General features: G+C 36.5%; 5 protein-coding genes and 5 pseudogenes across 5 annotated transcripts; 2 read left to right on the top strand and 8 right to left on the bottom strand.

Annotated features, from left to right (window-relative positions):
- Window positions 1-20997: 20997 nt before the first annotated feature.
- On the bottom strand, window positions 20998-21915 carry LOC133045506 (putative olfactory receptor 4A4). Its single transcript, XM_061127603.1, has one exon. The coding sequence runs from the start codon at window positions 21913-21915 to the stop codon at window positions 20998-21000; it is 918 nt and encodes a 305-aa protein (XP_060983586.1).
- An 11729-nt stretch (window positions 21916-33644) lies between these two features.
- Window positions 33645-59464, bottom strand: LOC133046194 (olfactory receptor 4A47-like; annotated as a pseudogene).
- A 4575-nt stretch (window positions 59465-64039) lies between these two features.
- On the bottom strand, window positions 64040-65925 carry LOC133046195 (olfactory receptor 4A47-like; annotated as a pseudogene).
- Window positions 65926-75891: 9966 nt separating this feature from the next.
- LOC133046196 (olfactory receptor 4A47-like) lies at window positions 75892-76833 on the bottom strand. The gene has a single exon (XM_061129125.1). It carries the CDS (start codon window positions 76831-76833, stop codon window positions 75892-75894), a length of 942 nt encoding a protein of 313 aa, XP_060985108.1.
- On the bottom strand, window positions 76834-87410 carry LOC133046197 (olfactory receptor 4A47-like; annotated as a pseudogene).
- Window positions 87411-89446: 2036 nt separating this feature from the next.
- LOC133046144 (olfactory receptor 4A47-like) lies at window positions 89447-90364 on the top strand. Its single transcript, XM_061129085.1, has one exon. The coding sequence runs from the start codon at window positions 89447-89449 to the stop codon at window positions 90362-90364; it is 918 nt and encodes a 305-aa protein (XP_060985068.1).
- Window positions 90365-115979: 25615 nt separating this feature from the next.
- On the bottom strand, window positions 115980-116897 carry LOC133046157 (olfactory receptor 4A47-like). The gene has a single exon (XM_061129096.1). It carries the CDS (start codon window positions 116895-116897, stop codon window positions 115980-115982), a length of 918 nt encoding a protein of 305 aa, XP_060985079.1.
- A 2277-nt stretch (window positions 116898-119174) lies between these two features.
- LOC133046248 (histone deacetylase complex subunit SAP18-like) lies at window positions 119175-119679 on the top strand (annotated as a pseudogene).
- Window positions 119680-131217: 11538 nt separating this feature from the next.
- LOC133046199 (olfactory receptor 4A47-like) lies at window positions 131218-132123 on the bottom strand (annotated as a pseudogene).
- An 8065-nt stretch (window positions 132124-140188) lies between these two features.
- LOC133046133 (olfactory receptor 4A15-like) lies at window positions 140189-141106 on the bottom strand. The gene has a single exon (XM_061129077.1). The coding sequence runs from the start codon at window positions 141104-141106 to the stop codon at window positions 140189-140191; it is 918 nt and encodes a 305-aa protein (XP_060985060.1).
- Between the last annotated feature and the right edge of the window lie 3073 nt (window positions 141107-144179).

The following is a 144179-nucleotide window of genomic DNA, read 5'->3' on the forward strand; positions in this document are numbered from 1 at the left end:
ATTTTGATTCTGAACCACTTTTAGTGTTTTCTCTTCATTGTTGAACTTTGGTTTTCCTGAAGGATGGAGAATAATTTCATATGTGTACTTGATTATGATTTGAGTCTACTGTTTAAATTCATAGAATCTGACAAGTGAAGCGAGGGGAAAGGTCCATAAACACCTTATCTACATTTGAAAAGTCACACATATTATTGATGCTTCTCCAGGGATAATTTTGGACTAATTAAGTTCCTTGAGAAACCATAATCATAACTTTGATAGTACTTTCTTTACCTCCAGAGATGCCACCAGGATAATCATCAAGTGGAACAGGACTTGGAGAAACCTGGCCTCTAGGGGAAAAGCTATAAAAAAATGTTTTAGATCATTTCACCAAAATGGAAAAGCCCAGTCTAGACAGAAGTAAAATATCTAAAAATTTCCTTGATTAAATTATGACCTGCTAAATACGTGAACCTATTTAAATTTAAACTCTTTCATTGAAGATTATATCTGACTTAATTTCCAGAAAATGATGGCTGCTAACATCAGAATAAGTCATTCAAAACCTGTTTCAAATGCAGATAATTTTTTTTCACATAGTTTGTCACATAGTTTCAGAAAGGCAAGTTGATAAAATTGGTGCTAGTAGGAGGGTGGGGATAAAGAAAACATTTGTGAAACTATTATTCCATTCATCTGAAAGTATTCATTAGCCAGACACCAAAGTAAACAATTCCTATGGCATTGCCTCACTGCAATACATTTCAAAGGATTTATACAGTATAGGTAGAGAGATATATGGATAGATAGATTGATAGGTAATGCACTACACTTATTTTATATATAATTTTATACATAATTTTTATATATCATATTATAAAGTACTGGAGAAGGCAATGGCAAACCACTTCAGCATTCTTGCCTTGAGAACACCATGAACAGTATGAAAAAGCACAAAGATATGACACTGAAAGATGAGCCCTCCAGGTGTACGAATGTGAGAACTGGACTGTAAAGAAGGATGAGCACCAAAGAATTGAAATTTTCAAACTGTGGCTCTGGAAAAGACTATCCGGAGTCTCTTGGACTGCAAGGAGACCAAACCAGTCAATCCTAAAGGAAATCAGCCCTGAATATTCTTTGGAAGGACTCATGCTGAAGGTAAAGCTCCAATACCCGATGTAAAGAGCTGACTTATTGATAAAGACCCTGATGCTGGGAAGACTGAGGGCAGGAGGAGAAGGGCCATTGGTGTGCTTGGCTGAACGCCTGAAACCAGCAGAATACTCTGAATCAGCACCGAGAAGCATCGGTGTGCCGTCTCACCAAGTGGTACCCTCGGCACTGTGATTCGTCAGACACGAAAGTTACAGTTTCTCTCTCATTGCTTTCTCATCGCTTTCAGATTACTTACTGACAACTTTAACAAAACATGTTGTCTCTACTTTCAAAATATGTCATTTTTTATTCATTCCCCACACGTCAATCTCCACTTTTTCCTGGCCCACTGCTTATACGACAGCATTTTGACAAGTCTCTCTACTTATATTCTCCCTTTCAAGATGTTATTCTCTTCAAGTAGCATGAATTACACTCCTTAAATCTTGTTCTAATTATATCTCTCAACAGTTCAAAACTCCCACAGTAGATTCCAATCACACACCCACAGTTTAATGGATCACATTAAGAATGCTAATCCTCATTTTTACTTGAAATCATTGAGGCTGAGAACATCTCATTAATTGACCAAAAGTACATATTTTTATGTAACAAAGGTAGGATTTGAATACAAGTTTGAATTGTTTCAAAATGATTTAATATCTTACATTGTAAAGACGGTAATAGTCTTGTGAAACCTGATTCCCACAATTTTCTAATAGTCTTTCCTGAAGAAGGCTTGTTCACAATCTGAGTTGCTCATAAGTTACTTACAAAGACTTGGAACTCTTCTTTAATCCAGTATGAACACAGAGGGCAAAAGACTGCATCATTGCTTGAGTAAATATCTTCTTTAACTGTCCATTTTCTCAATGAAATCTTCTGATTATTCAGAGAAATATTTTTATTTGCACTTGTGCTTAGTTGCTCAATTGTGTCCAAATTTCGCATGGACTGTAGTCCTACAGACTCCTCTCTTTATAAGTACTCTGTTTATAGGATTCTCTGGACAAGAATACTGGGTAGCCATTCTCTTCTCTAGGGGATCTTCCACACCCAGAGACTGAACTTGGGTTAGGTAGTTGAAATTTTGATAGACACAATAATATGCATAAAACTCAACTGCATGATACAAAGAGCAAAAATAAAAGAATTTATATTACAGTATAGTATACATGATCTCACAAATAGAAAATGCAAAAAAAAGTTGCATCAAAAACTACTAGAATTAGTAAACAAATCCAACAAAGTTGTAGGATAAAAGCTCAACATACAAAAATTAATTACATTTACATTTGTGAACAATGAGCTATCCTAATAAACTAAGAACATAGTTTTATTTGCAATAACATTAAAAAAAAATATTTAGGAAAAATTTTAATCAAATAGGTTATAGATCTGTCCACTGAAAATTATATGATATTGACACAAATTCAAGACACAAATAAATAGAGAGATATACTATTATCGTTAAATGTGTAAGAGTAAATATCATTAAATGCCATTTGCAACAACTTGGATGGACCTAGAGACTGTCATAATAAACAAAGTCAGAAAGAGAAAGACAAATACAATATGACATTACTTTTATGTGTAATGACAAATATGGCATAAATGAACTTATCTATGAAACAGAAACAGACTCATAGACCTAAAGAACACACTTACAGCTGCCAAGAATGTAGGGGCTGGGAGAGGAATGAGTTGGGAGTTTGGGATTATTAGATGTAAACTACTATATAAAGAATGGATAAATGACAAGTTCCTGTTATATAGTACAGAGAGCTATATTCAGTATACTCTCATAAACTTTAATGGAAAGCAATAGGAAAAATATGCAAAACTGAATAATTTTGCTGCATCATAGAAATTAACAAAACATTGTAAATTATACATAAATAATATAAGATATAATTTTTAAAAATGGAAAAATGCTTACATCATCCAAATCAATCTACTCATTGATTTTTTCAAAGAAATACATTTTTTTCCAAAGAAATGCAAATATAATTATACAACTCATATGAAAGCACATTAAAAACCCACATAGCCAAAGCAATTTTGAGAATAAAGAAATACAGGGATGGAAATTTTGGTTTCAAAATTTATTGCCAATCTATAGTAATCAAAATACTCTAGTATTTACCTGAAAACAGATCCATAGACCAATAAACAGAATAGAAAGCTCAGAAATAAACCCACACTTACACAGTCAAGTTACCTTTTTTTAAAATTTACTTATTTTAATTGGAGGCTAATTACTTTACAATATCGTGGTGGTTTTTGACATACATTGACATGAATCAGCCATGGGTGTACATATGTCCCCATCCTGAACCCCTGCCCACCTCCCTTCCCATCCCATCCCTCTGGGTTGTCCCAGTGCACCGGCTTTGAGTGCCCTGTTTCTTACATCAAACTTGGACTGGTCCTCTATTTCACATATGGTAATACACATGTTTCAATGTTATTCTCTTAGATCATCCCACCCTTGACTTCTTCCACAGGGTCCAAAAGTAAGTTCTTTATATCTGTGTCTATTTTGCAGTCTCACATATAGGATCATCATTACCATCTTTCTAAATTCCACATATATGCATTAATATACTGTATTGGTGTTTTTCTTTCTAACTTACTTCGCTCTGTATAATAGGCTCCAGTTTCATCCACCTCATTAGAAATGACTCAAATGTGTTCTTTTTTATATCTAAGTAATATTCCATTGTGCATATGTACCACAACTTTCTCCTCTATTCTTCTGCCAATGGACATCTACATTGCTTACATGACCTAGCTATTGTGAACAGTGCTGCAATGAACATTGGGGTTCACACGTATTTTTCAATTCTGGTTTTCTCGGTGTATATGCCCAGCAGTGGGATTGCTGGGTTGTATGGCAGTTCTATTTCCAGTTTTATTAAGAAATTTTCACACTGTTCTCCACAGTGGCTATACTAGTTTGCATTCCCACCAACAGTGTAAGATGGTTCCCTTTTCTCCAAACCCTCTCCAGCATTTATTGTTTGTAGACTTTTGATGGCATGTGACTGGCGTGAGATGGTACCTAATTGTGGATTTGATTTGCATTTATTTGATAATGAGTGATGTTGAGCATCTTTTCATGTGTTTGATAGCCATCTGTAGGTCATCTTTGAGGAAATGTCTGTTTAGTTCTCTGGCCCATTTTTTGATTGGGTTATTTATTTTTCTGGTATTGAGCTGCATGTGTTGCTTGCATATTTTGGAGATTAATTCTTTGTTAGTTATTTCATTTGCTATTATTTTCTTCCATTCTGAAAGCTGCCTTTTCACCTTGCCTATAGTTTCCTTCATTGTGGAAACATTTTTATGTTTAATTAGATCCCATTTGTTTATTTTGCTTTTATTTCCATTACTCTGGGAGGTGGGTCATAGAGGATCTTATTGTGATTTATATCAGAGAGTATTCTGTCTATGTTTTCCTCTAGGGGTTTTATAGTCTCTGGTCTTACATTTAGATCTTTAATCCATTTTGAGTTTATTTTTGTGTATGGTGTTAGAAAGTGTTGTAGTTTCATTCTTTTACAGGTGGTTGACCAGTTTCCCAGCACCACTTGTTAAGGAGATTGTTTTTTCTCCATATATATATTTTTTTCTCCTTTGTCAAAGATAAGGTGTCCATAGGTGTCTAGATTTATCTCTGAGCTTTCTATTTTGTTCCACTGATCTATATTTCTATTTTTGTGCGAGTACCATAATGTCTGATGACTGTAGCTTTGTAGTGCAGTCTGAAGTTAGGCAGGTTGATTCCTCCATTTCCATTCTTCTTTCTCAAGATTGCTTTGGCTATCTGACATTTTTGTGTGTGTTCATACAAATTGTGAAATTATTTGTTCTAGTTCTGTGAAAAATACCATTGGTAGCTTGATAGGGATTACATTGAACCTATAGATCGCTTTGGGTAGTATACTTATTTTCACTGTATTGATTATTCTGATGCATGAACAAGGTATATTTCTCCATCTATTTGTGTCATCTTTTATTTCTTTCATCAGTGTTTTATAGTTCTCTGTATATAGATCTTATGTTTCTTTAGGTAGACTTATCCCTATGTAGTTTACTATTTTCATTACAATGGTGATTGGGATTGTCTCCTTAATTTCTCTTTCTATTTTCTCATTTTTAGTGTATAGGAATGCAAAGGATTTATGTGTGCTAATTTTACATCCTGCAAATTCATTGTATTCATTGATTTTCTCTAGTAATTTTCTGGTTGTGTCTTTAAGGTTTTCTATGTAGAGGATCATGTCATCTACAAACAGTAAGAGCTTTACTTATTCTTTTCCATTCTGGATTCCTTTTATTTCTTTTTCTTCTCTGATTGCTGTGACTAAGACTTCCAAAACTATGCTGAATAGTAGCAGTGAGAGTGGATACCCTTGTCTTGTTCCTGACTTTAGAGGAATGTTTTCAATTTTTCGAGATTGAGAATAATGTTTGCTGTGGGTTTATTGTAGATAGCTTTTATTATGTTGAGGTATATTCCTTTTATGTCTACTTTCTGGAGAGATTTTTTTATCATAAATGGACACTGAATTTTGTCAAAGGCTTTCTCTGCATCTATTGAGATAATCATATGCCTTCTATCTTTCATCTTGTTAATATGGTATATCACATTGATTGATTTGCAAATGTTGAAGAATCCTTGCATCCCTAGGATAAAGCCAACTTGGCCATGATATATGATATTTTTAATATGTTGTTGGATTCTGTTTGCTGGGATTTTGTTGAGGATTTTTCATCTATGTTCATCAGTGATATTGGCCTGTAGTTTTATTTTTTGTGGCATCTTTATCTGGTTTTGGTATTAGGGTGATGGTGGCTCATAGAATGAGTTTGAGAGTTTACCTTTCTCTTCAATCTTCTAGCAGCGTTTGAATAGGGTACATGTTAGCTCTTCTCTAAATTTTTGGTAAAATTCACCTGTGACGCCATCTGGTCCTGTGCTTTTATTTGTTGGAAGACGTTTTCATTACAGTTTCAATTTCCATGCTTGTGATGGGCCAGTTAAGATTTTCTATTTCTTCCTGGTTTAGTTTTGAAGTTATGCTTTTCTGAGAATTAGTCCATTTCTTCCAAGTTGTCCATTTTATTGGCATATGGTTGTTGATAGTTGTCTTTTATTATCCCTTTTATTTCTGTATTGTCTGTTGTGATCTCTCCATTTTCATTTCTAATTTTATTGGTTTGATTCTTCTCCCCCTTTTTTTTTCTTGATGAGTTTGGCTAATGGTTTGTCTATTTTATTTATCTTCTCAAAGAATCAGCTTTTAGTTTTGTTGATTTTTTGCAATAGTCTCTGTTGTTTCTTCTTCACTTATTTCTGCTCTGATTTTTATGATTTCTTTCCTTCTACTAACTTTGGGTTTCTTAATTTCTTTTTCTCTGGTTGCTTTAGGTGTAAAGTTAGGTTATTTATTTGATGTTTCTCTTGTTTCTTGAGGTAAACTTGTATTGCTATGAACCTTTCTCTTAACACTGCTTTCACTGAATCCCATAGGTTTTGGGTTGTCATGTTTTAGTTTTCATTTGTTTCTATGCATTTTTTGGTTTCTTCTGTGATCTGTTGGTTATTCAGAAGTATATTGTTTAGCCTCCATATGTTTGTACTTTTAATAGTTCCCCCCTCCCATAGTTGACATCTAATCTTACCACATTGTGATATGAAAAGATGTTTGAAATGATTTCAGTTTTTTTTGTTGTTGTTGTTTGTTTTGTTTTTAATTAACCAAGGCTAGATTTATGGCCCAGGATGTGATCTACCCCAAAGAATGCTCTGTGTGCACTTGAGAAAAAGGTAAAATTCATTGTTTTGGGGTGAAATGCCCTATAGATATCAATTAGGTCTAACTGGCCCACTGTATCATTTAAAACTTGTGTTTCCTTGCTAATTTTCTGTTTGGTTGATCTATCCATAGGTGTGAGTGGGGTATTAATGTCTCCCACTATTATTATATTACTCTTAATTTTCCCCTTCCTACTTGTTACCATTTGTCTTACATATTGATGTGCTCTTATGTTGGCTGCATATATATTTATAATAATTATATCTTCTTCTTGGATTGATCCTTTGATCACTATGCAATGCCCTTCTTTGTCTGTTTTCATGGTCTTTATTTAAAAATCTTTTTTTTTTTTTTAAATCTGATATGAGTATTGCTACTACTGCTTTCTTTTGGTCTCTATTTGCATGAAATATCATTTTCTAGCTCTTCATTTTAAGTCTGCATCTGTTCCTTTGTTTAAGGTGTGTCTCTTGTAGACAGCACATATGGGGGTCTTGTTTTTGTATCCATTCAGACAATCTTTGTCTTTTGGTTGGGTCATTCAACCCATTTGCATTTACGGTAGTTATTGATAAGTATGATCCTATTGCCATTTACTTTGTGTTTTGGGTTCGAGTTTATACACCCTTTCTGTGCTTCCTGTCTAGAGAAGATCCTTTAGCATTTGTTGAAGAGCTGGTTTGGTGGTGCTGAATTCTCTCAGCTTTTGCTTGTTGGTAAAGCTTTTGATTTCTCCTTCATAGCTGAATGAGATCCTTGCTGGGTATAGTAATCTTAGTTGTAGTTTTTTTTCTCTTTCATCACTTTAAGTATGTCCTGCCAAACATTCTGGCTTGAAGAGTTTCTATTGAAAGATAAGCTGTTATCCTTATGGGAATCCTCTTGTGTGTTATTTGTTGCTTTTCCCTTGCTGCTTTTAATATTCATTCTCTGTGTTTGATCTTCTTTAGTTTAATTAATATGTGTCTTGAGGTGTTTTGCCTTGGGTTTATCCTGTTGGGAACACTCTGGGTTTCTTGAACTTGGGTGGCTATTTTTTTCCCTATTTTAGAGAAATTTCAACTATTATCTCAGGTATTTTCTCATGCCCTTTCTTGTTGTCTTCTTCTTCTGGGACACATATGATTCAAATGTTGGGGTGTTCAACATTGACCCAGATGTCTCTGAGGTTGTCCTCATTTTTTTAATTCTTTGTTTTCTTTTTTCCTCTCTGCTTCATTAATTTCCACCATTCTATCTTCCATCTCACTTATCCTCTCTTCTGCCTCAGTTATTCTACTATTGGTTCCCTCCAGAGTGCTTTTGATCTCAGTTATTGAATTATTCATTATTGATTGACTCTTCTTTATTTCTTCTAGATCCTTTTTAAACTGTTCTTGCATCTTCTCAGTCCTTCTCTCTAGTCTATTTATCTGTAACTCCATTTTGTTTTCAAGATTTTGGATCTTTTTTACTATTATTATTCTGAATTCTCTATCTCCTACTTTTTTGTTTGGTTTGGTGGGTATTCATCATGTTCCTTTACCTGCTCATTATTTATCTGCCTTTGCATTTTGTTTACTTGTTCCTTTACCTGATGACTATTTCTCTGCTTTTTCATTTTGTTTAGATAACTGTGTTTTAGGTGACTTTTCTGTAGATTGGAAGTTTGTGGTTGCTCTTTACTGTTAAGTCTACTCCTTGTGGGTGGGGTTGGACTAGTGGCTTGTCATGGTTTCCTGGTTGGGGGAGTTTGTGTCTGTGTTCTGGTGGATAGAGCTGGATCTCTTTTCTTTGGAATGCAAAGAAGTGTCCAGTAGTAAGTTTTAGGGTGCCTATGGGTTTGTCATGGCTTTGGGCAGCCTGTCTTTTAATCCTCAGGGCTGTGTTCCTGTTTTGCTGGAGAATTAATGTGGTATCTCTTGCACTGTAACTTGTTGGCTCTTAGGTGGCGCTTAGGTGAGCTTATCAGTGTAGGTATAGAGACTTTCGGATGAGCAAGAGCTCTATTGATATTCCCTGGAATCAGGAGTTCTCTGATTTCTCAAGCTTTGGAGTTAAGCCTCCTGCCTCTGGCTTTCAGTCCTTCTCTTACAGTAGCCTCAATACTTCTCCATCCATATGGCACAGATGATAAAACATCTAGGTTAATGGTGAAACAATTCTCCACAGTGAGGTACACCCAGAGAGAGTCACAGAGTTACATATAGAAGAGAAGAGGCAGGAGGGAGATAGAGGTGACCAGAAAGAGAAGAGGGAGAGTCAAAAGGGGAGAGAGCAATCTAGACAAGTAATCAGTTCCCTAAATGTTCTCCACAGCCTGGAACATCCGGAGAGATTCACAGAGTTAAGTAGAGAATAGAAGAGGGAGGAAGGAGATATAGGTGACCTGTGTGAGAAAAGGAAGAATCAAAAGGAGAGAGAGAAATTAAGCCAGCAATCAAATCCCTAAATGAAAATGGAAACTGAAGATTAGATTCTTAAAGGTACAAAATTGATAACAAATATCAGAAAGCAAAGATTAAAATCTAGAATAAAGGTTAGACTCTCAAAAATACAATATAAAAAATACAAAGCAAAATCAATCACAATTTTTTTTAATGTATTATGAAATTTGCTTTAAAAATAGGGTCCTTTCAAGGTAATAGTTTATAAAAATGAAAACCAAAGGAGTAATAAAGAATTTGTTTGTAAAAATAATGTATAAAGTGATAATAGTAAAAATATATCTAGGAATTTCTCCGGAGCTGTTGTGGGCAATGTGGGGTCAGTTCAGTGTCAGACAGTTCCTTGTTTCAACTTGTACTTGTTCTCAAGATCTATAGCTACCTTTCCAATGACAGTCAGTATTAACTGCAGGGTTTTTATCTGTTGCACCTGTCACTTCCAGAGCGATTCCCCCTTCTTTGTTTATTTTGGCTTCCTCTGTTTGCAAGTCTCTTCAGTGTCTAATTTCTGCCCTGACACAGGGGGCAAAAGTGGTAACTTATTTAGGTTCACTTGTTCAGTTGTGTTGTGGGGACAGAGGGACACTGCAGAGAAATACCACTGGTGTGTATGAAGAGTGCTCACAGTTTATGGACCACACTGGGTTTGCCACAGCCCAAGGCAGAGTGTGCTTCCCAGGTCTGCACTGCTGAGGCTCCAGGGTGCCCTGCAAGGACACTGTCCCACGTGGGCCCTGCATTCTGAAATGCACTTTCCAGGTCTAAGCCACTCAGGTTCTTGGGTACTCCACAAGGGCACAGACCGGGATGGGCTGTCTGTTTTTTGTCCTTCCCAGGTCTGAGCAGCTCAGGCGACTGGGTGCTTAGCGAGCACACTGTCCCAGGTGGTCCGTGCATCTTAATCACCTCCCAAATCTAGCCACTTGGTTTCCTGGGTGTGCCACGAGAGAACTGTCTCAGATGTGCCATGTGTCTCCTCTGGGGAGCTGATCTCAGGCTGCAACAATCTTGGGGCCAAGATTGCAGCAGCCCCATGCCTTCCAGCTCTGGCTGTTGCACACCTGCCTCTCTGCCTCGGGGTTGGGGGAGAGGGGCCTATACACAGCCTTTGGTATTTGCCCAATCATTTGTTCTGTGAGCGCGTGTGCCAGGGGTCACTGTCCTGCATTAGAACCTTTCCTGGGTTAGGTTTTGTTTTGTTTTGTTTGTTTTGTTTTCTGGTCTTTCTAGTAATCCAATGGTTTGGGTTGTTATCTCATGTTAGCTCCCTCAGATTGTCCTCGGGGCGTTCAAGCCCAGTCCTTACCTTAAAGGCTGATGATGCAGTCCTGCCTCCCTGCCCAGCCCCCACTCACTGATGGTGAAAGCAAGCGTCTGGGCTACTTCCCTGCTGGCAGTTGTGGTTAGGTGCATATTCTGTAGTTTGTTTTTGTTGTTGTTGTTGTTGTTTTCTTTTTGTTTCTCCTGGTTATGTTACCCTCTGAGATTCTAAATCTCTCCACAGACCTGCCTGTGAGAGGGTTTCTTACTGTGTGGAAACTTCTCCTCTTTCACGACTCCCGCCCCAGGAAGGGTCTCCACCCCTAAATGTCTAGTCTCTGTTTTTGTCTTTTATATTGTGTCCAACCTCCTTTCAAAAAGAATGGGCTGCCTTTCTGGGTGCCTGGTGTCCTCCACCAGCATTCAGAAGTTGTTTTCTGGAAGTTGCTCAACATTCAAATGCTCTTTTGATGAATCTGTGGGGGAGAAAGTGGTCTCCCTATCCTATTCCTCCACCATCTTCGGACTGCCTCCTCAAGTTATCTTTTAAAAAGGGGGTCCAAGAATACAGTATAGGGAAAAGAAAATCTCTTCATTGCATGGGGAAAACTGGATATCCATATGAGAAAGAATGAAATTGAACCTCTGCTCTGGTTTGAATATCTGTGTCCCCAAAGTTGATAAGTTGAATTCCAACTGTTCAGTATGACAGTTTTCGTAACTGGAGCATGTGCAGGTGATTAGATCATGAGGGCTCTGCCATAGTTAATGAAATTAATATCCTTACAAAAGAAGAATGTCAGTGAAGATGTACAAAATTTGGAACCCTTGTACACTGAAGGTGAGAAATAAATTGATATAACCACTATGGAAACTAATCCAATATTGTAAATAAACTACTAAAATGTGGTTCTCCATTAAATGGTACCCTTTGCATTGCAATTGTTTATACAAAAGAAAAAAAAGTCTCATATTTTCAAACAGTTTCCGCTCCCTTATTGCTCTCAATTACTTATTAATAACATTAACAAATCATATTGTCTCTACTTTCAAAAGATGTCACAAATTTTGTCACTCCCTACAACCCACTCCATTATTTTTGCTGAAAAAAATCCCATGAACAGAGGAGCCTGGCAGCTATTGGCAGGCTATAGTCCATGGGATCACAAGGAGTTGGACATGACTGAGTGACTGAACACACACGCACACATACACACATTGGGCATATTTTGTGCCCAATTTGCTGAGAGCTTTTTTTTTTTTTTTTCCACTCATGAAAGGATATTGGATATCTATGAACAACAAAAAGGAGACACTAAGAAAAAATTTCCATGTGTCATAGCATCAAAGAGAATAAAATAGTAGAGTAAACATAAAGGAAAAAAGTCTTGTGCACTGAAAACTACAAAATGTTGCTGAACAATGTTCCAAAGATACATGTCAATAATATGATGTGGATTAGCTAGATTACATATTATTAAGATACCAACACTTCTTAAAGTGGTCTACATATTTAATACAACCCTTACCAATATTCCAAAAACCTTATTGCAGAAACAGAAAAATCCACCCTAAAATTCATATGAAACCTCAAGAGATTCCAAATAGCCAAATCAATCAGACTTTCTGACTCCAAAATGTACTGTAAAGCTATGCCAATTAAAACAGAATGGTATTGTCATTCAGTTCAGTTTAGTCACTCAGTAGTATCTGACTCTTTGCAACCCCATGGACTCCAGCAGGCCAGGCCTTCCTGTCCATCACCAACTCCTGGAACTTACCCAAACTCATGTCCATTGAATCGGTGATGCCATCCAACCATCTCATCCTCTGTTGTCCCCTTCTCTTCCCGCCTTCAATCTTTCCCAGCATCAGGGTCTTTTCAAATATGTCAGCTCTTCACACCAGTATTGGAGTTTCAGCTTCAACATCAGTCCTTCCAATATATACTCAGGATTGATCTCCTTTAGGATGGACTGGTTGGATCTCCTTGCAGTCCAAGGGACTCTCAAGAGTCTTCTCCAACACCACAGTTCAAAAGCATCAATTCTTTGGCATTCTGCTTTCTTCATAAGCCAACTGTCACATCCATACCTGACTACTGGTAAAACCATAGCCTTGACTAGACGGACCTTTATTGACAAAATAATGTCTCCACTTTTTGATATGCTGTCTAGGTTAGTCATGACTTTCCTTCCAAGGAGTAAACGTCTCTTAATTTCATGGCTGCAGTCACCATCTGCAGTATTGTCATAAACAGAGATTAAATATAATGAGTCATGATCAATAGGGTAGAATAGAAAGATCCTCCCATGGAAACGCCAAAACTACAAATATTTACAGAACAACTATTGATGAGAATGTATTGAAGACTAGTAGATAATATTCTTTGTGACTAAATGTATAAGTAAGGAAACATGACGGGACAGGTAGGAGTGTCACAGACACAGTACTACATCATGAAATCCAGTAGCCTGAATAGGAAACACACAAATGGTAGAATAATTGAATTGCAAAGGTTCTTCCCAAGGATATAGGGGATATATCCCCAAGGATAAAGGGCTCTGAGCTCCACATCAAGCTACCTATCCCATGTTTCCTGCACCAAAAAGATGAGCAGCCAAAACATGAGACTTTTCAGACCAGGGAGTTTTTGAGAGTTCCAGAGGTATAGTGCCATTCTGTTAGTTGTTGACACTAGGCCAGTTTGTGTTTGCTGTTAGGTGAACAAGATCATGATAAGCTTAGCTGCAGGATCATTGTGTTCACAGTGTTGGCATCTGCTGTAGTAGGTTGGGATTTGGCCCAGTAGGAGGACCACTCTGGCCTAAGGGTTGGTGCCCAGACACTGGTATTTGAGACCATGACCCACTGGGTCCTGGGGCTAGTGCCAGACCACTAGTGGATAGAGTTAAATCCTGGAGTCTCTGTTTGCTTAAGGACACACTGGGGCCCTCAGCCAGTCTACCGAGGACTAGGTTCCACCCACCAGTTTGTCATCACTGGCCCTGGAAACCTATAGCTTCAAAGTCAGCTCTTTCGTGATTCAGACCCACACACCAATGGGCTTGCTCCAGAACTGGGAATTTTTGCCCAGACAATCAGCCATACCAGGACCTGGCCTCACCCACCAGCAGCTTGCAGCCACTACAAAACGGCTGTCAACCAAAGGGACTTGGGCCAGTTATGTATACAATCATGTCCACAGCAGCCAGCCCACAATAGCAGATGATCCATGAAGCCCATATAAAGGGCATCATTAGAGCATATACTTCTGGTGACCAGAAGAGACATATGTACTATGTTCACTGTGACACTATTTGTTATAAAAATGAGGTATTGAGCTGTTAGATTAAAAATGTTTATTTACTTATTTATGTATTATTTGTGTGAAAATTATTACAAATCTATTGCAGTACAAAGTCAGCTGTGTTAGCTGGGTACCTAGGCTAAATTTTTGGACCAACGAACAGATTGGACTTAGGAATGCACCCTAAGAACAGACCTCATTTGTATGTAGGGGAATTACTTTAGTAGGATTCCATCTTCAGTACACCCTAACCAAAAGTTATTCTCTGATATATACCTCATATAGCCATCCTAACAGATGTGATGTGATATCTCATTTTGATATTCATTTGCATTTCCCCAATGATTAGTGATATTGAACACTTTCTCATGTTCCTATTGGCCATTTCCATGTCTACTTTGGAAAACTATCTCTTCAGATTCTTTTTCCATTTGTAAATTGGCTTATTTGTGGGGTTTTTTTTGTTGTTGTTGTTGTTTTTTGCTATTTAGTTGTAGAAGTTCCTTATATATTTTATTAAGTCATTATGATATATATTCTTTACAAATATGTTATATTTCCACTGTGTTGATTGTTTCCTTTGATGAAGAATCAATCTGGATTAAGAATCAAGAACCTGAAATTTAAAAGGCTGACGTAATGATGGGATGAAGACTTGACTGACTTGCTAGCTTTTACCTCTTCCTTCTGGGAACACTGAGTTGACATTTCACAAGTCTGACAACATTACTGGACTGACATAGTCTACATAGCCCTGTATCTACATGGAGAAGAAAGAGACCCAGCAGAGCCTGGTGTTCTAGGCATCACAACCAACGCACCATTCATGTAACTGTAATCTTCCTGTATGCTCCTTAAAAGCCCAACAATCAGCTGACTATGAGAGAATGACCTCAGTCTATGCCACATGGAACAGAAGAATTGTTCACTCTCATCCTGCCTAAATTAATTCTCCACAGTCAGATACAGACCAGTGTATGACAAGATATAACTCTGTCTGTAGACAGATATAGGTCTGTGTATGATCAAACATAGACCTATGTATGGTGAGAAATATCCCTGTGTGCACACATACATGGAGGATTATGTGAGATCATATCAAATAAATATGAATATACATACAAATGTATCTATATTGTTTATCAAAAACTTACCCATGTGTCACCACATTACAGATCCATGTATGATCACATATAGACATATACATACTATTGGATACAGATTCACATATCATTGAGTATATATATATGTGTGTGTGTGTATATATATAATCATAGAGATATCTGAAGTTGGGTACAGATCTGGAGGAAAGACTGGCAAGCCACTTCAGTATTCTTGCCTTGAGAACTCCATGAACAGTGTGAAAAAGCAAAAAGATGAACTCCTCAGGTCAGTAGGTGCCAACATGCTACTGGAGAAGAGTGGAGAAAAAGCTCCAGAAAGAATGAAGAGGTTGAGGCAAAGTGAAAACAACACCCAGTTGTGGATGTGACTGGTGATGGAAGTAAACAGATCTGAGTGTGTGGCAGTAGAATACATACTTGTGTACTCTTAGACACAGGCCTATGAATTTTTGGATACAAATATTTGTATTTGTAGAAATACAAACATTCTGTGGCTTTGGGGATTGTGCTGCAATTCATGCTAGCAAAAGACACTAAGCCTTTTCTGATGATAAGCTTACTGAAACTGTGAATTAAAAGTAAATAACAGAGTGTTCTTTTTAAAGAACCATAAAGCAAGATTTATGTGCTTTCTCTGGAGACAATTACAAAATTTTACTGAGCTTTCAATCAATCCTTCCCAATATTTGTTTTATTCTGGATAGGAAAAGAAATATTAAGATGCACAGTTCTCCTCATAATAAATATGTAGTGCCATAACATCCTAAATATATTGTGTTAGGAAGTTTTTAAACTTTGCAAAATGACCCTAAAGCATAGAAGAGGAGGTTAGAAGGCCCACAGATTGAACATTCTAAATGGTATAAAACCTGACATAGTAAATGGAAAAGCTTCAAATTATTAATGAATTTTATAAGTAGGCCAACTTTTTTCCTGTTTTGATTTAGATATTTCCCCATCCCAAACAAAACTTAATTAAAGGTGGGTTAAAAAATTAAGTATTTTAAAACATTGCTTTAAAAACGTTAAATTTTAAAAGTATTTGGAAGCATATGGAATTTTTCAAGAGTGATATGATAGAAAACATAAAATATTAAAGAATATTAAAATGACATTTATGTTAAACACTCATTATAACAAAAATGATATAGCAAAGTAATATTTGTAGTATACACATGCATATATATATGTGTGTGTGTGTGTGTGTGGGTGTGTGTGTGTGTGTTTGGGTGTTTATATATTTCATGTAGAAAGAGCTAATCAAATTTATCAGTAGAAAAAGAATTAAAGTAATTGATTAGGTCTATAGAGTGAATTCTATGTTTAATATATTGTGCAAGAAACAGAACACAAATACAATTAGGTAACTTTTCCTGACTTCAGGGAGATTATAAAAAAAAATAAACATAGTCTTAATTAATAAGTGAAGAATGTTTACCTTGTCACTTGAAATGACTATGCAGTTGTGAAAACTAATTTTCTGTCTTGGTCATTTGGGCTACTCTCACAGAATACCATCGGCTGGATGATTTAAACAATGAACTTTTTCTTTTCTTTTCTCTGGCTTGGGGTCTAAGAAGTGTTAGTCACTCAGCCCTGTCTGACTCTTTGTGACCCTGTGGATTGTAGCCCTCCAGACTCCTCTGTTCATGGGGTTTCCCAGGCAAGAATGCCAGAGTGCAAAGCTGTTTCCTTCTCCAGGGGATCTTCCTGACCAACCCATGTCACCTGCATTGCCAGGTGGATTCTTTATTATTTGAGTCACCGGGGAAACCCTCATAAGTCCAAGATTAAGAAGCTGGCAGATTTCATGTCTGATAAGGTCCCCACCCTACTTCATAGTGAAAGTGAAAGTTGCTTAGTTGTGTTCGACTGTTTGCGACCCTATGGCCTATACAGTCCATGGAATTCTCCAGGCCAGAACACTGGAGTGGGTAGCCTTCCCCTTCTCCAGGTGATCTTCCCAACCCAGAGATCGAACCCAGGTCCCGCATTGCAGGCAGATTCTTCACCAGCTGAGCCACTAGGGAAGCCCGTCACCCACCCCCGCCAGTTCATATTTCAGTTCAGTTCAGTTCAGTCGCTCAGTCGTGTCCAACTCTTTGCGACCCCATGAACCAGCACACCAGGCCTCCCTGTCCATCACCAACCCCCACAGTCCACTTAAACCTATGTCCATTGAGCCGGTGATGCCATCCAACCATCTCATCCTCTATGGTCCCCTTCTTCTCCTGCTCTCAATCTTTCCCATCATCTAGTTCATAAGTTGCCATCTTTCAGCTGTGTCCTCATATGGTGGAAGATTCAAGTGAATTCTTAAGTTATATTTATGAGTGTATTAATCCCATTCATGAGGACTCCACCTTCATGACTCTAGTCATTTCTGAAAGGGCCCAACTTCAAATACCACTATATTGTAAAGAATTTATTATAAAGGAATGAACTTATGATTCTGGAAAAGGGCACACATTTTCAATCTATAGCAACATTGAAAGGTGGAGGAATAACAAATAAATTTTGGTAAATCCAAAAGCTTGTTATTATTTGATGAATAATATTATATTATGTTTGAGAATACTTTGAAATAATACAGAATATCTCCATGTAACAGAGATAAAAATCAGGATACGAGGTTTCTCATAAAGTGTGATTTAATAGTGTGTGGGTGTGTGCATGCTCAATCTTGTCCAATGTTTTGCCAACCCATGATTGTAGCCCACCAGGCTCTTCTGTCCATGGGATTTTTCAGGCAAGAACACTGGAGTGGGTTACCACTTCCTTCTCCAGGATTTACTAGTGAAAACTACACATAACCACATAACCTTAGCTCCTCATAAGGCCAGACAAAGTAAGACAGGCATAATATTTATTTGACCACACACTTCAGATCATTTTGAGGCAAGTAGTATTTATAAATATTTGGGCTTCCCTGGTGGCTCAGTGGTAAAGAACCCAACTATCAATGCAGGAGACAGGGGTTCAATCCCTGGGTTGGAAAGATTCCTTGCAGAAGTAAAGGGCAACCAACTCCAGTATTCTTGCCTGGAAAATCCCATGGATAAAGGAGACTGTCAGGCTACAGCTCATAGGGTTGCAAAAGAGTTGGGCATGACTTAGAAACAAAACAACAAAACAACAAATATTTATTTCAAGCCTGATTCAGAGAGAAAGAGGATTTTATGAATAATGTCTCTGTGAAATAAATCAATATATCCTGGCCTTTTTATATCCTAGTAACCTGCATTTTACTAATAAGAGAGATAAGAATGGCATATATTTTCAGCATCTTTCTTAAAAATTGTATCACCAAAATATCTAGTTTTAAGTTGTGTACTTCTTGTCTGAAGCTCATGGATTATGCTAAATTTAAATATGAAAGATTCAGCTTGGATCTCTCTAGAAGGCTATGGAAAACAACAAGAAAAAAAATGATGATGGGAATACAGGAAAATAACAGAGTTATTACCAGATATCCTAAACTATCTGAAAAATTAATGAATCATTTTTTTCTTTTCATTTATTTATTTTAATTGGAGGCTAATTACTTTACAATATTGTGGTGGTTTTTGTTATACATTCACATGAATCAGTCATGGGTGGACATGTGTTCCCCATCCTGAATGCCCAGACCACTTCCCTCCCCATCCCATCCCTCAGGGTCATCCCAGTACACCAGCCCCAAGCACCCTGTCTCATGCATCAAACCTGGACTGGCAATCTATTTCGCATATGACAATATATATGTTTCAATGCTATTCTCTCAAGTCATCCCACCTTCGCCTTCTCTCACAGAGTCCAACAGTCTATTCTTTATATCTGTGTCTCTTTTGCTATCTCACAAATAAGGTCATCGTTACCATCTTTCTAAATTCCATATATATGCATTAGTATGTTGTATTGGTGGTTTTCTTTCTGACTTACTTTGTTCTGTATAATAGGCTCCAGCTTCATCCACCTCATTAGAACTGATTCAAATGCATCCTTTTTAATGGCTGAGTAATATTCCATAGTGTATATGTACCACAGCTTTCTTATCCATTCATCTGCCAATGGACATCTAGGTTGCTTCCATGTCCTGGCTATTGTAAACAGTACTGCGATGAACACTGGGGTGCACGTGTCTCACTTCTGGTTTCCTTGGTGTGTATGCCCAGAAGCGGGATTGCTGGGTCATATGGCAGTTCTATTTCCAGTTTTTTAAGGAATATCCACACTGTTCTTCATAGGGCTGTACTAGTTTGCATTCCCACTGACAGTGTAAGAGGATTCCTTTTTCTCCGCACTCTCTCCAGCATTTATTGTTTATATACTTTTTGATAGCAGCCATTCTGACCAGCGCAAGATGGTACCTCATTGTGGTTTTGATTTGCATTTAATGAATCACTATATGAAAATGTAACTTATACCTGGTCTTTTTGAGGATATAGGATTATGCAATTGTGAGTACGATTAAGATTTGGTTATATTTTTGCATTTATATTTTGTTGATTTATTTTTATAAAATTGGCTTCCTTACATTTAATACTTATAACTCTGAAGCACCATTCTACTTCAATGTTAACATGCTAAGCAATATCAAAAAAATAATATATTCAAGGTATATTGTAATTACAAAACTAAGATAGATACTTCAAAATTAATATAGGCTGTCTTTGTCTGCAGAGGAGTGAACAAAATTTTTATGTCATACTACTAATATTATTTTTCTGAAATATGTAAAGAATCCTATTAATTCTGAAAAAGATTATATTATTTGAGAGAAGTTTGACAAAACCTTACACCAACTAAAATCTACAGTATAAACTATACCTTAATTTATATATAGCACATGAATTTATAGTTTTATAGAGACATATGTACATACGTACCATTTAGAGTTGCAAAGTGCAAAGTGTCTCAGATTTCTCTCAAATAATATAATTGTTTTCAGAACTAATAGGATTCATTACATATTTCGTGGAGATTCCTTAAAAAACTGGAAATAGAACTGCCATATGACCCAGCAATCCCACTTCTGGGCATACACACTGAGGAAACCAGATCTGAAAGAGACACGTGCACCCCAATGTTCATCGCAGCACTGTTTATAATAGCCAGGACATGGAAGCAACCTAGATGCCCATCAGCAGATGAATGGATAAGGAAGCTGTGGTACATATACACCATGGAATATTACTCAGTCATTAAAAAGAAATCATTTGAATCAGTTCTAATGAGATGGATGAAACTGGAGCCATTATACAGAGTGAAGTAAGCCAGAAAGATAAAGACCAATACAGTATACTAACGCATATTTATGGAATTTAGAAAGATGGTAATGATAACCCTATATGCAAACCAGAAAAAGAGACACAATGTACAGAACAGACTTTTAGACTCTGTGGGAGAAGGCGAGGGTGGGATGTTCTGAGAGAACGACATTGAAACAAGTATACATACTATCAAGGGTGAAACAGATCACCAGCCCAGGTTGGATGCATGAGACAAGTGCTCAGGGCTGGTGCACTGGGAAGACCCTGGGGGATGGGGTGGGGAGGGAGGTGGGAGGGGGGATCGAAATGGGGAACACATGTAAATCCATGGCTGATTCATGTCAATGTATGGCAAAACCCACTACAATATTTTAAACAATTAGCCTCCAACTAATAAAAATAAATAAAAAAGAAAAAAAAAGAAAATGTGGCAATCTTAAAAGTGTATTTGAAACAAAATATATACTTTCAACTATGAAATTATGAAAATTCTTAAAAGTGTATTATCATCACTGGAAGTGTTCACATAATAAATGATTTCATTATAGCAAAGGTATTAACCCTGAGTATTAATTTAATACACTTAAATAATTACACACGATTTTCCTGGTAAGAGCAATTATTCACTGAAAATAGGTGATACATTTCCCTGCTGCCTCATTTTCTTTTTCTGGTCCAGAGCTTTTTCATGGCATTTTTCATTTCACCATTTCTCAATGTATAGATGAGTGGGTTCAACATAGGGGTGATAATGCTGTAAAACAGAGTCAAGGATTTATCAACAGACAAGGTAGAAGGAGGTCTCATATACATAAAAATGCAGGGCACAAAGAAGAGGACCAGCACAGTAATTTGGGAGCCACAGGTGGACAAGGCTCTGTGCCTCCCTACCTGACCAAGATTCTTCAAGGAGCACAGAATGACCCCATAGGAGACGAGTAAGAGAGAAAAGATGATCACACATATTGCCCCGTCATTGGTAAGCACTGTAATGGCAGTAACTTGAGTGTCAGTGCAAGCAAGTTTCAACAAAGGGTACATGTCACACATGAAGTGGTCAATGACATTGGGGCCACAGAAAGGAAGATTGTAGACGAAGAGAGGATGAAATACACCATGTAAAAACCCACCAACCCAGGTCAACAGCAGCAACAGAACACATACTCGCTTATTCATGATGGTCAAATAATGCAAGGGTTTGCAGATGGCCACGTAGCGGTCATAGGCCATGACCACCAGGAGGAATATATCAGCACCCCCAAAAAAGTGCCATATAAAAAGCTGGGTCATGCAAGCTTGGAAGGAAATGGTTTTCTTTCCATGCAGTAAGTCTATAATCATATTTGGTGTGACTGTAGTAGAATAAATAGCATCCATAAATGATAAGCAGCCAAGAAAGAAGTACATAGGGGTATCCAGGATTGGACTGACCACCACAGTCAGGACAATAAGTAGGTTGCCCACCATTGTCACAACATAGATGAACAAAAACACGACAAATAATATTTTCTGGCCCTGGATGCTTTGAGTGAGCCCCAAAAGTACAAATTCAGTTACATTGTTCCTTTGTTCCATAGGTGCTTCTGCCTGTATTATTTCAGAGTTCAGGTCAAAATTACCTGTAAATATAATTGTTATTAGTGAATCCTGAAGTCTTAAGATAATTTACTCATATATTCAATCAATGAGAATTATAGTTTATCATTATCCAATAATTCCAGATATTGTAATAGAATGCTGAGTAATACATTGCCCTGAACCTCAAAAATCTTAAAGAGCAGCAAGTAATTAAAATACATATGTGAGAAAAGAACACATTATTAAGTAAATGAGTTGTTACAATCTCCTTCCACTTGGAAGTTGATAAAATTGCACCTTTAATTAATACCTTATATAAAAATAATTGTTGATTAACGATTGAATAAAAAAAAGTAAAGTAAATTACTTTTATTTTGCTATTTATTAGGGAGATGATTTCCTTAACTTTAGCAGAGGAAGACTCTTAGCCAATCATTGGAATTCCAGATAGTTACATTTGAGAATTTTAGATTTCTTTTAAGGATTTAGGAAAAGATACAATAGCACCAACTGACAAAATAAACTGGAAAAAGATTCACATTGTATGGAATAAACATAGATTTAATACATAAAACAGAATTATCTCTAAGCAGTTTGCAAGTAAAAGTGTAAATAAAAATGTAAACAGATATTTAAAGGAATAATGCATCTAAGTGGCCAACAAACATAAAGGAATTCTTAAACTTACTTGTGAACAGAAAAGTAGGAACTGAAGTAATATCTTGCTGGCTACAGTATCATCTTGAGTTTTGAAATGCCTCTGAATCATGGTCTACAGATGCTACACCATCTTTTAATTTTAAGCAATTTAACAAACAATGTAGAGCATAGTCATTGAACCATCATCAGGTTTACAGATATCTCTTCATGAAGATATCCCCAAATAGTTATACTTGAATCTAATTTGTAAGAAAACTTCATGTTAGAGAAAGAAACTTAGTCCAGAGCATTGGAAGGTGAAAATATCTAAAAAGAATATTACAAAACAGAATCAGTCATCACATATATTAGTAATCACATCTAAACTGGATTTCTAACATGGCTGATTATAAAAATCACAAAATAAAACTCTTACTAGTCTAAATTCTCACAACACTGATACATTCTTGAAAACAGAAAACCTAGTGCAGAACCTTGTATACGAACACAATTATTGGGTTACCTGCATAAGAAGACAGCCATCCGATCCATGTTCTGGCCTCTGATATTTTCTCCTTTTTGTCATAGCTGATGCCAACTCTGTGAACACGGAGAGCCACATGCATGCATCATCACTCTGCATTGTACTATTTTCATGTGGTCAACTCTTTCCATGTTTGCAAGAAATCAATTTATCTCAGTCATTCAGGAAAGCATTGTCTTTCGAATTGCTTGGATTTTCAAAATGATTGTGAATGTCCTGTTACCTAAAGAACTCTGAGCCTTGATTGTTGAACAGAAACACAAAATATTTGTTGTTGGCAGGATTTGTCCCAAACACCAACAAATGTGAAATCAACATTTTTATTAGAGAGAAAACTGGAAATTGTTTACAAATTGTTCAAATAAAAATTTTGCTGTACAATGTTTTGTACCAATCAAAGTAAAATAGTGAAGTAATCTGAATAGCATATCAATTCTTAATCAATTTTAAAATACTCTCTTCATTGTTGAACTTTGGGTTTTCTGAAGACTGGAGAATAATTTCATAATACATACTTCGTTATGATTTGAGTCCACTATTTAAATTCTCAAAAGTCTGTCATGTGAGGTGAGGGAAAAGGCCCACAAATACCTTATCTATATTTGAAATAGGGCATATATTATAGTGTCATTCAACTGGTGCATCTCCAAGGATAAATCTTGTCTAATTAAATTCATTGGGACCTTAAACATGATTTTGATGGTGCACTCTTTACCTCCAGAGATGTCACCAGGATAATCAGCATGTAGAACAGGACTTAGAGAGCCCTCTCCTCTTGGGGAAAAGCTATAAAAAAACAGCTTGATGTCATTTCACCAAGAGAGAAATGTCCATTTCTGCAGAAATATGTAAACTTTCTTTTTAAAATAATGGCCTACAAAAGAGGCAAAACTATTCAAGTTTAAGCTTTGTCTTTGAAAACCATATCCGATTTGACTTGTAGAAGATAATGGATGATAATATCAGAAGAAGTCACTTAAAACCTGTTTTAAATGTAGATAGTTTTCACATAGTTTGTCAACATAGCTTCAGAAAGGCAAATGGAGGGAATCTATGTTAATATGGAATTGGGGAAATAGAAATTTGGGGGACCATTATCCCATTCATCTCAAAGTGCTCATGAGCCTTCCCCAAGGTAGAGAATATACCATTCTGTGTCCTAATTGCAGTACAGTTCAAAGGACTTAAGTCTATGCATATATGCAATGTACTATATATTACAATTAAACAAGAAGCATATAATAAAAATAAAATTTTCTGGTTATTTATAAATTAAACCACAGGTTACTCTTTAGTTCTGTCATTCTCTTTGTCAGTCTTTCTCTCTCTGTCTGTCTCCCTTATCTCTCTTTCACTCTCTCTCTCTTTCTCTCGATCAGTTCAGTTTCTCAATTGTGTCTGACTCTTTGCAACCCCATGGACTGCAGCACTCTAGGTTTCCCTGTCAATCCAACTCCTGGAGCTTGTTCAAACTGATGTCCAAGTCGGTTATGCCATCCAACCATCTCATCCTCTGTTGTCCCCGTCTCTTACCTTCAATTTTTCCCAGCATCAGGGTCTTTTGCAATGAGTCGGTTCTTCACATCAGGTGGCCAAAGTATTGAAGTTTCCAGGAGAATAGGTTTATAATCTTCAATATTCTACTCTCAGAATTCTAACTGTTTTAGATGAAGACACTCAACTTCATCTCCTCAACTCAGAGACTGGACCAGGGTCTTTGGTTGGTACAGCTCTCTGTTTCACAACGTGGACATTCTTTAAAAAATAGTCAACCAGGAAACTCCTAGACAGAAATCAAATTGTTTGTTTACCATTTCTCAGTGATCATTGTCAGCTTCCCCTGACATCTAGTGACTTGAAAATAATTGTCATATTTTTCTTCACTGTTTCCTTATTGTTCAGTGACTATACAAGAATATTTATAGCAGTTCTATTCATGGTTTCTAATAGTTGATAATAACCAAAATAACTCTTAATTGAGAAAGGGAAAAACAAACTGGGATACATGCTTGGAATGGAATACTATTTACTAATAAATAAGTGAACTATTCATAGATAAAATAATATGCATAAATATCTGATGCATGGTGCCAAGAAGAAGCCAAATTAAAGGGCTGTATAGTAGACACAATCTTATAATAGAAAATGCAGGAAATTCACCAAAACTGTTAAAACTAATAAAAATAACCCAACAAGGTTGCAGAATACAAAACCAATATAGAAAATTTAGTTGTATTTACATATATGAATAATGAACTATCCAAAAAAGAAATTAAGACATTAATCTTATTTCTAATAACAATAGTAAGAATAAAATACATAAGAATAAATTTAACCAAGGAGGTGAAAGATTTGTAAATTGACAATTATATGAACACAAAAAACTGTGGAAAATTCATAAAGTGATGAGAATACCAGCTGACTTTACCTGTCTCCAGAGAAATCTGTATGCAGGTCAGGAAGCAACAGTTAGAACTGGACATGGAATAATGGACTGGTTCCAAATTGGGAAAGGAGTACATCAAGGCTGTATATTGTCACCTTACTTATTTAACTTGTATGCAGGGTACTTCATGTGAAATGCTGAACTGAGTGAAGCACAAGCTGGAATCAAGATTGCCAGGAGAAATATCAATAACTTCAGATATACAGATGAAACCACACTTATGGCAGAAAGAGAAGAACTCAAGAACCTTTTGATGAACATGAAAGAGGAGAGTGAGAAAACTGGCTTAAAATTTAACATTCAAAAGACTAAGATCATGGCATCTGCTGCCGTCACTTCACGGCAAATAGATGGAGAAACAATGACAGATTAATTTTCTTGGACTCCAAACTCACTGCTGATGGTGACTGCAGCCATGAAGTTATAAGACACTTGCTCCTTGAAAGAAAAGCTATGACAAACCTGGACAGCATATTAAAAAGCAGAGACATTACTTTGCCAACAAAGGTCCGTTTAGTCAAAGTTATGGGTTTTTCCAATAGTCAGGTATGGATATGAGACTTGGACTGTAAAGAAACCTGAGCACCAAAGACTTGATGATTTTGAACTGTGGTGTTGGAGAAGACTCTTGAGAATCACTTGGACTGCAAGGAGATCCAGTGAGTCTATCCTAAAGGAGATCAGTCCTGGGTGTTCATTGGAAGGACTGATGTTGAAGCTGAAGCTCCAATACTCTGACCAACTGATGCAAAGAACTCTCACTGGAAAAGACCCTGATGCTGGGCAAAATTAAAGACAGGAGGAGAAGTGAATGACAGAGGATGAGATGGTTGAATGACATCACTGACTTGATGGACATGAGTTTGAATAAGCTCTGGGATTTGGTAATGGACAGGGAATCCTGGCATGCTGCAGCCCATGAGGTCTCAGAGTTGGACATAACTGATCAACTGAACTTAATTGAGCTGAATTATATGAAATACATAAATTAAGTTCAAGACACAAGTTAATGGAAAGGTATCCTGAATTCATCAATGGAAGAGTAAATATTATAAAAATGTTCACACCACTTAAACCAATCTACAGATTAAATTGTTCTTGTTGTTCAGTCTCCAAGTCATAATCAACTCTTTGTAACCCCAAGGACTATTGCACATCAGGGTCCTTTGTCTCAAACTGTCTCTCAGAATTTTCTCAAATTCATAGTCATTGAGTCTGTGATACTATCTAACAATCTCATCCTTTGTTGCCCAATTTTCCTTTTGCCTTCAATCATTCCCAGCATCAGGGTCTTTCCAATGAGTTGGTCCTTTGCATCAGGTTGCCAAAATATTTGAGGTTCAGCTCCAACAACAGTTCCGCTAATGAATAGTCAGGCTTTTCTTTAGGATTTACTGGTTTGAACTCCTTGCAGTCCAAAGGACTCTTAAGAGACTTCTCCAGTACCACAATTTGAAATGATCAATCCCTCAGTGCTCAGCCTTCTTTCTGGAGCAACTACTATAATTCATGACAACTAGAAAAATCATAGCTTTGACTATTTGAACTTTGGTGGGCAATGTCTCTGCTTTTCAATACACTGTTTATGTTTGTCATATTTTTCCTTCCAAAGAGCAAATATCTTTTAATTTCATGGCTGCAGTCACCATCTGCAATGTTTTTGGAACCCGAGAAAGTAAAATCTGACAGTGCTTCCACTTTTTCCCCTTCTCTTTGCCAAGAAGTGGTGGGATCAGAGGCCATGATCTTAGTTTCTTTTCCTGGAGAAGGAGATGGCAACCCACTCTGGTATTCTTGCCTGGAGAATTCCATGGATAGAGGAGACTGGTGGCCTACAGTCCATGAGGTCGCAAAGAGTCAGACATGACTGAGTGACTAATACTAGATGGGACCAGATGCCATGATCTTAGTTTCTTTTAACATTGAGTGTCACCCAGTTTTTATACTCTTCTCTTTCACCCTCATCGAGAGGTGCTTTAGTTCCTCTTCACTTTCTGTTGTTAGAGTGCTATCATCTGCATATCTGAGGCTGTTGATATATCTCCCAACAATCTTGATTCCAGCTTGTGATTCATTCAGCCTGACATTCCATGTGATGTACTCTGCATAGAAGTTAAATAAACAGAATGATGATACGCAGCTTTGACATACTCCTTTCCCAACTTTGAAACAATCCGTCATTCCATGTCTGGTTCTAATGATTGTTTCTTGACCCACATACAAGTTTTTCAGAGAACAGGTAAGGCAATCTGGTATCCCCATCCCTTTAAGAATTTTCCACAATTTATTGCGCTCCACACAGTCAAAGACTTTAGCATAATCAGTGAAGCAGAAGTAGATGGATTTCTGAAACCCCTTTGCTTTTTCCATGATTCAGCGAATTTTGGTAATTTGATCTCTGTTTCCTCGGCCTCTTCAAAAGGCAGTTCCTACATATGGAAATGTTCAGTTCATGTACTACTGAAGCCTAGCTTGAAGGTTTTTGAGCATAAACTTACTAGCATGTGAAAGAAGCACAATTGTACAGAAGTTTGAAAATTCTTTGGCATTACCCTTCTTTGGAACTGGGATGAAAACTGAATTTTTCCAGTCCTGTGGCCACTGCTGAGTTTTCCAAATTTGCTGGCATATTGAGTGCAACAATTTCACAGCATTCTTTTAGGATTTTAAATAGTTCAGCTTAAATTCCATCACCTCCACTAGATCTGTTTGAAAAAAAAAATGTTTCTTAAGGCCCACTTGTCTTCACACTCTATGATGCCTGGCTCTAGGTGAGTGACCACACCATCATGGTTATCCAGGTCATTAATGCCCTTTTTATATAGTTATTCTGTGTATTCTTGACACCTTTTCTCAATTTGTTATGCTTCTGCTAAGTCCTTACCATTTCTGTCCTTTATTATGCCAATCCTTGCATGAAAAGTTCCCTTGATGGCCTCAGTTTTCTTTAAGAGACCTCTAGTCTTATTCATTCTATTGTTTTTCTCTATTTCCTTGCATTCCTTTAAAAAGGTCATCTCATCACTCCTTGCTATTCTCTGGAACTCTGCATTCAGTTGGTTTATCTTTCCATTTCTCCTTTGTTGTTCACTTCTCTTCTTTCCTTAGTTATTTGTAAAGACTCCTCAGACAACCACTTTGCCTTCTTGCATTTTTTTTTATTGTTTGTTTGGGATGGTTTAGGCTGCTGCCTCCTGTACATTGCAAACCTATGTCCATGATTTTTCTAGCACCTTGTCTACCAGATCTAATCCCTTGAATCTATTTATCACCTCCACGATATAATCATAAATAATTTCATTTAGGTCATACCTGAATGGCCTAGTGGTTTTCCCTGCTTTCTTCAGCTTAAGCCTGGATTTTGCAATCAGGATCTCATGATCTGAGCCACAGTTCACTCCAGGTCTTGTTTTTGCTTACTATATAGATCATCTCCATCTTTGATTGCAAATAATATAATCAGTTTATTTTCCGTATTGACCATCTGCTGATGTCCAAGTGTGGAGTCATCTCTTGCGTTGTTGGAAGTAGGTGTTTGCTATGACCAGCATGCTTCTCAACAGAACTCTGTGAGACTTTGCTCTGCTTTGTTGTATATTCCAAGGCCAAACTTGCCTGTTATTCCGGGTATCTGTTGACTTCCTACTTTTGCATTCCAATCCCCAATAATGAAAAGGACATCTTTTTCAAAGAAATATAAAAGTAATCATACTATTCCTATGAAATCACATAAGAACCAAAATAGCCAAAGTGATTTTGAGAAAGAAAATTAAATCTGGGGACATCACAGTTCCTGATTTCAAAATACATTATGTGAATATAGTGATCAAAAGAGTAGAGTGTCTCATAAAAACAGACATATAGACCAATGAGCAGAATTGAAAGCTCAGAAATAGCCCCACTAATATACAATCAACTTATCTTTCAAAACAGGACCAAGAATACACTATGGAGAAATGATGCATTGCATTGGGAAAACTGGATATCCATATGCAAAAGAATGAAATTGCATCTAAGCTGTAGTTTGAATATTTGTGTCCCCAAATTCACAACTTTAACTCCAATTGTTCAATATGGTAATTTTAGGAAGTGGAGCATTTGCAGGATGACTAGATCATGAGGGCTCTGCCTTAAATGTTCTTATAAAAGAGGAATGTCAGTAAGCGTGTGCAACATTTGGACCCTTTGTACACTGAACGTGGGAATATAAATTGATGCAACCACTATGAAAACAAAGCAGTCAATCATAAAGGAAATCAGTTCTGAATATTCATTGAAAGGACTGGTGCTGAAGCTGAAGCTCCAATACTTTGGCCACCTGATATGAAGAACTGACTCATTAGAAAAGACCCTGATGCTGGGAAAGATTGAAAGCAGGAGGAGAAGGGGATGATAGAGGGTGAGATGGTTGGATGGCATTGCCTACTTGATGGACATGAGTTTGAGCAAGCTCCAGGAGTTGGTGATGGACAGGGAAGTCTGGCATGCTGCAGTCCATGGGATCACAAAGAGTCGGGAATGACTGAGTGACTGAATGCAGCTGAACTGACTATGAAAACATATGCAAGTTCCTAAAATAAAGTAGAAGTATTGTATGATCCAGCAATTTCCCTTTTGTTTATACATCCATAGGAAATTAGTAAATATCTTGAATAGATATTGGTACTCCCATCTTAATTGAAATGTTATTCACAATAGCCAAAATATGAAAAATTCTAAATGCCTGTCAACAAATAAATAGACAAAGAAGATTCGGGATGGGGAATACGTGTAAATCCATGGCTGATTCATATCAATGTATGACAAAACCCACTGAAATGTTGTGAAGTGATTGGCCTCCAACTAATAAAAAAAAAAAAAAAATAGTGAATGATTATTAAGCCATAGAAAAGAAGAAAATGATGTCTTTGAGAATATGGATGAACCTTGAGGATATTCTGAGAAGTAAACCAAATACAAAAAAAACCCATACTTTATTATCTCACCTGTGTGTGGAATTTAAAAGTCAAATTCACGGAAGCAGAAAATAGAGTGTAGATTTTCAGGGGCTGAAGAGTGGGATAAATGGTAAAATGCTGTTCAAATGCTACAAACATCCAGTTATGAGATGACTAAGTTCTGGAGATATAACTTACATGGTGAAATTGTTAGTCTCTCAGTCATGTCTGACTCTTTGTGACCTCATGGACTGTAGCCTACCAGGTTCCTCTGTCCATGGAATGCTCCAGGCAAGAATTTTAGAGTGGGTTGCCATTCCCTTCTCCAGGGGGGAATTTCCAGACTCAGGGATTAAGCCCACGTCTCCTGCATTGCAGGCAAGTTCTTTACCATCTGAGCCTCCAGGGAAGCCCAATATATATGGCAGCAATAGTTAGTAATATAGTACTGTGTTCTTGAAATATACTGAATTTAGATTTTAGGATTCTTTTTTCTTTAATACATTTATTTATTTTAATTGGAGGCTAATTACTTTACAGTACTGTAGTGGGCTTTGCCATACATTGACATGAATCTGCCATGGGTGTATTTGTGTTCCCTCTTTTTTTTTTTTTGTTTTCTTTCTTTCTTTTTTTGTTAAGAATCCTACAAGATTTTAGGATTCTTAACAAAAAAAGAAAGAAAACCAAAAAAAAGAAAACTAATTTTTTGAGATGATGAATGTATTAATTAGGTTATCTGTAGTAATCATTTCACAATATATACATATATTAATTCATCCTATTGTACATCTTAAACATCATTTAAATTTGTCAACTATATATATATTTCAAAATACACTATGGTTGGAAAGTTGGTTATAAAGTTGGTTGGAAAAAAGAAACCAAAGAACATTGTAGAAAAAGACAAAACTATAGGAATAGGAATGGATCAGTGTTTGACAGGACCTGGGTATGAAGCGAGGAGGTGAATATAAAGGCACATGGAGAATTATTTTTGGTGATGAAACATTCTTCATTTTGACTGTGATGGTGGTTACACAACTGTATGTATTTTGTCAATACTTGCAGAAGTTGGATTAATAAAGATAAATAATATACAGTGAAGATTCTACGTTATGTAAAAATGGAAAACAAAAAAAATTTCCTACATTGAAACAACAGACACTTGGAAAATAGAGGGTAGAACATTATTTTAAATCTTAGCATAAAAAGCAAACTAAAAAGGACAAAATTTGCAAGAAATACATGAAATCTATAAGAATGCAAAAGAAGAAATGTTAAGTGGAAAGACTTACCCAGTTAGTGGATAAAAACCCTCAATTCTCTAAAGATATAAACTCTTTCTGAAGCAAATCTTATAGGAAACACTAACTAAACTTAGTTTTTACTAACTTGACTGAAATTTAATTTTAAAATATAAATATACAAGAATAGATACAGTTCCAACAGGAAATACCAATGAAGAAACCTAGGTATATTAGGTATTAATGAGTATTTTAAATCAAATCCAATTATATCATGTATTAAATGGTACATGGATAAAGAGATCAATGGAACATCATAGAAGCCTGAATAAGATACAACCATATGTCATAATTCAGAGTACAATGTCGGGATAGCAAACAAAATCTTGAGGAAGCTATATACAGCTATAAAAATGGCCATCAAAAAATAATTAAAATGTATTACCAACTTAAATCCTTGCAACACAATATAGGTGGTTCAAAAGTTTAAATATAAAATATAAAACAATAGAAAATTTTTTAAAAATTAAATGTTGAAAGAATATGAAGATATTATGGTGACACTGAAATAGGGAAATTCTTTCTATTCCAGAAGTTAACTCCAAAGAAAATGTTGCTAGACTTGATTAGGTAGATATTAAGTATTTCTACATAGCCAAAAATTTTTGCACAGAATAAAAAATTAAAAACAAATCACAAGTTTTAAAAATAATTCCACACAAATGGTCAATATGATAATATCTCTACTACCATCAAAATCAGAATGGAAAATATAAATGTTTTAAATAAAGGGAATAGATACTCAAAATTAAAGTTTCAATTAAAGTATACAAATGAAACAATGCCTTTCTTCAGACTCTTAAGCATTATAAATATTTATGAAGCATGGTTGTGTAAAATCTAATTAGACTGCTATTTTCCAGAATGAGAGGAGTGATGAATTTGGTACAAGTTCATAGATAACATTTAGGCAATAACTGTGCAGATCACCATTTTAAATATATACACCAATTGACTCATGATTCCACTGCTAGGGAATCATACTTTAAATATCACAAAAAAGAGTTCACTGCAGAATTATTTATTATAGAAAAATTTGGGGAAATATAAAGAGGACTGGATACTTCATTGTTAGTGTATTGTCATAAAGTTAAGAACATGAGACACCTGAGAATGAGCTAGATCTATATAGATTGATATGCAAATATCTTGAGGAGACTGAGCAGTAAAATGCAAAATTTATATACAAAGGCATAAACACAACACATTTTGAAATATACTTGTATTGGTAAAGATGATTGCTTAAACAATCTCAGAATATAGAGACTGCATTGGGAAGGACTGGGAGACACTGACTTAAGATGGGGTGGAGGTTTATTTTGCACTATTCCATTTTATAACTATTCTGCTTTTACTATTTATTATTATTCAACATACCTTCAATATTTATCTAAGAAATTAAAATTTTACACAAAGGTGTCATATGTAAGGTAAACAAATTGAATACAGAGGATAATCAGAATATCACTAAATATTTTAACTAATACAATAAATGAATGAAGTTAAAGACAATCTGATCTGAAATAAAATTATGAAAAAGTAGTAAAAGTAAATGCAGAAATTAGTTAATAATTACTGTAATAGTATGAAAATGCTGCTTGCTTCATTATGTATTACTTATTGACTCTCTACTGTAAAGATATTCCATCTTTCCAGGTGCAATGATAAACCAAATATTATACAGTTTACATTCTTCCAGGGAAAATATAAATCACATGAACATATAGTTTATTCAATAATAATTACAGTAAATCCTTTAAAGACAGGAACAGTTTGCATCAGATTTATGAAGATATTGAACTTTGGGAATTTGGCCAAATGCTAATTTATTTTCTTCATGATGGATAATGAACTTATTCAATAGTTAATTTCCCTTTTTTATTCCTCCAGAGTAGCCTCATAGCATCCATCATCTCTGAGTTTCTCAGAGTGTAGTTTAATGGATTCAGCATGGGGGTTATGACTGTATATAACACGCTCAATGATTTGTCAGTGGGAAAGATCTTAGCAGGTCTTGCATACATGAAAATACAGGGGACAAAGAAGCAGACAACCATAGTGATGTGGGAACCACAGGTCTGGAAAGCTTTCCACCTCCCTTCCTGCCTCAGGTTCTTCAGAGAGGGCAGGATGACTCCGTAGGAGACAAGTGAGAGCAGAAACACAATAGTGCAGATCAGTCCTCCATTGGCCACGACTAAGATGCCAGTGACATAGGTGTCAGTACAGACAGTTCCAATAAGTGGCACATGTCACACATACAGTGATCAATGACATTGGGGCCCAAAATGGGAGCCCATAAACAGTGCTAAGTTGAATTACTGAGTGCAGAAAACCACCGACAAATGACAACAGCAGCAGCATAACACACACCCTCTGCCTCATGATGACCAAGTAATGCAAGAGCTTACAGATGGCCACACAGCGGTCATAGGCCATGACCAACAAAATGGCAATCTCTGATCCACCACAAAGAAATGCTCTGTAAATAGCTGAGTCATGCAACAGTTAAAGGATATGATATTTCCCCCAAGGAACAGGTCTAAAATTAATCTGGGAGAAATGGAAGAGGAATAAGTGGCATCCATAAATGATAAGCTAGCAAGAATAAAGTGCATTGGTGACTTCAGGGTCTTACTGACAGTTATAGTCACAGTTTCCCACAACAGTCAAAATGTAGAAGAGCAAGGGTACAGCAGAAAGGACTTTCTGTTCCTTTGGACTCTGTGTGAGGCCCAGGAGGGCAAAATATGTTACATTGTTCCTCGGTCCCACCTAGTCTGTACAGGAGCTGAGTTTACATGTTGGAAGCAGTTCACCTACAAAACAAGGTGGAAAAAAATTAAATATATTGCAAGTTTCATCTTTTTTATTCATGCCATTTTAACCATGTGTATGGAGTATCTATTTGTGTCCAACGTGTCATGGACATTTTAATTACCAAATCAAATAAGGTACAGTTTCCTTCTCTCAGTGCTATGATGCATAATGAGGGATCAGACAATGCCAGACCCATATAATAAGTGCCATGATAAGAATATTCACAAAATGCAAATGTCATAGTATAAAAATATACCAATCAATCTGAAATCAGGGAAGACTTCTTTGAGAAATCAGTGCTTTAGCTGAGTTCTAAAGAAAAAGAGAAAGAACAGGAAAATAGAAAAGGAATTCCATGAAAAGATGTGCTATTATGTCACAAAGATGTAATATTGAGACCCACACAAGCTAATTTACACATTCAGTGAGTAGATCAAACTATGAATAGATGGTCACTGCACAGAATTGTCTCAGAACACGCTGAGACTTCTTTCTGAGGACTTTTAGTTGGACATCCCTCCTTTTCCTGACCAGCAAATGTTGCATTAGTCAAATTTTTATCTTCAGCTATATCTCTACCTTAATTTTCAAACTAGTATAAGAAACATCTCCAATTTTTGACATCTGTAATTGGGTATCAATTTACTATTTATGCGAAGAGTTGACTCATTGGAAAAGACCCTGATGCTGGGAGGGATTGGGGGCAGGAGGAGAAGGGGACGACAGAGGATGAGATGGCTGGATGGAATCACCTACTCGATGGACATGAGTTTGAGTAAACTCCGGGAGTTTGTGATGGACAGGGAGGCCTGGCGTGCTGCGATTCATGGGGTCGCAAAGAGTCGGACACGACTGAGACTGAACTATGAACTATTACTATTTATAAACCTACATTTAAACTTTCCACAATAAAAAAGTTATTTTCCCTTTTATACTGCTGATGAGAATGCAAATTATTTCAGCCACTATGGAAAACAGTATGGTAGTTACTAAAAACATAAAAATAATGTAACCATATCATCTAGCAATCCCATGCCTGCACATTTATCTAGAAAAGATGAAAATTCTAAAGTGAAAAGATACACACACTCCAATGTTCATAGCAGTGCTATATACAGTAGCTAAGATATGGATGCAACCTATGCGTCCAGTGTCCTTCAACAGATCGGTGGATAAAGATATGGAGTGTGTGTGTGTGTGTGTGTGTGTGTGTATATAAAGGCAGATAAAATAGGAGTATGGAATTAACAAATACACACCACAGTACATAAAAAATATAAACAGAAAGGATTTACTGTATAGGGCCAAGAAGTAAAACATCTTATAATAACCTAAAGCAGAAAGTAATTAGGAAAATATATATATATATATGTATAACTAAATCACTTTGTTGTACACCTGAAACTAACACAGTATTGTAAATCAACTATATATTTTTAAAAAATCATTTTCTCATTTCATTGAGTGCTGTACTTAGTCGCTCAGTCATGTCCGACTCTTTGCGATCTAATGGACTGAAGCCCACCAGGCTCCTCTGTCCATGGGGATTCTCCAGGCTAGAATTCTGGAGTGGGTTACCATGCCCTTCTCCAGGGCGTTGAGTGTTACCATCTTCATTATAATTGCTCAGGCAAAGAAATCTCACATTATTTTTCCATCACTTGTTTCCCTCAAACTATTTATTGGTAATATTAACAATTTCTGCTTTCTCTACTTTCCAAATATATTACATATTTGATAATGTCCTGCCATACCCATCCCATTTCCTCCCTGGCCCACTGCTATAGACTCCTAAGAAGTCTCTCCACTTTTATTCTCCCCTTCAGCAATTTATTCTCTTGAAACAGCACGAATTATACTCTTTAAATCTTCTTACGATTATATATCTCAACTGTTGAAAACTCCCACAGTGGATTTCAGTCACATCCTCACAATTAATCACCTTTAACATTTACAGTTGCAAGAACAGTGATCTCCAATTTTAATTTGAAATAATTGAGGCTGAGATCATCTCATTAATTTGCCCCAAAGCACAGGTTGTAACTAACAAAGGTAAAACGGTGATATAAATTTGATTTATTTCAAAATGATTTAATATCTTCAAGTCACACAATTGTGACCCCGGTTATCACCATTTATTAATAACCTTACCTTGAGGAGGCTAGTTCACAATCTGTAATAAGATTTCAAATTACTCAAAATGACCTGTAATTCTCTCATCCAATATGAAAAAGGAAGGCAAAGACCACATATTGCTTCAGGAAATATTTTATTACTTTCAGCTGTCTGTCCATTTTCTCAGTGGAATATTCTATTACTCAAAAAACAGTTTTTATTTGTATGAGAGATTGTTTAAAGAAATTCCATGGTGACTGTGGAAAAAGCAAAAGCTTGCCATGTTAGGATAATTTGTCAAAAAGAACAGCAAATCCTATATTTACATAAGATGGTAAAGACCCATTTCCCAAGGAAATATATCTCAAATAACTCATTTTCCTACTAATTTCAAGATATTACAGTACCATTCACTTGTTTGGTTGTATTCTGTATGTTGGTATGGCCAAACTAGCTAAGATTTTTAAAGACATTCTTTGTGTGTGTGTGTGTGTGTGTGTGTGTTTTATGCAGTTCTGTAGACTAACAAAAGGCTTCCAATAAAATTTATACTAGTTTTTAAAAGAATATAATTTTCCTCCTATGGAGGTAAAGAACACTGGACATTTTATCCCTTCTAACCTCATTAGAACTGGAATGTGTCCAAGACTGATCCTTGCTTAATTAAATTCACTGGGATTTTCCACTAAAATCTGAGTGCATATTTATGTAAAGATCTGATTAAACCACACCACAGAATTAGAATCAGAAAGATGTAGAAGGAGATAAAATATCTTTAGAACCATGTTGAGTTTATTGACAGTCAAGAACAATATTCATTCTCAATCATTCTATACCAATGCTGACCAGTTTATCAAGTATTTCCTCACTTGCTGTAGCAAGTTTTTCTTTCCTTTGATTTAATAATCAATTAATTTTGCCTTCATGTTTTGCTAAATATACAAAGATTATATCACTTATTTACATATGATAACTGATATCCACTTTTTTTTTTAAATTTAGGGTACCTGTTTCATGCCATGTTTCATGCTATGAGTATGTGTGTGTGTGCTAAGTCGCTTCAATTTGCGTCTGACTCTTTGCGACCCTGCAGCCTGTAGCCTGTCTGGCTCTTCAGTCCATAGGATTCTCCAGGCAAGAATACTGGAATGGGTTGCCATGCCCTTTCTCAGGGCATCTTCTGGACCCAGGGGTCAAATGCCTCTCATGTGTTTCCTGCACTGCCAGGTGGGCTATTAATGCTAACGCCACCTAGGAAGGCCATGCTATGAGTAAGGACACAGCAATTAATAAAACAGGGGGACAACCTTTAAATGTTCCTCCCTGCATTTACTAATACTTATATTTCTAGAACAGAGTCAGATAACAAAGAATGAGATAATTAAAAAAAAAACTGGTTGTAGTCTTAAATGCTTCTAAGGCAACAAACAGGGTACTGTGACAGGAGTATGAGGGATGATTCTACTATAGAGAATGTAACCAAGAAGGACTTCCCCAAAATTCGGTGCTTTAGCTGAGGGACAAAGAATAAAAAGTAGCTGACACTGGAAACACAGAGAGTAAAATTAGGTAAAAATTAGATCAGTACAATTCAGTAAAATTAAAAAAATTATATAGTTTATATACTATAGTGTATATGTGTCAATTTCAATTGTCCAATTTATCCTTCCCTCAACTCTCCCCCCAATAACTATAAGTTTATTGTCTACATCTGTAACTCTATGTCTGTTTTGTAGACAAGTTCATTTGTAGTCTTTTTTAAGATTCCGCCTTTAAGCAATACATGGCATTTTTTTTTTCTTTATTTTCCTTATTTCACTCAGTTTGACAATCTCTAGGTCCATACATGTTGCTGTAATTGGCATTATTTTGTTCTTTTTGACGGATTAGTAATAGTTCATTGTATATGTGTACCACTTCTTCTTTATCCATTCCTCTATTGAAGGATATTTAAGTTGCTTTCATATCCTGGATCTTGTAAATACTGCTGCAATACCAATTGGGTTGCATGTATTTTATCAAATTATTATTTTCTCTGGATATATGCCCAGGAGTGAGATTGCTTGGTTGTATGGTAGTTCTATTTTTTGTTTTTTAAGGAATCTCCATAATGCTCTCATATTGATTGTACCAATTGGCATTGCCACCAGCAGAGCAGGATGGTTCCCTTTTCTGCACACCCTATCCTGCATTTATTGTTTGTAGAGTTTTTGATGACAGACATTCTGATTGGTGTTAGGTGATACCTCATTACAGTGCTTCTCTAATAACTAGTGATGTTAAGCATATTTTCATGTGCTTTTTGGCCATTGGTCTGTCTTCTTTGGGTCAGTTTCTATTTAGACTTTTCATTCATTTGTTGAGACTCCCCGCTCAGCTCAAATCTGATGACTTTGACTGTGTGGATCACAAAAAAAAACTGTGGAGAATTCTTCAAGAGATGGAAATAACAGACCACCTTAACTGCATCCAGAGAAATCTGTATGCAGGTCAAGAAACAATGGTTAGAATTGGACATGGAACAACAGACTGGTTCCAAATAGGAAAAGGAGTATGTCAAGGCTGTGTATTGTCATCCTGCTTATTTAACTCATATGCAGAGTATATCATAAGAAATACTGGGCTGGATGAAGCACAAGCTGGAGTCAAGATTGCCAGGAGAAATATCAATAACCACAGATACACAGATGAGACCACACTTATGGCAGAAAGACAAGAAGAATTAAAGACCCTCTTGATGAAAGTGAAAGAGGAGACTGAAAAAGATGGCTTAAAACTCAACATTCAAAAAGCAAAGATCATGGCATTCAGTCCCATCAATTCATGGCGAATAGATGGGGAAACAATGGAAACAGTGACAGACTTTATAATGAGGGGCTCCAAAATCACTGCAGATGGTGACTGTAGCCATCAAATTAAAAGATGCTTGCTCCTTGGAAGAAAAGCTATGCCCAACCTAGACAGCATATTAAAAAGCAGAGACGTGACTTTGCTGACAAAGGTCTGTCTAGTCAAAGCTATTGTTTTTCCAGCAGTCATGTATGGACCTGAGAGCTGGACTATAAAGAGGCTGGGCATCAAAGAATTGATGGTTTTGAACTATGGTGTTGGAGAAGACTCTTGAGAGTCCCTTGGACAGCAAGGAGATCCAACCAGTCCATCCTGAAGGAAACCAGTCCTGAATATTCATTGGAAGGACTGATGTTGAAGCTGAAACCCCAATATTTTGGCCACCTGATGCGAAGAGCTGACTCCTTGGAAAAGACCTTGATGCTGGAAAAGGTTGAAGTCAGGAAAAGAAGGGGACGACAAAGGATGAGATGGTTGGATGGCGTCACCGACTTGATGGACATGAATTTAAGCAAGGTCCAGCAGTTGGTGATGGACAGGGAGGCCTGGTGTGCTGCCATCCATGGAGTTGAAGAGTCAGACAGGACTGAGCGACTGAATTGAACCCATTTGTTGACTGGGTTGTTTATTTATTTTGATATTGAACTATATGAGCTATTTGCTTATTTTGTAGATAGATTCCTTATTGATTAGTTAGTTTGCAAATATTTTCTCCCATTCTGAGAGCTGTCTTTGTTTTGTTTACAGTTTCCTTTTATGTGAAAAGGCTTTTTTTGTTTAACTAGATCCCATTTTTAAATTCATGTTTTTATGTTCATTACTATACCTGGTGGCTCAAAAAAGATCTTCTTGCAAGAGTGTTCTGCCTATGTTTTCCAATTAGAGTTTTATCGTAACAAGGCCTGTGGAACTAGTTTATATAGACAGAGTAAAAGAAAGTTTAAAGTCAAAGGACCTCTCCCAACCATAAACACTCAGACACTTTATTAACAAGTTAGTGCACACTCTTCAGATGTGCTTCTGTGTGTAGATCTATGTACTGTCACTTACAGGTTTTCCTCTGTATGGAAGCATGTAAAATATTGCAATATTCTTGAAATTTTAATTAAAGGTTGTGTGGTCACTTTTTGTCATAATTTATTAAGTTTTCTTCATTTTAATTGCTACCTATTATTCCCTTTTATGTTTACAACACAATTCCTTTAATCAGGGCATTTTTGCTTGAAATTTAATTTATTTCTTGTATTCTGCCTTACACATAATGCAACAATGGCCATTACTTAAAGATATCTTTTATTTATTTCTCTTGGAGAAATCTATGTCATCATCAAGAGAAATAAACAAAAAATATGCACATGTTTAAATTTGATAGATTCTGTAGCTTTGTTGTCAAAATTCTGAAGCATCTTTTATTCCCAAAAGTAGTGTACTAAAGAGTAATTTTCCCACAGCTTAACCAATATTGTCATTATTGTATACATAGTAACCAAATTGTAAGGTAAAAAATCATCTTATTTTAATTTGCATCCATTCAATCCTTCATTCATAGAATTTTATTGATGGCATAGATAATAAAACTATGTTATTTGTCTCCAGATAGGTGAAATGAATGTAATGTCTATATAGAGATACAAATACATAAATCCAACATAAGCTATTAATAAATTGTTTAGTACACACTATGTATCAGACATTTTACTAATATTCTATACATGTTTTCTCATTTATTTTTAATTTAAATTTTACTTGAAGGATAATTGCTTTATAGACTTTTGCTATACGTCTCAGGGAACTCAAATGGAGCTCTGTATCAACCTAGAGGGGTCGGATGGGGAAGGAGATGGGAGGGAGTTTCCAGAGAGAAGGGGACATTTGTACACCTATGGCTGGTTCATGTTGATGTTTGACAGAAAACAATAATTTATTTTTTAATTGGAGGAAAAATGATTTGCAATGCTGTGTTTGTTTCTGCCATACAGTAATATGAACCAGCCATAATTATGCATATATCCCTTCCCTCTGGAGCCTCCCTCCCCTCCCCAAATCCCACCACCTTCACGGACTGCCAGGCTGGTCTCCCTCTGTTATACAGCAGCTTCTCACCAGCCATTTATTTGTTTTCCCACTTAAACCTCACAATTAACTATGATTATACATGTTTTCTGGCCTAGTTATAGCAAAAAATTAATTTGTTTGTCACTCTAGAGTTGGCGATTGTAAAAGATTTGAATGCAAGACACGAATTTGCAGTTTATACACATTTCTTGTGACTGAATTTATCATGGAGCTAAACGATTTATTCAATAAAATCCTGAATAACAGGAAGGTGACGGCAATGATTTGGATTATCATTTTTAAGGAGAAACAGCGCTCTGTGTTCCTCAGAAAACCTGTGCCCCAAGCATAGGCATCATCAGTAGACACTGTCTCCACTGAAGGACCTTAAAAGGGTTATTGCTGATGGTAAGTCTTCCCAGCTCACTGTGTTTTCCTTGAAAGATGAGTGGAGATGGAATGATCTGCAGTATCACTCTGAAATGGAATTGCTACCTTTGTAGATACAAAAACTAATGCTTCCTTGGAATGCTTCCAGAAGGAGGGGTCTTAATCCTTGAACAGCCTTTCTTGATTTTACCACCCTCTCCCTGAGCAGACTATCAACACCACTCCTGTGGGCAGAGCTGCTCACAAATAAATGTGTGTGATTACATACATGTGCATACTCCAACTTAACAGTTTCATTAAATAACTAGAATCATTAACTGACCAAAATAGAAAAAAAAAAAAAAAACACACACACATAAAGTCTTCATCAAAGACAATTACTAGAAATAGTAAATGTGTACAAGAGGAAAGTAGAAATACACATGTAACACATATACGCAGACTCACAAGGAAATTTCATAAATACAGGAAACCTAAAAGTTGACTAAAACTATCTTGTACATGGGGCTTCCCTCATAGCTCAGTTGGTAAATCATCTGCCTGCAGTGCAGGAGACCTGGGTTTGATTCCTGGGTTGGGAAGATCCCCTGGAGAAGGGAATGACAACCCACTCCAGTATTCTTGCCTGGAGAATCCCATGGACAGAGGAGCCTGACAGACTACAGTCCATGGGATCTCAAGAGTTGGACACTACTCTACTAAATCACCACTAAACCACCATCCTATACATACCAACTACTCCTGTTTCATCTTTATCTAAGTCACATCTCTGAAATATAAACACACTCTTTTGTTTGTTAATCTCTTGATCTGGATAGAGGCAGAAAGGTAGACACTTTTGATAGTTTGATAACCTGCTGAAAGAGATTAAAGTAAATCAGCTTAAAAGTTGATAGCTCAAGTCTCTTAATCCTGAGGCTACAATCTGTTTATAGAAAAAACAGGGTGAACTATTCATACATTTAAAAGTAATTTAATCATGGCTGTGTATAATTGATTCAAGAATTTCAATGATTTCAAAATAGTAGTTCAAATTAACAAGACCATGTTTAATACTCAAATAAGTTGTTAAAATCACTGCAAAAACTCAAGCTCATGGCATTGTTGTGACCCCTAAACCCAGCTCACTGTGGTCCCAGTCGGCAAAGGCAGAGACTGTGTAGGTAAATTCTCTAGGATCCTATTGGGGTAACCAAAGGTTTGACCCCGTCTAAGGTGTACTTAGGCTTCCCTTGTGGCTCAGACGGTAAAGCCTCTGCCTGCAATGCAGAAGACCTGTGTTCAATCCCTGGGTCAGGAAGATGCCCTGGAGAAGGAAATGGCAACACACTCCAGTACTCTTGCCTGGAAAATTCCATGGACGGAGGAGCCTGGTAGGCTACAGTCCATGGGATCCCAGAGTCTGACACGACTGAGTGACTTCACTTTGCCCTTTGTGAAAGGTCAGGCATGTTGAAGCATGCCCCGGAAAAGTGCCGCAGACAAGTTCCGGAGGCTGGCTAAACTTCCGGGGACCGGCCCCCTGCAGCCTGGTCCAATCAGGTGCCGACACGGAGCCCTTGGACACCAACCGCCGCTGTAGCCCGCGCTTTCTTCCTTATATGGGAAGACCTGGCTTGGACGCCGGCCCTGGCTATAAAACCTCTCCCCACCCCTCATACCTCGCAGACTCCCTTTGTCTCCTCGCTCACCGCCCCCGGGAGTTCTGCCCGAGAGCGACCGCCCAATAAAGTCCTTCATCAACGGTCCTTAGAGGTGGCTTTTTCTTCCCGCGGCGTTTTCTAACACTTTGTACTTTAGGATGTACTTGGGCTTCCCAGATGGCACTAGTGGTAAAAAAAAAAAAAAAAAAAAAAAAAAGTTTGCCAATGCAGGAGACAAAAGAGGTGTAGGTTCGATCCCCAGGTTGGGAAGATGCCCTGGAGAAGGGCATGGTGACCCACTCCAGTATTCTCACCAGGAGAATCCCATGGACCAAGGATCCTGATGGGCTACAGTCCACAGGGTCACAAAGAGTCGGACACAACTGAAGGGACTTGGCAAGCAAGCACTCAGGATGTAATTACCAGAAGTTTTCTCTACAAAAAAAAACTTTGCTGTGCTGTGGTAAGTCACTTTAGTCGTGTCCGACTCTGTGACCCTATGGACCATAACCTGCCAGGTCCCTCTGTCCACGGGATTCTCCAGGCAAGAATACTGGAGTGGATTGCCATGCCCTTCTCCAGGGGATCTTCCGGACCAAGGGATTGAAACTGCATCTCTTAAGTCTCCTGCAATGGCAGAAGGGTTCTTTAACACTAGTGTCAGCTGGGAAGCCCACAAAAGACCTAGAAATCATGAAACACTAGAGTCTCAACTTAGCAAATCCCATCATTAATCAATGATGGAGAAGGAAATGGCAACCCACTCCAGTACTCTTGCCTGGAGAAACCCATGGACAGAGGAGCCTGGTAGGCTTCGTCCATGGGGTCACAAAGAGCCCGATACAACTGAGCAAATTCAGTCACTCACTCATCATTAAACAAGTAAATCAGGGACACACTTGGAGCAAGTTATCCAGTCACTTAATGGGAGTTAATTTGATAGGACCACAGTTTCTAATGATTTTAAAGAAAAATTTAAAACAGACGATCTATGTATGTACGAATTTATATGGAAAACACACTTGTGGATGGCAGAGGAATTCAAAGTTCATCTAATAGTAAAAACAGCCAGCTGAACTGTTTATAAAATGGTGGAACCATGTCAGTCACACAGCTATAACATTTATAAACAGTTTCCAGGTCACACCTTAGAAGAAAATCATTCTTGATCCTTCTCTTTGGGTAACAGACCTGGGTTTAGAAGTCGAGTGTCATTTTAAATGGCACAGGATTTCAAAATGTGTAGACATGGATCATTTCAACTGCATCCCTTTGAGGCTGTGTCTTTGCTGACTGGGGCACTAATTGGATGAATTCCCATCAAACCCTGCAATGATCCCCTTTTCTGAAAGGCAGAGCTCACTGGAGTGAGGCCAAGCTGATTCTCCACAAACACAAAGCTAGCTTATGATATTAACCATCCAGTTAGCTTCTCCACAGCTAAGCTCTTTTCCTCAGTAGAAGAATGGCCATGCAATGATTCATCCACTTGATAATATAGATGAAGAAAAGTCATATAGAACTTGTTACTGGCCACCTAGCTAGCAGCAGGACTAAATTCTTATATCATCTAATCTGTTATTTTCTACATTTTTCAAGATTATTGTTAACATTGTGTCATATCTAAGTTCAGGACTTAGATTATAATCGATTTGAAAATTTGTCTCAGCCAGAGAAAATAAGAATTAAATTCTTTATTACTGCATAACAGTTAGTACTCTCAAATGACATGCTTTCAATTTAGAAATGATTGGGAATATAGTCAGCCTTCTTTTACTATCTTCAGTGGTAGAAAATCTGTCACAGATTACAACTGTTTCATTAATGCAGTTGTGTACAAAATCTAGGAAGTCTCCTGAGAAGAGGAGCCTCTCAATTTTACTAAATATGGTTGTCACAGGTGATGGGCCAGCTTCTGGGCTTGGATGACTGTTACTAACATTCTAGTTACTCCATGGTCTTACCTAACTATTTAGACATGATCTAGGCCAGTATTCATGAATCTTTGTACACTGTTGCCCTTTAAAAGTGTTCCTTACATATTGTCTTCCCTTAACTATCTGCCCCTCAAAAATAGTAATATCACATGGGGTTTCCCAGGTGGCATTAGTGGTAAAGAACCTGACAGCCAATGTAGTAATACCACAAATATATTTCCTCTTTATTTGCGTTATGTGTATATCTCATACATAGTACATCTCATATATAATAATACATAAAACTAGTAAGAAATATTTATTTCCCCAAGGAACTATTTTTGCCTATTAGGATAGATAACCCACCCCCAATTTCAAACACACATTTTAAAATAATGTACTTATTTTAAAAAACAAAGGATGTAATGTTATTTAAACTAGGACCAAAGTGAAATTCTACTTGTCCTACAAACAACTACACAGATCTCTATCCAATTCTTCTCTCTTGCATCAACTTCTAATAAAATGTTTTTCATCTTACCCATTATTAACAAAATTATATTTTTGCTTAGTTTTTTACTTGATTATTATCCATCTATTCCCCACTGGGATTTAAGTTCTAGGTAAAAACAACCTTTGTTTGTATTATTCAGTGTTGTACACCAACACTTTAGCTGAGTTTCAAAGGAACACGTGAAAGAACAGGAAAGATGGGAAGGTAATTCCATGGAAAAATACAGCTTCCATAACTCTCTGTCCACCATAGGCACTGAAACAGTGTATTTAAAAAAAATAAAGATGTCAAAATTACTTAAACTGAATTCACCATGCACCCATTTTTTCCTAAATATGTGTTAACACTATGAAATACCAGCAAATAAAATCCTAAGTAAATGGCACCTATTTAGCTCTTCAAGGTACTACCCTCATGCCCAAATAGAATATCAGTCTCTTCAATGATTGAGTTCCTCAGTTTTTCTCTAAACCTCTCTTTCACCCAGTGTCACCTCCTTTGAAATTTGACCATTTGACTTTTACTTTTGAGCCTATGGCATCCCACTTTTTATGATGCCCATGAAGGGAAACATACCTGCAGAAAAGACATTGTTGGATCATGTTGCCTTGACACAAGAGGGATCAAGAGAGTGCAAGTAACCTGAGAAATGAAGATAAACAGAGAGATGAAGGGAAGAAAGTGACCGTCCCATCAAATAAGAGGAGAATGCCTCAGTGATAATCTTCAGAAGTGGCCAATGATCTCATCTGTGTTTTGGTATTTTCACATCAGGAATCATGAAATGAGTTGAGTAGAGGGAGCAGAGTCTAAGAGACCTGATATGGTTGCTTAACTCACTAAGTCTCACTTTCTGCTTGTATAAATGGTGTAAAAACCTCTCCAATAACACTTGTTGCTTCATGAATAAAGTTAAAGTATGTAAAGAACCTATCAAAATATACACCTCATCAGTCAGTTCAGTTCAGTCGCTCAGTCGTGTCCGACCCTTTGTGACCCCATGAATCACAGCATGCCAGGCCTCCCTGTCTATCACAAACTCCCGGAGTTTACTCAAACTCATGTCCATTGAGTCGTTGATGCTATCCAGCCATCTCATCCTCTGTTGTTCCCTTTTCCTCCTGCCCCCAATCCCTCCCAGCATCAGGGTCTTTTCCAATGAGTCAACTCTTCGCATCAGGTGGCCAAAGTATTGGAGTTTCAGCTTCAGCATCAGTCCTTCCAAAGAACACCCAGGACTGATCTTCTGTAGGGTGGACTGGTTGGATCTCCTTGCAGTCCAAGGGACGCTCAAGAGTCTTCTCCAACAACACAGCTCAAAAGCATAAATTTTTCGGTGCTCAGCTTTCTTTATAGTCCAACTCTCATATCCATACATGACCACTGGAAAAACCATAGCCTTGACTAGATGGACTTTTGTTGGCAAAGTAATGTCTCTGCTTTTTAATATGCTATCTAGGTTGGTCATAACTTTCCTTCCAATGAGTAAGTGTCTTTTAATTTCATGGCTGCAGTCATCATCTGCAGTGGTTTTGGAGCCCCCCAAAATAAAGTCTGACACTGTTTCCACTGTTTCCCCATCTATTTCCCATGAAGTAATGGGACCAGATGCCATGATCTTAGTTTTCTGAATGTTGAGGTTTAAGCCAACTTGTTCACTCTCCTTTTAATTGCCTCTAATAATAGAGCTATTTTATTAATAAAATAAGAGCTTGGTTCCCTTAGTTAAAACCTAATATTTTTATGGCATTAAAATCCAAATTAAACCAAAATATTCCTACACAATAGACCAAAACATTATTTATGTCATTAATTTTTAGGAGAAACATATTTACTTCCCCATATATGTATATATTTTAAGAATCCGAGATAATCAGGTGGCGGTTGGCCATTGGGAGAGATTCTTGATGATGAGTGCAAAGGAACATCTAAATGAGTTGTAAAGTTCCTCCCAAACCAGAAAGACTGTCCACTGAAAATGCCAGGCTGCCTTGCATTTCTTCTGTTCTTACATCTTTCAAGTTTGCAATTGAAAATTTATCAGATCTGCCTCATTAATGTCACTCCTCTACTGAGCCTATGGTATAGCCTCTAAGACACAAGCATTGGCCTATTTCTCTTTTCAGATCCTCTGTTCAGTCTTAGAGTAGAAATTATAGTTACTCAATACTTTTCCTATCCTTATCTCTGGATTACCCTCCCCTCTTCTCTAATAAGGTAAAATGAATCATGTATCATTTGGTCTAGATTCTGTTGAAATGTTTCATTCTCACTAGCAATTGCTAACTTGATCATTTTAATAGAATAAGGGCTAATTATACAATCTTTCAGACCTAGACTTTATGAGAAAATGTTCTGTGAATGAATATGAGACAGTCATGCACAACTTAGTAAACACTGTCACCCCAATACCATGCTCAGGCATTACTGTATGTTCAAATTATGGAAGAAATAGCTACAGCTGATGGCTTCCCAGGCAGCTCAGTGGTGAAGAATCCACCTGCCAAGCAGGAGATGTGGGTTTAATCCTGAGATCAGGAAGATCCCCTAGAGAAGGAAATGACAACCCACTCCAGCATTCTTGCCTGGGAAAACCCATGGACAGAGGAGCCTGGTGAGGTACAGTCCATCCTGGTGGGGTACATCACAAAAGAGTCAGACATGACTTAGCAACTAAACAGCAGCAGCAGGAGCAGTTCCAGTTGATCACTGAGTTTTAAAAAGTGTTATTTGTGAGAAGTAACATGAGTTGGAGTGTCATAGTCAGAGGAGTTTTGATTTATGAGTTATATAGTAATGTAGGATGACTTGGTATTCTCCACATGGGTAGAGGAACACTGCAGGTATCCACCACTTTATAAAAGTTCACTTTAACCATTCTTATTTTGTGAGAAACTACATTAGTACTTGTTTTCACTAATGAGAAAAAACCTTAGAGGGATTTTTACTTTTACCACAAAAAAAAGAAAGAAAAAAAAAAAATCTAACACCATACTACCAATTTATAGTGCTATATGTGAAATAAGGCTACAACAAATTTAACACCATCTTCCTGAAGGACAAAGTGAATCATTAAAATTGCAGATAATTTTCTTGTCTATACACCTAAATATACCACAGACAATTGTGTTTCATCTGAAAGAAAGACTGATTTTTTTTTTTTTTTTTTTTTAAAGGCCTGGATTAGAAGTTTGCAGCTGCAACTTTTGAAAGGAAGGTACTTTCAATGTAATGACTCCTAACACCCTTTATGGGAGAAGTATGGATGTGACAGTTGGACTATAAAGAAAGCTGAGCACTGAAGAATTGATGTTTTTGAGCTGTGGTGTTGGAGAAGACTTGAGAGTCTGTTGGACTGCAAAGAGATTCATCCAGTCCTTCCTAAAAGAAATCAGTCCTGAATATTCATTGGAAGGACTGATGTTGAATCTGAAACTCCATTACTGTGGCCATCTGATGTGAAGAACTGACTCATTAGAAAAGACCCTGATGCTGGGAAAGATTGAAGGCAGGGGGAGAAGAGTACAACAGAGGATGAGATAGTTGGATGGCATCAAAGATGAGACGGACATGAGTTTGAGTAAACTCCAGGAGCTGGTGATGGACAGGGAAGCCTGGTGTGTTGCAGTCCATGAGGTCACAAAGAGTCGGACACGACTGAGCAACTGAACTCAACTGAAGTTGATGTAAGTTCAGTAAGTTAATAAAACACTTGTGGCTTCAATTTGCTTCTCTATAAAATGGGAATAATGATAATGAAAACACCGGTTTAGTACATGGATAAATCAACTGAAATGAATGTGTCTGGTAGATAATAAATGGTTCATGTAATGCAAATATATGTATCAGACCTACGGAACAATAGCTTTGGGCTCTAACCATATGACTTTCTTTTGAAATTTGATAAAGTATGTTTACCCTTCTAGGTTCAAATGACTCAAGTCTTGGTATGGAAAAAAAAAATTCTTTCATATTCAAGAAAAACTGTGAGCCATAAAGATATTTATGAAAATTAGTATAAATAAGGAGTAATTTCAAAGATTCTGGCTTAATTTTTGTGTTACAAAAAGAATTTGACATTGATCATAAATTATTCCCTTCTCTTTTTGTGAGTTTCTCACTTTATGCATTGCATAAAATTGTAGGGCAAAAAAAGAAAAAGAAAATTTTGGATACCTCCATTCTATTGTTCTTTCTCAACATTTCTAACTAAGAATTTCTATCCCTAATTTGTTTAAGCACAGGCTAAGCAAAAATAAAAGAAGTTCTAAAATTAAGGTACTATGGAAAAACCTATTTCATACAAGTAACAATATGAAGAATTGAATAGAGCAACAGTAACACTCTAGAGAAAAAATTTAGTCTGCAATCATCAAGTAGAGTATAATTGTTATCCTTTCCATTGTCTATTCTGAACCCACGGATATGAACATTGAAGCCTTGGTAAAGTACACTGAAGTTATCAAAATGCATGATAAATGCCTTGATGTTGTTCAGTCACCTAGTCGTATCCAACTCTTAGTATCCCAATGGACTGCAGTTCGCCAGTCTTCCCCGTCCCTCACCTAAATGTGTAGTCATTGTTAAATATTCAAAAAATGTTAATGCTTAGGACATTGTTTTCTTCTGTCTGTGATCTGCAAAATTTTTAAATTTTCTTTCACAATTTACAACAGGAACAATTTTCCCTATGTGTGTAAGTGATTACTTACTTGACATCTTGCACAAATTAAGTTACTCTTCTCTTCAACAAAATCCTAACAGCATTTTTCACTTCTGTGTTTCTCACTATGTAAATGATAGGATCTAACATAGGAATGAGGATTGTAAAGAACACAGCTACCAACTTGTTCTGAGGGTAACTGGTCACAGGAATTGTGTAGCAGAATATACAAGGGACAAAATAGAGCACCATTACTGGAGAGTGGGAGCCACATGTAGGGAGGGCTTTGCATCTTCCTTTAGAATTTCAGGGAGCTCAGAATGACTATGTAGAAGATGAGGAGCAGGAAAAAAATGAGCAAGCACATGGTCACACTGTTGGTTGCCACCACCATTCCAATCTTGTAAGTGTCACTGCAGGCAATTTCCAAGAGTGAGAAGAAATCACACGTGAAGAGATCAATGACATTGAAACCACAGAAAGTCAAGTCAACCGTGAAGAGAATTTACACAGTGGCAGGTAGGATTCCTCCAGTCCAAGCCACCACCACCAAGAGTTGACAGAGCCCCTTTTGCATGATGGTCATGCAGTGCAGAGGCTTATAGATGCCCACATAGTGGTCATAGGCCATGACAGTGAGGACTATGATGTCTGAGCCTCCTAGGAAGTGTGCCAAAAAGATCTGCTTCAAGGAGTCACTCCAGGAGGCGATTCTTCTTTAATACAACAGATGAATGATCATTTTGGGTGTAACAACAGATGTGTAAAAAGCATCTGTTAAGGCCAAGTAAGTGAGAAAGAAGTATATGTGAGCAGAAAGTGCAGGGCTGAGGGAGATGGTGATGACAATGAGCAGACTGGCCAGCACAGTGAATAGAAAAATGAACAGAAAGACAAGGAAGAGATTTCTGCAGGTGTGGGTTCTGCGTGAGTCCCAAGAGAGCAAATTCAGTCACATTGTTGGGATGCCTGAGGAGATCCATTTAGGAAGTAACATCTTCCAGGGGCCTGAATTACCTACAAAGGATTAAAGACTAATACTTGTTAATCATGAAAGGATTGTGGTCTGAATTTCTTAGCACAAAACTAGAGCAGTCACTATAACTGTGGGCCATGTCCTTGACATTCGTGCTCCAATACTTGTTTCAAGACTTTCTTACTTCTTCCATGACGACTTTTATCTCTTCAGACACCTACTAGCTGTCATCTGTAAAGCAACTCTGGGAGATCATTTGATATGCAGTTTATTGAGAAAATATGGTGTTATGTATATGAGATCTGGATTCTCTTTCTGGTTCCACCTTCATCTGATTTTACTACATTATCTCATTGTCCCAAGTTTCCAAACCCTCCTCTGTGTCTGTGAGGTTACAGATTGTAGCTATGAGATGTACCTTGTAGACTGAGAGGTCCTGTAAGCAGGTAACAGTCATTCTTTTTTCCATGAGAATTTAAATTTGAACCTTCACTTCTAACTGTGGAAAGAAAAACATTGTCAATAAATAACTTTCTAAGCAGGCAGTTAAGGGAAATATATAAATCCTTGGCAATACACTGTACCTGGTAACTCTTGGTACTTATGTACAAGAATACATATGCTATTCAGGTGTGTTTCCTCACTGTGCCTGGCATGGTGTCTACAGGGCCTGAAACCCATCAGGTGATGAGACATTCTTGGTGAATCGCCATGTTCCATGGCTGAAATTAGTCCTGCTTCCCCAGACCATAAACTTACCAGGAATTCAAGTGCTGGTGTCCTCTAGTTCTGTTTATCATAAATCTCTATGAGAAATATAAATTGTATATACATTATATATCAACTAACAAACAGTAAGCACATAAAATCTATTACTACAATAGGTACCTATTACTAGTTCATTCAGTCAACAATTATCTTTTAGACAATTACTAGGCTTATTAGTAGGTGTATTGTGTGCTTGTTTTCACAAAATCATAGCGTGTCCCTGTTAAATGCCTTTAAATTCCTGAGATTTTATTACTAAACAGCAGAAATTCATCCATCCATGATATGTTTCTGGTACATGCATTCTCACACTTTCTTCTCTCATCTTCCCATAGCTTCTATCATCCATCATTCATGGTTGTAGGGTGTTTCTGTCGTTCAGTCACTAAGTCATTCCTGACTTTTTGTGACCCCAGGGACAGTAGATTTCCAGGCTCCTCTGTCCACAGTTTTTCCCAGGAAAGAATAGTGGGGTGAGTTGCCATTTCCTCCTCCAGGGGATCTTCCTGACTCAGGGATCAAACTCTCTACTTTGACATTGATTGGTGGATTTTTAAACTAATGAGCCACCGGGGGAGCCCAGTTATAGGATACTGCATTACTAATAGAATGAGACATTTGGCGACATAATGCCCTTCCCCCCAAACAAAAGAGGACACATAAATATAGCAAAATACATTCTGTGGAAATTATCTTTTCTTTCGAAGATAAAAATATTTACTTTTTAAATTGTTTTTAATTTATTTATTTTTATTGAAGCATAATTGCTTTACAGAATTTTGCTGTTTTCTGTCAAACCTCAACATGAATCGGCCATAGGTATACATTGTTCAAAGTGAAAACTGCATGCTTGTGTGGAAACAAACTATAGTAGCTTCATTGCATTCCTTATACTGAGTTGAGAACCAGCCAACAGGTAAGATAAAAGTATAGTGTATATAAGTTAAGAATGAGATATGATTAACAAGTTATTTAGAAACAATTATAAAGATATAAAAATCAGTTTTTCTACTTCTTAGATCTACAGTATTTTTTCCTAGGAAAAAACAGTAAGGGAAAATATACTTTAAAGAGAAAAATTATTATTTATATCTCTGTTCAACACCATTATTCAGAGCGGTGGAAAATTTAGAAGCTACATGCAATGTTCAATATTAGAAACGGATAAGTAAAATATAATGCATGTATTTTATTAATGTGCAGCAGTTTTAATTTTCTTAAAATTAATGCAGCATCATAGGAAAATTCTTATGCTGTATTATTAACTTGAGAAAATTTTGGACGTGAACTTGAATTGTAAAATTATTCTAATTTAATTGTAATTGTTTTATTGTTATAATTTAAATATGCATCATTTAAAAAACAAAATATTTTTGCTTCTACATCGGTAGTATTGCACTTGAGTCTACCTAGAAGTTTTGCATGCTGAAAGAAGCAGTTTAAATCTAATATTGGTGTGAATGAGCACTGGTTATATAATTTTCAACATCAATTTAAACCTGAGAATCTATGATTATGATTTCCTGGAAAAAAATATCTCACCTATGCTCATGTCTGACAAAGATTCACAGTCAGGGCCCCAGGAAGCTGTTAGTTCACCAAGAGAGAAGTAAAGTTGTAAGCTTAGAAATGTCAACCAGCTCATCTACAATAACTGTCATTGTTGATTTATAGATGGCACCTTTGCATAGGAACTTTCTCTGGAACATTAAAAGTTCTACCACATCTCCTGTTTGTAGGCAAATTCTGTGAAGTTTTTCAACTATAATTAATTGGATCCCAGGGGTATTCACCATTATTAGCAAATCTTCTCAACAAATCAGTTATTTCAGGTACCTTAACTGAAGGCTTCCCTGGAGGTTCAGAAGGTAAAGAATCCTCCTGCATTGTGAGAAACCTGGGTTCGATCACTGGGTTGGGAAGATCCTCTGGAGGAGGGCATGGCAACCCACCCCAGTAGTCTTTCCTGGAGAATCCCATGGACAGAGGAGCCTGGCGGCCCCAGTCCATGAAATCACAAAGAGTCAGAGATGGCTGAGTGACTAGGCACACAGTCCACAGCTGAACTTCAGAGGACAACTTTTATAGCACTCATCTTTAATTTTGATCTACCCCTTAGGTGTACATGAAGACAAAACACTATGATGAGAATGAAATCCATTAATCATTTATGAATGTTGGTATTTGATAACAAACAAACTTAATATGGAGCCTAGATATTATCTATTGTAAAAGTTAATCATTTAGGTGGGTAACTATTAGATTTAAATTATTTCTCATTATTATATTTTGTTTTTTAATTGATTTATCATTCATGCAAACTATAACTTGTAGATATCATTTGCACATGTACATTAAGTGATTATATAAACCCTATCATAATATTTGCACTTCACACAAGGTAAAGGGTGCAGTACTTTTTCAAACTGGTTATACTTGCATCATTTCTGGAATTAGATTAACATGGTTGAAAATAATTCTATTCTTCAAGTATATTCAGAAATACTAGAGTGCTTTTATTTCAGTCATTTAAATTTAATATTATAATATCCTTATGAAATAGAAAATATAAGCATTGACAGACACAATTATTAACAAGGAAACATAAGACAAGGAATCAGAATGCCATTTGCAAACTCAAAATAAAAAGCCAGGATACTTATCTTTAAATTACTCTTTTACAACTAAAGTATCATGACAAGTTTAGGTTGCCATCTAATATGAAGTCTATTATAATTATCTACTAAAGTCAATATATACCTATATTTGAAATTATATTGAAAATAAATTTAACTGAATTTCAATTCAGACATATTCTTACATAGAACCACACTTGTTCACCATGTTCAAGTATGCTTGCATTAGTAAGAAGAAAAATGAGTTACACATATCTCTGGATTGGCTCCAGAGAATGTGGTCACCATGAGCAGCATGTCAATGAAGGAAATAGTTTAAGAAAACTGGTGTGTGTGTGTGTGTGTGTGTGTGTGTGTGTGTTACTCAGTTGTGTATGACTCTGTAACACCATGGACCGGAACTCTCCAGGCTCTTCTGTCCATGTAAGTCTTTAGGCAAGAATATTGGAGCGGGTAGCCATTCCTTTCTCCAGTGGATCATCCTGACCCAGGGATCAAATCTGGGTCTCCTGAATTGCAGGCAAATCTTTACCATATGAGCCATCAGGGAAGCCCATATGTATATAATGTAGAACAAGTTAATCATATTCAGTAAAAATTTTCACTTCAATAGATTAAGAGTTAAAGTAATTGACGAAGTCTATAGAGTAAAATTGGTATTCTCTACATTGTGCAATAAACTGAGTGCACAAAGACAGTTATGTAACTTTTCTCTGACTTCAGGGAGATTACAGACCAATAAGCATAGATCATTAGCCAAAATTTTATCTCATTGCTTGGAAAAACTACATAAATTTGAAACTTATCTAAGTTACCCAGTCATTCCCAAAGGGCCCACCTCCAAATATTACAACATTAAAAAAGAATTAAGTTATGAACTTTCAGTCTATAAAAACATCTACAACAGAGGAATAAATGCTCAAATACTTGGTATTATTTGATAAGTAGTATCATGTTTGAGAAGCCTTTGAGATAATATAAGAAATCCCCACATAATAGGAATTAAAATCAAGATATGAGTTTTCTCATACAGTGTGATTTGCTCGCGAAAAGCACCCACCACCTCACAACTTGAACTGCTCATGAATCCAGATTAAATAAAGCAGGCAGCATAATGTTTTATTTTAAGCCTCATTCAGAGAAAGAGAGGTTTGTATTAATGATGTCTCTGTGAAATAAAGCAATATGTTCTGGCCTCTTTATTTCCTAGTACTTATTAACAAGAGAGGTAAGAATGATATACATTGTCAGCATCTTTCCTAAAAATTCCATCACCCAAAATATCTGCTATTAAACTCTGCAGTTCATGGCTGAAGCTCATGGATTATGGTTTATGCTTAATTTACACATGAAAGGCAGTGCCTAGGTCTCTATGGAAGGCTATGAAACACTATACACAAACACAGAGATGGGAATATTGAAAAATATCAGAGTTATTACCAGATATTCTCAACTATCTGGAAGATTAATGGATGATCTTTATGAAAATGTAACTCCAAACAAACCTGATCCACTTGAGGAGATAATTCAATTGGGAAAATAAGTAAGATTTGGTTAATTTACATCATTTACAACATATTCATTAAGTTACTTTGATAACTTTTGCCTCCTTTAGTATTTATAATTCTGAAACACCATTCTTTTTTGACATTTAAATGATAAGCAAAATAATCAAAATAATATTTGCAAAGTGTCTTGCAGGTACAAAAATAAGACACATACATAGTTCAGTTCAGTCGCTCAGTCGTGTCTGACATTTTGTGACCCCATGAACCACAGCACGCCAGTCCTCCCTGTCCATCACCGACTCCCAGAGTCCACCCAAACCCATGTCTATTGAGTCAGCGATGCCATTCAACCATCTCATCCTCTGTCGTCCCCTTCTCCTCCTGCCCTCAATCTTTCCCAGCATCAGAGTGTTTTCAAATGAATCAACTCTTCGCATCAGGTGGCCAAAATATTGGAGTTTCAGCTTCAACATCATTCCTTCCAATGAACACCCAGAACTGATCTCCTTCAGGATGGACTGGTTGGATCTCCTCGCAGTCCAAGGGACTCTCAAGAGTCTTCTCCAACACCACAGTTCAAAAGTATCAATTCTTTGGCGCCCAGCTTTCTTTATAGTCCAACTCTCATATCCATACATGACTACTGAAAAAACTATAGCCTTGACTAGACGGACCTTTGTTGCTAGTAAAGTAATGCTCAAAATTCTCCAACCCAAGCTTCAGCAATACGTGAACTGTGAACTTCCAGATGTTCAAGCTGGTCTAAGAAAAGGCAGAGGAACCAGAGATCAAATAGCCAACATCCACTGGATTATCAAAAAAGCAAGAGAGTTTCAGAAAAACATCTATTTCTGCTTTATTGACTATGCCAAAGCCTTTGACTGTGTGGATCACAATAAACTGTGGAAAATTCTGAAGGAGACACACACATAGCCAAATATTAATATGGCCTATCTGTGTGTGGAGAACAGTTAACCTTTTTATGACATATTAATAATATGATTCTTTAAAATTCATAATCAGTTCTATTTCTTAAAATATTACATTATTTGAGAGAGAAAATATCCCACTACCTAAAATAAATCCATAGTATTAAATATAATTTAACTCATTATATAGAACACGAATTTATAGCATTAATAGTGACATTTTATATCTGAAACTATGCACATTTTCATAAGAAAATACAGCAATCTTAAAAATGTATTTCAAACAAAACATATACTTTGCAGTAGAAAATCATGAAAATCTTGTAGGTATGGATGCATTTTTTTCATCGTGAGAGGGTAACAGGCAGGAAGGCCAAGGGTCTCCAAACGGAGGAAAAAAGAAATCAGTGATATATTTTTTTTCTTCTCTATACAAATTTAAAAAACAGGTTTCTCTTAAAATGCTGTGTTGCCATGACACCTGGTTTCACCTGAAGCTAACTACTCTCAAATCTTGAGTTAACCAATACATTTCTTTTTTCTTATGGAAATGTTGTCTTAAGCTATGTTAATGTACCCCAGCCTCTATCTTCAAGTTGGTTCTGCCAAATGGCCTAACCTACTTACTCAGATATTGTTTCCTAATCTATGTAAATGAAACTATTTGTTGGTAATCTGCCCTTCTACAAGATTCAAGTCAACCGTTTTATGGCCAGGGATGAATTATCTGGTGCCATTCTAAATTCTAAGATATTCCTTTCTTTTCATTAGCAGACTGTGAGTGACTGTATAACTTACAGCTAAAGACTAGGACAGGGGTACTCTTTCCACCCCCCTCTGATGCCTATGTCAGAAGCTTTCTCTATCTCCTTTATACTTTAATAAAACTTTATTACACCAAAGCTCTGAGCGATCCAGCTTTGTCTCTCGCCCCGGATTGAATTCGTCTCGTCCAGAGGCCAAGAATCCCGTGTCTTATCATTCAGCAACAACCTTTCAATTGGGAGCATTTACATAATAAATGTTTTCCTCATGCCTAAGGCATTATGCTGAGTAGAAACTTAATACACTGAAAATATCACACAAGACTTTCCTGGAAAGAATAACTCTTCCTTGAAGATGGATCATATATTTCCCTGCTGTCTCATTTTCTTTTTCTGATCCAGAGCTTTCTCATGGCACTTTTCATCTCACCATTTCTCACAGCACAGATTAGAGGATTCAGCTTAGGGGTGATAATGGTATAAAACATGGTCAAGAAATTATCGGTGAGTACAGTGAAAGTAAATGGCAACCCACTCCAGTATTCTTGCCTGGAAAATCCCATGGACAGAAGTGCCTGACAGTCCCTTGGGTTGCAAACAGGGGGCGCGACTGAGCAACTTCACTTTAAGGTGGAGGGAGGTCTCACATAGATAAGAACCAGGGCACAAAGAAGAGAACCAGCACAGTGATGTAGGAGCCACTGGTGGGCAAGCTTTCTGCCTCTCATCCTGAATAAGATTCTTTAGGGAGCACACAGTGCCCACATAGGAGACAAGTAAGAGTGTAAAGAGGACCACACCAACTGTCCCATCATTGGTCAGCACTGTGAGGGCAAAAACACGGGTGCCAATGAAGGCAAGTTTGAACAAAGTGAATATGTCACACCTGAAGTGGTCAATGACATTGGGACACAGAGGGGAAGGTTGTAAACAGGAGAGGATGAAATACACCACGTGAAAATCCACCAATCCAGGCCGACAGCAACAGCAGAATACACAACTGCTGATTCATGATTGTCAAATAATGCAAGGGTTTGTAGATGCCCACGTAGTGGTCATAGGCCATGACCACCAGGTTTAAAATCTCAGCACCACCACGTAAGTGTCCTATAAAAAGCTGAGTCATGTAAACTTGGATGGAAGTGGTTTTCTTTTCACACAGTAAGCCTATAATCATGTTTTGGTGACTGTGGTAGAATAAACAGCATCCATAAATGAGAAGTAGCCAAGAAAAAAAGTACATAGGGGCAACCAGTGTTGAGCTGAACACCACAATCAGGAAAATGAGCATGTTGGCCAACATTGTCACAATGTGGACGAGCAAGAACAGGACAAGTATTTTCTGACCCTCAGTGCTCTGAGTGAGTCCCAAGAGGAAAATATTTGGTTACATTCTCTCTTTGTTCCATGTACCCTTATGTATGTCTTATTTCAGAACTCAGGACACAATTCCCTATACTTGACTTATTGCTAGAGACTTGCTGAAATCTTAAAATAATTTGTTTGTTCTTTCAGTCAGTAGGCATTATGTTTAGTATGCTCCAGTTCTTTTGGAGATCATAATAAGAGGCTGATTAAAACATCATCTCTAGCCTCAAAAATTTCACAGGCTAATGAAGAAACAAGTAATTAAGAGACATGTGTAGAAAAAGGACACATTATTTAAATGAGTTGTCACAATTGCCTTTACATCTAGAGGCTAAGTGTAAGGCATGGTTTCAGCGAGGCAGAAAAGGAAAGACGACCTCAACAGAAGTAGGTGACCTTTATTCAGGCAAGGAGGGGCGACAGTCGGCCTAACGACCAGGCTGAGCGCAGAAAGGGATCAGGGAGGCTTCATACTTATAGGGAGGTTTGTGGAAGCGATAAGGGAAACGTCAATCAGGTGGGATATTTTGAGTATTCTTTTGTTGAGATGACACTTGTAGTTGGGCAGGGGGTGATAAGTCTTCCGGGCGGGTGTAGGGGGTGGTAGGTTTCCGGACAGGGGGTGATAAGTCCCAGATAGATGCAGCTGGCCTGGAGCATCAGGATGGAACTAAAGTTATGTTTTGTTTTCTCCGAAGTTAGATGATTCAGCAAGGGGCCTTTGAGACTGTTGTTCTCTTTTCTAGGCCCAAAAGACTCCTTCACTAAGAAAGTGTACATATAGTTAATACTTTATACAAAATTGATCAAACTTTTAGTTAAAAAGTAAAGAAGATTATTTTACTTTCAATTTATTAAGGAGATGACTTTCTCCATTCTAGGGGTAGAAGACTCTTATTAACCAGTCATTCAAATTCCAAATAGATACATTTAATAATTTCAATCTTTTTTTTTTTTTTTTTCTTTTAACAATACAGGAAAAGAAACCACAACATCAACTAACGAAAGTAGTTCGATGGAACTGCTTATTTACATCTTAGAGGATATACACAGTGTCAATATCTATACATCAATACAATAACAAAACTACTAAATTAGAATCTCTAGAGCTGTGTCCTGAGAATCTGCATTTTACAAAGACCCTAATTCTGACAGTATATTAAAGTTTGATAACTAATTGTACAATAGGAAAATCTAAATTTTTTTTTTAAATGGAAAATCGTTGCCTCCCTGCACTTTTCCTCAGTGTCTCTTTATCAACATCAACATACTTTTAATAAAATGTTCATTTGACCCTGCACCATAGAAAGTATCTTCTTTTCTCTTCTCCATTGAAAGAGCAAAGTCAATTTGTGTTGTAAAGTCATCTTATTACTTCAGAATTTCCTCAGAACATTTTTCACCTCTAAATTTGAGTGTGTAGATTTTTTTGTTGTTCAGTCACTTAGTTGTGTCCAACTCTTTGTGAGCCCATGGACTGCAGCACACCATGCTTCCCTGTCCTTCACTATTTCGCAGAGTTTGTCCACTCAGTCAGTGATGCTATCCAACCATCTTATCCTCTGTCATCCCTTTCTCCTCCTTCCTTCAATCTTTCCTAACATCAGGGCCTTTTCCAGTGAGTAGGCTCTTTGTATCAGATGTAGGTTTTAGATATTTTAAAAGGGAGTTTTCCCTAATATAAAGCATAATCAGAGCTTTATCAATGGAGAAGATGGTGACTGGGTGCAAATATAAAAATTTTCATCAAACAAAGGTTAAGATGACCAAAATGATGTGAAGAACACAGGTGGAGAGGGATTTGCATCTCTGTTCCAAGCTATAGGTCTATAGCACAAGATGCATGAAGGATACCATCAAGGTAAAGAGCAAATTAACAAACAAATGAATCTAATATTGCAACAAGACCAAGGATATGTGCTTCCATGAAGTCAAGTTTCAACAAAGGGTGGAAGTCTCACATAAATGGTCTATAACATCAATCTACAGACAGACAGCCACACTACAAAGAGGGTCAAAATAGTTTCAAGGACAAACCCTTTAGTTCATGCCACTCAAAAGAGGAAGCCACATTCCCGTAACTCACAATGGTTTCATAAAGTAGGATTTTGCGGATAGCCACATATTGCTATTGGTAACCACAGTGGGCAGAACGATCTCAGTAGGATAAAAAATGTTCAACAAAGACTTGAATCATGCAGTTCCTGAAAGATATAATATATATATATATATATATATATATATATATATATATATACACACACACACACATATACATATATGTATATATATATTCATACAACAAGGGTCAGCAAGCACTTTAGAGGTCTTAGACAAAGAACAGCAGCTATCTATGAGATGAGTGACACAGACAGGAAATGTAAGCATGTGTGTAAAAGATGACTTGCTAAGTGAAAGACTCATTATGCTCAATTCTCAATACTCTAAATATATAAAAATCTTCCTAAGGTAATCTCCCTAAACTTTATTAACTCTCCCTGATTATTTGTGACTAAATTATTTTAAACTGTTTTAATTTAATTGTAAATTTATTTTAATTTTAAACTTAAAGTGTTTTTCTTATTTACATTTTAACTTATTTTACTTTAAAGACTTTTGAAAAATAAAGAAACAGATTTAGTGATCACCTCTGAAGATAAGGACTGGAGAAAACTCTGAGAAATAAATGCATTCTACACTTTGTCCCATTATGCATGGCTTTCATTTTTATTATTTATAATTTTTATAATTATCTATTACATTTAAAGTTTACCTTAAAAAAGTAGAAATATTAAACTGAAATTAGTTGTATATAATGTAGTTGAAATTAAATAAGATAGCTCATATATTTAAATATTTTAAATAGTACAAGAAAAATAATTAAAGCCAAGACTAACTAAAAATGACACTCTCTCTGAATAAAAGTAAAATAAATACATAAAATGATTAATAATGTGTGACTATATAGAAATTTCCTTACTAAATCATTACATAGATTGCCTTTCTGCTATACAGGCATACACCTATCTAGGTAGAATAATAAAAAGTAATTATAGACTTTACATTTTAGCAGGGATGGAAAATAATATTAATAGCACAGCTATTTAGGTCATTATTTAACTAGAATTATCATAAATTATTTGAAGAAAGGGAAATCAGCTTTAGATTTCTGGCTTCTGAATTCCAGAAAAATGCACCCTAATGTCCAATGCCTATGTTCATGGTGTGTGATGCACTTATTTACAACAAAATATGATGTTTATTGTGTATCTTTTCTTCATAGCATTTTTCATATGTAAATTCCACAGAATAAAGATTCATGGGCTGACATTGGTGTTACAACTTTAAAACACTCTTAGTTAGTAAATGGATTAGTCAGTGGGAAGATTTTAGCATGTCTTACCTATATGAAAATATAGATATCAAAGAAAATAACCATAGTGATGTGAGGATCACAGGTCTGCTAATAATAAAATTTCAAAAGGACTTCATTGCAGAATCATTTACCCAAGAAAAGGGCAGAAAAAAACATAAAGAGGATTGGATGCCTAAATTCTAGTGCATCTTTATAAAGAAGTTAAACAGTATGAGGAAACTAGAATGAGTTAGAGCTCTAGAGACTGGTATGTAAAGATCTTCAGGACAGTAGGTAGTAAAATAGGAAATTTATTCACAAAGACATAAACATAGATACATAAAAATACACTTCTATATTTTCATCTGGACAAATTGGAGACCCAGTTATGAAATAGGGAGGAAGTTTATTCTGTAAGATTTCATTTTGTATGTATTTTATTTTTAGTATTTATTATTATCCCATCATACATTCAATCTTTAATTGAACAGTTAAAATATAACAAATTTTTCATGTGTAAGACAAATGGAATTGAACAAAGAAGGTCTACATAGCATTAAATATTTTAAATAATACACTAAAAACAATAAACAGACAAGATTCTGAGATAAAATCAAACTAACAATGAGAAAGTAACAAAAGTAAATACAAAGTTAATTTAAAATTAGGATAACTCTACACTAATTTCATTAGCTAATGTGTTGCATGTTAGTTATTGACACCTTACTGTAAATGCATTCATCCATTTAAACCTGTAGTTAAACCTGTAGTTTAAACCTGTAATGTTAAACCTGATGTTATGTTTACATTATAGCAGGGAATTGTTATCAATAGAACAAACTTAGAGTTCATCCTTTATTATAATCATCTTAATATATTGAGGAAAAAAGAAAAAGTTGCATTTATGAAGATATTCACATTCGAAAGAGATCAGCCCTATTGCTTAATTTGTAACTTCATGAAGGATAATGCACTTATTTAAAACTTGATCTGCCTTTTTCTTCTCCAGAGCTTCTTCATAGCATTAGTCAACTCAGAATTTCGTAGGCTGTAGATTAATAGGTTAAGCATGGGGGTTATGACTGTATAAAACACACTCAATGATTTGTCAATAGGGAAGGTCTTAGCAGGTCTTGCATACATGAAAATACATGGAACAAAGAAGCAGACAACCACAGTGATGTGGGAACCACGGGTCTGGAGGGATTTCTGCCTCCCTTCCTGACTCAGGTTCTTCAGAGAGTGCAGGATGAGTCAGTAGGAGATGAGTAAGAGCAAAAACACTATAATGCACATCAGTCCTCCATTGGCCAGTGTTGGTCCTTTAATGGACTGGAACCTGGTGGTGCGGAGTCGACGATAAGAAAGTAAGAGAGAAAGAGGCTGATATCCCCTGGTTTACGCAGAAAGCCGATAGAGTCCTATTAGGGCTCGCGCTGCTGCATGTAGGCACCAGGCGCCCTCTCCAGTGGGTGAAGGCACAGTTTGCCTTCTCGAGAGGGTCTTAGAAGCCCGGGCAAGAAAGTGAGCTCAGTGGGCCTCCGCGCTCCAAGGAATTAGCCAGAAATAGAGAGATAGAGAAAGACAGAAAGAATAGAAAGACAGACACGGGGACCCAAGCTCTGATGGAGCAAATGTGTTTTAATCAACAAGGTGTGGGCATATATAAGGTAGTTATTCTCAGCAAAGAGAAAGATTAAAATTCCAGATTTACAAAACATAAAGCGATCCCTATCAAAGAGAGAGTTTGCAAACAATCACCTTTTACCATATGGTTCATAAAAAGGAAGAGGGTACTTATCACCCTAATGAGAAATGCCTGGATTCCTCAGCCCCAGGAAAGGCGTGCCTCTCCTCTTAATTCCTGAATATTCAGGAATTAATAAGGGCCAGAGGGTTCCTGACAGATCCAAAACAGCACACAGGAAGCCTCTTGTTTAATGCTTCCTGGACAGGCCAGCACTAAGATGCCAAAGACATAGGTGTCAGTACAGACAGTTCCAATAAGGGGTACATGTCACACATATAGTGACCAGTGACACTGGGGCCACAGAATGGGAGCACATAAACAGTGCTAAGTTGAACTACTGAGTGCAGGAAACCTCCAACCCAGGACACCACCAGCAGAACAACACACACCCTCTGCCTCATGATCACCAAACAATACAGGGGCTTACAGATGGCCACATAGCGGTCATAGGCCATCACCAACAGAGGGATGATCTCTGATCCACAAAAAAAGTGCCCTACAAAAAGCTGAGTCATGCAGGATTTAAAGGATGTGGTATCCCATCCCATCCTCACCTTCTCCCACAGAGTTTCGAAAGAACAGCATGTATATTATCTATGGTGAACAGATCACCAGCCCAGGTGGGATGCATGAGACAAGTGCTCGGGCCTGGTGCACTGGGAAGACCCAGAGGAACTGGGTGGAGAGGGAGGTGGGAGGGGGGATCGGGATGGGGAATACGTGTAAATCTATGGCTGATTCATATCAATGTATGACAGAACCCACTGAAATGTTGTGAAGTAATTAGCCTCCAACTAATAAAAAAAATAAAAATAAAAAAATAAAATTAAAAAAAAATAAAGGATATGGTATTTTTCTCAAAGAACAAATCTGAAATCAACCTGGGGGAGATAGAAGAGGAATAAATTAGGTCTAAAAATGATAAACTAGCAAGAAAGAAATACATAGGTGTGTTCAGGGTCTTACTGACAGTTACGGTCAGTACAGTGAGAATGTTGCCAACCATAGTTAAAATGTAGAAAAACAAGAACAGAACAGGAAGGACTTTCTGCCCCTTCGGGTTCTATATGAGGCCCAGGAGGATAAAATAAGTTATATTGCTTCCTGGTTCCATCTAGTCTGTACAGAAACAGACTTCTTCACTTATTAGAAGCTACTTACCTACAAAGAAAAGGAGGAAAACTTTTATATACATTATAAGTTTAATATTTTATTTATTCATTCAATTAGAAGAATGTGTAAGAATTTATTTGTGTTCAATGTGTCATAGATATTGTGACTACCAAGTTGAACAAGGCATAGTTCTCTGCCTTTATTAATATATGACGGGATGAAAAATTCCATATTGATATAATGCGTGCCATTTTAAGAATATTCATAGGATGCTAGGGATCACAGTGTAGGAATATATCAGGTAAACTGGAATCAGAAAAGGCTTCCTAGAGGAAACAACAGTTTTGCTGAGTTTTAAAGGAAAAACGAAAGAACGAGTAAAGATAGGAAGGAAATTCTATGGAAAGATACATCACTTATAGCGTTATAAAGCTTACATACTTGAGAACCTCATAAGCTAATTCACACATTCAGTGAGAATACCTGAAACTCTGTCTTGGACTGTCAAAGGACTCACTGAAATGTCTTTCGGAGGGTTGTTACCAGGATGCTCCCCATTTCCTGACCAATAAATATTGATGCCATCCAATGTTGTCTCAGCCCCAACCTCTACACATATTATCAAACTATGGTATGCTATATCTCCAATTTTGGACATCAGTAGTTGGATATCAATTTAGTATATATAAAAAAAAATTTTAATTTTCCACAATAAAGAGGTGTTTCCCATCTCATTAAATGGTATCATCTTCAATGGAACCACTCAGACAGAAAAGCTCACTGAGTTCTTCACTTCCTTTTCATTTCCATATTTTGATTTTTGTCAAAGTCTCCTGTCTCTACTTTCAAAATATATCACAAATTTAGTCATTCCTTATCCCTTATTTTCTTCCTGGTCCACTGCAATAGCCTCCTGACATGTCTCTCCACTTTTCTTTTGGCCTCCAACAATTCGTTCTTCTAAAACATCTCAAATTATACGTTTTAAAACTTCTTTCAGTTATGTTACTCAATTCCTCAGAACCCTTATAGTGACTTGTAATCATGCTCTCACAATTTAATGTACCACAGTTGACATTTACAGTAAGTATACTATAATCACCATTTTATCATTGACAAAGCTGAGTCTAAGAATATCTTATTAATTTTCTTAATGGCACACATTTTAAGTAATAAAACTAGAATTAGAACCTACATATGATTTATTTCAAAATGATTTAATTTTAACACAACAAAAGAAAGAAAATTGTGAATCCTGGTTCCCACCATTCCCTTAGTCTTACTTTGTGGAAACTTATAATATGAAGTAAGACTCTAAGTTATTCACAAACACCTAGAATTGTTCTTCATTCAGTTTGGCAACCGAGGGAGCAAAATTACATTTTTACTTGAGGAAATATTTTATTTCACTCAGCTACCTGTTCATTTCCTCCATGAAAACTTCTGGTTATTCATAAGAATGCTTCTATTTACATTACAGATTTTTTGAAAGATATTCCAAGGCACATGCAAAAAAACAAAATGTTAGAATAATTTATCAAAAAGGCATACAAAACCTCCATTTATACAGGAAGATAGCAACTAGTGATTTCCCAGGGAAATTTATCTCTAATGACTTCTATTCCTATTAACTTCAAAATGGGGGGGGGGGGAGTCTATAGTTCAGCCTTTCTCACTCCATCATGTTGGTAGGGCCGGACTGCTTGACTTTAGATTTTGAGAGACTTTCTTGGGTGTGTGTATGTTTTAATGTAGAGAACAGTCTTTTAGACTCTGTGGGAGAGGGCGAGGAAGGGATGATTCGGGAGGATGGCATTGAAACATGTATATTATCATAAGTGAAACGAATCACCAGTCCAGGTTCAATGCATGAGACAGGGTGCTGGGGGCTGGTGCGCTGGGATGACCCAGAGGGATGGGATGGGGAGGGAGGTGGGAGGGGGGTTGAGGATGGGGAACACATGTACACCCATGGTGGATTCATGTCAGTGTATGGCAAAAACACTCCAATATTTTAAAGTAATTAACCTCCAATTAAAATAAATAAATTTATATTAAAAACAAATAATATATTGTGTTAAGCCTAACAAAGAGCCCATTAGTTTTTAAAAGGGCATCATTTTTTTTCCCAATAGAAGAAAACAATATTGGATATGTTATCCCTTGTAGCCACACTTATCATTAAATCTTAGAACTGGAATGTGTCCAGGACTGATTCTTTCTTAATTAAATTCACTGGGATTTTCCAGTAAATTTTAAAAGTACATCTATGTGTGAAAGTACTACTAAACCAAATCACAGAATTAGGGTCAGAAAGATGTGTGTGCTCAGTCACTTCAGTTGTGTCTGACTCTTTGCGACCCTATGGACCCTGCCAGGCTTCTCTGTCCATGGGATTCTCAAGGCAAAATACTGAAGCGGGTTTCCATGCCCTTGCCCAGGGGATCATCCTGACCCAGGGATCAAACCCACATCTCCTGTGGCTAATGCACTGCAGGCATATTCTTTACCACTGAGTTACCAGGGAAGCCCCAGAAAGATGTAACATGGAGAAAAAAATACAGCTTAAGAACCTTGCTGAGACTATTGCTAGGCAAAAGCAAAATGTCAGTCCAATCATTTTGTTTCATGAAAGATTAGTTTATTATGTGTTTTACATTCTTTTTATTTACAACTTCATTCTGCCTTGTCATTTGGTCAAATATATAAACATTATATCATTAATTCAGATATAAAAAGCTAATAATTGAAAATAATGAAAGGGGGAAACCTACAATCCAGAACAAACTGCTAGACAAGGCTTTATTCAGATTTGAATGAGAAATCAAGTTTAACAGGCAAAGTAAGGTCCAGAAAGCTCAGCACCATGGAACTACATTTATAAGAAATAGTAAAGGGACTTCTATAAACAAAACATTTTTTTTTTTAAAAAAGGCCACAACTAGCAATGTAAAAATCATAAACAGAAAAATCTCATTGGAAAATTCAAATGTAGATTAAAGGCAGAGAGGTAGTAGACCAACCACTTATGAAGATAGTAAGAAGTTTACTAGAAAAATTAGAAAATTCATCTATATGTTCATAAGTAGTTAAGGAATACAGAAAACAAAAAAATATAAAAATTCTTGATAGTTAAAATACAGTTGAACTTAACAAGTTAAACTATACACAAAATTTTTTAATAGATAATTAAATTATTTAATAGGTTACTCTTTGTGACCCCATAAAACATACAGCCCATGGAATTCTCCAGGCCAGAATACTGGAATAGGTTGCCTTTCCCTTCTCCAGGTGATTTTCCCAACCCAGGGATCCTGCAGGACAACCCAGGACAACCGAGGTGTCCTGCATTGCAGGTGGATTCTTTACCAACTGAATTATCAGGGAAGTCCATTTAATAGATTCACACAGACAAATGAAGCAACAATCCAAACATAGAAATAAAGGTAGTCATCAAATCACAAGGGCAGATAAGCTAAAAATGAGCTACAAAGACAAGTCAAATACAATTAACAAAACAAAAGAGCTTACATTCCTATCAATCATTACTCTAAATATATCTGGACTAAATGCTCCAAAGACACAGAATAACTGAATGAACACAAAAAGACCTATATGTAAGCTGTTTATAAAAAACCCATTAGACATGAAAACACAATATAGAATGAAAGAGTGAGGAAGCAAAAAGATATCCCAAGAAAAGAGAAACAAAAAGAAGGCCAAGGTAGCAATATTTGTAGCAAACAAAACAGACTTTAAGACAAAGGGGAAGAGATTACAAAGGATAACACATAATGAGAAGGAGATCAGTGTACTGGTCCTGTGAACTATCAGGTTTCTCATCTGATGAGAATGTGCACGATTCCTGGCCCAGTGTGAGCACCAACCACTCATCTCTAATTCATCTGGGTAATTCTTCCCCCAGCTTCAGACAGTCTCCTCATATTCTACCACTGAAGCTGAGGGGAATCCTCTGCAGGTTTCCAGAATTCCCTCCCTCGCTCTCTCTCTCTCTCTCTCCCACCCCCAGGTCTATAGGTCTACCCTCTGCAGTATTCTACTCAGTATTCTAGCTGCCTTTGTATTCTCAGACCCTCAGCTTCACTTCTGAACTCAAGCAGTCTACCGGGATCCTCTGACGTAACACTTCTTATACCACAACTTGAAAACTGCTAAAGGTGGTAAACTGGAAAAAGCCTACAGATAAACTTGTTTTTCTCCATCTCTGAGTGATCATTGTAAATTGTTCCTGATAGCTAGCATCTTGAAAGTAGTTATTTCTTATTTTTTTCCGATTTTTTTTTTAATAACTATACAGGACTACTTTTTGAAGATTTATGCATGATTTCAAATTGCTAAAAACAACCAAAATATGTCTTACCTAAGAAAAGGATAAATGAACTGGGATACATCCATAAAATGGAATAATATATACCAATCAAATAAATGGACTATTGATAGGCCCATTCATACACATAAACCTCAAATGCATGATACCAAGAGCAAGAAGTCATATTTAAAGACTGCATGGTAGACATGATATTACATATAGAAAATGCCAAAAAACTGCACCTAATAAAAGAAATTCAAGAAAATTGTAGGATAAAAAGCAACTGACATAAATTAGTTTCGATTGTGTGTAGAAACAATGAACTATACAAAAGAAAAAAAAAATAATCTCATTTACAATGGCATCAGAAAGAATAAATTATCAGGAATAAATTTAACAAAGAAGGTGAGCAATTTGTACACTGAAAAATATGGCATAAGTGAAAGAAATTAAAGGTGCAAATAAATGGAAAGATACCCCATGTTCATAAATTGGAAGAAAAATATTGTTAAAATGGACACAGCAAATCACAGATTCAGTACAATCCTTATCAAAAGTCCAGTGGGTTTTTGTTTGAAATTATTTAATTGAAGTATAATTGATACCAATGCAATTTTTACTAGGAATATAAAAATAATCATAAAATTCATAAGAGCCTGGGCTTCCCTGGTGGCTCAGTGGTAAAGGATTCCACCTACCAATGCAGAAGACACGGTTCCATCCCTGAGCCTGGAAGATCCCACATGCCATGGAGCAACCAAGCCCATGTGCCACAGTACTGAGCCTGTGCTTTTGAGCCTGGGAGCTGCAAATACTGAGCCCGTGTGCCACAGCTACTGAAGCCTGTACGCCCTAGAGCCCATGTCCTGCAACAAGAGATGTGACAGCAAAGAGAAGCCAGCACTTCATCTAGAGAGTAGTCACCACAATAGAAAAGCCCATGCAGCAATGAAGACCAAGTACAGCAAAATTAAATAAGTAAATAAAATTATACTAAAAAAAGAGATCAGAGATGTTAGACTTGTTCAGTTTCATCAAATGATTGCTAAATCTTAAAAAAATAAAAATAAAAATTCGTAAGATCCTACTCAGGAGAAAGCAGAATGAAGCTAGAGACATCACAATTCCTTATTCCAAGATACAGTCCAAAACTTTACTAGTCAAAACAGTAAGGGGCTGACACAAAAACACACACAAATTAGTGAACAGAATAGAAAGCTCAGAAATAAACCCATCCATATACACCTAACTTATTTTAATATATGGGTCCAAGAATAGAGCATGGTAAAGGAAATTCTCTTCAATATGTTGGGAAAACTGAATATATGCAGAAGAACAAAATCAGGAACTGTGATTTATCTACACACCCATATTATTTGAAGCATTATTCACAAATCAAGACAGAAAAAACCTAAGAACATGGACAAAGAAATAGAGTATATATAAACAATGCAGAGACATTACTTTGCCAACAAAGATCCATCTAGTCAAGGTTATGGTTTTCCAGTAGTCACGTATGGATGTGAGAGCTGGAACATAAAGAAAGCTGAGTGCCAAAGAATCAATGATTTTGAACTGTGGTGCTGGAGAAGACTCTTGAGAGTCCCTTGGACTGCAAGGCGATCCAACCAGTCAATCTTAAAGGAAATGAGTCCTGAATACTCGTTGGAAGGACTGATGTTGAAGCTGAAACTCCAATACTTTGGCCACCTTATCTGAAGAACTGAATCATTTGAAAAGACCCTGATGCTGATGAAGATTGAAGGCAGGAGGAAAAGAAAACAACAGAGGATGAGATGGTTGGATGGCATCACAAACTCAATGGACATGAGTTTGAGTAAACTCTGTGAGTTGGTGATGAACAGGGAAGCCTGGTGTGCTGCAGTCCATGGGGTCACAAGGAGTGAGACATGACTGAGTGACTGATCTGACTGACTGAAACAATGGAATATTACTGACTCATGAAAGAGGAAGAAATTCGATCTGGAAGTATGAGTGAACCTGGAGAACATAAAAATAAATAAATAAATAAACCAGATACAGAAAGGCAACTATTGTATTATCTCACTTGTGTAATCTAAAAAAGTCAAATAATGGAAGCAGAAAGTATGCCAGGGCTGAAGGGTGGTATAAATGGGAAGATGTTTCTGAAAGGTTATAAAATTGCAGTTACAAGATGAATAAGACCTAGGATTAATATATAACACATTGGCTATACTCAATAATATAATAACGCATACTTGGGGCTTCCCAAGTGGCACAGAAGTAAAGGAATCTGTCTGCCAGTGCAGGAGACCTGAGATGTCAATCAGATCCTTAGGTCAGGAAGATCTCCTGGAGTAGGAAATGGCAACCCACTCCAGTATTCTTGCCTGGAAAATCCTATGGTTAGAGGGTCCTGATGGGCTACAGTCCATAGCGTAGCAAAGAGTTGGACATGACTGAGCAAATGAAGACAGTGTATACTTGAAATTCACTGACAGTAGATTTTATGGGGTCTTACCAAAATAAAAACAAAAATGGTGATTATTTGAGATGATAGTTGTGTTAAGTAAGGTTTACTGTAGTCATTTAACAATGTATATCAAATCATCAATTGTATATATTCTATATAATATTTTAATTTACCAATTATACTTCACTAAAGCAAGGAGGAAAATTAAAATGTATATAATATGTGATTCTATTTATATAACATTCTGAATGAGATAAAAATATAAATGTAGAAATGGATCATTGTCGGCCAGAAACTATAAGTGAAGGAAGGAAGTGACTCCAAAGGTGAATGAGGAAATATTTACTGTGATGAAATGTTCTGTTTATTAGTTATGGTGATTACACAACTGTACATATTTTGTCACTTGCACAACATAGACTGAAAAGAATGAATGATGCATTGGGAAGATTATGTATATTATGTAAAATGGAAAACAAAAAATTTCCTGAACTGAAGCAACAAACACTTGAAAAACACAATTAATCAAAGAAAATTACTAAATTGCAGTCAGTTCAGTTCAATCGATCAGCCGTGTCCGACTCTTTGCGACCCCATGAACTGCAGCACGCCAGGCCTGCCTGTCCAACACCAGCTCTCAGAGCCTACCCAAACTCATGTCCACTGAGTCAGGGATGCCATCCAACCATCTCATTCTCTGTCATCCCTTTTTCCTCCTGCCCTCAATCTTTCCCAGCATCAGGGTCTTTTCAAATGAGTCAGCTCTTTGCATTAGGTGACCAAAGTACTGGAGTGTCAGCTTCAGCATCAGTCCTTTCAATGAATATTCAGGACTTATTTCCTTTAGGATTGACTGGTTGAATCTACTCGCAGTCCAAGGGACTCTCAAGAGTCTTCTCCAACACCACAGTTCAAAAGCATCAATTCTTGGTGCTCAACTTTCTTTATAGTCCAATTCTCACATCCATACATGACTACTGGAAAAACCATAGCTTTGACTAGATGGACCTTTGTTGGCAAAGCAATGTCTCTGCTTTTTAATATCTGTCTAGGTTGGTCATAGATTTTCTTCCAAAGAGCAAGTGTCTTTTAATTTCATGGCTGCAGTCGCCATCTGCAGTGATTTTGGAGCCCTAGAAAATAAAGTCTCTCACTGTTTCCACTGTTTGCCCATTTATTTGCCATGAAGTGATGGGTCCAGGTGCCATGATCTTAGATTTTTGAGTGCTGAGTTTTAAGCCAACTTTTTCACTCTCCTCTTTCACTTTCTTCAAGAGGTTCTTTAATTTTTCTTCACTTTCTGCCATAAGGGTAGTGTCATCTGCATGTCTGAGGTTATTGATATTTCTCCGGGCAATCTTGATTCCAGCTTGTGCTTCATCCAGCCTGACATTTTGGATGATTTACTCTTCATAAAATTTAAATAAGCAGAGTGACAATATACACCCTTGATATACTCCTTTCTTGATTTGGAACCAGTCTGTTGTTGCTAATTTCCTTAGTATATAATTAAATCATTAAGATCAATTTGGAACATATCAGCAATGGAAATAAAATGTGATATTCATTAATAAGCTGTACATGAAAATGAATACAAACCACTTTAAACACGTGAATATATGTCCAAATTCAATTACATATATTTTTATAATTAAAGTATGTAAATGAAACACAATTTATTTAATCTGATTTTCAAATACCACAAATGTTTTCCAAGCAGTGTTTTTTAAGAATACGGTCAAACAATTTTTCAGAATTAGAGGAGCAATGAGTGTGATAAAAGTTCATGAACAGCATTTTAGTTAACTACCAACATAAATGATGGTGCTACTGGTGAAGAACCTGACTGCCAATACTGGAGACATAAGAGACACAGGTTCCAGCCCTTGGTCAGGAAGATACCCTGGAGAAGTGAGTGGCCACCAACTCCTGTATTCTTGCTTGTCTTGCTCCTCCAGGCTCCTCTATGAGGCTCATGTATAGAGGAGCCTGGAGGACTACAGTCCTTAAAGTATCAAAGAGTCAGACATGACTGAACCAACTTATCCTGCATGCTGGAACATAAATATTGCAGACATATATACCAGTTAAATAAACAATTCCACTTGTAGGATTCATATTTACAAAATATCAAAAAGACTGTTTTGCAAAACCTGAAAAGGACTTAATACTTAAATTTTAGTGTATCTTTAAAAAGAAGTTGGACTTCCCTGGTGGCTTAGGTGGTAAAGAATTTGCCTGCAATGTGGGAGACCTGGGTTCAGTCCCTGGGTTGGGAAGATCTCCTGGAGAAGGGAATGGCTACCCACCCCAGTATTCTGGCTCAGAGAATTTCATGGACTGTATAGTCCAGAGGATCACAAAGAGTCAGACACGATCCAGTAAAAAGAAGTTAAGCAGGATTGTGAAACTAGAATGACTTAGATCTGTATAGACTGGCATGTCTATATAGAATATATTCCAGAGGCTGAGAAGATAAATACAAAATTTATAGAGCTAAGTGAGCACATTCATATATGAAAATATACATTTATTTGCAAAATTATTATTTGAAGAATCTCAGAAACAGTGTACAGTGACTGAAACTGGGGGGACTGAGAGACATTGGGTGTGGAATTGGTAAGAGGTGTATTCTACACTATTACAGTTTGCTTGGCTTCTATTTTTAAAGCTTCTTAAAATACTCATCATATTTAAGTTACTTAAAACTTAAATTATCATATTTAGTTATATGTGTAAAGTAAATGAAATTGAATAGATGATGATCTATACAGAATTAAATATTTTAGCAAGTACAATAAAGATAATATACAAAATTCTGATGGATGTGAAATAAAACTAACAATGAGAAAGCAATAAAAGCAAAATTGGAAATCAATTTAAAATTAGTGTAACCCCATAAAAATTTAATTAACTCATTTGCTGCATAATTTTAATTGCTCTCTATTGTAAATGGAAACAACTTTCTATTGTAAATGACCCACCTATTTAGACACAGTGGTACACAAGATGTTACACAGTTTACATATGAGCAAAGAAATTGTCAATGAAAGCATGAATGTATAGTTCATTCCTTATTTATAATTAACTTAATTCCTTGTGAGAGGAGGAAAAATTTAATCAGATTTATGAAGACTTTGACTTTCTGGAAGATTGGTCCTCTTGCTAAGTTACTGAAATCATTATGGGTAATGAACTAATTTGATTTGATCTGCTTTTTTTCTCCAGAGTTTCTTCATAGCATTAGTCATCTCAGAATTTCTTAGACTGTAGATTAATGGGTTCAGCATGGGGGTTATGACTGTATAAAACACACTCAATGATTTGTCAATTGGGAAGGTTGTAGCTGGTCTTAAATATGTGAAAATACAGGGAACAAAGAAGCAGACAACCACAGTGATGTGGGAACCACAGGTCTGGAGGGCTTTCTGCCTCCCTTCCTGACTCAGGTTCTTCAGAGAGTGCAGGATGACGCCATAGGAGATGAGTAAGAGCAGAAAGATGACAAAGCAGATCAGTCCTCCATTGGCCAGCACTAAGAGGCCAATGACATAGGTGTCAGTACACACGAGTTCCAATAAGGGGTACATGTCACATGTAAAGTGATCAATGACATTGGGGCCACAGAACGGGAGCCCATAAACAGTGCTAAGTTGAATTATTGAGTGCAAAAAGCCTCCAACCCAGGACACCACCAGTAGCACAACACACACCCTCTGCCTCATGATCACCAAATAATGCAAGGGCTTACAGATGGCCACATAGCGGTCATAGGCCATCACCAGCAGAAGGAAGACCTCGGATCCACCAAAAAAATGATCTATAAACATCTGAGTCATACAAGATTCAAAAGTTATGATATTTACCCCAAAGAGCAAGTCTGAAATCAGTCTGGGGGTTATAGAAGAGGAATAAGCAGCATCCATAAATGATAAGCTGGCAAGAAAAAAATACAGCGGTGAGTTCAGGGTCTTACTGACAGTTATTGTCACAATAATGAGCAGGTTGCCCACCACTGTCAAAATGTAGAAAAGCAAGAACATAACAAAAAGGATTTTCTGCTCCTTTGGATTCTGTGTGAGGCCCAGGAGGACAAAGTAAGTTACATTACTTCTTGGTCCCATCTATTCTGGACAGGAGCTGACTTCATATATTAGAAGCAGTTTACCTACAAAACAAAGGGGAAAGGTCTTAAATGTACTAAAATCCTGTCTTCTATTTATCCTTTCAATCAAAAAATGTGTTTACAGAATCTGCTTGTGTCCAGTGGATCATAGACATTGTGATGCCTAGGTTGAATCACTCATAGTTCTTTAGACTCAGTGATATGACACAGAATGAGGAATCAGAAAATTGCAGACACATATAATAGGTGCCATGATAAAGGTACTCTCATAATGCTAAATATCACAGAGTAGAAATATATCAATCAGACTAGAATCAGAGATGTCTTCCCAGAAGCAGCAATGACTTAGCTGGGTTTTAAAGGGAAAGTAAAATAACAAAAAAAGATGGGAAAGGAATTACAGGAAAAGTATATCATTTATAAAGACACACAAGTATAACATTAGAAACCCACTTAAGCTAACATATTCCTTGTGAGTTGATCAAACTATGAATATAAAGTCACTGTCCAGAATTGTCTCAAAACTACCTGAGACTTCTTTCTTAGAGTTTCTAGCTAGATATTCCTCCTAAACAATAAATACTGAGGCAGTCCAATTTTGTGTCTCCAGCCCCTATCTCTATCTTCATTTTAACATAAGCAGCTCTTCCAATTTTGAATATTTATAGTTAGACATCAATTTAGTACATATAACGCAAAATTTTCTACAATATAAAAGATGTCCCCCATCTTGCTAAAAGTGATCACCCTTCAGTGTGATTGTTCAGGCAAAGCTTTGCACCGTGTTATCATTCTCTTTTTGTTCTCATATTATTTACTGATAACTATATCAAATATCGTTGATTATACTTTCAAAATTTATCACAAATGTGATCATTCCCTTCACCTCATTTTTCCTGGTCCAGAACAGTAACCTCCTGCCACTTTTTTCCATTTTTTTTTGCAGGGGAGGGGTGATAGGGAGGGTTGTCCACCAATTTGTTCTCTTGAAGCAGCTCAAATTATATTCTTTAAATCTTGTTCCAGTTATATCACTCAACTGCTCGAAATTCTTATTCTATTAAATTTATGTGTAACAATTAATACTTACAGTAACAAATCCATAATCACGTTTTCCCAGTTGATGAAGCTAAGGCTAAGAATACTCCTTTAATTTTCCTAAGGGTACACATTTCTACGTGATAAAACAAGAATTGGAAACTGAGTTTGATATGTTTCAAAACAGCTTAAATTCTTGCATAATAAAGTCCATAATTGTGAATCATGTTTCCCAACACTTACTATTATTCTTACCTTGTTGGAGAGTATTGAAAACCAGAAGGAAGTTTTTAAATCATTCCTAAAGACCTTGATCTTTTTCTTTAATCCAATATGACAAAAGAGGGCAAAAGGTTGCAATATTACCTGAGGATATGTTTGATTTCATTCAGCTGTCTGTTCATTTCTTCCATGGATTCTTCCATTTACTCAGAAGAATGTTTTTATTTGCACTTTAGATTGTTTAAAAGAAATTCCACAATACCCCAAAAATATAAGTTTACCATGTTAAGATAATTTGTCAGAAAGCTATGCAAATTCTATGTTTATATAGGAAGAACAGCAAGGTATTTCCAGGAAAATTTATTTCTAATAAATTTTTTCTTAACTTCAAGATAGAAAAATTTCAGTGAATTGCTTAACACTTCTCACTCTGTCACACTGGTACAGCTAAACTAGTTGACTTAAGATTTTGAGAAAAATTCTTCTGCTGTCCTCCATATATTTTAGTGCAATGTTTTAAGCCTAACAAAGGACCTCCTGAAACTTTTACATCAGTTCCTAAAAGAACATCATCTATTTTCCCAAAAGAGACAAAGATTCCTTTTATCCCTTCTAACCACATTTAACATTATGTCTTAGAACTGGAATGTATCCAATATTGATTATTTCTTAATTAAATTCACTGGGACTTTCCATTAAATTTTAAAAGTACATCTGTATGTAAAGATGCATGCTGTGCGGTTCTGTCCGGCTTCTTTGTGACCCAATGGACTCCTCTTTCCATGGGGATTCTCTGGCAAGAATACTGGAGTGGGTTGGCATGCCCTCCTCCAGGGGATCTTCCCACACTAAGCATCGAACCCAGGTCTCCCACACTGCAAGCAGATTCTTTACCATCTGAGCCACCAGGGAAGCCCCTATACAAAGATACTACTAAACAAAAGACAGATATTTAGGGTGGAGTAGCAAAGGTGGTACAATAGAAAGCCCCGGATTCATGTCCTCCAATGGGAACATTGAAATTCCGACTATTTAGAGTGACCATTTTTGAGAATGACCTGATGAGTGGCAGAAAATTTCCACTATTAACAAAGATATAAAAGGGCCATTGCAGGTTAGGTAGGAGTAGCAAATATAGTGTATAGGCAACTCCCATATCTTGGGTAGGCAATACAAAAATGAGAGTATAATCCAGTTGAAGAGGCTCCCCAAAGGAGCAAAGGGGTCTGAACCCCATATTAAGCTACTCATACCAGAGGTCCTGCACTAGGAAGATGGGCCCCCAAAACATTTGACATTGAAAGCCAGTGGGGTTAACTTTGTTGAGAACCAGAGGCCTTGGGAAATAGAGACTCCAGATTTAAAGGTCACACAGAGACAAGACCTCTTTCAGAAATAGCTATTTTGAATGGAGACTGAGTCAGATGTACTTGAAGACCTTCCCAGAGGGGTAAGAGGAATTTGGGATTCATATTGGGGGTATAGATATTGGCAGCACCAATTTGGGAGAGGTAGCCCATCAAAAGAACACTGCTAATGGTAAACACCTATGGAGATCCTCCCTCTGTCTTTTTAGTGGTGGGCGCCAGGCCCAGCCAGCAGTCAGGCAAAACAAACCTTAGGAAGCTCCAGGCCAAGCAGCCAGCTGGGCAAGAACATAGCCATGAGCAAACAGGCTGGCTATCAGAGGACTCCTTGAACCCCTAGCTGAGATGAGACCCAAGAACAGACACCAGTTAGCCAGCACCAGGACCATCTTCATCCACCAGGGTACCAACCTGGGACAATGTGGGCTCCTCTCTGTCCATCTGTGGGCCAAAACCAGATGAGGAACCCTAGGCCCAGATAGACTGTCTAGGACACTGCTCCACTCACCAATGATTTGGAGACAGCCACAGAAGGCAGTGTGTCATGTCCATGAATGTAGGGCATATTCATGATGATGAAAGATTCTGCAACTGTCTGTATTTTGTCAAAACCTTCAGGATGTAGACTAAAATTATGAATGACGTACTGTGAAAATTATGTACTATGTAAAGATGAGAAACAAATATATGTCCTATATTGAAATAGCAGACACTTAGAAAGCGTAATTAAGGTTGATACTATTTATAATATCATCTAAAAATAAAAATGACTACATTTACAATGAAACAAACTAGATCTATATTAACATACAAGAAGACTTAAGTGAAAAGACAGATCCAGTATGTAAGTAAGAATTCTCAATTCTTCAAAGACAAAAAAATTTTGTAAAGCAATTCTCATAGAAAACACTAACTAAATTTAGTTTTCCTTAGATTAGCTTATTGAAATTCAATTTTAAAATATAAACATGCAAGAGTAGACATAGTTTTGTTAAAGAATAGCAATGAGAAGTCTTAAGCTAATTTGGTATCAAAGTATATTTTAAATCAAATCAATTACATCATGTTAAATAGCACATGAACAAAGAGATTAATGGATAATAATAATAACTTGAATTGGATCCAAACACATATTCTATTTTAGACTGTAAAGTTGGGATATCAAAGACATGAGGAAAATACTTATGCATTAATAAAAATAGCCATCCACAAAAATAATTAAAATTTGGTCACTATTTAACTCCTTCTTATATAAAATTAATGTGTAGATGGTTCAAAAATTGAAATGAAAAACATAGAACAACAAAAAGACTTCACAAATTGTGTTGAAAACTGTGGAACAATATTTTGGTAACATTGAAATAGGAAAACTATTTCTATGCAACACATAAAATCCAAAAAAAATATTGATAGATTTGACTATGCAAATATGAAAATAATTCTAGAGGACCAAAATATCCTGCACAGGATAAATACATCAAGAATAATCACAAGATAGAAATGCAATAATTACAAATACATGGTAAAATGTATAATTTCTTTAATATATAATTAAATTGTAAAAATCAGTATGGAAAATATCAGCGATCAAATAAAATATATAATATTCATTAATAAGCAACTGATGAAAAAAAGGAAATAACTTTAAACAGTTAAAAAGATGCCAAAATTCAATTATATTTACATATTTATGATTAAAGTATACAAGTGAAACATAACTCCTTTAATCAGATGTGCGTGTTTGCGTGTGTGCTCAGTCATGTCCTACTCTTTGCAACCCCATGGATTGCAGCCCGCCAGGCTCCTCTGTTCCTGGTATTTTTCCAGGCTAGAGTACTGGAGTGGGTTGCCATTTCCTCCTCCAGGGGACCTCCCCAGCCCAAGAATCAAACCCATGTCTCCTGTATCTTCTGCATTGAAAGGCAAATCCTTTATCACTGAGCCACTTGGGAAGCCAATCAGATGTCAGATACACACAAGCTCATCAAGCCCTGGTTGTTCAGAGTGTGGTAAAATGTATTTTGCAGAATTAGGGGAGTGGTGGGTTTGGTATAACCATGTGGATGACATTTTGGCAATAACTATGAGCATCAGTGTTTTGCATACCTATGCCAAATGAACTAGTAATTCCACTTCCAGGATTCATACTTAAAAATTTCAGAAAGATTTCATTGTAGAGTTATACATCATAGAAAAAGATGGAAAAAACCTGAAGATTACTGGATACCTAGATTTCAGTGTTTTTTTATGAAGAAGTTAAGCAGTACAATGAAAGTAGGATGAGTTAGCTCTGCATCGTCTGGTATGTAAAGATCTTCAGGAGGGTCAGAAGTAAAATAGAAAATTTATACACAGAGACATGAACACACACATATACAAAGTCATGTTTGCATTTGTACTATTATTTGTTGAAGAATCTCAGGAGTGACTAGAGTAGTATAGTTACTAGATCTGAAAGGAATGGAAGACTCTGGTGTGGCAAGTATAGGATTTTATTTTGCACTATTCCATTTTCATGAATTCTAAAGTTTCTCATTATACATCATACTTTAAATTTTTATTTTAAAACTTAATATATGACATTAAAATTTCATCAGTAAAGCAAATGAAATTGAATACAGAGAGCAGCCTATATATACATATTTTAATCAGAATAATAAGAAAAGATACAAGATTTTGACATAAAATCAAACTAAGAATATGAAATTAAATACAAAAATTACTTTAAAAATAAGTGTAATTCCATAAAATTTTATTATCTAATTCATTATAAGTTCTTTACTGACTACTTACTATGATTTTCTAGGTTCAGCGATAAGCCATCCATCACATAGTTTACATTCCAGTAGGGAAACTGTCACAGAGGACATGAACATATAGTTCATTCTTTAATTATAATTAACTTAATTGTTTGAGAAAAAAAAAGAAAATTTGCATCAGATTCATGAAGACTTACATTCTGAGGACTGGCTGTAATGTTAATTTTTCATGATGAATAATGCATTTATTTAATACTTGATCTACCTTTTTTTCTCCAGAGCTTCTTCATATCATTTGTCATCTCAGAATCTCTTAGACTGTAGATTAATGGATTCAGGATAGGGGTTATGATTGTATAAAACACACTTAGTGATTTGTCAATAGAGAAGGTGGTAGAGGGTCTTGCATATATGAAAATACAGGGAACAAAGAAGCAGACAACCACAGTGATGTGGGAACCACAGGTCTGGAGGGCTTTCTGCCTCCCTTCCTGACTCAGGTTCTTCAGAGAGTGCAGGATGACTCCATAGGAGATGAGCAAGAGCAGAAACACAATGGTGCAGATCAGTCCTCCACTGGCCACGACTAAGATGCCAGTGACAAAGGTGTCAGTACAGACGAGCTTCAATAAGTGGTACATGTCACACATAAAGTGATTGATGACATTGGGGCTGAGAGGGTAACAGGCAGGAACGCCAGGGGTCTCCAAATGGAGGAAATAGGCTACAAGTGCCAGACATTTTTATCTCTCTTAAGCGGCAGGAGGAAACAAACTAAAGATTTTTTTTTCCTTCTCTATACAAATTTAAAAGGAGGTTTCTCTTAAAATGCTGTGTTACCATGACACCTGGCTTCACCTGAAGCTAACTATTCTCAAAACCTTGAGTTAACCAATACATTTTTTCTTGTGGAAATGTTTGTCTTAAGCTATGTTAATGTACCCCAGACTCTGTCTTTGAGTTGGTTCCGCCAAATGGCTCAAACTACTTGACAAACCAGTATGTTATACTCAGATATTGTTCCCCTAGTCTATGTAAATGAAACTGTTTGTGTGGTAATCTGACCTTCTACAAGATTCAAGTCAATTGTTTTATGGCCTGGGATGAATTATCTGATGCCATTCTGAATTTTAAGACATTCCTTTCTTTTCATTAACAGTGACTAGTGACTATATAACATCCAGCTGAAGACTAGCAAAGGGGGTACTTTTTCTGTCCCCTCCTGATGCCTATGTCAGAAGTTTTCTCCATCTCCTTTATACTTTAATAAAACTTTATTACACAAAAGCTCTGAGTGATCCAGCCTCATCTCTGGCCCTGGATTGAATTTGTCTCCTCCGCAAGCCAAGAATCCCAGCGTCTTATCATTCAGCAACAACCTTTCAGGGCCACAGAATGGGAACCTGTAAATAGTGCTATAGTAAAATGAATTACTGAGTGCACAAAACCTCCAGTGCAGGACAGCACCAGCAGAACAGTACACATCCTCTGCCTCATGATCACCAGATAACGCAACAGCATACAGATGGCCACAAAGCAGTCATAGGCCATTCTAAAAGAAGAAAGACCTCTGATCCACCAGAAATGTGTTGTATAAACAGCTGAATCATGCAGTATTCAAAGGATATGATATTTTCCCCAAAGAAATGAAGCTATATTTTAGCGTACAAATATTCTTGGTTAAATTTATTCCTAAGTGTTTTATCCTTTTTGATGCTATTGTATATGAATTAATTAATTTCTTAATTTCTATTTTGGATAACTCATTGTTAATATATGTAAATTCAGCTATTTGTGTGTATTGATTTTGTATCCTGCAACTTTGTTAAATTTTTTAATTAGTTCTATCAGTTTTAGTCTCAATATTTAGTATTTTCTGTATGTAAGAGCATGCCTATTATGCAGTCTTTAAATATGACTTTTTGCTTTTAGTATCATGCATTTGAGATTTATGCATATTATTGTGTCTATCAGTAGCCTGTTAGTTTTATTTCTGAGTAGTAGTCCATTTTGGGCCTCCCAGGTGGCACTAGTGGTAAAGAATCCATTTGCCAATGCAGGAGACATGAGAGGCAGGTTTAAGCCCTATGTCAAGAAGACCTCCTGGAGCAGGAAATGGAAAACCACTCCAATGTTCTTGTCTGGGGAATCGCATGGACAGAGGAGCCTGGAAGACTGCAGTTCATCGGGTCACAAAGAGTCAGACACGACTGAAGTAGCACAAACACAATAGTGCATTTTAGGGGTGTATCACAGTTCATTTATTCTCCTCTTAATTAAGAGATGTCTTCACTGTTTCCAGTTATTTGAAATTATGAATAAACTGCTGTGGATATCCACATAAAGTTCTTGAAAAAACAAACAAAGCAGAAAAATATGAAATAGTTATTTTTAAGATACTAGATGTCAGAAACAACAGTGATCAGTGACAGACAGGACACAGAGAGGCTGAGCCCTAGGATTTTTCACATTTATTACCTCTAAAAGTTTCCATCTGTGGTTCAGAGAGGGACCCCTCAAATAATCCTGGTAGACTTCCTGAGTTGTGTAGGTGCAGTTGAGGGTCTGAGATCATTAAGACAGCCAGAATACTCAGAGTACAGTACTGCAGAAGATACACCTATAAACCTGGGTGGCAAGACTGTGGTGAGGGCATAGGGAAATGGAGATGCGGAAGTAGAGGGAGAGAGAAAATGAGAGACTGAGGGAAGAAATGCTGGAGAACTGCCGAGGACTCCCTTCAACTACTTATCAGCGTACTGACTGGTGTATGCATCTGAGGTAAGTTCCTGAGCCTGGGGAAAGACATAGCCAGATGAATTAGAGAGAAGAATGCTTGGTGCTTACCCACTGGGCCAAGAATAGTGCCTATCTTAGCAGTGAAAACCCTCAGATTTCAAGGGTCCAGTGCATTGAGTTCTATATTGAAGAAGATTTTGCTTCAGTAGTGGGACATAATTATCCCTAGACTGAGCACTTTCAAGACATGGTCATAAACTCTTTCAGCAAAAATTTCAAAAATTCAAATTTTATTGCTAGCTTCCCAGGTGGCACTAGTGGTAAAGAACCCACTTGCCAATGCAGGAGACAGAAGAGAAGCTATCCAAAAGAACCTAACTAAATATTGTGTTCAGAATTCTGCATCTTTGTTAATTTGTGAGATTAATCTGATTATTTTCCTTGTGATGCCCTTGCTTTGTCTTTTATGGAGGTCATGCTGGATGCATAAAATGAGTTATAAAGTAATATTAATTATTTTTCATCTCTCAAGGTGTTTAAGATTGGTTCTATTTTTTGATTCCTTGTTATATAGAATTATTGATAAAACTATATGAGAATTAACTTTTGTTTTGAAATGGGAAGGATTCTAAAAACTTTACTTAAGTATTAGATTATTCCAGTTTTTAATGAATTTTTGTGTGTGTTTAGAACATTATGTTCCCTGTAGCAGTTTTCCATTTTCTTTTAGTTTACAAGTTTATTGCCACAAATTAATATGGAATATCCTTTATTTATTTTTTTAAGATCTGTCGACTCTGCAGTGATGATCTTATTTTCCTTTTTTAAGGACCCTTTTTGTGCACCATTTTAAAGTTTTTATTGAGTTTATTGCAATATTGTTTCTGTTTTGCTTTGTTCTTTTAGCCTAGAGGCATGTGGGGTCTCAACCCTCTGACCACGGACTGAACCGGTACTGCTTGCCCTGGACGGTGAAGTCTTAACCACTGTATCACCAGGGAGGTCTCCCATCTTCATTTTTGGTACTGAGAGTTTGCTCTTTCTCTTAATTTGTCTTAATTTTTAATTTTCTTTGTTAAAAATTCTTAATGTTCTTAATTAAAAATTAATTCTTAATTAAAAAATTTTCTTTTCTCTTAATTCTTCTGTTTTTCTAGGATGTTATCAATTTTATTAAACTTTTAAAGAACTAAGTCTTGGTTATATGTATTTTCTCAATTTTTCACTTACTTTTACTTCTGTGATTTCTGTCTTCTATTTATCATTTTCATTCTACAATGATGTCTGGGTTTATTTTCCTTTCCTTCTTCTAGGTTCTCTCTAGATAGTAGCTCAAGATGATAGTTCATTCCTTATAAAATGTCTTGTCTTCTAAAACTTGCATTTAACAAGATAAATGTATGTTTTAGCACTCCTTTAGCTGCATCCAGGTACTTTATGCATATTTATACTTATATGCGGGGCTTCTCCAGTGGCTCAGCAGTGAAGAATCTGCCTGCAATGCAGGAGACGTGAGTTTGATCCCTGGGTTGGAAAGATTCTTGGAGGAGGGCTTGGCAAATAACTCCAGTCTTGTTGCCTGAGAATCCCATGGACAGAGGCACCTGGCAGGGTACAGTTCATAGGTCTGTAAAGAGTTGAAAATGACTGAAGTGACTGAGCAAGCAGGCATGCATGCATGTATCAATATATTATATGTAATATGCATTATATATGTATACTATGTCTACTATGTATACATTATCTGTATACTATATATATTATGTATACTCACTTATATATCTTTCAGATATCTTTTATATATACGTGTCCCATTATCTTTCTATTGAAAATTTATTTTTCAAAATGTTCACAGGTAATTTAGGCTTGTGTTGTTTAATTTGTAAATAATTAGAAAATTTTATATCTTTGCCATTAATTGAATAAATTAATGTATATAAATTACATTATATACACACATGCATTTATATATATATATAATCATACAGGATATATGTATATATAGTACGCATATCCTGTATGATTTAAGTCCTTTGAAATGCACTGCAATTGTGCCATAGCCTAAGGTATTGTTTCTTTTGGTGAATGCCGCATGAACATTTAGAGGTGAGTGGAATATTAGTCACACAAATGTTTTCTCTTTCCACATCACCATACTAACACAGATTCTATCAACATGCCTGTCTGAAAATATGTGACAATTTTTTTCTGTATTAGAAACAAGTTTTAAATGACTTATTCTGAACTGAATGTTCACCATCTTCTGGAAATCAGACCAGAGGTAAACTTAAACAGATTTGCCTATTTTGAAGGTCATGATTTAAATAAGAAAGTTTTTGTGTATATCATTTCTGTCTAATTTGAACTTTTCCCTTTTGGTTACTTGACATCAAGTTATTCTTCAGGGATTTTCCTCCAGAGAACCAGGTTCTGTAAGTCCCGTTCTGCATCGTGACTATCCTGGTGGCATCTCTGGAGATACTTTACTCTCTAAATTATGATGAAGGTTCCAAAAATTTAATCAGACCAGAATCACCCTTGGAGATGGACCAAATGAATGACTCAATAATACGTGCTGCAAGTAAATGTAGATAAAATATTTGCAGACCTTTGCTCTTACTCAGAGTTTATTTGTCTCTACCATTAATCACATGACAGACTTCTTCACAGATTGAAATGATGGACTAAACATAAAATATGTATGTGAAATTGTTCTTTATCTTTCAGGAAACCCTAAGTTAATAATACTATATGAAGATAGGACAGAATAACTCATTGAAAATCAAAGTGTTGTAAAGTCAATTTCATTATTTCAATTTTAATTGTATAAAACATGAACTGCAAGATTTTAATGTAAACAGTCATACACAATTTGGAGTTTTCTCTAAAACCAAAATGTTGATTTAACTTTTATTTGTTATCAGGACAAATCCTGTGAACAATGAGTATTTTGGTTTTCTGTTCACAATCAAGATTCAGATTCCTTATGTAATACAGTATTCATATTCATTTTCAAATTTGCAACAATTTGAAAGGCAATATTTTTCTGAATGACTGAATTGAATTGGATTTTCTACAAGCATGGAACAAGTTTGCCTAATGGAAACAATCAATGTCCAGCGATGCTGAGTTTATCATACTTTCTTTGTTCTTGGTGATAGAATCAGTGCCTGAAGGACAAGAGAGAAAGCATCAGAGAACAGAACGTAAATCAAAGGAAGATTTCGTGCAGGTAACCCAGGAAGTGTATTTATGCACTAGTCTCTGAATTAGGCTTTACACTTTGCAAGAGTTCACTCAAGAATTCAGTCATTTAAAATGTTTTCTATGTGTTTGTCTTAATCAGACATTTTAGGGATCCTTTGTGACTACTAAAATATGTGGAGATTGATTAAATACAGTAAAACTCATTTGGATATTTTCATATCATAAAGATTCAGAATAAATTTACCTTCTCTAACATAAAATATTCTTATAAATTAATTTTGAGTGTATCTACCTGGGGATATTTCAATGGGCAGTTATTTCTAAATCTCATGATAGGTTTAACTGATATGTCCTCTAAGCGTTATTTATTAATCTCTTAAAAATTAGAGGATGATATAGCATCTTTATACCTTGAGTGGTCTTCACAACTTCAAGATAATATTGTAGTAAGCACAGTGTTACTTCAATTCTTATTTTTTCTGTTCACAGGTGAGTTTCAACATCCTATCATATATTTGTTGGCCATTTAAATGTACTCTTCTCCAATTGTTTATATTTTTCTTTAATATTTTATTTATATACTTTATTTATTAATTGATTAGAGATATTTGTCTGTTTTAGGTATTACCTCTGTGTATATACTCTAAAATATAAATCATTTCCATAAATTGCCTTCATCTGTCTACATAATGGTATCTTCCTAAATCCTTAAAAAATTTTGAAATTGTCAAATCTATCTATTTGGGATTTCAATGATTGCTTAAGCAGCATCCTCCATCCTGGGGATATATAAAGTCATTTCCTTTATTAACCAGAATGTAAACATGGAATAAACTGTGCCTTAGTTTTCTTATTAGATTTTTATCAATTTTTGCTTTTAAGTAAGGTATTAATTATACACACAATTTTATTAGCTTCAAGATGGCAATGTATGACAAAACCCACTGAAATGTTGTGAAGTGATTGGCCTCCAACTAATAAAAAAAAAAAAAAAAAAAAAAAAAGATGGGAAGGTAGTTGTGGCAATTAATTTAATTATGTGTTCTTTCCCCACACATGTCTGTTAATGACCTGCCTCTCCATTAGTGTATAAGATTGTTGAGGTTATGAATGATGTTTTAATCAGTCTCATCTTATGATGTCTTAAAGTACTGGAGCATGATAACAATTGCTTGAATGAATAAACAAATTATCTTAAGATTTCAAGAAGTTGCTAGTAATAATTATATTTACAAGTAATTCTGTCTTGAACTCTGAAATAAAATATAGAGAAGAATCTATGGAACAAAGGAACAATGTAACTGAGTTTATCCTTGTAGGACTCACTCAGAGCCCCCAGGGTCAGAAAATATTGTTTGTGGTGTTCTTGCTCATCTACATTGTGACAATGGTGGGCAACCTACTCATTGTCATGACTGTGGTGATTAGTCCAACCCTGGATGCCCCTATGTACTTCTTTCTTGGCTACTTATCATTTATGGATGCTGTTTATTCAACTACAATCACTCCAAATATGGTTATAGACTTATTGTGTGAGAAGAAAACCATTCCGTTCCAAGCTTGCATGGCCCAGCTTTTTACAGAGCACTTATTTGGTGGTGCTGAGATTTTACTCTTGGTGGTCATGGCCTATGACCGCTACGTGGCCATCTGCAAACCCTTGCATTATTTGACAATCATGAATCAGCGGCTGTGTGTTCTGCTGCTGCTGTTGGCCTGGGTTGGTGGGTTTTTACATGCTGTAGTTCAACTACTCTTAGCTTACAACCTTCCCTTCTGTGGCCCCAATGTCATTGACCACTTTATGTGTGACATGTACCCTTTGTTACAACTTGCCTGCACTGACACCTACATTATTGGCCTCATTGTGGTTTTCAATGATGGAGCAATCTGTGTGGTCATCTTTACTTTCTTACTCATCTCCTATGGGGTCATTCTGTGCTCTCTGAAGAATCTTAGCCAGGAAGGGAGACGCAAAGCCTTATCCACCTGTGGCTCCCACGTTACTGTGGTGCTCCTCTTCTTTGTGCCCTGCACTTTTATGTATGTGAGACCTCCTTCCACCTTACCCATTGATAAATCTTTGGCTGTGTTTTACACCATTATGACCCCTATGTTGAACCCTCTAATCTATACTCTGAGAAACGGAGAGATGCAAAATGCCATGAAAAAGCTCTGGATCAGAAAACGAAAATAAGGCAGGCAGCAGGGAAACATATTACCTATTTTCCCTGAAGATTTGCTCTTTCCAGGAAAGTCATGTGTGACTATTTAACTGTAGTAAATTTCTCCACAGTTCTAATACATTGGACATGATGAAAGTGTTTATTCTTTGAATGCTTCCAATGATCAAAGCACACTTTTAAGATTGTCATAATTTCCTGGTTCATACTATTTTGTTTAAAATATATTTTTATGATTGTTAAATTTCTTAGGAAATGTTTTAGTTTTTGGTGTAAAATCTCTCTATTGAGAGTATAGGCTTATGTTCTTATGATGAGTTAAATTGTAATTAAAACTGTAAATTTATTTTTTTAGTGGAAGATATTCTTATGTTTTTCTCTCCAATAATGTAATCTTTCAGAATTGTAGGACTCAATGCAAATTTGAGAAAAATAAAATAAGACAAAAACTTGGAATACTCTTCCCCACATAAAGACTGTTCATATTAATATTTGAGGTATATGTCTCACTTTTTATCTGCAGATACTTATATTTTTTTGTCCATATGTTTAGCATGTTAATGTTGAAGAAGAAGAATGTTTCAGAGTTACAACGCTGATTATAAAGAGGATGAGTATACAAAAATAATCTGAATGAATGAGATATATAAACAGAAGAATAACTGAATCATACTAATTTTTCTGGTTGGGCAATCATAGCATCTTCTCAAGTGGAACAGCTTCATCTGGTGTTATATTTTCATAAATGTGATGCATTCATTTTCCAGATAGTTCAGAATATCTTATCATACTTCTGCTATTTTTCATTATTTGTATCTCCAACTTTGCTTATTGTGTTTCATTATGTCTTTTAAGACCCAGACTCTGCCCTTTACATGTAAAGTTAGCATAATCCATAATCTATGAGCTTCAAATATGCACTACAGAATTTGACAACAGAATTTGGGTGATATCATTGGTAAGACAGATACTGACAATACAAGCCACTTTTATGTCTTTTATTAATGAAATACAAATCTTTAGGAAGTAATAGTCCAGAATAAAGTGTTTTATTTGACAGAGACATCATGCATAATATCCTCTCACTCTTTCTGGATCAGGCTTGAAACTAAACATTATCTGCCTATAATATGTTGGAAGCATGTAGTTAAAGAAATTAATTTGTTTCTGTCTCTCTTGTTTAGTCTGGATTCATGCGGGTAAAGCTATGAGGCAATTGAGGCTTTTCATAAGAAATTGTACTGTATGCAAATTTTATATTCTTATGTTTATCCTTACAGTCATTACATGGAACTTTTTGTTGTTGTTATCTTTACGTCTTCCCCAGTGTAACACCATTCACCAAGTAATATCAAACATTTGAGTTGATCTGAATATAAAATTAATTCTCCCTCTTTGGAATGTTCCTATAGAGCTGAATGTTTTTTCTTTCTCCAGATTCCTACTTTAAATCCTTTACAAAGTAGTGGTTATTTGGAAATAGGCCCTGTGGGAAATGAGTAGGTCATGAAGGTGAAGCTATCATGCATGAGATTAAAGTTGTTGAAAAGAGACCAACACCAGTGAGCTCATGAGACCCTTCTGTCATGTGAGGGCAGAGCAAAGACGGCTGTCTATGAGCCAAGAAGGGGACCTCACCAGATATCAAGTCTGCTGCAGCTTAAGCTTGGATCTGGCCTCTGAAACTGTGAAAAACAAATATTTGTTGTTTAGACTACCCATTTCATGTTATTCTGTAAAAGCAGAAGTTAATTTTCAAATCTGTGTATTTATTTCAAATGATGAGATCACAATCTTTGTTAATTATCCATGTTCACTGATCAACAAGCTCTGTGAACTGAGGGAACATTACTTGTGTTTGTGTTTTCTGTTTTTTAAAATATGTATGGGATGTAGTGTCCACACCTAAACTTTGCCAGTTATAAGTATCCTTGAATTTATGATCTATCAGGGTGAGAATTTTTATTGATAAAGTTTAATTGATATATATTTATATATATTTGCTACAAATATTAACTCTTCTTTGACATGGGCTACAAAGATTCATTTTGTTATTACAATTTCTTGTGCTTTAACTAAATATGTTATAATTTAATATTTTTTTACCCTTTGATTACTTTGATATTTTTATTTCCTTCCACCGACTTTCTAAATTTTAACCTAATTTTTAAAAAATATGTTGTCAAAATACTTAATTTTTTAATCCATCTAGAATTTATTCTTGCTTGTAATGAGGAAATATCTAAGAATATTTTCCTTAAACAGATAAAATAATCTACCAAAATTATTGGAGAAGGAAATGGCAACCCACTCCAGTATTCTTGCCTTGAAAATTCCATGGACAAAGGAGCTCATGGGCTACAGTTCATGGGGTTGCAAAGTGTCAGACATGACTGAAGCAAATGAGCCCACATGCACACACCAACGTAATTTATTTAATTCAATAGTAATTTGAAAAATGTGTATTTAGTATGTCATGTTTCACACCAGCCAAAAGGTTCAATTTCGGTGTCATTTCTTTTTATCTTTCTACTTCTTTTTTTCTCCTCCTCTCTCTCCTCCTTCTGTATTGTATTTCCCTAGCACTGACATATTCCAGTGGTCAAGGACTTTTAAGGTATATTTATTCCTGGCAAGGGTAGTGTCTCCTAATTATTCACCTTCTTCAGAAACTTTTTGCAGTTCCTAGATATTTCCATTTAATTATAAATTTTAGCATCCTTTGTCAAATTTTAATGCTTCTCATAAAAATATATTTAGAATGTTGTGATTCCACATATTTATCTTGATGAGAATGACGTTTCAAGATCTTGTTTTTCTATTCTGAATAAAACATATGTTGCATATTTTCTCATGAATATACGTGGCATAACATATAAGATAAGTAAAGTTTACTGAGCACATAATATATGCTAAACATAAAAACAAACAAACAAAGAAACAAAAAAACCTTCCAAACTTTCCGGGTAGAGTCTCCCGGGTGCACCGTAACTTAGTTTTCAGTAGGCAACGCCACTATTCTATTCAGCTAATGCTTTTAAATGATGGATAATGTGATCACATCAGTGAATTCAATGGGGGTGAGTGATTTGTTTTATTTATTTACCATAAAAACCTGTGTTCTGGTTAGAGATAATGATGGGTGAAGTACGGTGATAAAGGACCACAGATCCTATTCCATGAATAACAAAGTCAACTGATGCATTACAGGTAGAATAGATGTATATTTACTGCAAGTATATGATGACAAGATGCTTCTTCTCCAAGTTGAGGAGGTTCAAAGGAGTAAGCTGCCACAGAATTTTGACTGATTTCTCTAGAGAACTGTGCCCTATTAAGGGGTCAGTGATGGACTTTACTAATGGAATTTTGGACACTCAGCAGAGATAGTGCCAGATCTAGATTGGTGAAAGGTAAATCCTATTGCACACCGGGCCTATGTAGAACACTCATCTCTCCCACAGGGACCACAAAAGTGGATAAAAAGACTAACAACTATATGACAGGTCATCTTGTCAACCAGATTTTTGAGCATTTTCTCTTGGGTGGATTCTCTCTGATAGAAACTGTACATGATAAATAGACACCTTTGCTTTTGGTCCATTCTGTGTGACCCATCCACATACCACTTCTCTAGATTGCTCTTTCATCCATTCTTCCACTTTTCCCTTTCCTTCAATAGTTTATCAAACCTGTTTTCACTGTCCATGAGTCAGTGTAAACCCATAACTTAGGCCATTTATCTCCCCATGTGAAATGGAAGAGCATAAGTCAGCTCAACATTAAGTTTACAGGTAGGATTTTTATAGTGGATGATAATATTCAGCTATTTTTTTTTGCAAGGAAATATTTATGTTCCATTTAAGTCTTCAAATTCTAGCCATCCATGTCAGATACTTCCATTTATGTGAAAGACTGAGGTGATGGGTAGTCTGTAAGGAAATACAGAAAATCTGTATTTCTTGAAACTATATCTAGATTTACTGCTCAGCCATGTTTTATTATGTATTCTGTGGTCACACATAGATTCTTGAAGTATCCACAGTTGTTACTGTTGTTCTGTCACAAAGTCATGTCCTACTGTTTGTGAATCCATGGACTGCAGCCCACCATGCTTCCCAATCCCTCACTATATCCCAGAGGAGTTTACTCAACTTTATGCCCATTGAGTCAGTGATGATATCTAAAGATTTCATCCTGTGCTGCCCTGGTCTCCTTTTGCCTTCATCTTTCCCAGCTTCAGGTGTTTTCCAATGAGTTGGCTCTCCACATAAGGTAGCCAATGTACTGGAGCTTCAGTTTCAGCATCAGTGCTTCCAATGAATATTTGGGGTTGATTTCCTCTAAGATTTACTTGATCTCTTTATGTCCAAGTGACTCTCAAGAGTCTTCTTTAGCACCACAGTTTGAAAGCATCAATTCTTTGGTGCTCAGTTTTCTTTATGGACCAGATCTCACATCTGTACATGACTACTGGAAAAACCATAGCTTTGATTATAATGGCTTTTGTCAGCAAAGTGATGTTTCTGCTTTTTAATATGCTGTCTAGTTTTGTCATAGCTTTCCTTCCAAGGAGCAAACGTCTTTAATTTCATGGCTGCTGTCACTGTCCACAGCGATTTTGAGCCCAAGAAAGTAAAGTCTGTCACTGCTTCATTTACCCTCATTGAAAGAACCAATGCTTTTTAAAGACAAAGGAACAACCCCAACAGCTAAGTTCTTGAGACAATCGACAAGGGATACTCATTTAAAATTCACGTGGTATATTTAAACATAGTTAAAGTCTAAAAGAGCATACATTTTCATTGAAGTAAGCATGAGTTGATAAAATTAAACTAACAAAACACAGCAACTTACTAAAATATACAAAATGTATTTGGCTTATGATTAAAACTTGAAAGATGTTCATTGCCCAGTTTGCCAAATAAAAAGGAAAAACATGTAATATATTACAAATAAACTAATGGACTGGTAATCTTGGTTAGTGGACTATTATATTTTAATGGATATGTTAATTTTTACAATCACTTTTGGATCTTTAAATTAGATAATTTAAATTTATGTACCATACCAAGTTTGTTAAAATAGAAATATATACTTATTCTGTTCTGATAACTTGATATGAGCCTTTATGTGTGGCTCTTTTAAAATTATGACAACAGCCATGTTTGTAACTATGCATTAAGAAACCCATATTCAAGAACATACCTTGCTTACCATTAAAGTGTAGTTGCAACCCTGGTGGTTGAGATGGTAAAGAGTCTACCTGCAATGCAGGAGACCTGGGTTCAATCCTTGAGTCAGGAAGATCCCTTGGAGAAAGAAATGGCAACCCATTCCAGGATTCTTGCCTGGAAAATCTCATTTTCTTAAGTGGGGCTTCCTGGTGGCTCACACAGTAAGCAGCCCACTTGAAATGCAGGAGGTGGATTCAATCCCTGAGCTGGGAAGATGCACTGGAGGAGGGCATGGTGATCCACTCTGGTATTTTTTCCTGGGGAATCCCATGAACCGAGGAGCCTGGAGGGCTACAGTCCCATAGGGTCGCACATAGTCTGAAGGGACTGAGCGCATGCACATAAGTAACACTTAAATTATATATATTTTTAATAAGGAAATGTTAGCTGACTGGATTAAGCTGAAAATCTAGCTGTATGATCTTTCAACTTTTATAGTATCAAAATTTTGATGCCTTAAAAGATAGAGAATAGTTTATGTACCTAATTTTTAAATGTAAAATATTCAACTAGTAGGTGATTTATTCTGGTATAATCCAACATTGATCATTATTGAGTGGATCTTGCAGAAAATAAGGTGTGAATAAAGTAGTAGGTTGTTGTTGTTCTTGTTGTTGTTCAGTTGCCAAACCATGTCCGACTCTCTGCGACCACATGGACTACAGCACACCTGGACTCCCTGACCCTCATCATCTCCTGAAGTTTATTCAAGTTCATGTCCATTGAATTGGTGATACCCTCCAACTATCTCATCCTCTGTCACCCTCCCCTCCTTCTGAGATGTTTACTCTTGCCATCTCCAGTAGCTGGATACAGACTACCTAATGCCCTCATGGCTTTTGACAGATGGGCCTTATCAATCTATAGCTTCAACAGTGATTGGATCTTTAATCAAACAGTAGCAATAATGTGAATAGAGTATGCAGAATGTTCATTACATCTGGCTTCTAAAAAAGTGCAAATTTTCTGGTACCTGTCTTTCCAACCCCATCTCTCACCAAAATTATGTGGATGGAATCATCCTGGCTACATGTGAGGTTTAATGATTCTGTAATTCCCAGCAGTGAATGATTTGAAAAGTTTGAGTCCGTATCTATCACAGTATGACTATTTTCTTTTGTTTAGCATCATTCTTACTATCAGACAAAGGATCTCTGAGGAAACAATTGTCATTTTTTTTTCTTTCTGAGTTTTGTTTTCTTTGCTTTATTAGAATGTACTCTGTTTTCCTTCTTTTCTTTCATTTTGTACTTTTTAAATCTTTCATTCTGCTTGCTGTAGGTCAAAATACATTCTATCACAGATAAATATTATACTCATATATAATAAAATAATTCCTTAGGCAGACAATCTTACCTTATGCCCAAATAGAGATCCATGAGTTATAGGTATAATATTCTTTCATATCCTTGACTAGATTTATAACAATTACCAAGTTGACAAAATTTGTTGCAGTGTTCATGTGAAGCGTTCCAAAACATTGATTATCACCGTTATTTATTGACCTTTAGGAAATGCCAATGAGAATTTTAGGTAATTTACCTGCAAAATACAGAAATAACCCTAAGAGGCAGGCACTATTGGCTTCCCCATTTTAATAATGAAGAAACTGAGAAATGTATTTACTTGCCAAGGTCCCCTTGATAGCAAGTGGTGATGTTGGGATTCCAACACAGACAGTGCAGCTCGGGAGCAACCATTATTTGACACTATGCTCTGCTCTGTCTGAGGAAGTTTTGGATTTTAAATAGGAACACACTAAATGAGAAACTTGTAGATATTATTTAATATATGTAGTTCATCTTGTTCCTTTATCCTTTGTTTACTTTCTTCCCTTATGATTTGATGGCTGTCTTTTTTTTTTTTTTAAGAAATTATTGATTTATTTGATTGTGTTGGGTCTTAGACAGACAGGATCTCTGTCACCTCATGCAAGATCTTTTATTGTGAGTTGCACAGCTCTTCTAGTTGTGGCTCATTTGCTCCATGGCATGTGGGATCTTAGTTTCCAGACCAGGGATAAAAAACCATGTCCCTTACATTACAAGGCAGATTCTTAACCACTGGACCACCAGGGAAGTCCCTGATGACTATCTCTTTGGGTGACTTTGTCTTTTCCTTTATGAATGTGTGTAGCTATTGAGATTTTTTTTGTGTGATTACTATGAAGTTTATATGTGGTAATGTATGTATACCTGATTACTTTAAATTGCTGATCTCTTAAGTTGAAACACATTTTAATAAGCCTAAATTGTTCATCCTCCTTCGCCATGTTTATTTTTTCTTTTGACTTCATATTTGTATCATTATTTTGCATATCCTTCAACTAAGGAGCCTTTTGATAAGGGTGAAATAAGAGAGTGAAAAACCTTGCTTTAATTTCAACTTTATTTTTTATTTAGTTTTTTTTTTTTATTAGTTGGAGGCTAATTACTTCACAACATTTCAGTGGGTTTTGTCATACATTGATATGAATCAGCCATAGATTTACACGTATTCCCCATCCCGATCCCCCCTCCTACCTCCCTCTCCACCCGATTCCCCCGGGTCCTCCCAGTGCACCAGGCCTGAGCACTTGTCTCATGCATCCCACCTGGGCTGGTGATCTGTTTCACCATAGATAATATACATGCTGTTCTTTCAAAACATCCCACCCTCACCTTCTCCCACAGAGTTCAAAAGTCTGTTCTGTATTTCTGTGTCTCTTTTTCTGTTTTGCATATAGGGTTATCGTTACCATCTTTCTAAATTCCATATATATGTGTTAGTATGCTGTAATGTTCTTTATCTTTCTGGCTTACTTCACTCTGTATAAGGGGCTCCAGTTTCATCCATCTCATTAGGACTGATTCAAATGAATTCTTTTTAGTGGCTGAGTAATATTCCATGGTGTATATGTACCACAGCTTCCTTATCCATTCATCTGCTGATGGGCATCTAGGTTGCTTCCATGTCCTGGCTATTATAAACAGTGCTGTGATGAACGTTGGGGTGCACGTGTCTCTTTCAGATCTGGTTTCCTCAGTGTGTATGCCCAGAAGTGGGATTGCTGGGTCATATGGCAGTTCTATTTCCAGTTTTTTAAGAAATCTCCACACTGTTTTCCATAGCAGCTGTACTAGTTTGCATTCCCACCAACAGTGTAAGAGGGTTCCCTTTTCTCCACACCCTCTCCAGCATTTATTGCTTGTAGACTTTTGGATAGCAGCCATCCTGACTGGCGTGTAATGGTACCTCATTGTGGTTTTGATTTGCATTTCTCTAATAATGAGTGATGTTGAGCATCTTTTCATGTGTTTGCTAGCCATCTGTATGTCTTCTTTGGAGAAATGTCTGTTTAGTTCTTTGGCCCATTTTTTGATTGGGTCATTTATTTTTCTGGAATTGAGCTTCAGGAGTTGCTTGTATATTTTTGAGATTAATCCTTTGTCTGTTTCTTCATTTGCTATTATTTTCTCCCAATCTGAGGGCTGTCTTTTCACCTTACTTATAGTTTCCTTTGTAGTGCAAAAGCTTTTAAGTTTCATTAGGTCCCATTTGTTTAGTTTTGCTTTTATTTCCAATATTCTGGGGGGGTGGGTCATAGAGGATCTTGCTGTGATTTATGTTGGAGAGTGTTTTGCCTATGTTCTCCTCTAGGAGTTTTATAGTTTCTGGTCTTACATTTAGATCTTTAATCCATTCTGAGTTTATTTTTGTGTATGGTGTTAGAAAGTGTTCTAGTTTCATTCTTTTACAAGTGGTTGACCAGTTTTCCCAGCACCACTTATTAAAGAGGTTGTCTTTTTTCCATTGAATATCCTTGCCTCCTTTGTCAAAGATAAGGTGTCCATAGGTTCGTGGATTTATCTCTGGGCTTTCTCTTAAAAAAAAAAACAAAAAAACTAAGACCATGGCATCTAGTCCCATCACTTCATTGCAAACAGAAAGGGGAAAAGTGAAAGCATGACAGATTTCATTTCATTTCATCCATTCTTGGGCTCTAAGATCACTGCAGATGGTGACTGCAGCCATGAAACTAGAAGAAGCTTGCTCACTGGAAGGAAAGCTATGACAAAGCTAGAGAGTGTATGAAAGAGCAGAGCCATCACTTTTCTAACAAAGGTTCTTAAGAGTCAAAGCTATGGTTTTTCCAGTAGTCATGTATGGATGTGAGAGTTGGACCTTAAAGAGGGCTGAGCACACAAGAATTGAAGCTTTTGAATTGTGGTGTTGGAGAATACTCTTGAGTGTCCCTTGGACAGAAATGAGAACAAAACAGTCCATCCTAAAGGAAATCAACCCTGAATATTCATTGGAAAGACTGATGCTGAAACTGAAGCTCCAATACTTTGTCCACCTGATGAGAAGAGCCGATTCATTGGAAAAGACCCTGATGCTGGGAAGGATTGAGGGCAGGAGGAGAAGGGAATGACAGAGGATAAGATGGTTGGATGGCACCACTGACTCAATGGAAATGAGTCTGAGCAAATTCTGGAATATGGTGAAGGACAGAGAAGCCTGGTGTGCTACAGTTCATGGGTAAACAAAGAGTCAGACCTGACTTAGGAACTGAACAACAACATCCCTTAACTACTTCAATTCAGTTCATTTCAGTCACTCAGTCGTGTCTGACTCCATATGACCCCATGGACTGCAGCAGGCCTGGCCTCCCTGTCCATCACCAGTCCTGGAATTTATCCAAACTCATGTCCATTGAGTTGGTGATGTGATCCAATCATCTCATTCTCTGTCGTCCCCTTCTCCCACCTTCAGTCTTTCCCAGCATCAGGGTCTTTTCCAATGAGTCAGTTCTTCACATCAGGTGGCCAAAGTACTGGAGTTTCAGCTTCAACATCAGTCCTTCCAATGAACACCCAGGACTGATCTCCTTTAAGATGGACTGGTTGGATCTCCTTGCAACCCAAGAGACTCTCAAAAGTCTTCTCCAACACCAAAATTAAAAAGCATCAATTCTTTGGCACTCAGCTTTCTTTATAGTCCAATTCTCACATTCATACATGACCACTGGAAAAACCATAACCTTGACTAGACGGACCTTTGTTGGCAAAGGAATGTCTCTGCTTTTTAATATGCTGTTTAGGTTGGCCATAATTTTCCTCCCAAGGAATAAGCATCTTTTAATACCATAGCTGCAATCACCATCTGCAGTGATTTTGGACCCCCAAAATATAAAGTCAGCCACTATTTCCACTTTTTCCCTATCTGTATGCCATGAAGTGATGGGACCAGATGCCATGATCTTATTTTTCTGAATGTTGAGCTTTAAGCCAACTTTTTCACTCTCCTCTTTCACTTTCATCAAGAGGTTCTTTAGTTCTTCTTAACAGTCTGCCATAAGGGTGGTGTCATCTGCATATCTGAAGTTATTGATATTTCTCCCCTCAATTTTGATTCCAGCTTGTGCTTTATCCAACCCAGAGTTTCTCAGGATGTACTCTGCATATAAGTTAAATAAGCAAAGTGACAACATACAGCCTTGACGTACTCCTTTCCCTATTAGGAACCAGTCTGCTCCATGTCCGGTTCTAACTGTTGCTTCATGACCTGCATACAGATTTCTCAAAAGGCAGGTCAGGTGGTATGGTTAACTACTTACTGTGTATATATTGCTAGATGGTTTTGCTACTTTCTTACTAGCTTTATAAGTTTTTTTTTTTTAAACTACTACCTATAATCTATTTTTCCTCTTCCAATAATATCTTTCTGTTCATGATATTTATATTTCTAGTTATGATCTTTCCTTTTTTGGCTGTAGAAGTTCCTTTATTTTATTTATTTATTAAAAAAATTTTTTTTGTAAAGCCAGTTGTGCTGTGCTGAACATCTTGAGCTTTTCTTTGTGTATAAAACTTTTGCTCTCACTTGTTCATTTTCTCATGTTTTATTAAGTATTCTATCTTTATCTTTAACTTTCTTCACTATAATGACAAAACTTCTTAGCATCATCTTTGGTTTAATCCTGCTTGGGGCTCTCTATGCTGTCTAGATATTCTTGTCTTTCTCTTTTCCCAGGTTAGGGAAAAGGTTAGCTACTATGTCTTCAACTATGTTCTCTGCCCTTTGCTCTCTCTCTCTTCCTTGTGGGACCTCTATAATGTGAATATTATAATGCTTGATGCTGCCTAGAGGTCCCTTAAACTGTCCGAATTTTAAAAATTATTTTTTCTATTCAACATTATTGATTCGAATTACTCTGTGTTTCAGCTCACTGATCCACTCCTCCGTATCATATGATCTCCTGTTGATTCTTTGGAGTGTGTGTGTGTGTGTGTGTGTGTGTGTGTGTGTGTGTGTTTCAATTATTGTATTCATCTCTGGTTAATCTTTATATCAGCCAATTCTGTGAAAACTTTCAACTTCTTCCTCTTATGTAGAAAATGTTCCTTATGTAGACAATGCTTCATAAGCCCACTCCCCTCTGGTCACCTGAGGTGTATGCTCCAGCAATGTCCATTATGTGCTTCTCGATCCAGTCTTGTTGTGGGCCCACTACTGAGGGAACACCATGGGTGGTCCCAGTTCCCACTGTTTGAATAGACATGCCTTGTCCAGTGTTTCTCCACTGCTGGTGGATGAACCAGGTACTGGCACTGTTGGTTGCGTAACCAAGCAATCCCAGTCTTAGTGCAGGCCCATGCTGGGTAGTGTAGGTTGGAAGGAAACTGGCCATGGAGCCTGAGGTTTGTTCTTGCCGACTTCTAGGCAGAGTCCAGTTCCAGGTAGGCTAGCTCAGGGCCGCAGTGTGTATTGGACTGGACCCTGTATCATACTGGAAGCAAGGCTGAGCCAAGTTGTACTGGTGTGGTACTGGTATGCTGGAGGGTAGACTGGGTCTTAAAAAGGCTGGCTGCAGAATCATGGTGCTCCTGAAGCAAGTGTCGGCTGTTATTTAATAGGGCTGTGGCCCAGTGGATGAAACCCAAGGCCTACTCAGGACAGGCCCCAAGGTTGCTACCAGCCCACTGCTGAGCTGAACCACGCCTGGGGTCTCTAGCTTTAGAACAGGGATCCCAGAGCTGGTGTCAGCTCCCAGACAGTGCTCAGGGGATCCTGGGGCTGATGCTGTCTCACTGGTGAGTGGCTGCATTGGGACATAACCAGCTGATAGGCCATTCTGGTCCTAGGACTGGTGTCCATGTGGCAATATTCGGGCTAGGAACCAACGGGTCCTGAGGCTAGTGCCAACCCATTAGTGGATGGGGAATCACTTCATGGTTTCAACACACACCCAATGACGTTTTTAACAGAAATACAAAAATCATCATAAAATTCATGACTCTAATAGTCAAAGAAATTTGAGAAAGAATAAAGCTGAAGACATCTCACTTTCTAATTTCAAAATATATTACAAAATGCACTAATCAAAACAGTATGGTACTGACATAAAAGCAGACATGTAGAACAGTGAACGGAATAGAAAGTCTGGGAAAAAACCATGCATATATCATTAACTTACCTTTGAAAAGGGAGCCAAGAGTAAAACAAGTGGAAAAGAAAATATCTTCATTGAGTTGGTAAAACCAGATACCTCTATGACAAAGTATGAAATTAGAACTTTGTTGTGTTTTGAATATTTGTGTCAAGTGTGATAATATTATGAAGCCTTTGGGAAATGATCAGATAATAAGGGCAGAGTCTGAGTGAGTGAATTTCATGAACTTATGAAAAAGGAATTTTGGTAAGGATGGTGAACATTTTTGGAAACCTATACATTATTGTAGGGAATATAAATTGGTGCAGTTCAGTTCAGTTCAGTCGCTCAGTCATGTCTGACTCTTTGCAATCCCATGAGCTGCAGCACGCCAGGCCTCCCTGTCCAACACCAACTCCTGAAGCCCACCCAAACTCGTGTCCATTGAGTTGGTGATGCCACCCAGCCATCTTATCCTCTACCACCCCCTTCTCTTCCTGCCCTCAATCTTTCCCAGCATCAGGGTCCTTTCAAAATGAGTCAGCTCTTCGCATCAGGTGGCCAAAGTATTGGAATTTCAGTTTCAAAATCAGTCCTACCAATAAACACCCAGGACTGATCTCCTTTAGGATGGACTGATTGGATTTCCTCACAGTCCAAGGGACTCTCAAGGGTCTTCTTCAACACCAAAGTTCAAAAGCATCAATTCTTTGATGCTCAGCTTTCTTTATAGTCCAACTCTATTTCTCCCAAGCGTGCCAAAGGACACTGGAGTTTTTATCCTTTCTAGTCACATTTATCATTGTCTTAGAATTGGAATGTGCCCAAGGCTGATTCTTGCTTAATTAAATTCACTGTGATTTTCCAGTAAATTTTAATAGTGTTTCTATATAAAAGATTCTATTAGATCACATCTCAGAATTAGGGACAGAAAGATGAAACATGAAACATGGGGCAAAAAGACAGCTTGAGAACCATGTTGAGACTTGGCAGTCAAGAACAAAATATTAGCCCAATCATTTTGTTTCAGTGAACATTAACTTATCATGCATTTCCCCTCTTGCCACAGCAAGTTTATCCTCTCTTTTTATTTATAGTTTAGTTTATATTGCCTACATGTTGACAACATATACAAAAATTTTATCATCAAATCATATAGAATGATTAATTTTATCCAGTTATTAGCTTTCTTTTAATTTAAAATACCTATTTTATTATACAAGAGCTTCCCTGGTGGCTCAGTGGTAAAGAGTCTGCCTGCCAACATAGGAGACATGGATTTGATCTCTGGGTCAGGAAGATCCCATTGGAGAAAGCAATGGAAACCCACTCTAGTATTCTTGGCTGGGAGATCCCATAGACAACGGAACTTAGCGGGCTAAAGTCCATGGGGCACAAAGAGTCAGAAACAGCTGAACAGGCATATCTGAGGTTATTCATATTTCTCCTGGCAATCTTGATTCCAGCTTGTGCTTCTTCCAGCCCAGCGTTTCTCATGATGTACTCTGCATATAAGTTAAATAAGCAGGGTGACAATATACAGCCTTGACATATTCCGTGTCCTATTTGGAACCAATCTGTTGTTCCATGTCCAGTTATAACTGTTGCTTCCTGACCTGCTTATAGGTTTCTCAAGAGGCAGGTCAGGTAGTCTGGTATTCCCATCTCTTTCAGAATTTTCCACAGTTTATTGTGATCCACACAGTTAAATGCTGCGGCATAGTCAATAAAGCAGAAATAGATGGTTTTCTTGGAACTCTCTTGCTTTTTCAATGATCCAGTGGATGTTGGCCATCTGATCTCTGGTTCCTTTGCCTTTTCTAAAATCAGCTTGAACATCTGGAAGTTCATGGTTCACGTGTTGCTGAAGCCTGGCTTGGAGAATTTTGAGATTACTTTATTAGCGTGTGAGAAGAGTGCAACTGTGTGTTAGTTTGAGCATTCTTTGAGATTGCCTTTCTTTGGGATTGAATGAAAACTGACCTTTTCCAGTCCCATGGACACTGCTATGCTATGGCCACAGACTATGCTATGGGTAGATGGGTAGAGACACAGCAATTAATAAAACAGGGGTCTTTTTCCAGTCCTGTGACCACTGCTATGCTATGGCCACAAACTAAGCTTGGGTAGACACAACAATTAATAAAACAGGGGAATACACCATGTAAAACTCCTTTCCACAGAGATCTTACATTCTCATGATGGAGTCAGACAATATAAAAGGTAACAATTTAATACTTAAGTTGTAATCCTATTTAGCACTTATAAAACAAAAAATAGAGTACTGTGACAGAAATAAGAGGGAGAATTCTACTATGAATAAAATAATCAGAGAAGGTATTTCCTAAAAGATGATGTTGAATCTGATATCCAAAAGATAGGAAGTGACTGCCATCAGCACAGTTACTGACAGTAAAATTATGTAAACATTTGCTAAGTAAAATAATCTTACTTCAGACATCTCTTGTCTTAATCTAGGTGTTAATGGAAATGTTTACAATCTTTCAATGTTAAGTATGACGTGACATGTGAATTCATCATATGCCACATTTATTATGCTCAGGTACATTCCTTCAATACACTATTTATTGAGAGTTGTTTTTTTTTTTTTTTCTATGAAAGGATGTTGAATTTTGATATTATCATTGACCAGCACAAAAAAGCAATTAAGACTATATTTCCCATCTGGATTCCTTTTATTTGTCTTTTCTTTTCTAAATGCCATGGCTAGTAATTTCAAAACAATATTGTGAATAACAGTGGCAAAATGTGGGCACCCTTGACTTGTTCCTGATCTCAGAAGAAATGCTTTTACTTTTTCCATTTATTTTTACCATTGAGAATAATGTTTGCTGTCTGTTTATCCTTTATGGCCTTTATTATGTTGAGATAGGTTCCTTCTATGTCCACTTTGTGAAGAGATTTTTTTTTTTAATCATAAGTGAGTGTTGAATTTTGTCTAAATCTTTTTCTGCATCTATTGAGATGATCACACAGTTTTTATCTTTCAATTTGTTAATATGGTATATCACATTGATTGATTTGCATATATTGAAGAATCCTTGCATCCATGAGATAAACCCCACTTGATCATGGTGTATATTCATTTTAATATATTGTTTGATTCTGTTTGCTAGTATTTTGTTGAGAGCTTTTGCACCTATATTCATCAGTGATATTGGCCTATAGTTTTTGTTTTTTTATTTGTTATGATATCTTTGTCTGGTGTTGGTATCAGGGTGATGGTGGCCTTGTAGAATGCATTTGGGAGTGTTTCTCCCTCTGCAGTTTTTTGAAAGAGAAGGATAGGTGTTAGGTCTTCTTTAAACATTTGACAGAATCTGTCTATGAAGCCATCTAGCTCTGGGCTTTTGTTTGTTGGAATAATTTTAGCATGGTTTCAATTTCACTGTTTGGGACTGGTATATTTATATTTTCTATTTCTTCCTAATTCAGTCTTTGAATGTTTTACATTTCTAAGAATTTGTCCATTTCTTCCAGATTGTCCATTTTATTGGCATATGGTTGCTCTTAAAAGTCTTTTATGATCCTATATATTTCTGCAGTGTCTGTTGTAACTTCTTTCTATGTATAATTTTATTGATTTGGTTTTTCTCCCTTCTTTTCTTGATGAGTCTGGCAACTGGCTTATCAATTTTGTTTATTTTCTTGAAGAACCATCTTTTAGTTTTATTGATCTTTGCTATGTTTGCTTCATTTCCTTTTCATTTATTTCTGCTCTGATTTTCATTATTTCTTCTCTTCTACTAACTTTGAGTCTTTTTAGACTGTAATTGTTTGCAGATGGCATGATCCTATACATAGAAAACTTGAAAGCTGCCACCAGAAAGCTACTAGAGCTAACCATTGAATTTAGTAAAGCCATAGAATACAAAATTAATACACAATGATCTCTTATATTCCTATATACTAACAATGGAAAGTCAGGGACAGAAATTAAGGAAACAATACTTTCACCACTGCAACAACAACAACAACAAAAATAAATACAATGAAATGTCTAGGAATAAATTACCTAAAGAGACAAAAGACCTGTATGCAGAAAAATATAAGATGCTGATGAAAGAAGTCAAAGATGACACAAACAGATGGAGAGATATATCCTGTTCTTGTGAAAATAACTATACTACCCAAAGAAATCTTCAGATTCAGTACAATCCCTGTGAAATGACAAATAACATTTTCCACAGAACTATAATAAAAAATAATGTGCAATATGAATGCAAACACAAAAAATCACAAATAGCCAAAGCAATCTTGAGAGAGAAAAAGAGACAGAGCTGGAGGAATCAGGTTCCCTGAATTTAGGCTATACTATAAAGCTACAGTAATCAAGAGAGTATGGTATTGGTCTAAAAACAGAAATACAGTTCAGTGGAACAGATTGAAAATCCAGAGATAAACCCACATATCTAAAGACACTTTATCTTTGACAAAGGAAGTAAGAATATAGAAAGGAGAAAAGGCAGCCTCTTCAATAAGTGGTGCTGGGAAAACTGGACAGCTACATACTAAAGAATGAAATTAAAATACTTCCTAACACCATACACACACACACACACACACACCAAAAAAAAAAAAAAAAAAAAAAAAACTCAAAATGAATCAAAGACCTAAATATAAGGCCAGACACTATAAAACTCATAGAGGAAAACATAAGCAGAACAGTCTTTGACATAAATTGCAGTGAGATTCTCTTTGGCTCACCTCCTAGAGTAACATGAACAAAAACAAATGAATGAGACCTAAGTAAACTCAAAAGCTTTTGTACAGCAAAAGCAAACTATAAATAAGATGAAAAGACAAACCTCAGAATGGGAGAAAATAATTGCAAGTGAGGCAACTGACAAAGGATTCATCTCCAAAATATACAAGCAGTTCATATAGCTCAGTATCAGAAAAACAACCAACCTAATTAAAAAAAAAATGGGTAAAAGACCTAAACAGATATTTCTGCAAAGAAGAAATACAGATCACCAACAAACACATGTAAAGGTGCTCATCATCGCTCGTTATTCCGTTCAGTTCAGTCGCTCAGTCATGTCCGACTCTTTGCGACCCTATGAATTGCAGCACACCAGGCCTCCCTGTCCATCACCAACTCCCAGAGACTACTCAAACTCATGTCCATCAAGTCAGTGATGCCATCCAGCCATCTCATCCTTTGTCATCCCCTTCTCCTCCTGCCCCCAATCCCTCCTAGCATCAAGGTCTTTTCCAATGAGTCAACTCTTCACATGAGGTGGCCAAAGTATTGGAGTTTCAGCTTCAGCATCAGTCCTTCCAATGAACACCCAGGAGTTATCTCCTTCAGGATGGACTGGTTGGATCTCCTTGCAGTCCAAGGGACTCTCAAGAGTCTTCTCCAACACAGACATACAAATCAAAATTACAGTGAGGTATGGCCTCCCACTGGTCAGAATGGCCATCACTATAAATCTATTCATGTGGGATAAGGGTTCACTGTGCCAGAACAACTAAAGAAGCATGGTATCTGGGAAAGCATCCTAGAGAGAACAATGCTTTACTGAGTTTCAAAGGAGAAATGAGAAAACAAGAGAAGATAAAAAATGATTCCATAAAAAACATGCCCATATATAGTCACAAAAGTGTAATATCTGATTGAATAATCATTTCAGTTAATTTATCTATTCAAAGCAAGGGTAACAATTTTTGAATTCATCTGTATTCAGCTTTTTTTTTTTTTTTTTTTTTTTTGGTGTTAGTTCTAGAAGGTCTTGTAGATCTTCATAGAACCATTTGATTTCAGCTTCTTCAGCATTAGTGGTTGGGGCATAAACTTGGATTATTGTAATGTTGAATGATTTGCCTTGGAAACTAACAGAGATCATCTGTGATTTTTGAGATTGAACCCAAGCACTGTCTTTCAGACTCTTTGACTATGAAGGTTACTGCATTTCTTCTAAGGGATTCTTGCCTACAGTAGTAGCTATAGTGAAGTCGCTCAGTCATGTCTAACTCTTTGCAACACCATGGACTGTAGCATCCCAGTCTCCTCTGTCCATGGTATTTCCCAGGCAAGGGTACTGGAGTGGATTGCCATTTCCTTCTCCAGAGGATCTTCCTGACCCAGGGATCAAACCTGGGTCTCCCATATTGCAGGCAGACGCTTCACCGTCTGAGCCACCAGGGAAGTGGCCATCTAAATTAAATTTGCCCACTCCATCCATTTGAGTTCATTGATTCCTAAAACATTGATGCTCACTCTCCCCATCACCTGTTTAACCATGCTACCTAATTCATATCTCCAAATATTTATCAATTTAACATTTATTAAAATTATTTTAAAATTTCACAAATAACATTATTCCTTCCTAGATGTTCTCCATCTAAATATATGGTATAAAAGTGTTTAATGAAAGAAAATATTATCTTTGCAAGAAGAGCACCTATCATTTCTTATGCAAAATTATATGCAGAAACTGTATCCATATAACATTAATTTTATATATATATATATATATGCATTTTTAGATACACCTATATACATACACACACACACACACATACACATATAATCACATTTAATGTATAGCATTCTTTACAGTAACAAGTATTATGATCCTTATGTTATAACTGAAGAGACAACTAAGAATATTTAATTTCCTCAAATCACACATTTCTGAAGGACTAATTAAAAACTATTTGACTTCAAAACTCCTGTGATTCCAGAAGTTTGTCAGCTTTTATAAACTTGAGTTTAAAATAATTTCCTACATGATGAAGCAACTTACACATTTGAAAAATTTGCCTTCTATTATTAACTATTATAGATTTACCTTTCAGAGACTTGTAAACAGTCAGCAAAAATGTCTCTTCAATCCAAATGTGACCATCAAAGACAGAAATCTGCATTATTTCTTAAAGACATATTTGATGTCAGATGAATATGTCTGTCCATTACAAAGTATTTCAAAATATTTTTTTAAACTGTTATTATTATCATGGTAGCTCTGACTTTAAAGGAATTCTATGATTTAAACAGGAAAAAAAAATCCACATTAGAGTAATCCATCAAAACAGCAAAGCTATATCACATAAGAGGTTAGTAACTATTTAAAAGAATTATTCCCTGTAATTAACTTATTTTGTAGTAACTTCAAAAAGGAAAATTTTCCACTTTTTTTCTGTGTATCTCATTATTCTGGGAAAATATGGCAAAACTAACTGCACTGAGCTTTTGAGAGGCATACTTGAAACAGCTATTGCACCTCCTGAAAAAGTTATGACAGTTCTGAAGAGTATACCATCTTCTCCCTGAGAGAAACAAAGGTCATGGGACATTTTATATCTTCCAACCAGATATGTCATCAAGTCACACAATCAGAGTCCACCCAAGGCAGATTCTTGCTACATTATATTTAATGTGATTTTCCACCAAATTTAAGAATGACATCTGCATGTAATGATACTATTAGACTAATCATATAGTTAGGGACAGAAAGATGTAACAAAGGGAAAAAAACAAAGCTTCAGAAACATTATGGAACATTTGCTGACAGAGAATAAACTATTAGTCTTGTCATTTTGTTCCAAGGTAAATGAATTTACTACTTATTTCCCCACTTAGGTATAAAAATATTTTCTTTCCTTTTGTCTAATCCTTAATTGTTTCTGCCTATAACTGGGTTAAACTTTTTTTTTTTTTAGTTAAAAAAGCAACCATTTCATAAATATCTCAAAATTAAGGGTGTGTGTGTGTGTGTGTGTGTGTGTGCGCGCGCGCGTGCATGTGTGTTAGTCACTCAGTCATATCTGACTCTTTGTGACTGCATGGACTGGAGCCCACCCTGTTTCTTCTGTCTATGGAATTCTCCAAGCAAGAATACTGCAGTGGGTTTCCATTCCCTTCTCCAGGAGATCTTCCAAACCAAGGGACTGAACCCTGGTCTCCTGCATTGCAGGCAGACTCTTTACCATCTGAGCCACCAGGGAAGATGATAGCACATCATATGAGGTAATATCTCAAAATTAGTTCCTTGAGAAATACTATCAAATCATGTGCTACAAGACGGTAGTGCCAGGACGTAAAGGATTCTCCTGTCCATTTATGTTTCTATGCCAGCAATAAACACAGTTACCACACAGCAGTTATTCAGTAAAAATAATGACTATATGAGTAACCGTTCATGGTATCTATAATTTTCCTCTCTTGAAACTCCACATGGTTCCTTATTTCTACTTTTCTTACTGTGTGTAAGGTAGAAACATGGACATACTGAAATTTTCTAGGAATGAAGTGCTATCTCTGAGACAAACGAATCACATTTTATGAGCCCAATCCCCAACTTCCCAGTGGTCACGTACAGTTGTGAGAGCTGGACCATAAAGAAGGAAGAGGGTCAAAGAATTGATGCCTTCAAACTGTGGCTGGAGAAGACTCCTGAAAGTCCCTTGGACTGCAAGGGAATCAAACCAGTCATTCTTAAGGGAGATAAACCCTGAAGGACTGATGCTGAAGCTGAAGCTCCGGTATTTTGGTCATCTGATGTGAACAAACGACTCATTTGAAAAGTCCGTGATGCTGGAAACGATTGAAGGCAGAAGGAGAAGCGGACTCAGAGGATAAGATGGTGCGATGGCATCACTGCTGTAATGAACAAGAACTTTGGCAGACACCAGGAGATGTTGAGGGACAGGGAGGCCTGGCATGCCACAGTCTATGAGATCACAAAGAGCTGGACAGGACTTGATGACTGAATAACAAAAACATCCCCAACCGTAGTGAACACTGGAAGTGCATGACTACCCAAAACTCTTCAACACAACTTGCATAAGCTATTAGTCTCCGAACTTTAAATCTACTTTCCTAATCTAAAATCCAAAGAGCTATGTTTCCCTACTACCCTGTGAATTGGATGAAGATATGTGATTTGAGTTTTGACAACCGGGAACATTTGTGCAAGTCTTTGAGCAGATATTGCCTTCTCCAAATGTGGTGTTGGAGAAGACTCCTAAGAGTCCCTTGGACTGCAAGGAGATCCAACCAGTCCACCCTAAAGGAAATCAGTCCCGAATATTCATTGGAAGCTCCAATACTTTGGCCACCTGATGAGAAGAACTGACTCATTGGAAAAGACCCTGATGCTGGGAAAGATTGAAGGCAGAAGGAGAAGGGGATGATAGAGGGTGAGATGGTTGGATGTCATTGCCTACTTGATGGACATGAGTTTGAGTAAACTCCGGGAGTTTGTGATGGACAGGGAGGTCTGGCGTGCTGCAGTCCATGGGGTCACAAAGAGTCGGACATGACTGAGCGACTGAACTGAACTGAACTTGAGTGGATATTAGATATCTTAAGCTAAGTAATTCTGAGAATCAGAGTGGTTCTGAGAGTGCTCAAAAATAGGACCTCAGTACCCAAATTCCAAAATCCAGCACATTTCAGGGAAAAATCCAAACTTGGTGTGGGAAAGCATGTAATGTGTCATTTTCTATATGTCTCAATCTGCTCATTGGAAAAAAAAAAACAAAGGAGGATAGAGTTAGGCAGATTCAGAACACTTTCAAGTCTATCTGTGATATTTTTTGTGCATGTTTACATTTTTTTATAATTAAATAACAATTTTCAAGCATATCACTGCTACTTGGAAAACATCATGCAGTGGTAAGAGGATTGGATAATTACAGGGACCAAATTATCACCACAAGTTTCTCAGTCAGTGTGCTCCTATTTAAGATTCAAAACATCCTTGGAGAGCAGAGCACAGTGGTGGATAATGTTTGCTCTGGAAATTGACTGTCTGTGTTCAATTCCAACATCATCATTTATTATCTAGGTGGCCTTGGTCAACTTAAAAAACATCTCTGTGCCTCAGTTTCGTTATTATTAGGATGGGGATACTAATAGTTTCTTTGGGTTTTCCAGGTGGTGCAGTTGTAAAGAATATGGCTTCCAATGCAGGAGACCCAGGAGATGTGAGTTCAATCCCTGGGTCAAGAAGATTACCTGGAGTAGGAAAGTGGCAATCCACTCCAGTATTCTTGCCTGGAAAATCCCATGGATGGAGGAATCTGGTGGGCTACATTCCATGTGGTCACAAAGAATCGAAAACGACTGAGCAACTGAGCACACACAGATGCACTAATAGTGTCTATCTCTTAGGACTGCTGTTTTATTGCAAACAAAGTACTTAAAACTTCCTTGACATCTCATAAAGGTTGATAAACAATGCTCATAATTAACTTTTTGGAGTGTTTCACTATGAAACAGAAGGTTCAGATTTTGCTAATTTAATAAGTAGTATTATTAAATATTAATAACAAAGCTAGTGAAGGTAATTCTAGTTGAGCTATTCCAAATTCTCAAAGATGATGCTCTGAAAGTGTTGCACTCAATAGGCCAGCAAATTTTGAAAATGCAGCAGTAGGCACAGGACTGGAAAATGTCAGTCTTCACTCCAATCCCAAAGAAAAGCAATGCCGAAGAATGTTCAAACTACTGCACAAGTGCACTCATCTCACACGCTAGCAAAGTAATGCTCAAAATTCTCCAAGCCAGGCTTCAGCAATACGTGAACCACGAACTTCCAGATGTTCAAGCTGGTTTTAGAAAAAGCAGAGGAACCAGAGATCAAATTGCTAACATCCGTTGGATTACTGAAAAAGCAAGAGAGTTCCAGAAAAACATATATTTCTGCTTTATTGACTATGCCAAAGCTTTTGTCTATGTGGATCAACACAAACTGGAAAATTCTGAAAAAGATGGGAATACCAGACCACCTGACCTGCCTCTTGAGAAACCTGTATGCAGGTCAGGAAGCAACAGTTAGAACTGGACATGGAACAACAGACTGGTTTCAAATAGGTAAAGGAGTATGTCAAGGCTGTATATTGTCACCCTGCTTATTTAACTTATATGCAGAATACATCATGAGAAATGCTGGGCTGGAGGAAGTACAAGCTGGAATCAAGATTGCTGGGAGAAATATCAATAACTCCAGACAGGCAGATCACACCACACTTATGGCAGAAAGCGAAGAACTAAAGAAACTCTTGATGAAAGTGAAAGAGGAGAGTGAAAAAGCTGGCTTAAAACACATCATTCAGAAAACAAAGATCATGGCATCTGGTCCCATCACTTCGTGGGAAATAGATGGGGAAACAGTGGAAACAGTGGCAGACTATTTTTTGGGGCCTCCAAAATCACTGCAGATGGTGACTGCAGCCATGAAATTAAAAGACGCCTGTTCCTTGGAAGAAAAGTTATGACCAATCCAGATAACATATTAAAAAGCAGAGACATTACTTTGCCAACAAAGGTCCGTCTAATCAAGGCTATGACTTTTCCAGTGGTCATATATGGATGTGAGAGTTGGACTATAAATAAAGCTGAGCACTGAAGAATCAATGCTTTTGAACTGTGGTGTTGGCGAAGACTCTGGAGAGTCCCTTGGACTGCAAGGAGATCCAACCAGTCCATCCCAAAGGAAATCAGTCCTGAATATTTACTGGAAGGACTGATGTTGAAGTTGAAACTCCAAGACTTTGGCCACCTGATGTGAAGAACTGACTCATTGGAAAAGACCCTGATGCTGGGAAAGATTGAAGGCAGGAGGAGAAGGGGATGCCAGAGGATGAGATGGTTGAGCGGCATCACCAACTCGATGGACGTGAGTTTGAGTAAACTCTGGGAGTTTGTGATGGACAGGGAAGTCTGGGGTGCTGCAATCCGTGGGGTTGCAAATAGTTGGACATGATTGAGCAACTGACCTGAACTGAACTGAACTGCATTAGTATGCACGATGTCAAGGATAGAAGAGAATATTACATTTACAACTCACAAATCACTATTTGGGCATAGGATAAGATTGTCTGCCTTAGGAATGATTTTATTATACATGAGTATAATATTTACCTGTGGCAGAATGTTTTGACCTATAGCAAGCAGAAAAAGAGATTAAAAAGTACAAAAGGAAAGAAAAGAATGAAAACACAGAGCACATTATAGTAAAGCAAAGCAAAGAAAATTCAAAAAGAAAACAAAGCTTTGATTCCTCAGAGATCCTTCATCTGATGTTAAGGATAAAGTGAAACAAGAGAAAATAATCATACTATGACAGATACAGAACCAAACTTTCAAGTATTAATAATTCATTTCCTGGGAAATCATAGAATCATTAGACGGACCTTTGTTAGCAAAGAAATGTCTCTGCTTTTTAATATGTTCTCTAGGTTGGTCATGGCTTTTCTTCCAAGGAGCAAATGTGTTTTAATTACATGGCTGCAGTCAACTTTTGCAGTGATTTTGGAGACCCCCAAAAGAACGTCTCTCACTGTTTCCATTGTTTCCCCATCTATTTGCCATGAAGTGATGAGAATGGATGCTATGATCTTAGTTTTTTTAGTATTACAACTCTGACATTAACCTTTTTCAATATTAACAAGCTAAGCAATATGGGCAAAATAATATAAGCATCTTGCAGATAAAAAACAAGACATACACTTTAAATGTTAACTTGAGTCATCCACGAGTGAGGAGGAGTAAACCAAGATTTTATGTCTTATTTCTTGCTTTAGTTTTCTGAAATGTCTATTGAGTACTAAATTCTGAAAGATTACATTAATTGAGAGAGAATCATAAGAGTATCTGTCACTAAAAAATAAATGTAACAATTTACTAGTAGCTTAACTCAACATTTAGAATGTAAATCTACAGTCTCAATAGAGATATTTTACACCAAAACCTAAATATATTCTCCTAAGAAATTGTGACAAGTTTGAAAATATACATCAAACAAAATACAGCATAGGAAATTAGGAAAATCTTAAAAATATACTTGGATCATTGAAAGTATTCACATAATAAATGTTTTTTTTAATCATGCCTAAGGTATTAATTCTGAGGAGAAATTTAATACACTTACATAATTAAACATGACTTCCCTTGAAAGAGCAATTCTTCATTAAAAATAGATCATACATTTCCATGCTGCCTCATTTTCTTTTTCTGATCCAGAGCTTTTTCATGGCACTTTGCATCTCTCCATTTCTCAGAGTGTAGATTAGAGGGTTCAACATAGGGGTCATAATGGTGTAAAACACGGCCAAGGATTTATCAATGGGTAAGGTGGAAGGAGGTCTCACATACATAAAAATGCAGGGCACAAAAAAGAGGAGCACAACAGTGATGTGGGAACCACAGGTGGATAAGGCTTTGCGTCTCCCTTCCTGGCTAAGATTCTTCAGGGAGCGCAGAATGACCCCATAGGAGATGAATAAGAGCACAAAAATGACCACACAGATTGCTCCATCGTTGAAAACCACAATGAGGCCAATAATGTAGGTGTCAGTGCAGGCAAGTTTTAACAAAGGGTACATGTCACAGATGAAGTGGTCAATGACATTGGGGCCACAGAAAGGAAGGTTGTAAGCTAAGAGTAGTTGAACTACAGCATGTAAAAACCCACCAACCCAGGCCAACAGCAGCAGCAGAACACACAGCTGCTGATTCATGATTGTCAAATAATGCAAGGGTTTGCAGATGGCCACATAGCGGTCATAGGCCATGACCACCAGGAGTAAAATTTCAGCACCACCAAATAAATGCTCTATAAAAAGCTGAGCCATGCAAGCTTCAAAAGAAATGGTTTTCTTCTCACACACTAAGTCTATAATCATATTTGGAGTGATCGTAGTAGAATAAACAGCATCCATAAATGATAAGTAGCCAAGAAAGAAGTACATAGGGGCATCCAGGGTTGCACTGAACACGACAGTCATGACAATGAGTAGGTTGCCCACCATGGTCACAATGTAGATGAGCAAGAACAGAACAAACAATATTTTCTGACCCTCAGTGCTCTGAGTGAGTCCTACGAGGACAAACTCAGTTACATTGTTTCTTCGTTCCATAGGTTCTTCTTCATTTTATTTCAGAGTTTAGGACAGAATTACCTGTAAATATAATCATTATTAGTGACTTCCTGAAGCCTTAAGTTAATTTGTTTATTTGTTCAAGTAATAAGTAGTATGGTTTATTATGCTCCAGTACTTTCAGACATCATAAGATGAGGCTGATTAAAACATCATTCATAATTTCGACAATCTTGTACACTAACGGAGAGGCAAGTCATTAAGAGACATGTGTGGGAAAAGAGCACATAATTAAGTAAACGAGTTGCCACAACTACCTTCCCATCTGGAAGCTAATAAAATTGCACATGTAATTAATAACATATAAAAACAAAAATTCATAAAAGTTTAATACGAAAATTAAAGCAATATAAGTTGCATATTTGCATTCTGGTCAATAAAGGAAATGACTTTCTATATTCTCATGATTAGGGATGCTTCTTAACCAATCACTGATATCCCAAATAGATATATTTTGACAATTTCAAATTTTTTTTAGGATTTAGGAAGATACCATGATGTCAATAGGTGAAAGTAGTTTGTGGAAATCATTTACATTTTAGAGGATATATGCAGAGTTAATATCTAAAATAGACAAATATCACTAATAAATTAATAAATAAAAGACAAATATTTAAGAAAAATGCAAACAAATAATTAAAGAAAAACATATTTAAATAGCCAACAAACACATGATAGGATGCTGAAACTCACTTGTGAATAGAAAAATATGAATTGAAGTAACAACTTGCTTACTATAGTATTATCTTGAGGTTGTGAAAGCCACTCAATCAAGTTCTACAGATGTTATGTCATCCTCTAATTTTCAAGCGATTAGTAAATAATGCTTAGAGAACATATCATTTAAACCTAAGATGAGACAAGAAATATCTGTTCATTAAAATGTCCTCAGACAGACAATTTCTTAGAATACTTGATGTTAGAGCTATGAGGGAAGCCCTGATGTTAGAGAGGGTAAATTTATTATGAATCTTTATAGTATGAAAATACCCAGATGAGCATTACAGTATTGAATCAATCTCCACACATTTTAGTAGTCACAAAGGATCCCTAAAATTGTTCATTAAGAGAATCACGTAGAAGAAATCTTGAATTCATGCACCACCAGTGAACGCATGAAAAGTGTAAAGCTTAATTGAGAAACAAGTATATAAATGCACTTTCTGGATTACCTGCATGAAACCTTCATTTGATCCGTGTTCTTTTCTGTGATTCCTTCTCTCTTGTTCTTCAGGCACTGGTTATATCTCCAAGAACAAAGAAAGACAGTTATATGCAGCATCATTGGACACTGAACTTTCTCCACTAGACAAGCTCTTTTGATGCTTGCAGGAAGTTCACTGTCTCTGTCATTCAGAAAAATATTACTTTTCAAATTGCTGGGATTTTCAAAATGAATATGAATACTTTATTATACAAAGAACTCTGAATCTTAATTGTGAATAGAAAATAAAAATAGTCATTATTGGCAGGTTTTGTCCTGATGACAAACAAAAGTTAAATCAGCATTTTGGTTGTAGAGAAAACTCCAAATTGTATATGAATACTTACATTTAAATTTTGCTAAATTTCATGCATTTTGAAATAGTGAAATAGCCTTTACAACATTTTGATTTTCAATCAGTTATACTGTCCTATCTTCATACGGTATTGTTGACTTCTGGGTTTCCTGCAGGGTAAATAATAATTTCATAAACACATTTCATTATATTATTGAATCCATTATTTCAATCTGTGAAAAAGTCTGCCGTGTGATTACAGGTACGGACAAATAACCTCTGAGTAAAGGCAAAGGTGTACAAACCCTTTATCTACATCTAACTGCATCGCGTATTACTGAGTTATTCAGTTGGTCCATCTCCAAGGTTGATTCTTCTCTAATTAAATCTTTGGGACCTTCCTCATAATTTTGAGAGTTGACTCTCTACCTCCAGAGATGCCACGAGGATAATCACCACATAGAACGTGACTTTCAGATCCCTATCCTCTGGGGGAACTATAATCTTGAGCTACCGTCTCAAGAAGCTAGAAGAAGAAAAGCAAAATAAATCCAGGGACCCTTGTAGAATGGAAATAATACATAGAAAACAGAAGTCACAGAAGTAAATGTAATTGAAAAACTGAGAAAATACATAAGACCAAGAATTGGTTATTTTAAAATTTAATAAAATTGATTACATCCTAGCAAAACAGACTAAGAAAAACTAAGAACAAATTCCCAGTATCAAAAATAAAGACGGTGGGGTTCTGGTGCTCGCTGCCGGGGTGGGAGGCCAGAGCGAGCGTCTCGCGGCCGGAGAAGGACGATGGCAGCGGAGTCGTGCGTTACCCAGGAGGGAATTAAGGAGCCGGAGAAGCCATCGATCCAAGAAGACCCGCCCGCGGCTCCTCGCGGCTTCACCACCAACAGTGGCCGCCGCCGCCACATGGATGAGGTCTCCCGCAGAAATGTGCCTTCTGCGAGCTGCAGGTCTACACTCGGATGGATGCAACCGTGAAAGAATTGGCTAGTTTGGTAAAAGAAGTATACCCAGAAGCCAGATGAAAAGGCACACGCTTCAATTTTGCAGTTGTCTTTACAGATCTTAAACGTCCTGGCTATCGAGTAAAGGAGATTGGCAGCGCCACGTCTGGGGGAAAGGGGACTGACGATTCCCTGACCCTGCCCTTGCAGAAGCTCCAAGTGGGAGACCATCTGGACATGGCGATCACCCCTGCACATCGGGCACCGCCTGCTTCAGAGCGCATGAGGCCCCATTAAATTGTACTTACTCTTCCCAGTCAATTCTGTAAAATAAACTTTCACTTCTTCCTCCCCTCCTTATTGCCATTAAGCCTTTAAACTCTCTAAACAAATTGTAATGCATCTATTTAGAAATTAGATTTGGCTTTTCTATGGTATGAATATTAATAGAAAGTCCATATGTTTCAAGTTCTGCAAAATATGAAAAGTGCTCTTAGCATTCTATGTAAAACTGCAGTGTTAAAATATCTTGCAATCACCCTGAGTGTGAAGGGTAATGGGGCCTGGGTTCCAGGTTTAATATAGTACTGGTTGTTTAAGCTGAAGAATGGAGTTGGTATGTTTCAGCCCAAATGAGGCAGAACAAGAACGCCATATTATATTAAATGGGACAGGGATTTGTCACCTAGATGCTTTATGGACTTGGGAAGAGGACCTGTGGGAATGAGGGGGTGCAGCTTCTGTGTTTCGGAACAGTCTGAGATGACGCAAGTTGAAGCAGCTCTCTGTGTTTAAAGAGAGTGGCCTGCCTGAATCAAGGTGTGATGACAAGTTAGAGAAAAAGTGCCACAGTGAAGACTTTGTATACTTTGAAAATGGGGAGAATAGAGCATTTTGAGGGCAGGGAGCAGGATAGAGGAACAAGGATTAGAACTCAGGAAAAGGATGGAAAGATTTACCTTGAAGATCTGACAATGCAGGGAGAAGGAAAGAGGAACCTTAAGAGCAAGGGAAAAGGTTGGGGGTGAGGTCAAGTTGAGTAAGCAGAGATGTTCATACACGATCTTCAGTGCTAGGGCTGATTCATGTCTGATTTGAGGCAGTATACAGAGTGGTTAAAACCAAGTGGGCTGAACATTTAAATCCTGATTATACTAGGAACACCTTGGACAAGTTACCTGAATTTGTTTTTGTTTAAAGTTTGTAAAATAGAAGTGATAGCCCGCAGGACTGTGAAGACTAATGACAAAAATAGACATGAAGTAGGACTTCTAGAAAACATAGACTGTGTGGGTCCCATCTTTTCCACAGAACAGTTACAGTCTCAATGTGCAGTATGTGATTAAGGCCTATTACCTTCAGTCTGTTGCATGGAAAACTTTAAAAGTGTGTATCCCCAAATTGTGACTGTTGATTGTGACAATCACTACAGAACTGAATGCATTTGGTCAAAAATTGCAGAAAGTAGACTCAAAGGACAAACAATGCACTGTGAAAATTGTATGATACTACTCTGTAAAATGGAAAACAAAAAAGTTTCTGCGTTGAAATAACAGACACTCCAAAAATATCATTAAAGATGCTATTTATAATATCAGCAAGAAAACCTAAATTTACAAGAAAACATACTAGATCTGTATGAACATAATAAAAAACAAGTAGAAAGACATATCCAGGTTGTGGATAAGAACTCTCAGTTTTCCAAGAAAAGATATAAATTTTCTAAAGCAAATCTCATGGACAATACTAACTAAATTTAGTTTTTCTTGGATTAGCTTATTGAATTTTAATTTTAAAATATAAATATGCAAGAGTAGACAACACTTTGATAAGGAATAATAATGAAGGAGCCTATCAGGTATCAAAGTGTATTTTAAATTAAATGCAATTACATCATATGATACATGGCACAAGAATAAAGAGATCAATGGATGATGATAGAGGCCTAAATTTGATTCAACTACATGCTATCTTTTGGAATATAAAACTAGAATATCAAAGCCATGGAGAAAAATAATTATGTGTGGAGAAAAATAATTATGTGTGTACAAAAATGGTCATCTAGAAAAAAAATAGTTAAAATATAATACATGTATATGTATGGCTGAGTATCTTGGCTATTCAGCTGAAACTATCACAACATTGTTAATTGGCTGTACCCCAATACAAAATAAAAGATTCAAAAGAAGCAAAAAAAAAAAAGTAGTACCCACCCACTGGGCTTCCCAGGTGGCTCAGTGTTAAAGAGTCCACCTGCCAATGCAAGAGACGCAGAAGATACAGGTTCAAATTTGACCTCTGGTCTGGGAAGATCCCCTGGAGTAGGACATGGCAATCCACTCTAGTATTCTTGCCTGGAAAATTCCATGGACAGAGGATCCTGGATAGATATTGCAAAAAATCTGAAATGAAAAGTGCTCAGTGAACCACTGAGCACACATTCAATGCCTACTTTACTTCTTACAACAAAATATAGATGATTTTAAAAGAGATGAAACAACAAAAAGACAAAGAATTAAATGTTGAAAAACAAGGAAGAATATTTTAGCATCATCAAAATAGGAAAATTCTAAGCAAGGTGTAAAATCCAAAGGAAATACTGATAGATTTAACTATGTAAATGTAAAAGTATTTTTACATGACCAAATACTCTGCACTGAACAAGTACATCAAAAACAAATCATAATTTGGAAATTCAATAATTCCACATAGATGATAAATGGGATAATTTCTATAATATGTGATCAAGTCATAAAAATCAATATGGAAAATATCAGCAATCAAACAAAATATGAAAAATTTACTAATAAAAAATTCATGTGAAAGGAATACAGATCAATTTAAACACCTAAATAGATACCCAAATTCAATTTACTTGAATATTTATAAATAAAGTAGATAAGTGAAATATAACTTCTTTACTCAGATGTCAGATACCACAAATATTTATCAAATGCTGATTGTTCAGAATGTATTCAAATGTACTTTTCAGAATTAGGAGAGTGTGGATTTGGTACAAGCTCATGGATAGCATTTTGGCAATAACAATGAACATCAACATTTAAATACATGTACCAAATGAATAAAATATTCAGTTTCTTACACTGACCTAAAAAATTTCAAAAAGACTTCATTGTCGAATTATACATCATAAAAAAGATGGGAAAAACTTTAAGAGGCCTGGATACCTAAATTTCAGTCTTTATAAAAGTTATGCAATATGATGAACCTAGAATGCGTTAGATCTTTATAGGATGGTATGTAAAGATCTTCAGGAGGCTAAGTAAAATTGAAACTTCTATCCAGAGACATACACACACAGAGATGAAAACATGCTTACATTTTAAATATTATTTCTCAAAGATATTCAAGAAAAGAATACAGTGAGAACATCTAAAAGGACTGGAAGGCTATGATATGAGATATATAAGAGCCTAATTCTGCATTATTCCATTGTGCATAGGCTCAACTTTCATATTACTTATTATATATCATACTTCAAATTTTTATTTTAAAATTAAAATATTACTTTAAAATTTCATAACTAAGGTAAACAAAATTTATTAAAAAGGATAGTTTAATATGTATATTATAATATACATATTATATTATGTATAATATAATTGTGGCCTTCAACATTTTAAATTGAGCAATAAGAAGATCAAAGAGTAAAGACAGGACTCTGACTTAAAACAACAATAAGAAAATAACAGTAAACACGGAAACTATTTAAAAATCAGCCTTACTCTGTAAAATGTATTATTTAGTCATTACATATTACTTATTGATTTCATACTGTCAATGCATTCCACCATTCTAGGTGCAGTGATGAACCACCCATCACACGGTTGACATTCTAATGGGGAGACTATCAAATGGTAGAATGAAAATGCAGTTCATTCTTCAATTATATTTATCTTAATTGCTTGAAATTGAAAGAAAGTTTGCATCAGATTTATGAAGATCTTCATATTGTGGAAGATTGCTCCTAATGCTAAATTACTACTTTCCTGATGAATAATGCACTTATTTAATACTTAATCTGACATTTTTTTCTCCAGAGCTGATTCATAGCATTAGTCATCACAGAATTCCTTAAGATTAATGGTTTTAACATGGCGGTTTTGATTGTATAAAACACAGTCAATGATTTGTCAGTATGGAAGGTTGTGCCAGGTCTTACATATATGAAAATACAGGGAACAAAGGAGCAGGCAACCACAGTGATGTGAGAAACACAGGTCTGGAGGGTTTTCCACCTCCCTTCCTAACTCAGGTTCTTCAGAGAGTGCAGGATGACTCCATAGGAGACGGGTAAGAGCAGAAACACAATGGTGCAGATCAGTCCTCCACTGGCCACGACTAAGATGCCAATGACATGGGTGTCAGTACAGACGAGTTCCAATAAGGGGTACCTACCACAGTAAAGTGATCAGTGACATTGGGGCAGCAGAATGGGAGCCCAGAAATAGTGCTAATTTGACTAACTGAGTGCAAAAAGTCTCCAACACAGGACACCACCAGAACCCCAACACACATCCTTTGCCTCATGATAACCAAGTAATGCAAGGGCTTACAAATGGCCACATAGCAGTCATAGGCCATGACCAGCAGAAGGAAGACCTCTGATCCACCAAAAAAGTGCTCTGTGAATAGCTGGGTCATGAATGATTCAAAGGATATGATATTTTCCCCAAATAACAAGTCTGAAATCAATCTGGGCACAATAGGAGAGGAATCATCTACATCCATAATTGATAAGAAAGTAAGGAAAAAGTACATCAGAGAATTCAGTGTCCTACTGAACATCATATCAAAATAATGAGCAGGTTGCCCACCACAGTCAAAATGTAGAAGAGCAAGAATATAACAGAAAAGGACTTTCTGCTCTTTTGGGTTCTGTGTGAGTCCTGGGAGGACAAAATAAGTTACATTGTTCCTTGGTTCCATCTAGTCTGGAAAGTAGCTGACCTCGCATATTAGATGCAGCTTACCTAGAAAACAAGAGGGACACAGTTAAATTCGCCATAAGTTTTCTATTTGTCCATTCAATTAAAAATGTGCATGCAGAATCAATTTTGTCCAGTAGTTCATAGAAATATACCCAAGTTGCAAAAGTCATAGTTCCCTTCCCTCAGTGATATGACACAAAATGAAGGATCAGAAAATTCCAGACCTAATAACTAATAACTAATAAGTGCCATGAGAAGGATATTCACATAATGCTAAATATCACAGAGTCTGAATATATTAATAAGACTGGAATCAGAGAAGGCTTCCCAGAAGAAGCAATAATTTAGCTTAACTTTAAAGAAAAAATGAAAGTACAGGAAAAGATAGGATGGAAATTCCAGGAAAACGCATATCATTTGTAATGTCATAAAAGTGTAACACTTTAGATCCACTTAAACTAACATACTCCCTGTTAGTAAATCAAACTATGAATAGAAGGTCACTGCCCTGTATTGTCTCAGAACAACCTGGAATTTCTTTCTTAGAGTGTCAAGGAAAAGATTCCTCCTTCTCCTGATCAATAAATAGTGAGTCAGTTCAATTTTGTCGACTTTATCTCTACCCTCACTTTAACATAAACAACACCTCCACTTTTAGACATCTATACTTGGATATCAATTTAGTACATACAACAAAAAAATTAAAATTTTCCACATATATAAAAGGTGTTCCCCATATCGTTAAATTGCACCATCTTCAATGTAATTGCTCACAAAAAAAAGAAAGAAAAATCACATCTTATTATTCATTCCCTTTTTGCTATCATATTATTTCCTGATAACTATGGAATATTGGCCTTCCCCAGTTGGCTCAACAGTAAAAAACCCATCTTCAGTGCAGAACACAGGATATGCAGGTTGAATCCCTGGGTCAGGAAGATCCCCTGGAGGAGAGTATGGTAACCCACTTCAGTATTCTTGCCTGGAGAATCCTATAGACAGAAGAGCCTGGTTGCAAAGAGTCAGACATGACTGAAATGATTGAGCATGCATGCACTTGTATGGCATACTGTTGTCTCTACTTTCAAAATATGTAACATATTTTTGATCATTTTCTTCCTGTCCCAGGGAAGTAGTTTCCTGCCATGTCTCTCACTTTCTTTTGAACTCCAACAATTTATTCTCCAGAAACAGCTCAAATTATACTCTTTAAATCTTGTTCTGATTACCACTGAACAGCTCAAAACTCTTATTCCAATCATGCTATCATAATCTAATACATAACAATTAATATTTATAGTAACAAGTACTGTAATCACCTTCACCTTTTTCCAGTCGGAGAAGCTATACCTAAGAATTGCTTATAATTTTCCAAGGGCACACATTTTTAAGTGATAGTAATAGAATTGGAACCTAAATTTAACATGTTTCAAAATGATTTAATTTATTGCAAAATAAAGTCCACAATTGTGAATCATGATTCCCACCATTTAATATTAGTCTTTCATTGGGGGGACATGTTCACAATAAGAAGGAAAAATTTTTAAATTACTTAAAAATACCTGATTTTTTTTTCCTTTAATCCAATATGATGATAGAGGCCAAAAGGTTGCAATATTGTCTGAAGGTATATTTAATTTAATTTATCTGTCTCTTCATTTCTTTCATGGATTCTTCTGCTTATTTAGAACAATGTGATTTGCACTATAGATTGTTTAAAAGAAATCCCATCATATACATTTAACAGAAATTAACATGGATTTTATTTATATATATATAAAGATAGCAACAAGATATTTTCCAGGAAAATTGTCTCTGGTAATTTATTTTTAACTTCAAAATAGAAAAATACTATTGAATTGTTTAGCCCTTCTCATTTTGTAACATCAGTACAGCCAAACTAGTTGACTTTGGATTTTGAGAAAAATTCTGTTTTCCTTGCCATCTTTTTAATGCAATGCTTTCAGCCTGACAAAGGATCTCCTGAAATGTTTATATCAGCTCTTAAAAGAAAATAATCTATTTTTTTTCAACAGATGCAAAGATGACTTTTATGATTCCAAACCCCATTTATCACTGAGATTTAGAAACTGTGTTCAAGGTTGACTTTCTGCCTAATTAAATTCACTGGGACTTCCCACTAAATTTTGCAAGTACATCTGTATGTGAAAAGTGAAAGTGTTAGTCACTCAATTGTGTCTGACTCTTTGTGACCCCCTCGACTATAGCCCGCCAGGCTCCCCTGTCCATGGTATTCTCCAGGCAAGCATACTGGAGTGGGTTGCCATTCACTTCTCCAGTGGATCTTCTTGACCCAGGGATTGAAACCAGGTCTCCTGCATTGCAGATGAATTCTTTATTGTCTGAGCCACCAGGTAGTCCCCCCATGTGGTCACACAGATTCACATGAGGTTGGATATAGATCTGAGTGTGTGGTGGGACACAAACTTATGTATTGTGGGGTACAGACCTATGCATATTTGCATACAGACATATACTTGTGGCTTTGAGAACTAAGCTGTAAAACATGCCAGCAAAAGACACCGAACACTTTCTGAGCAGCTCATACAAAGTGTGAATCAAAAGAAAATAAGAGAATCTTATCTTTCTATAAGAAGACAAAAAGCAAGGTTTACGTACACTCTACAGAGATGATGACAAATCTTTATTGAGTCATCAATCAGTTCTTCACAATGCTTATCTTTTCCTAGATTGGAAAATAAGATATTAAGACATGCCATCTTCTTCAAAGTAAATATGTGAATGACATTCTAAATGTACTTTCATTGTTTCTAGGAACAGAGAACACAAATACAATTAATTTCCCTGATTCATGGAGCTTATAAAACAATGAACATAGACAATTAACAAAGTATCTTATCTCATGACTTGAAAAATACTATAATAATTTTATAATTAACTAAATTTCTGCCTTGCTCTGTTTGGGCTGCTATTACAAAATTCTAAGGATAGTGGTGTGGCTTAAAAATTAAGGATTTATTTTTCACAGTAATAGATATTCAAAAGTCCAAGACAGAGTGGTCTGCAGATTCCACGTATCGTGAGGGTCTGTTTTATAGTTGATGGTCTTCACATGGCAGAAGTATCAATTGACTATAGGATGTCTTTCATAAGGTCATTAATCCCATCCTTGAGGGCTCTGCCTTCTTGGACTAATTGCATCCTGAAGGACCCACTCCAAATAACAACATACTATAAAGGGTTAACTTGAAATTTTGGAAGGAGATTCAAACTTTCAGTTTATAGCAACAACCAAAAGTTGAGAAGTTAATTATGTAAATTTTGATAAATGCAAATGTTTGATGTTATTTGGTGAGTAGTATTGTGCTTGAGAAGACTTTGAGATGATGGCAGAAAGTGAAGAGGAACTAAACCACCTCTTGGGTACCATTACATGCCAGTCAGGATGGCTGCTATCCAAAAGTCTACAAGCAATAAATGCTGGAGAGGGTGTGGAGAAAAGGGAACCCTCTTACACTGTTGGTAGGAATACAAACTAGTACAGCTGCTATGGAGAACAGTGTGGAGATTTCTTAAAAAACTGGAAATAGAACTGCCATATGACCCAGCAATCCCACTTCTGGGCATACACACGGAGGAAACCAGATCTGAAAGAGACACGTGCACCCCAATGTTCATCGCAGCACTGTTTATAATTGCCAGGACATGGAAGCAACCTAGATGCCCATCAGCAGACGAATGGATAAGGAAGCTGTGGTACATATACACCATGGAATATTACTCAGTCATTAATAAGAATTCATTTGAACCAGTTCTAATGAGATGGGTGAAACTGAGGCCCATTATACAGAGTGAAGTAAGCCAGAAAGATAAAGAACATTACAGGATACTAACACATATATATGGAATTTAGAAAGTGGTAATGATAACCCTATATGCAAAACAGAAAAAGAGACACAGATGTACAGAACAGACTTTTAGACTCTGTGGGAGAAGGCGAGGGTGGGATGTTTTGAGAGAACAGCATCGGAACATGTATGTTATCTATGGTGAAACAGATCATCAGCCCAGGTTGGATGCGTGAGACAAGTGCTCAGGCCTGGTGCACTGGGAAGACCCAGAGGGATCGGGTAGAGAGGGAGGTAGGAGGAGGGATCGGGATGGGGAATACATGTAAATCCACGGCTGATTCATGTCAATGTATGACAAAAATCACTACAATATTGTAAAGAGAAATGTCAATGTATGGCAAAAACCACTACAATATTGTAAAGTAATCAGCCTCCAACTAATAAAAATAAATGAAAAAAAAAATTAAGAATTGAACTGCTATATAAAAAAGTAAAAAAAGTTAAAAAAAAAAAAAAACAAAAAACACCTCTTGATAAAGGTGAAAGAGGAGAATGAAAAAGTTGGCTTAAAACTCAACATTCAAAAAACTAAGATCATGACATCTGGTCCCATCACTTCAAGGCAAATAGGTGGGTAACAATGGAAACAGTGATAGTTTCTTTTCTTTTTTTTTTTTTCTTTTTTTAGGTTTTATTTATTTTTCATTGATTTTTATTAGTTGGAGGCTGATTACTTTACAATATTGTAGTGGTTTTTGCCATACATTGACCTTTCTCTGTGACTGCAGCCCTGAAAGATGCTTGTTCCTTGGAAGGAAAGCTATGACAGCATATTAAAAAGCAGAAATATCACTTTGCTGACAAACTCATTATAGGGAAAGCTCTGCTTTTTCCAGTAGTTACATATGGATGTGACAGTTAGACCATAAAGAAGGCTGAACGTTGAAGATTTTATGCTTTCAAATTGTGGTGCTGGAGAAAACTCTTGAGAGTGGAATCAAGATTGCCTGGAGAAATAACAATAACCTCAGATATGCAGATGACACCACCCTTACGGCAGAAAGCAAAGAAGAACTAAAGAGTCTCTTAATGAAAGTAAAAGATGAGAGTGAAATATTGGCTTAAAACTTAACATTCAAAAACCTAAGATCATGGCTTCTGGACCCATCAATTCATGGCAAATACTTGGGGAAACAATGGAAACAGTCGGACTTTTTTTGGTGGGGTCCACAAATGGTGACTGCAGCCATGAAATTAAAAGATGCTTACTCCTTGGAAGAAAAGTTATGACCAATCTAGACAGCATATTAAAAAGCAGAGACATTACTTTGTCAACAGGTCCATCTAGTTAAAGCTATGGTTTTTCCAGTAGTCATGTATGGATGTGAGAGTTGGACTATAAAGAAAGCTGAGCACCGAAGAACTGATGCTTTTGAACTGTGGTGTTAGAGAAGACTCTTGAGAGTCCCTTGGACTGCAAAGAGATCCAACCAGTCCATCCTAAAGGAAAGTAACTCTGAATATTCATTGGAAGGATTGATGCTGAAACTGAGGCAACAGTACTTTGGCTACCTGATGCAAAGAGCCAACTCATTGGAAAAGACCCTGATATTGGGAAAGATTGAGGGTGGGAGAAGAAGAGGGTGACAGAAGATGAGATGTTTGGTTGGCATCAGTGGTTCAACAGACATGAGGTTGAGCAAACTCTGGGAAATAGTAAAGGACAGAGAAGTTTAGAGTGCTGCAGTCCATGGGGTTGAAAAGAGTCAGACACAATTTTGCACCTGAACAACAAGAAATCTTGAGGTATTAAATAGGGATAAAATTTCATACAGTGTGATTTACTAGTAAAAAAAACATCCATTGTCACATAGCCTTATGCCCCTCATGAATCCGACTAAATAAGCAATGCAAAATAATGTTTCTTTGACCACATGTTTCCAACCACATTAGAGGCAGATAATACTTAGTTTCAAGTCTAATTCAGACACAGAGACAGAGAGAGGATGTTATGAATGATGTCTCTGCCCAATAAAACAATATATTCTGGCCTCTTTATTACATAATAATCTGTATTTCACCAATAAGAGCAATCAGAATGGCATACATGCAGTATGTTTTTTTAACAAGGATAATGCTCAAGTTCTGTGGTACATATTTGAAATGCATGGATTATGGATTACACTAAATTTACTCATGAAAGGCAGAGACTGGTCTCTATAGAAGGCTATAAACACTGTAAATGAACAAGAGTAAGGGGATACTGAAAAATAGCAGAGGTTCAATCATATATTCTAAACTACCTGGAAGAGGAAGTGATTATCTTTATGAAAATATAACACTAACAAAGCTGGAAAACTTGAGATAATATGACTTCCCATTTGGGAAAATAAGTACAGTTTAGTTATTTTCTGCATGTCTACCTTGTTCATGCATATTATTTTCACATAGTATCCTTATGATTAATACTGTAACTCTGAAAAATCACTATTCTTTGACATTAATATGCTAAATAATATGAACAAAATAATTGTTAGTAAAGTATCTTATGGATACAAAAATAAGCTACATACTTAAAATATTAATATGGGCTGTCTTTGTTTAAAGAGGAGTGAATCAATTTTCTACTTCTTATTTCATATTTCTTTTTTCTGAAATCTATAATGAGTCATATTAACTCTGAAAAAATGAATTACTTAAGATATAAACACAAGAAACCCTTCACTTTCACAGTATTAACTATAGGATAACTCATTACATAGAACATATGTATATAGTCTAACAGAGATAATTTTACACCTAAAAGCTCTGTATATTTTCCTAAGAAATTTGCACAAGTTTTCTAAATATATATATATACATATATATACTTGTAAAATATGAAAAGCTTAAAATATATTTTGATCACTGAAAGTATTCATATAATAAATGTTTTTAATCTGCCAACTTTATTAAATCTGAGGGAAATTTACTACAGTTAAATAAGCATACATATCTTATGTGTAAACAGCAGTATTTCACTGAAAACAGGTGATATATATTCTGATGCGTCATTTTCTTTTTCTGATCCACAGCTTTCTCATGATATTTTTTATCTCTGCATTCCTCAGAGTATATATTAGAGGGTTCAGCATAGAACTGATAATGGTGTAAAACACAGTCAAGGATTTATCAATGGGTAAAGTGGAAGGAGGTCTCACATACATAAAAATACAGGGCACAAAGACGAGGTGATGTGGGAGCCACAGGTAGACAAGGCTTTGCGCCTCCCTTCCTGACTAATATTCTTCAGGGAGTGCAGAATGGCCCCGTAGGAGATGAGTAAGAGTTGAAGATGACCACACGGATGGCCCCATCAATGGCCAGCACTGTGAGGCCAATAATGTAGGTGTCAGCGCAGGCAAGTTTGAACAAGAGGTACATGTCACAGATGAAGTGGTCAATGACATTGGGGCCACAGAAGGGAAGGCTGTAAACAAGAGAAGTTGAACTACCACATGTAAAAACCCACCAACCCAGGCCAAAAGCAGTAGCAGAACACACAGCCACTGATTCATGATTGTCAAATAATGCAAGGGTTTGCAGATGGCCACGTAGCAGTCATAGGCCATGACCACCAGGAGCAAAACTTCCATACCAGCAAATAAGTGCTCTATAAAAAACTGGGTCGTGCAAGCTTGGAAGGAGAAGGTTTTCTTCTCATAATGTAAGTTTATAATTATTTTTGGGGTGACAGTAGTAGGATAAACAGCATCCAGAAATGATAAGTAGCCAAGAAAGAAGCATATAGGGGAATTCAGAGTTGAACTGAACACCACAGTCGGGACAATGAGTAGGTTGTCCACCATGGTCACAACGTAGATGAGCAAGAAGATGACAAATAGTATTTTCTGACCCTGGACACTCTCAGTCATCCCCAAGAGGACAAATTCTGTTACATTGTTCCTTGGTTTCATCAAGTCTGTATAAGAGCTCAGTTCATATATTAGAAGCAGTTTACCTACAACACAAGGGGGAAAACTTTTAAATTCAGTCTAAGTTGTATCTCTTATGTATCCATTCATTTAAAATCAATAGTATGGAGTATCTATATGATCCCAATGTATTATAAACATTGTGTTAATCAAGTTGAACACAGGGTAAATGATCAAACAATTCCAGATCCATGTGTGTATGTGCTCGGTCATGTCTGACTGTTTGCATCCCCATGGACTGCAACCTGCCAGGCTCCCCTGTTCATGGTGTTTTTCCAGGCAAGAATATTGGAGTGGGGTGACATTTCCTCCTCTAGGGGAACTTCCTGCCCCAGGAATTGAACTCATGTCTCTTGCATCTCCTGAATTGGCAGGTGGATTCTTTACCACTAATGTCACCTGGGAAGCCCAGACAAATGTAAAAAGTGACATTATAAGCATATTGACAGAATCCTAAGGGAAGATGAGAAGGGAATTCCATGAATATGTAAACCATGTATAAACTCACAAAGGTATAATAATTGAGACAAACTTAAACTAATGTCCATATTCAGTAAGAGTAAATGGAGCTATGAATAGAAGTTCCCCTGGGCTGTCTCAGAACTCACTGAGGCTTCTTTCTGAGGGTCTTATTTGGATATTCCACATTTTCCTGTCAAATGAATACTGAAGCAGTCCCAATTTTGTCTCAAGACCCTATTCCTACTCTAATTTTAATGTTTGTATATGCAAAACCTCCAGTTTTGTACATTTGAATTTGGACAACAATTTAGTATTTATGAACCAAAGTTAAGAATTTTTCACAATATAAAAGTTGTTCTCCATCTCATTCCAACATACCACCTTCAATGCCATTGCTCAGACAATAAAGCTTACAGTGTTCACTCCTCTACTGGTCTTCTATGACTTATTCATACCTTTAAGAAATTCTGCTGTCTCTATTTTCAAAATGTATTACAAATTTAATCATCCCTACTCCGTTTTCTTCCAGGCCACTGCAGCAGCCTCCTGCCAGCTATGTCCACTTCTATTCTGGCCTGTAGCAACTTGTTATTAACCCATATGATTCTCTTTCATCCTGTTCTGATTATATTCCTTCACTGCTCAAAACTCCCACAGTGGATTCCGATCAGGTAACCACAGTTTAATGGATCACATCTAGTATTTATAGTAACAAGAACAGGAATCCCCATATTATGTTTTAAGATACTAAAGCTGAGAACATTTCATTCATTTCCCCAAGATTGTGCATTTTTAGTTTTACTGGTAAAACTAGAACTGGAATGTAATTTTGAGTTATTTCAATATGATTTAATGTCTTACATAATAAAGAATGTCACACAATTGTGAAACCTGGTTCCCACTATTTACTATTAGTCTTACTTTATGGAGGCTTGTTTAGAATCTGAAGGAAGAAATTTTAAGTTATTCACAAAGACCTGGAATTCTTATTTCATCCAGTATGACAACAGAAGGTGAAATCTGCATTATTGTTTGAGAAAACTGTTTTTCATTCAGCCGTCTGTACATTTTCTCCTTAGAGTCTTCTCATTATTCAGGCGACTGTTTTTATTTGTATTATAAAGTTTTAAAATTAACTCCAAAGTGCACACAAAAAAATGAAGTTCACCAGATTAGGATAATTTATCAAAAAGACAAGCAGATCTTTATGTTTACATAGGAATATAGCAACTAAACTTTTCCTAGGGGAGTTTATCTAATGTAACTTTTTTTTTTTTATCAACTTCAAATAGAAAAATACCATTGAGTTATTTAGCCTTTCTCATTTTGTTATGTCTGTATGGCCAGACCAGTCGACTTGAGATTTTGCAAGACATTCTTGTGTTTTGTTTTGTTTTGTTTTTCCTTTTTAGGCACCGCTTTAAGCTAGCAAATAACCTCCCCAAAATTTTAAACCAGTTATTAAAGTGATATCATCTTTTTATCCCTATAGGGATAATATATAACTTCACTACCTCTGTAAATATGTCAGTCTCAGCCAATGGAAAGTAATGCTGTTAAATAGGAATCCTGACTACGCTCTGCGCCTGGTGCTCCCAGGGAACCCCAGTAGAGATCTTTCTAGTCAGAACCAACGCTGTGAGTAGGTGGACTCTTATAGTTCCTATTATGAATGCAAGATGCACCTCAGCAGCAACCAGCAGGGAAGTCTGAAAGAACAAGGTTTATTACTCAGGGATCATGAAGACTATGCAGCATGCCTGGGACCACACAGGGAAATAATGAGACACAGACAGATAGAGATGAGAAAGAGAGAGATGTTGAGGACAGAAAAAGAGAATCTGAGATTCTGCCTTCACTGGACTCAGGGATGGGGTGCCTATGTTTCCTAGGGTTCACTTTTTATTGGTGAATTTAAAACATAAAAGTGCAGCTAAATCACAGGAGGGAAACTTTGGGGTCCTGTGAACGGTCAGTAGTATGGATCACCCAGGGCTTTGTGAAAGGTGACCTACGTGGATGGAGAGGTCTGGCTCCTTATCTGGTTGTGTAGCTGTTGATGCTGAAGATGGATGTCTTTGAAACGGTTGCCTGGACAACCAAAAGCATAATGTTAGCCACTTACATTACACTCCAAAAAATGGATTGTCAGGCACTTACACTACAAGACTATTGCTAGATAAATTCACATTCTGAGCCACTGGGGATTAGAACTGCACCACATTTTTTTCTTGGGAGAAACAAAACAAAACTACATCAAATTTCAAACCGGGGTGAGTGCCTCATGTCCAAAAACTCTTCATTCTACAGACAGGTTTTTAAGCGTAGTTTTCTTTTTTTAGTTATATGAAACATAAGTCAAACATATTTAAAACCAATAAAATTTTATTTAAGGAATTTCACATGTTGTGATTTCTTCCACTGCACATCATGGTTATTTTAGTTCCCCTAAAGTAAGGTAGTGCTTTTAAAAAGATCCTAGGCTTTTTTTTTTTTTTTTTCTTTTTATTAGTTGGAGGCTAATTACTTTACAATATTGTAGTGGGTTTTGTCATACATTGACATGAATCAGCCATGGATTTACGTGTATTCTCCATCCCGATCCCCCCTCCCATCTCCCTCTCTACCCGATCCCTCTGGGTCTTCCCAGTGCCCCAGGCCCAAGCACTTGTCTCATGCATCTAACCTGGGCTGGTGATCTGTTTCACCCTAGATAATATACAGGTTTCGATGTTTAAATTGAACTATATTAGACATGTAACGCTGTGGAAGTTTAAGGTGTACAACCTGTTAATTTGATGCATTTATAGACTATAGTAGGGCTTCATTAGTGGTTCAGATTGTAAAGAATCTTCCAACAATCTGGAAAACCCGGGTGTGATCCGTGGTTCAGGAAGGTCTGGAGAAGGAATTGGCAAGCCACTCCAGTAAATCTTGTCTGCAGAATTCCACAGACAGAGGAGCCTGAGAGGCTACAGTCCATGGGGTCTCAAAGAGTCGAACATGACTGACTGACTAACACTTCACTTAACTTCATAGAGTATATTATGATTATCATCACAAGAATATACAACGGAGAAAAGACAATCTCTCTAACAAGTGGTGCTGAGAAAACTGGTCAACCACCTGTAAAAGAATGATGCTAGAACACTTTCTAACACCATATAAAAAAATAAACTCAAAATGTATTAAATATCTAAATATAAGACCAGAAACTATAAAACAAAGGCAAAACACTCTCTGACATAAATCACAGCAGGATTCTCTATGACCCATTTCCCAGAGTAATGGAAATAAAAGCAAAAATAAGCAAATGGGACCTAATTAAACTTAAAACTTTTTTGCACAATGAAGGAAATGTTAAGCAAGGTGAAAAGACAGCCTTCAGAATGGGAGAAAATAATAGCAAATGAAGCAACTGACAAATAAAACTAATCTCAAAAATATATAAGCAGCTCACGCAGCTCAATTCCAGAAAAATAAATGACCCAATCAAAAAATGGGCCAAAGAACTAAACAGACATTTCTCCAAAGAAGACATACAGATGGCTAACAAACACGTGAAAACGTGCTCAACATCACTCATTATCAGAGAAATGCAAATCAAAACCACAATGGGGTACCAGCTCACAACGAGCAGAATGGCTGCTATCAAAAAGTCTGCAAACAATAAATACTGGAGAGGATGTGGAGAAAAGGGAACCCTCTTACACTGTTGGTGGGAGTGCAAACTAATACAGCCACTATGGAGGACAGTGTGGTGACTCCTTAAAAAATTAAATAGAACTGTCATACGACCCAGCAATCCCACTGCTGGGCATACATACCAAGGAAACCAGAACTGAAAGAGACACGTGTACCCCAATGTTCATCACAGCACTGTTTACAATGGCCAGTACATGGAAGCAAATTAAATGTTCATCGGCAGGCGAATGGTTAAGAAAGCTGTGTTACATATACACAATGGTATATTACTCTGCTACTAAAAAGAACACATTTGAATCAGCTCCAATAAGGTGGATGAAACTGGAGCCTATTATATAGAGTGAAATAAGTCTGAAAGAAAAAAACCAATACAATATATTAACACATATATATGAAATTTAGAAAGATGGTCACGATGACCCTATATGCAAGAGAGCAAAAGAGACACAGACATAAAAAACAGATTTTTGGACTCTGTGGGAAAAGGCGAGGGTGGGATGATTTGAGAGAATAGCACTGAAACCTGTATATTACCATACGTGAAATAGATGACCAGTAGAAGTTTGATGCATGAAACAGGGCACTCAAAGCCGGTGCACTGGGACAACCCTGAGGGATGGGATGGGGAGGGGGGTGGGAGGGGTGTTCAGGATGGGGGACATGCTGATTTATGTCACTGTATGGCAAAAACTACTACACTATTGTAAAGTCATTAGCCTCCAATTAAAATAAACTATTTAAACAATATGATTGCCATCAATAAAAAGAAAAGAAACTTGCAAGTTGTGTTGGAAGTTACATTTATTCTGCAAGGCAGGTGAAGCAGGTTTAAAAGCACTGGTAATAAAGATATTTTTGAAAACATTAAAAAAAAATTCTCAATTGTCATATCAGTCAGTTCACAATTCTTTTAACTGGACTCTTTTATATGCACTGAACATGGACATACTAGTATCATGCTTCCCAAATCCCCTTCCTGGAAACTTTGGGATCTAAGTCCTCTAAATGTTAATTAAGTTCAAATCCTTTTCACTCCTAAGCTACCACAGCCCAGGATAACAGAATTTGTTAAGACATTGTCACTACCTTCAATCAAAGAAAAAGTGGACTGTTCAATTTTCCACATGTTAGCATCTATGTCTTGTCATTCTTTGCCACAGATCTAATAGTTGGTTCTGTAAGTAAAGCAAAATACATAGTTACTCTATGAGGCATTTTCAATGATGTGAGTCTACATTAAAATCCTTTGTTGTTTGGACTTTCCTGTAACCTGACCCTAGTTAGCTGTTTGGAAGCAGTAAGGGATAAAGGAGGAAGTTCATGAGAAGAATAAACATCTTTACACAACAGTGCTTTTTTTTTTTTTTCAAATGAGGCAGTAATGTAGTGTGTAGGCTAGAGAAGACTGCTCTTTCCTCTCTTTCAAGAAAGAGGAAACTACTTATGTGAATATTTGCACACTCTCAGTTCTGACTTATCTTCATACAAATGTGTCTGTTCTAGATGTCAGAGTCCCACTCTTTACCAGAGCACTGGTAAACAAACATTCCTCATGAGGTTGCACATTCAGATTTCTATAACGTTCTACAGTGTTTATCATAAAACCCTGGACAGGAATGAGATCTTATTCTCTGTCTGCAAGAGATGTGGTGACAATGGTCAAAGGAACTCTATATTCAAAGCATGTCCAGAAGACATGCTAGATAGAGTATATTTGAGGAAGTACCTAAATTAGACACAGCATGCAGCCTTTTTCAAAGAAAAATAATATTCCTTTTCCTGAAGTAGAAGACTTCAATTAAAACTCTGCCACCTGCCTGGAATTTACTACTGTGAAAATCTCATAGGAACAGAATCCAACTGTAGCAGCTATGATTTACTTTTACTTAAGGTAAATCACTTAAAATGATTAGCCTTAAATTTAACCAAAGCTAAAAAACAAAACTATATATATATATATATATATACATATATCCCTAGTTGTATAATTCACATATCCCCATTTTCAAATGGAGAAATAGATAATATTTTCCTTGAGCCAAAGCAATTCCAAAGTTCTTGGTAAAATAAAATGATTACAAATTTAGTAATTATATACATTTTAGTAATTTATAAATAGAAAAAGAAGTTCCAAATAAACAAAAATAGTCATACTGAATTTCTTACATAGATAAAAATACAAATAAGAAAGAAAATCAAAATCAGAAAGACTCTTCATGACCATTTAATCAGACTGCAATATTGGTAAATGATGACAAAAGGTGATATACATCTCTACTGCATAAATATAATTTTCATCCGAATATCTCAGTGTTTCTTAAGCTACTCTCTTTTCTTAATTCTATCAAAACTCACTAAAATAATTCATACTTGTGGTGTAACTATTTGTCTTTCAAATCCTAAAAACTCTCCTCTGGCTTATAACATTCTTTTTTACTTAATTATTATTTTTAAACTCCCTATTGTCAACTACATGTACTCTTTTCTTCTAGCTCACATAAATTCATCTACCTCAGTGATGACCAAACTAGACAGCATATTAAAAAGCAGAGACATTACTTTGTCAACAAATGTCCATCTAGTCAATCTGCGGTTTTTGCACTAGTCACGTATGGATGTGAGAGTTGGACTGTGAAGAAAGCTGAGCCCCGAAAAACTGATGCTTTTGAACTGTGGTGTTGGAGAAGACCCTTGAGAGTCCTGCAAGGAGATCCAAGCAGTCCATACTAAAGGAGATCGGTCCTGGGTGTTCATTGGAAGGACTGATGCTGAGGCTGAAACTCCAATACTTTGGCCACCTGATGCGAAGAACTGACTCATTTGAAAAGACCCTGATGCTGGGAAAGGTTGAGGGCAGGAAGAGAAGGGGACGGCAGAGGATGAGATAGTTAGTTAGATGGCATCACCAACTCAATGGACATGAGTTTGGGTAGGCTCCAGGAGTTGCTGATGGACAGGGATGCCTGGTGTGCTTCAGTTCATGGGGTCGCAAAGAGTCGTACATGACTGAGCGACTGCACTGAACTGAACAGACTAATGAACAAAGGTAATTAGCAAATATTTTTAACTCATCATTTAAAATATCTCTACAAATTAGAAGATTAAATTTCTGTCTTTGATCACTTTGACTGCAAAACAAAGCTTCTCAACTTAAGGCAATAATACACTTGCCCAATTGGCAAAATAACTATGATTTGATTATTTTCTGCATATATACATTTTCATTCAGATTATTTTTGTACACTTAACCTCCTTATGCTTAGTATTATATTGTCTGAAACACTACTCTTCAATGTTAAGATACTAGGCTATATAAAAAATAAGATATGAAAACCATCTGACAAATACAAATATAAAATATCTACTTCAAATATTTATGTGGGCTGTGTTTGAGTGGAGAGATATGAATCAAGGTGTTATGTCTTTTTTTTTTTATTATTGCAAGCTCGGTAAGAGACTTTATTAATTCCAGAAAGATTACATTACTTAAGACAGAAAGATAAAAAAAATCTTCCACTAACTTAAATAAATTACAGTATTAACTAAAGCTTAACACAGAACATCAATGTATAGTATCAGCAGAGATATTTTACACCCCAAATCTATACATATTTTCATGGTAAATGGTGACAATCTTAAAAATGTATTTAAAACAAGATACATTTAAATACAAAGTACAGTTTAAAATATTAAACTAGGAAATTAGGAAAATCTTAAAAGTGTATTTTGATCATTGGAGGTATTCATACAGTAAAATATTTCAATTATGCCCAAGCTATTAAACCTAAGACAAAATTTACTACAGCTTAAAAAATTATACAAGGCTTTCATGGAAAGAGCAATTTTTCATTGAAAATAGGTGATACACTTTCCTGTTGCCTCATTTTCTTTTACTAGTCCAGAGCTTTTTCATGGCATTTTTCATCTCAGCATTTCTCAGAGTATAGATTAGAGGGTTCAGCATAGGAGTGATAATTGTGTAAAACACAGTCAAGGATTTATCAATTGGTAAGGTGGAAGGAGGTCTCACATACATAAAAATACAGGGCACAAAAAAGAGGACCACCACGGTAATGTGGGAACCACAAGTGGACAAGGCTTTGCGCCTCCCTTCCTGACTAAGATTCTTTAGGGAGTGCAGGATGACCCCATAGGAGATGAGCAAAAGCATGAAGATGACCACACAGATCGCCCCATCATTGGCGACCACTGTGAGGCCAATAACGTAGGTGTCAGTACACGCAAGTTTCAACAAGGGATACATGTCACAGATGAAGTGGTCAATGACATTGGGCCCACAGAAAGGAAGGCTATAAACAAAGAGAAGCTGAACTACAGCATGTAAAAACCCACCAACCCAGGCCAGGAGAAGAAGCATAACACACACTCGCTGATTCATGATTGTCAAATAATGCAAGGGTTTGCAGATGGCCACATAGCGGTCATAGGCCATGACCACCAGGAGTAAAATCTCAGCACCACCAAATAAGTGTCCTATAAAAAGCTGGGTCATGCAAGCTTGGAAGGAAATGGTTTTCTTTTCATAGAGTAAGTCTATGATCATATTTGGGGTGACTGTAGTAGAATAAACAGCATCCATAAATGATAAGTAGCCTAGAAAAAAGTACATAGGGGCATCCAGGGTTGCACTGGACACCACAGTCAGGACAATGAGTAGGTTGCCCACCATGGTCACAATGTAGATGAGCAAGAATACAACAAATAATATTTTCTGACCTTGGACACTCTGAGTGAGTCCCAAGAGGACAAACTCAGTTACATTTCTCCTTTGTTCCATAGATTTTTCTATATGTCATATTTCAGAGCTCAGGACAGAATTAGCTGTAAATATAATTCTTACACATGGCGGCCTGAAAAATTAAGATAATGCATTTACTTATTGAACCAATAGGCAGTATGGTTATTATGCTCTAATACTTTCAGAGATTATAATACCAGCCTGATTAAAATATCCTCCCTAACTTCAACAATATTATAAGGAGGAGGCAAGTGATTAGATAAGTCAGTGAAGTTCTACAGATACTTTATCATCTTCTCATGTTTAACATATTAACAAACAATGCTTAGAGAACATTATCAATTGAACCTATCAATTTAGAGATTTAGAAATACCTGCCCTTTAAAGTATCCCCAGATATAGATATTTGAAGTTGGTTTCCAGAAACACTTCATATTAGAGAAGGTTAGTCTATTCTGGATCTTTATAATTTTATTTTTATTTTATTTATTTATTTTTTATTCTGGATCTTTATAATTTTTAACTATGTGGAAAAAAGGATACATTACAAAAGAGTTTCCACAACTAGAACTAGCTTTCAATTTGGAAGCTAATTAAATTGTACATATAAATAATACCTTACACAAAAATAAAAATTGATTAAAGACTCAATTAAAAAAGTAAATCAAGATTTACTTCATAATTACATCACAGCTAGTAAAGAAGAGGATTTTCTCCATTCTAATGGTGGAAGAATCTTCTTAACGAATCACTGAAATTCCAAATAGATGTCTTAGAAATTTTCCATTATTTTAAAGAATTTAGGAAAAGATACCACAACGTCAATAGACATAGCACTTACTGGAAATCATTTACATTTTATAAGATATAATTGGAAATAATATCTAAAATAGACAAAGATCTCTAAAGAATTCACTAATAAAACATAAATTAAATATAAAATAAATGAATTTAAAACAAACAATTAAAAAAGAACACATCTAAATGGCAAACACAGTTATGGTTGGAAGCTGAAGTTCACCTGTGAAGAGAAAAATAGGAATTGAAGTGATAGCTTGCTTACAACAGTATTACTTTGGGTTCTTTAAAGCCACTTGATCATGTTCTACAGATGCTATATCATCTTTTAATTTTTAACATGTTAACAAACAATGCTCAGAGAACATTATCCGTTGAACTTATGAGATTTAGAAGTATCTGTCCTTTAAAATACCCCCAGATAGATACATTTGAAGTTACTTTCTAGGTACACTTGATGTTAGACGAGGTAAATCTATTCTGGATCTTTATAATTTGAAAGTATTCTAAAAGAGTATTACATAATAACACTGATCCCAACATATTTTAGTAATAGCAAAGGACTCCTGATTTGGCTGACCATGAGAATCAGATTGGCGAACTTTTAAAGGACTGAATTCTCACCCCACCAGTGTACTGTTGCAAAATGGAAAGCCTAGTTCAGAATCTTGTTTCTCAATACACTTCCTGAGTTACCTGCATAAGGAGAAAGACTTTCAGTCAATGTTCTGGGGTCTGGTCGCTTCTTTGTCCTTGAGGCACTGATGCCATCTCTGGGAACACAGAGAATAAGATACACGCAGCATCACTGGACCTTGAACTAGACACTTTTCATGTTTGTAGAAAATCAGATTATTTTCAGTCTTTCAGAAAAATATTACTCTTCAAATTGCTGGAATTTTCAGAATGAATCTAAATGTCCTGTTGCCCAAAGAAATTTGATTCTTGATTGTGAGCAGAGATTTAAAATAGTCATTGCTGGCAGAATTTTTCATTTTAAAAAGCAAATGTTAAAGCAACATTTTCACTAGAGAGAAAATTGTAAATTCTGTGTGGATTTTCAAACAAAAATTGCTCTTTTTGTTTTATAATAATAAAAGTGAAACAGAGAAATAGCATTTACCACATTTTCATTCTTGATTAGTTATACTATTCTGTCTTCATTCAGTATTGTTGAATTTTGGGTTTTCTGAAAGATGGATAATAATTTCATATACATACTTTATTTATATGTATGTATTTATTATGTTTTTGAGTCCATCATTTTAATGCATGAAGAAGTCAGTTATGTGAGCACTGGTATAGGCTAATACTCTCAGAGAAAAGGCAAATATCTGTAAACAATTTATCTACCTTTAAACCACACCACATATAATTGAGGCATTCAACTGGTGCATCTCGAAGAGTGATTCTTTTCTAATTATATTCATTGGGACCTTAATCAGAATTTTGACAATACACTCTACCTCCAGAGATGCCACCAGATCACCAAGTGGATCTGGACTTAGAGAACTCTTTTGGGGAAAAAGCATAAAAGAACAAATTGAGGTCAAGCCACCAAAAGGGAAAAGTCCAATCTGGATAGAAATGAAATATGTGGAAACTTTCTCTTTTAAATCATAACCTCAAAGTCACCAAATCTGTTGAAGTTCATTCTTTGTCTTTGCACATGACATCTGATCTGATTTCCAGAAATGATGAATGCTAACTTCGGAACAAGTCATTTAAAACTTGTTTCTATTGCAGATAAAATTAGATAAAATTGTCGATAGAATTTGTATTTGTGTGAGAGTGAAGAAAGAAAAAAGAACAACATTTGTGGGACTCTTCTATTTATCTCAAAGTGCTGCTCATGGAGACTCAATTCAGCAATATAAACAGCACATGAGTGCTGAGTCGCTCAGTTGTGTGTGACTCTTTGCCACTGTTTGGACCATAGCCCATCAGGCTGCTCTGTACACGGGATTCTCCAGGCAAGAATACTGAAATGGGTTGCCATGTCTTTCTCCAGGGGATCTTCCTGTCCCAGGGGCCAAACCTACTTCTCTTATGTCTCCTGCATTGGCAGGCAGGTTCTTTACCACTAGTGTCATCTGGGAAGCCACAGAAAACATACATATATATAATTCAATCGAAAGTTGATAGCTAAAATATAACATTTTCCAGCTACTTATGAATTAAAAATTACTAACATCTAAATATTATCTAATATTTATTAGATATTATTTACTATTAAATAATATATTTAATATAATTAAATAAATGATATAAATATATATTTATTTTATAATGTTTAAATTAATTAATTTTAAAT

The sequence above is a fragment of the Dama dama genome, chromosome 24, assembly GCF_033118175.1.
Source record: "Dama dama isolate Ldn47 chromosome 24, ASM3311817v1, whole genome shotgun sequence".
Taxonomy (NCBI): Eukaryota; Metazoa; Chordata; class Mammalia; order Artiodactyla; family Cervidae; genus Dama; species Dama dama.

Coding starts and splice junctions, on each gene's coding strand:
- LOC133046144 (XM_061129085.1), top strand. CDS start 89,447: ATGGAACAAAGGAACAATGTAACTGAGTTTATCCTTGTAGGACTCACT.
- LOC133046157 (XM_061129096.1), bottom strand. CDS start 116,897: ATGGAACGAAGAAACAATGTAACTGAGTTTGTCCTCGTAGGACTCACT.
- LOC133046196 (XM_061129125.1), bottom strand. CDS start 76,833: ATGGGACCAAGAAGTAATGTAACTTACTTTGTCCTCCTGGGCCTCACA.
- LOC133046133 (XM_061129077.1), bottom strand. CDS start 141,106: ATGGAACAAAGGAGAAATGTAACTGAGTTTGTCCTCTTGGGACTCACT.
- LOC133045506 (XM_061127603.1), bottom strand. CDS start 21,915: ATGGAACAAAGGAACAATGTAACTGAATTTGTACTTTTGGGGCTCACT.